The sequence below is a fragment of the Camelus dromedarius genome, chromosome 12 (assembly GCF_036321535.1).
Source record: "Camelus dromedarius isolate mCamDro1 chromosome 12, mCamDro1.pat, whole genome shotgun sequence".
Classification (NCBI taxonomy): Eukaryota; Metazoa; Chordata; class Mammalia; order Artiodactyla; family Camelidae; genus Camelus; species Camelus dromedarius.
The window spans coordinates 25282470-25426648 of record NC_087447.1 but is presented as its reverse complement, the minus strand read 5'-3'; the positions used below and the strand labels follow the sequence as shown (position 1 = coordinate 25426648).

General features: G+C 44.6%; 1 protein-coding gene and 1 long non-coding RNA gene across 7 annotated transcripts; one reads left to right on the top strand and one right to left on the bottom strand.

The window, feature by feature from the left end:
- Nucleotides 1-47100: 47100 nt before the first annotated feature.
- Nucleotides 47101-93605, bottom strand: WT1 (WT1 transcription factor). Of its 4 annotated transcripts, none has more exons than XM_064492473.1 (10): nucleotides 92729-93605; nucleotides 86946-87068; nucleotides 86406-86508; nucleotides 76562-76639; nucleotides 75486-75536; nucleotides 57416-57512; nucleotides 54854-55004; nucleotides 51616-51705; nucleotides 50918-51001; nucleotides 47101-48469 (listed from the first exon to the last, which is right to left on the bottom strand). In XM_064492473.1, the coding sequence occupies exons 1-10, from the start codon at nucleotides 93171-93173 to the stop codon at nucleotides 48348-48350; spliced, it is 1344 nt and encodes a 447-aa protein (XP_064348543.1). In that variant the 5' UTR covers nucleotides 93174-93605; the 3' UTR covers nucleotides 47101-48347. The 4 variants fall into 4 exon arrangements, with proteins under 4 accessions (XP_064348543.1, XP_064348542.1, XP_031315702.1 ...); XM_064492472.1 differs by having other exon boundaries at nucleotides 50909-51001; nucleotides 92729-93426; XM_031459842.2 differs by lacking the exon at nucleotides 75486-75536 and having other exon boundaries at nucleotides 50909-51001; nucleotides 92729-93604.
- LOC105106675 (uncharacterized) lies at nucleotides 93461-143976 on the top strand. 3 transcript variants are annotated; one of them, XR_010383370.1, is made up of 5 exons: nucleotides 93461-93870; nucleotides 97555-97757; nucleotides 131228-131491; nucleotides 136072-136120; nucleotides 143191-143976. It is a non-coding gene; the product is annotated as an uncharacterized LOC105106675 (long non-coding RNA). The 3 variants fall into 3 exon arrangements; XR_010383371.1 differs by lacking the exon at nucleotides 97555-97757; XR_010383372.1 differs by lacking the exons at nucleotides 97555-97757; nucleotides 131228-131491.
- The last annotated feature ends 203 nt before the right edge of the window (nucleotides 143977-144179 follow it).

Genomic DNA, 144179 nt, shown 5'->3' with positions numbered 1-144179 from the left:
TCAAACTGGATAATGCACTTTCCCTTTGCTATAAATCCTAGGCATGATGAAACAGGACCTAGACTAGCAGCTTGAAGAGATGGGCAAATGCAGACTGACCTAGGTTCCAGAACCCAGTGTCCTGGCCACGAGGTTCCTGTGAGAGCTGCTGGCTGCAGTGTAGGACTGACGTTGTTGAAGATCCGAAGCCCTCGGCTTGCTCCTTACTTGCAGGCCTAGTCTGTTGATACATTTCCAAACTATATTCTAAAAATGTTTGGGGAGGAGGATATGATACATTCTCTCTAAAGGCTCAGAGAAGTCCTGCAGTATAGAATTTTCGATTTCAGCTTTCTCAAATCCTCGTGCACTGATCATTTTCAAAATATCCCTGGCTTCTCCCCTTCTTGACACCTCTATTTTCAGTGGCACCCAATCTCAAATCTTCAGTCTTTTTTTTTAAATTTCTCCTTTTGTCAACACATTCCATCAGCCATCACACTATAAATTTGGCTCCAGCCTCTTTCATCAACTTCTTTTTTCCTATGTCCCCAGCCGTCATGCTAGTTTAAGTCCTTGTGAGTGTTCCCCTTGGCTGTCCCCAAAGCCTCTACATTGGTCTCCACATGTTTGATTTCTTCCCTCATAACAATCACCAGCAGAAGAATACTTCGAGATCAAAGTGCTGAGCATGTGACAACTATGCTTAGGAAACTTCAGTGACTCCCCATTTCTGACTGAATAAGGAAGGCCAGATCCCTCAGCCTGGCAAGTGAGATTCTTCATAGTTCTCACTCCAACCTGCCCTCCTAGCCTCATCTCAGGGAGCCTCATGTTATTTAAAGGACCCAAGATTTCCGACCACCACCACCTCCCGTTTGCTCTCCTTAATCAGGTTTGAGCCTCCTCATTTTCCCCTTGTCTTTATTCAATGTTGAAGTCCAGCACAAATGCTGGAATCGCTGTGAAATCATTGATCATTTTTTGGCCCTCTCCCAAACAATTGTTTGAATCTCGTAATTCATAATACAGCTCTGATTAGTGCCACAAGTTTCAAAACAATCAGTAGTACATTAGCCCGTGACATACTGAAGGACTGCAAACTATCAAACTGTCCTGTTCATCTCTGTATTTTCCCTAAGTGCCTAACACAATACTTCACACACAAAAACATTTAATAAATGTCTGTTGAATGACATTTAGCCCTGTTTCAAACTATCAGTGTGAAACACTAACCTCAGTTGTATTCTTAAGCCAGCAATAGTCAATTTTCTTTTTCTTGCATCCTGGATCTTTTTTTCTATTAAAATCTTAGGTAGAATCCCAATATATCTTTTGTAGAGAGATTTTATGTCTTATATACTGAGTAACTAAAACACATGTAAGTGGCATCTCATTTTACACGCATTTATTTTAAATTAAAGTGTCTAGCATTTCTTACTATAAAGTGAACTACTGAGAACAGTAGGCAATTTTTATGAATATAAAACTTGAAGTAGACGGTTAGAAGTGGCAATTTGCAGTCAGCCATTTCTGGATCCAGGTTATTTCTATATTTTTGACTTGGCTTCACACTATCAGGAGAATATCCTGATTCACACAGATAAGTCACAGCGCGCAACTTTACGTCAGTGGGCCACTGGGAGGGTAAAAAATTTCATTATTTTTAAAGCTCAGATACAACCTGCTATCTCAGCAAAACATAAGAAAGCCACACACAGCAGTTAAGAACACAGACTCTGATTTAAATTCGGGATCTCCTATTTAACTGTGCAGACTTCACACAAGTTATTCAGCCTCAGTTTGCACATCTGCAAACTGGAAATAATTCTTCTCCCATAAGGCTGTGCAAGAAGACAAGGCACACAAATTAATGCCCCCATGGTCTTCAGTGTGTTAAATGCAGTATAGGAGACATCAGTGTGCACAGTCTTACTGTTTTATCATATATCAAGCAGTTACTAAAACATTTATAAGATATGTGTAAAGTATAAAGAATAGCATCACAAAACCCACACACCTACCCAGTTTAAGAAAGAGAAAGGGACAATTACTTTTGAAATCCCCGATGTGTCGCTCCTTGATCCTATTCCCTTTTCTCCCCCATGAGGTAACTGCTACCTTTTCCATATTGTATTTTTCATTGTTTTTAAGCACTTACCCTGTTAGTATGTGCCAGGCTCTAAATGCTTTCCAAAATTTATTCCATCTAACCCTCATAGGCACCCCATGAAGTGGATAACATTATCTGCATCTTACAGATTAGTGTGGGCCACGGGGAGGCGTAGGAACACGCTCAGGGTGAGCGCACCGTTTGCAAGTGGAGCCACCAGGATTTGAACCCAGGCAGTGGCTTCCACAGTCCCTGTCCACGACACAGCCAGGCTTGAAACACAGCTCGAAGCACACTCTCACGCTTCATACGTGAATGAACACTTATTAAACACAGCATGGGCCGAACACCATGCTGGGCACCGCAGAACTTAACTTCTTCCTTGCTGGCAACCGGCAGCTCCCAGAACCTCACGGGGCTCGCACTGCTGTGGTCTCTGGCCCCGCCCACCTGACCTCCAGGGCAGCCGGAAGACCTTGGGAGGACAGTGTGGCCTTGAGTTAAGGCAAACAGACCCAGACACCCCACCTGGGTGTTGCCCAGGATGGTTCTCAACAACAATCAATCCCCAAAGAATCACGGGAAATCCCAAACCTTTCTGCCCCAACTCCCGGCCTCTTCCTCATTAAGGCTTCCTCCGAGAAGTGAACCACGTAGCAATCCACTGGAATCCACGGCCTCTGCCAGCAAGAGGCCAGTCACAGCCTCGTGAGTGACCCAGCCCACAAGGAAAGACCTCGACTTGAGCGCATGTCACTCCCCTAATTATTCCCTGTGCCTGGAGTCCAAGAATAACAGCGCAACTTTCACAAGCAGCTCCCACCACGAACCTTGGAACCTCATGCACGCAGCCAAGCACTAGGACGTGCTAAAGGGTCAGGGAGTTTGTGCGGCTAGCAGTCCCAGGCCTCTGGGGGAGAATCCCACTCGCTCTCTAGTCCAAGAACTGGACCCAAAGAAAAAAAAAATACTGCCGGAGGCCCCAGCTGCCTCCAGGGCCTACTTCCTAGGGCTGGTGGGTCACTGTGGGTGGGGCCTTAGAAGGGCCAGCAGGTCACACAGCAGCTGCACCCAAGTTAGCCAGGGGGAAAGACAAGGGGTGGGGGACAGGAGACATTTCATTGGGGGTCACATTCACTTAGTAAATGCTCCCAAGGCTACTTTCTATACTGCACACTTTTCTTTTCTTTTCTTTTCTTTTCTTTTCTTTTCTTTTCTTTTCTTTTCTTTTCTTTTCTTAGTATTTACTAAATAGGAGTCCTGGTAGAGCCTGGGAGTGGGCCAGTATGGTTCTAGGCTGTAACAGGAAGTAAAACAACAAGGTCCCTTATATTACTGAGGTGGGGGCAGGCAATAATCACATTAATAATTTCAGATCATGGTAAGTGCTTTGAAGAAAATAAAATATCTGTTGCATGGGGGTGGGTAGGGAAATGGATATTGGAGCAGAGATCTGAGTAGGGAAAAGCTAGCACAGCAAAAGCAAGAGAAAATCATTCCAAGGAGAGGAAACATCAGTACAACCCTGAGGTCTCTGATTTAATGCTGATTAGGGGTTTAAGAAATGTTTGATGAAAAAATTAATGTTCTCAAAATTCTAGTACAAGGTACAGTTGAGTTCTTAAGAGTGCAAAGATCAAAGTGCTGTATTGGAAAATTCGTTCTTGGCTTTAACCGAAGATGCAAAAAGAATGTTGTGTGAATATATATTTATATGCCTCACAAGGGTCTTTTTAAAAAGCCTTTCATGTCCTTTATTCTTTAAACTTTTATAACATACGTTGAAGCATGATACAATCTTTAACTTCCAGCTCATGTATTGGGAGATCTTTTTCTCAGAACTAATGAAGACTTCCGTTCTGCTGGGGTGTAATTCACCTCCCTTGCTCCAGAATTTGAAATGAGCATGCCGTGTACCTCTAAATGCAACTATGTAAAAAATACGGGTGTATGTGGACTAGGCCGTGGGGAGCAGGACAGGGGCGCGGTTGTTTTCAATATTCTTTTTTGTTGTTGTTATTAAAACTGGGAAGAAAAGAATACATTGTGCACAGCTATGCAATATCCCTGTCCTCGGTGTTAACAGATGTGTTTTTAACGGCTGTTTATATTCCATTTCTAACATCACTACCACCTACATCCTCTCCAAGCCACAGTTAAAGTTGAAAAGTGCAACAGGTCTTTGCAAACCCTTTTAGAGTGAGTGCGTCTGCTCACGTACAATCCATGTGCCCCCTTCTTTCTCTCTCTGGACAGAATTTCTTGGGGATCCTTCAGGCCCCCGGCCGTATTTCTCCCTAGGCTCTTATTAAAACCAGGTGCGCGGGAGGCGGGCCTTTTTGGACAGAAAAGCCTTCTCTTGGCCCAAAGCTCCCCCTTCCGGTGTGTTTTCTAGAGGGGATTCGTGAGCCGAGCGAAGAGAAGGCAGGCGGCAGGTCCTTGCCGGGCTAGTGAGGGTGGACAAGTCCAGACGGGCACGCGGCCTGGCTGGGCCGGGACAGGTGAACAAGGGCGGGAAGCGAGACTAGGGGGGTAAGCAGCTGGTGACCGGGGACATTCCCGCCCCGTGCCACGCAGGAGCGTCTTTCGCGTGCACTGAAAGGCCCCCCGCCCCTCCGCGCTCCGCGGGGCTGAAAGGAAGCCGCACGGCCGGCGCGCGTATCTGAACCTGCAACCCTGGCGGGCGGCGGACTCCGGCCAGACGGCGGGCTCCGGCCAGACGGCGGCCTGCGCCCCGGGCGCGCGGAGGAGCCGCCGGCGACCCCGACTTCCTCCCTGGGCTCGCCCGCGGGTCACGCAGCGCTTACCCTCGGCGGCCGGTGTCGCTCGCGTCTCTGGGGACCCGGGAAGTCCGGCAGGGGGCAGGTCCGGTGGTCCGGGCCTCGGAGCGCTCGGCGCGCCCTCCAAGAACCCAGAGCCGGAGAGCCTGAGCTTCCGGGGACGCGGGGGTCCCCGTGGGCTTTTCTGCCCGCGACCTTTGACCCGAGAGACTAGGCGCCAGGCAAGGCTGCAGCCCGTGGCCGGGAGGGGCAGCAGTGGCCAGGAGGGGTAGCAGTGGCCGGGAGGGGTGGGGGCAGTTGGGCCTCGATGCCGCGAGGGCGGCGCCCCTTCGAGTGCGCAATAAAATTCCTGCGAGGGCTATGACAGCCTCACCACGAAGCCTGCACCGCGACTCCGGCCCAGCTTCTGTGAGGGCGCTGGCTACTTGTATGGGTCAAAGATTGGAGTATTGGCGGTTTGATTAAAGGCTGAAGTATTCAAAGTAGGAGACAGGCCTCAGAAGAAAGAGTTGCATTAGCTCACAAAAAGTTAAGGTGCAGAGGAAAAGAGACCACAAAAAGTGCTTCCAAATTTTGAGTGGCCATTTCTTTTTCCTTGGACCAAATAACAAGCTGTCCTTTCTCTTTCTTTTTTTTTCCCCCCTCTAATTGCTGTTTTTTTAAGCCCGTTACCAGGGTCTGTACAGCCATACAGCCTGACAGCCTTGCTTTCTGAAGGGGTTGCATGAATTTTAAGTGAGCCCGGGAAATAACAAGACAAGGTTAGAAGGCCCTGCCATCCCAAACGTTTGCCCTAACACACCAGGCTCCATAAAAACCTCTCCAAAGTGGGTCACCCCAGCACATTTTCTGGGCTTGGTGCCCTATTTGATGGGAAAAAGTTTTCTCAGTCTCAACCCTAAGATCCTGTGACAAGTAACAAAGAAACTCCAGAGAAGTTTACAGATTCAAGCAACCCTAGTAATTTCTGGCAAAATACTGTCTAAGCCAGTTTCTCAAATTTTGGTCCACAGACCACCTACATCAGATTCCCAGGGCATCCTTGTTACAGATTCAGGATTTAGGGCCTGCACTGTAGCTGATGAGTTAGATTAAGAGTGATGAGGCCCAGAATCTGTATTTTTAACAGGCTTGCCTTGTGAAACGTCAGCTCACTATAATTTGAGAATTACTTCATTTGGCATTGCTGAAATGGTGCTTGTTTTTCCATCTGGAGCCCTCTTGCTCAAAACTGTCAACAGTCCTAAACATTCGTTTCTTTTTTTTTTTTTTTTTTTTTTTAACTATAGCCTATGAAGTTTGGCTTCCAAACAAACTGTGCCTTATTTCATGAATTTTTTAAAATGAAATTATGTTGAAAGCATTATTTCCCACTCTGTAGAGCTCTAGCACATCCTGATGGTAGGTAAGTGGGTTATGCTGTGTGCCTTGTACTAGTGCTGGGCTTTTTCTCATTCTGAGCCACACACAATCCCATCCTTCTTCTGGACACTAAATGTTTTGTGTCCCCCAGAATTCGTTTGTTGAGACCTTATCCCCAGTACGGTGGCATCTAGAGGGTGGAGCCTTTAGAACATGATTAGTCATGAAAGCACAGCCTAGTGGGATTGCTGCCTTTGTGAAAGTGGCCCCCAAGAGCTTCTTCACCCATCACCCTGCATGAGGACACAGCCAGCAGATGGCTGGCTGTGAACCAGAAAGTGGTTCTCACCAGATACCGAGTCTGCCTGTGCCTTGGTCTTGGACTTCCAGCCTCCAGAACTGTGACAAAATAAGTTTCTGTTGTTTGCAAGCCACTCAGTTTCTGGTATTCTGTGACAGCAGCCCAAAGGGACTAAGACACCTGCCAATTTTTCTTCTACTGCTTCATTCAGGCCCCCACAGCACAGCTTTTCTTGGATAAAATGGAAGCAGAGTCTGTGATTAAGATGATTTACAAACTGAACTGCGCAACCAAAGCATCTTTGGACCTTTTTAAACTACTGACCCACACAGAATCTCAGCAGTCCCAAGCATACTTGTTTGCAGAACCTATTTCACAAAGCGTCTTAAGGATTAATAAGCTATCAAAAGCAGTACTGTCAGAAGTAGCTCTGAATTGAATTTGAGGAAATAATTAAGGGTATAAACAGCATTTACAACAAAAATGTTCGACACAGTTGCTTATAATACAAAGAATTTGGAAATAATCCAAATTTATCAGGCAGTAGAAAGTTGGTTAAGTAAATTATGGTACATTTTTATGAAGGAATACAAGACAACTGTTAACATAGTTCAGAGAATATTTATTGACGTGGAGAGATGTTCTTGATCAATAAAGAGTGCAACATTAACAACTGCTCCCTTCTTGTTTAAAAAAAAAAAAAAAGTCTAGTGGTAACTGACAGAAGACCCAAGAAACAGACTCCTAAACTGATGATGGTGAACACAGAAAAGAATCCTAATTTGCACTGCAGAACTGGGAAACAGCAAAACACAGAGCTGGAGCTGGAAGTCTATTGAAGAAGCAATTCAAGATCCTCTCCAAGTCATTACAGCTGGGTGACTGTGCCCCACCCCAGCAAAGCACTGAAAGTTTATTCCCCGAAGAAGCTAAGTGCATTAAAAACAGGAGGATTAAATGAAAATGTAAATACTGCCCAAGCCCTCTTCTCCAGCGGGCTGGAAGCCTGACATACATCCTCCAGAGAGGAGGTTGCAAGATTCTTCTCTGCTAAATCTGGCCAGCCAAAGAGAAAACATAAAGCACAATGACATGTTCCTGATCAGATCCAGTAAGATCACCCTGTGGTGAAGCCCATAGTCAACAAACCCCATCCACACACACAGAGCTTCCAGTTAGCTTTTTTTCCCCTCCACTTGGCAGATACCAAGAGTCACCAGCTGCTAGAAGAAATATTCTAATGTCAAAGAGATGGTAAGAGCAAATAGAAAAAAGAAACCAAGGTTATCAAGCAAGAAGAAAAACAGGGTTTTTTTTTTTAATTAAAATTCTCAGAGAGAGGAAAGAATATATGCATCTAAGAAACAAGAACAAGCTGTTTAAAAAAAAAGGAAATGGGAACAAGGCAGAGCTCTTGGACATTTAACTATATGAAAAAAATGACTAAGGGATAAAAGATACAGATGAGGTATGTGAAAATAAAGTACAGACTAGATCAGCTAAATGGATGGAGTTCAAAAAAGAGAGAAAGAGAAGACAGGAAAAAACAGAGGGGAGGCTATCATTAAATAAATAAGTTGGGGGGAGGGTATAGCTCAGTGGTAGTGTGTGTGCTTAACATGCACAAGGTCCTGGGTTTAATCCCCAGTACCTCTATTAAAATGAATAAGTAAATAAATAAACCTGATTAACCTCCCCCCAAACAAAAACAAACAATAAATTAATAAATAAAATGTTTTTTAAAATAATTAATTGATTAAATCAACCAGCTTTTCTCAAATTGAAGGACATCAGTTTCTTGATTGAAGGGACTCTTGAGTGTCCAGAATGGGTGAAAATAAACCTCCATGACGGAACATCATTATACAATTTCAGAATATTGGTACAAATAGATTTTTAGCCACTTCTAAAGAAAAAGAAATGAGTGACCTAGAAAACATCAAGAATCAAAACAGCTTCAGATTTTTTGACCCAGCACAAAAGTTGCAAGGCAATAGTAGCTAATAGTTAGGGTAGATTTTAACTATATTGTGCTAGATTAAGTGCTTTACAGTTCATCCTGACAACAATCCTGTGAAATAGGTACTACTATTATCTCTGTTTTACAGGTGAGAAATCTGACGTACAAAGCAACGAAGTCACTTACCCAGATGACTCAGGTAATAAATGGTGGAGCTGGGATTTGAACCAGGCAGTCTGGCTGCAGAGTCCATGGTCCTAACTGCTCTATCATACTGAAGCAGTGCCTTCAAAATTAGAAGGGAAAAGCACATCCAGCCCAGAACTATGTATCTGGCCAAATTATCAATACATGAAAAAGTAAATAATTTTTTAGATATGCGTGTTCTCAAAAAAAATACATCTAATACACCCTTTCTTAAGGACTAATATTGTATGATTCCACTTCTATGAGGTGCATAAAACAGTATGTGTAGAAACAGAAAGTAGAACAGTGGTTCCCAGGGACTGTGGGGAGGTGAAAGGAGTTGTTTTGAATGGGCGCAGAGTTTCAGTTTGGGATGATGAAGTGGAGATGGATGGTGGTGATGGTTGCACAATAATGTGAATGTACCTAATGCCACTGGACTGTACACTTAAAATGGTTAAAATGATACATTTTATGTTTAACAAAGGGGGGAAAAGCTACTAGAGTAAAAGGTATGCCACCCAAATGAAGGATTGAAGCCAGAAAGAAGAAAGTTGGTATTCAGGAAGCAAGAAATCTGACTCAAGAGCAAGGAAAAAGGAAGCCCCAGGAAAATGAAGAAGGGCGATCCCAGGATAGCGTCTGTGCGTTAGGCTCAGAATACAACCACTTCAGACTGGAGCAGGTCAGGTTTGGGGAGTGATGTCTCCAAAAGGAGGAAAAAAATATTTCCTGAACTTATTGAGAAGATATGCAGCCAACTGGGGGTAAAATTGAGGATAAATTAATAATTACATAAGAACCTAAGCAAACAAACGAAAAGTAAGTGATGATTATTCCTGGGAAAACACAAGAGTTGTGATAAAAAAAGAAAAGTAATCTTTATACTTTTTTCTACTACATGGCTCAGCAGTAAATTGTATATATCTAGTCATAGTAACGTGAACACTAAATATTGATCTAACCAAAGTTATGATAGAACTACATCAAGAAGATGGGGGGAGGTGAGCAGTATGTACCTGGGTGGCCAGGTGAGGATGGAAGCTACATTCTTACATACCTTCATAAAAATCAACAGGCAATGCCTAAAAGAGTAAACTCAAGAAGTGGCTCAGACATATGTATTAAATACCAAAATAAACAATGACAAGATTTAAAAGCAGTTGTCTCTGAAAAAGCAGAAAATTGAGGAGATGGAGTGGTTTGGAAACTGCTATTTTTTGTAATAAATCTTGGAGAACTATTTGACTCTTTAAACCATGGATATATAAGTTTGGTAAAAGTCAAAACTAATTGTTAATAAAGAGGACTAACACAACTCTAAATCTTCTCCAGGTAGTCCAGAAAAGTCTGTTTTTACCTCCTTGTTTTCTCAGATCAAACTTGCTTTTTTCCAAGCAGTAGTTTTCTGCACAACTCCTGTGTGATTCTCTGCTATTTGTATACACATTTTCATGAAATAGGCTTTTATGAGCTAGCCTGAGAACTTGACCATGGCTCATATTACTTCTCTGGAGACGTGTATTTCAAATTCTAACCAAAAAACTTCCAAAAATCCTTTGAAAACTTCTCCTGTTTATTAACTGGGGACTGCATGATCCATTCCCATTAGACTTTACATACAAAACAGCTGAAAAGACATTTGAAAAATTATAGAATATTGCAATTGCATTCAACACTGTGCCAACTGATACAGTCAATGAGTGATGTGGCTACTGGAAAGAAGAGTCAGGGGAGGGTCATCAGGGAAGACTTTGTCAAAGAGGCCCAATTCAAGCTGAACATTCAAAGATGGATTGTAGCTTGTATAAATGGTGGTATCCATCAGGACTTTCCATGCAAGTGACAGATACTCAACCCAAACTAGCTAAGCCAAAAATGGAATTCTTTGGCTCACTTAAGTAGGACATCCCAAGGGGTCTAGCTTCAGGCAAAGATTGATCCTGGGTCCAAAAGTGTTGCTAAACTTTCTCTATCTCCATTGTTCTCTACAGTTCCCGTCTTACCTTGCAGCTTTGCAGCATGGGGTGCTGATGAGGTGGGTGGCTAAGTTGATTGGCTGTACGTCAGAATCCCAGGGGAAGACCCTGATTGGTCCTCCATGGGTTCAGGTGAATGGGTACTATGATTGGCCAGGCCTGAGTCAGCTGCCCAAAAAGGGGAGATGGGAAATAAATCCTGGGCTGCCCCAAATAATACCTATTACATCCAGTGTAATTGTACATAACAAATATGCTCTAGTGGAGATTTATTAGAGCCTGGGCCAATTGGCAGTGTAAGTAAAAATGCCTCATAAATGCTAAAGCACCATGAAATGTTGGTTGTGAGTCAGTACTAAATGTAAGTCTACATTGGCCCTGCCCCACCAAACTGCAATTACTCCTGGATCCTTAGCTCTCTGAATGTTTTAAGTTTTTCTTTCCTCCTAGCAGATTCATTTGTCACAGTTTCCCCGGGTATTGGCCTCTTTCTTCTAACAGAGTCTGCTTCCAACTGCACTGAAAAATTTGCTCATGTCATTTTTCAAAGAAAGTCAAGAGGAAAAAAAAGAGTCCAAAGTTGGAATAGTTCGAAACTGAAAACATAATGGATGTATGTGCGTGTAATCAGATTGTTCTCAGCATCTTTCACTCTACCGTTTCTCTAATCTATTGAGTCATTTTCTTGGCCTCGCTGAGCTAGTCCTCAAACAAGCCAAAAATATTTTGCTGATACTAGCTGCAATTTATTGAGTGATGGGATATTTGTTAAGTACTTTGAGACCAAGCTTATAGCCCTGAAGATTAGGCAATTAATTAGTCGAGAAATATTTTTGCCATCTAGAAAAAACAAACTTCAGATTAATTAACTGTCTATATTGGGATTTCCAATTTTTATAAGCCTACTTTAGACATTTGATTTTTAATTAGGTGTGAGGTGTTCACATTGACAATGTGAAGTAGGCTGATGCCTGCATGTGCTTCTGATAAACCTCTAGTTGCTGTCATCACAAGTACCTAATGCGACATTGAACTTTGTACTCGAAGACAGGGTGGATGAACTACCTGTGAGTCTGAGTTTTGCTAAGAAGACCTTAAGCCACATCTTCATAATACTCTTCTGTAATGGATTAGTAAAAATTTAAGACACAGCCTTCACTTCATTAGCACAAAATTACCAAAACAAGGCATTCCTAGATATTTACCCAAGGCCATTCTCAGTCCACTTTTTCCTTGCCAGCTTCCCACGACAGAGGCTGAAAATTGCAGGTGTTCACTTTCCCAGCCTCCTCTGCAGCGAGGGATGGCCATATGATCCAGGTCAGGCCAGTTGGATGGAAGAGAGAGATGACTGGGGAATTCGGGGGAAGGTTTTTTTTTTCACCTCCGTAAAAGACAAGATGCATTGGAAGGGAGCCTTTTTGTTTCCATCCTTCCTGCTTCCCTCCTGTTTGGTTCACATTTGAGAAGGTGATGCCGGGAGCTCTAGCTGCCACTTGCAACCACTGCTGAGACACTGAGTGTGACAAAAAAAAAAAAAAAGCCCAGGTCACTGGGAATGTCCTGCCTCCACATTTCATGTAAAATAACATTAATCATCTCCTACTTTTCAGCCTTTGGGCATTCTCTCACTTTCAACCAAGACACACTTTAGCTTTAAATAATTCAAAGATATGAACTATTTATCCGGTAACTGTTCTATGTTCTCCCCTTCCTGACTGTACCTGGGTTTACTTGTGTATCTAGTCTCCCTAAGTATCCCACGTGGCCAGTGGAAGCAGATTCTGCTCCTATTTCCAAGGGTGATCGTTGGTTGGTTGACTTGGGTCAGTCAATAAATTCCACTCCCCAGGCCTTAAATGGGGATTGCGTCAAGGGTTAGCTGCCACTTAAGCTGTCCATCCAGGGTGAATCTTTGGATTCTTGCTTGGAATGCTGGAAAAGAAGTGTTCTCTCACCTTCTCAACTACTCACATATGAATTCTAGGACGCTATAACCATTTGCCACTGTGAAGTAAGTCAGCCTTTGGAAGAAGTTGATGCCTCAGAAGGCAGAACAGAAAGAAACTAAGTCCATGATAAAGTCACTGAGGATCACCCTAGTTTTGGACTTGCTATTACATGAGCTCATAAATCTCTTTTATTAAAGTCAGTGTGAGTTGGAGTCTCTGTTCTTTGCAACTTCAGAATGCCTTCTGATTTGATATACTTCCCATTTGGACAGTTAGGCAACAGGCAGAGAGGAAAACCAAATGGAAATCATTTAAGAGGCAAAAGCAAAAACACCTCTCTGTAAGTGAACCCTATTAGGTAGGTGTGTGGTCATCCATCCTTTCTTCCCTCATCAAAGATGGAGGGAAAAGTGATATATTGAACTGCCCCATGTAATGTGCCCTGCCACTTGCTCTGCTGGGCTTGGGCAAGTTACTTAACCTGTCTGTGCCTTGGTCTCTGTATATGTAAAGTGGAGACCATAATAGCACCTGTCTTTTAGGGAGTCTCTGAGATTAAATGAGATAATACATATAAAGTGCCTCTAACGGGGCCTGTTTATAGTAAACACTCAGTAGATGCTAATTATTGTGATTATCAGGAATCCTCAGTCAACTAGGGATCATGTGAGAGAGGACAGACGTCTCCTGCCAAATCTTCCAAATGATCTCTGTACAAGACACCGTCTTGCGGCTGAAGAGCTCACGCCTCTTCTTTTGGTCAAAGAGAGCAAAATAAGATTCTTCTTGCAGATTACCAAGATGGCCCATCTCCTGAGCTCAAACACAGACCTCTTACTCAAACCTCACCCCTGCCTTCCAGAAGGACCTGGAGCACTGGCCCTCACCATCTGTGAAAGAAGATGAAAAACACCCCCCATCCCCTTACCCCAGGAGTCCAGAGCTAGCCCTGTTCCCAGCAGCACACCAGCAGCACAGCCCAGCATGAGGAGAGAGCCCACCCTGGGTGGGTGTTTGTACTTGGCAGTTGCCCACCCCACCCCGTAATCCCTGAGGACGGACCAGGATGGACTAGTAAACCCGGAGGGAAAGGGAGAAACCCAGAGACTGAGATGCAGCCTCTATAAACAGGGTTCATGGAACGGCTGCAACGGTGATTTCATCCCTGGCCAAGGGTGCCATAAAAAAGAGAAATATTCAGTGATCGCCATTGCACGTCACTGTAAAAGACTTAGAATCGGGGCCCAGAAAGCTCGGCTTCCAGCAACATTCTGCTTTGACAGGACTTTAAAATGCCTTCTGGAGTCAAGTCAGGGAGACAAAATTCTTAAGGTAACTGAGTGCAGCAAATAACTAAGTATGAAGAATTCACTCTAATTGCCAAAAAGGAATATGGCCAAGGCTTCTAAGGAAAGGGGGGGGTAAAGTGAAAAAAGAAGGCAGAAACATTATGATAAGAAGAGAAGGGATGTTCATTTTCAAGCAGGAGATAAGATATGGATTAAAGTTCATCCTCAGAATAATGTAGCAAGAAACTTTATAGCCAAGCTGACTCCAACCGGAAAGGTCCCTGTTTCTCGGATCTCTTTGAATTATAGGGAAAACTAATTGGATCTTCATGTTTACTATGGAGGAAACCAAGTGTTACTCGGGATGTAAATCCTGGAGGTACTTAAAAAAAAAACAACATTGACCTTTACAAGCCTCTAAACTTACAGATCTGTAAGGAGAAAAAAAATTGATTTCCTGACCTTTAACTGGTTCCTTGTCATTTTTTTTTTTTTTCTCTCCACACAGGGGCCTCCAATCCCCTCACTCTCCCCGTCGTGTTAATTTTCGGACTGTGCCCTCTGTCCTAGGTCAGACCCAGGGGAAAGGAACGGGCCCATTCTCCAGTCCAGCCGGGGAGAGGCAGGTCCGGGCTGCGAGGTGACTCCTCCCTGCAAAGACCCTGCAAGAAGCCTGTCCCCTCTCAGCATCCTCCACTGTCTCTAGAAGCTGGCTCACCTCTTCGCCAGTCCCACGACGAAGAGATGACTACCAGGTTTGAGAACCTACTGTGTGCTGGGTGTTGTGGTGTGACATTTTCAGACATTCATTCAGATATTAATTCATTAATTAATTAATTTCAGACATTAATTCATTAATCCTCACATCAGCCCTATGAGTTTGGGCCTCTACTTGGCTACACATCTCTCTCTCATTTCCCATCTCAGGAGCCCCTGTTCCCCTACCCGTTTCCTCTCTCCTCCTTCTCCCTGTCTTCAGCCCCCCTGGCCTGCGAGCAGAGGTGAGGTGAATGGAGGACAGCACCCTTTGCACTCTGAGTCCTCGGGGCTGGTGGGGCAGTTTTGGAGAGATGAGGAAGCTGAGGCCTAGAGACGGAGAGTGACTTGCCGCCAGAGGCCACCAGCTCCTGAGAGGCAGGGCCGGGAGCTCCCCCGACCAGCCTCGTTCCACCGCCGCACACAGCACTTTTTCATTCACTGAAGCCTGGTCGAGAAGGCCACAGTGACTCACCATTCTTCGACGTGAAGTAATTCCCTGTGAGGCATCTGGCATCTTTAGTGTCAGCGTCTATGGGCGAGGGGAACTTGGAGGTCACTGCAGGACTGGAGGCAAAAGTGGGGAGTGAGGGGGCAGAGGAACAAATGGACACAACCAGGGAGAAGCCAGATCGTAGGAATGTTAGACTCATGAGGCAGGGGGTGGACGACACTAAGGGATTTGTCATCGTGAATTTATCCCTAATCCTAATGCAAACATGACCCTTCTCAAAGTAGGCAAGGAGCTAGGCAGTGTGATCTGACCTACGTCGGCTTGGGGGGCCTGTATGGGACCACAGGTCATTACTCTTTGCCACCTAAAGGGTTTACAGCAACAGCTCCTGCTTTTAAGTCATTTACTTACCATTATGAAGATTTTTGTCGTATTTCTGAACTATCTGCAATATTATTTGCTTAAGAGTTTAGATCAATTTTTAAAAACAGAAATAGAATTTTAGGGGAATTTTGTCTCAGTACTGTAAACAGAAAGTCAGTATCATTTGCCATAAATAGTGGCATAATAATAAATACAATGAAAACAAAACAAGGTTATTAGATTCTTGTTGGCTACTTGCCTATCAGAGGCTCTGAGCCTGAGCTTTTTTCTCTATTTGTTAAAAAAGATTACCAAGTGTTAGGTGTTAAACACAGGGCCAAATGGAAATTATCTCCTTGCCCTGAGTGAGAAAGATTGACAGAGAAGTTAAATGCTGTTGAACACCTAAATCTTCTTGAGAACTGCCGTGGTCTTCACACCAGACATTTGGGAATTCTGTGGGCCTCTTTCATGTTTCTCCAAAAAGCAACACCGGTTATACAAAAGAAGGAACAATTCATCAAAGACCTGTTATCCAGCCCTGTGAATTGGGGTAATTCACTTCTCTGGGCCTCAGTTTTCCTCATCTGAGAAATGGGAGAGTTAGACCAGCTCATGTCTTTTAGTCTTTACCAGCTCTAGATCTTACTTCGTCTATAACCTCAGAAAACAAATATCAGATCTGGGACATAGGACAGCTTGGATGTAATGCACAGCCAAATGGGCATTTGAAAAGTGGTGGAGAGTGTGCTAGCAGCCCTGAACACTGGAGAAGGAAAGTATCACAGACAAAAGTCCCCTTCTTCTCAGCCTCACCTGGGGCCACCCAAGAATGCTCAGACAGTGAAAGTGTAAAACTCCAGTCTTTTCATATTCAACACTCAGATTTCACAGCTAAATTGTCTAATTTGTAGTGAGAAAATTAGACTTCATTTAAAAAATAATATTTACTTTCTTACATGGAGCATCCTGAGTAGGCTGGTTTCTGTTTGATTAGGGGGTGGTTTAGAGCAGTGTTTAGGAACTTGGCCTGAATTCCATCACTTATGAAGGGTATGACTTGGGCAAGTAAGTCCCCATCTTAAAAAGGGGGGTTAATAATGATACCTGCTTGTGGTGGGTACCATTATTAAATTAAATTGTGGTGGCTGGATGAGAAAATACGTGTACAGTGTTTGGCATAGTATCAAGCAAACAGTAAATGAATAAACAAAAATATTAGCTGTTAGTATTTCCTGCACATCTTGTTGGCCTTTCTACTTGTTGTCCCAATACGGTCTCTCTCTCTCTCTCTCTCTCTCTCTCCTGCCCCCCCCCCCATTCTAGTGCTTTCTTCCTGTCTTGATGATCACCTTTCTCATGCTCCGGATGGCACCTCTCCTATTGCTGTCTCCGTGTCCTTCACCAGACACAGTCAGCACTCAATAAATCTGTTGAATTGTGTAGAGGCCCCTTTGAAAATAGTGGAAGCAGCCTTTAGCTGAAAACAGGAAAGATTTTACAGGCACGTTTTTACACTGCCTTCAGACTGGCTGCCGAAAAACATAAGCCAAAAGAAAGTATGCTATATACCGGGAATATTTGTGCAGCATATTCAATCTTTATAGGATTTAGGCGAAACAATTCCTACTTTGCTAGATTAAGGTGGGGAAAAGAACATAATCTCCCACTTCTGTTTCATTTCACCCCAGGATAAGGAAGAAAAGAGGATGCAAGTTTCCTTAACTGCCCTGGTTTTCTTCTTGGATTCATCTAAGTGTGTTTACAAAATATACACAGTGGATTCCTTAGTAACACACACATGATTAGCCCCTTCAGATATCTGAAAGATATATGAATTGCTGAACTGCTGATGAGAAAGATCCACAAATAGTTTTTTTTTTAATTGGTTTAGTAAAAGATTATTTCCAGTCAACAATTCCCTAGTTTAGTGGCAGAAGATAGATCTGTTTTCCATAAAAGTTAGATGCCAGACTTTTGAATCACTCCAAACAAAAACCATTCCCTTAAAGAGCCACTTGCTATCGCTTGTTTTATAGCAAAAAATAAAAGTCAAGATAGAAACTATTATCGGGGAATGGCATGCTGAAGAGGCACCAGAAGTGATAAGAACACAAACAGTTCTTAGTCCTTTCTTAAATTTCCAACTACTGCTGCAGGATAACACTGTGCTTCGTTGGAAACAAATAAACAACATAAGCCAACTTGCCCTCATTTGTTTCCGTCAGCCCTACAGAGCTGCTGCCTCCTACATACACAGCTCTTTAGAACAGAAGATGCTTTCTTGCCTAACTTTTACTTGGTCTTCAGAACGTCCCTGGGAGGCAAATAGGCTGGGTGAGAGAGGTAACATCAGAAACAACCCAGATGTCCACCAGTTGTTGAATGGATGCATAAAATGTGGTATCTCCATGACATGGAATATTATTGGAGCATAAAAAGGAATGACATATTGATATGTGTTCCACCCCAGGCGAACCTTAACAACATTAGGCTGACAGAAAGAAGCCAGTCACACAGGACCTTACATGTGATTCCATTTATATGAAGTATCCAGAATAGGCAAATCTACAGACAGGAAGTAGGCTCATGATTGTCTAAGGCTGAGTGAGAGAGCATGATGGGGTTGGCGTAGGAGGTAGCCAAAGGGTCAGGGATTTCTTTTGGGCAGTTGTGAAAACGTTCTAAAATTGATTGTGATGACCACTGCACAACTCTGTGTACTAAAAGCCAGTGAATTTTAAACATAAAATTGTGTGATTTCTTGTATCTCAATAAAGCTGTTTTTAAAAAGAGAGGTGACATTGTGGAGTCTGCTTTTGGTATTAATGTGGGTTCACTTACTTACTGTGTGAGCTTAGCCACATTATTTCAACTTTCTGAGTCGCAGCCTTGCTTGCAAGGTGGTGTAGCGGGACGCTCAGGGCCCGCAGAGGGCCTGGAACAGCGCCGCGTGTGTAGTCAGCACTCGAAAACCTGCTGCTCTGACTGTGACCATCCTGACGGTGCGCTCACTGAGGCTCGGCAGGTAAAGAGCCTCGATGATGGATGGGAAATGGGCCCAACTGGCCTCCTGCCAACGTGGCACAGACCTGCCTTCTTCATGGCTGAGGCACAACAGAAAATCAGAAGGAATGTCAGATTCAGAAGCAGAAGAACTAGGCACTGACTCCTTGCCATCAGCTGGCCCTGTGCGGGCCGTGGGGCACGGTACAGGGCTGGGTAGATGCTGTCCCCGCCCTAACGGAGGTTACAGAGGAGCACCTGGGAGAACCGGACATGCTTCACGATCCTGCTCAAGTTACTTAACTCTTCTGAGGTTCAATACCTGCAAGTGTCAGATGAGAATAACAGTTATGCAGAACCTGTAAGACTGGTGTGGCAACTTAATCAGATTATCTAAAAAGTAAAGTATAAACTACAGTGCCTGACACGATAAACACTAACAGCTGATATTACTGTCTTATTTATTACTATCATGTGCAGTAGTATTGTGTCCATGGCCAGAGAACAATCTATTCAACCTCCATTAGCTTATTTCCTTATTTGTGAGCTGGAGACATTAATGGTTATCTCTAGCTGTTTATGCAAGCCTGATAAGACAATTTGTGTAAAAAGCAGTTTTGATACGGGATTATTATTTTCATTCCATGAAAGCAGCACCACTCTGAACCTTGAGGGGACCAAAGTATTGCTTTGTTTTGCCTCAAACAGCAAGCCCTTCTAAATTACAACCCTGGGAAATCAAGATGATAGTAAATTATTCGGGCCATCCCCTGGCCTGGGGGACTTAGGGTTAGGGTTCAGGTAGTAAGTCCTAGAGTAAGTGGACGGGCAGCCGGGCTGCAGATTGATGAGCGCTGAGAGGAGCCGGTTATTTGATCCCCAGGAAATGTTTCTGTGCTGGGGTCACTGTTGCCAGCTTTTGAATCAAGAAGGCAGCACCTTTCAGACCAGAGAGTTCAGTTCTATTTATCAAGTCAGGAGACGTGAGAGGAGCGACAAGCATGATGAAAGCAGGGCACTAGCCCGGCCTCCAGCCGGCCCCAGTGTAAGAGGGAGGGACCCAGGCAGAGCGCCTCCTGCTTCCTGGGGGCTTCCAAGGATTTCGGGGGGGTCTTCCTCAAGAGTGCCTTCCTCACCTCTCCAGACACCATCAGCAGACACCAGTTCATTCCATAAACATTTATGGAACACAGACCAGGGGCCCAACCACTGTTCTGGGCACAGGAAATCTTCATTTATGAATTGATTCAAAAAAATAAACATTGAGCACTTACTCTTTGCCAGACACTTGGATAACTGGAACAATGACTGAGACACAGCCCCTCATGTAGTTGCCAGTCTAGGAGGGAAGAGACGCAAATCAGCAACTACAGAGGATAAACAGTGACAGGGAGGACGGCACAGGGTGCTATCAACCCAACCCGGTGTAAGGGAATCTAGGGTGGCTTCCCGGAGGAGGTGATAGAGCCAGGAAATGAAGGATGAGTAGAAGTTAGCCACATAAAAAGCAAGAGGAGACAGCAAGCAGAGAGAGTAGTGGCTTCAAAGGGCTAGGTGTGAAACCCACAGTGTTTTTGCAGAAGGGGAAATAGTTCCATTTGGGTGTAGTTCAAAAAAAAAAAGTGCATGATGGAAACTGGCCGGAAATACAGCTAAAAAGGTTGGCTGCAGACACATATCACCCACCTGCTCAAACGACTTTGTGGTCTTCCTGAACTGGCCGAAACACTCCAAGAATACTGGTGTGCGGCTCAAGAGAAAAGGCAAAGAAACAATTGTTTGAAACAGAGTACCTTGTTGTGTGTGCCACCTTCTGTGGGCTGAGGAACAGCAGGGGTTCCTTCCTCAATGTTCACTGCCTGTGAGGCTGCCTCCCCAGGCTGAAGTCCTGACTTAGCCAGTTTCAGTCCTCCAGGAAGGATCTGTGCCCCCAAACCTAGAGCAGGCACACACTGTAAACAATAACCCCAAAATATGGGTTCTCTCAGTGACCCCAAGTTCATAACTTGAAATCAAAACACCTCATTGCACCCTCTTCCTCCTCTCCGTCCAATATGTTGACTTGGCCTTTGAAGTCACTAAAAACTCCCCAAAGAGAGGAGACCCCTAGAGGCGAGCTGGCCCCATGTCAAGGAAATGAATCAAACTCGCGCTTTTATGTTACAGCTTCACATCCCTCGGGTGTTTTCCAGATTTGTGTGTTATCTGGCCTCCGTGATTCTCCCAGGGTTCCCATCTAAGGCACTCCCTTGAGTTGTTTCCTGTAAACTGTTACTGAGAATTTCGTGCAAGAGGCATCTGCCACATGCTGGGTGTGGGGCAGAGGGGAAGGATGTCCAGCAGCCCGAGCGACACGGCAGGGAGCCCGGGCGGGGCAATGGGCAGAGGCTGCTGGCTTTCCCCACTGGAGTGAGAGACACAGGGCAAAAGAGGGACGACACACCAGGAGCCAGCTTAAAAGGCTTTCCTTGGGAGACAGATGCGTATTTTTTTCTCTACGCTTGACTGAGGATGGCAGGGCTTAGAACTGTGCTTCTCAGATGCGATGGGCATGGGAACTACCTGGGGGCTTGCTAAACTGCAGCTTCTGATGCAGCACGTTGGAGGCGAGGCTTGAGGTCCAAGTTTCTAAAAGACCACACTGTGTTAGTTCTCTATCGCTGCCTAACACATTACCCGAAACTTAGCAGTATGAAACGACAAATACTTCTCATGCACACAGTTTCTGAGGGTCAGGAAGTTGGAAGCAGCTTAGGTGGATGACTGTGGCTTGGGCTTTGGGGTGAAGTGACAAGCCAGCTGATGAAGTGACAGCAGGCTGCAGACTCCAAAGGGACCATGCAGACCCTTCCAGGCTCAGGAACATCAGTCCCTGCTGGCAGGAGGCTTCAGTCCCTCACCACATGGCTTCTCCACAGGGCAGTTCAGGGTATGTCTTCCCCGAAGATGGAAGCCACAGTCTCATTACACACAATCCCAAAAGTGACTTTTTACTATCACTCTCGCCATATTCCATTTGTCGGAAGTGAGTCGTTAACTCCAGCCCTTACTGAAGGTAAGAGGAATTAAGCACCACCCTTTGATAGGAGGAGAATCAACACTCTGTTGACATATTTTAAAAACCATCACACATGCCACTGCTGCTGGTCCTTGGTCAGTACCTGGAGAGACTAGGGCTTAGAACAGTCCCCATGGTCATAGTACTGAGGTTGGAAAGTCACTTAAGTGACTCATCAGTACCTCATCTGAGAAACTGGCACAATGGAACCTGTCATGAAGGGTTGTTGCCTTATGAGATGAGGCACAGAAACTGCTCAGCACAGCCCTGATGTGTAGAAGTGCTCATTTAATGGTAACCAACGTTACCATTATCCATGATGTCATCATTCGAGAAGCTGACCTGCTCCTCAGTGTCAGGTGCAGGCGGCTCTGGGCTTGGCCCTCCTTGCTCCTTGATCCCAGACTTGGCTCAGCGCAGGCAGCCTTCTGTCCAGTAAAGCAGGAAGGTGTGGACCGCACTGTGCCAGGGTTATCGAGAGCCCTCCCTTCTTCCTGTTCTCCAGCTTCCCACACAGGGGTTGGGCGGGTGGGTGAGTGGCTGGAAGGGACAGAAGCGAATGCCTAGACAGCATGAAACCAATGTTCGGGCCGCGGCACAGACAGCCTTAAGGTAGTGATGGCAGGTTTTAAGAGTCATCTTAGAACAAGATCTGCTGAATCAGAATCTCTGGAGACGGAGTCTGCTAATCCGCATTTATAACACACTCTCTAGGATAATTCCTGTGCACACTAGCCTTTGAGAAGCACTGCAGACAGATCCGAGAGATTTATTTGCTCACCTACCTCCCCCCTCACCTCCCAAAGAACGGGAAGGCTTGACTTTGAGTTCCTGAGAACAATAATGAGCTGTCCTCCTGGGGCCCCATCTGAGACCAGAGCTGGACTGGCCTCAGGGTTGACCCGGTGCAGAACTTCTGTCCTGGTGACTAATGATGCAGCGTGGCCCAGCCTGGCTGCGGTTTGTCTGCAGGCCCCGTGACAGGCCCATCCACCCAGATAACCGCAATCTTGTTTTGTGGGATCAAATACTGGCTCAGGATTTATGAGTCCAAGGAACGACATGACTGTGCTAGCAAGGGGGCAGTGGAGGGCGGGGGGCAGCCTCTTCTCCCCTGGAGCCTTGGCTGCCTTACCTAGCTTCGGGCCGCCGGGCAGGCCCCAAAGACAGGCTGCTGTTTTGGGTTGGGAAAGGGTCAAGGTGCCAGCAAAGAGCAAAGCCACTGCTCTGTGTCTCCACCCACCCCTTCCACTCGTGCCAGAGGGAAGACTCATCGCTTGGTACACCCTAGTGCATTTTGTCAGTCCAAAACGAAGACTGGGTTAAAAATAAAAAAGCATCATTCTCCCCTTCTGTAGCCAGAGAACGGAAAAAACGTTTGTCCCTCTATCCCCCCACAGCTGGCGCTGATGGCTCACCGAGGCTGCAGAGCTGCTGCAGGCCTGGGTCGTGACTTGCAGATGGGCATCTTTCTCTTTGTTCTTCTTTTGGGAACTTGAGAGTCTGTGTCTCATCCAGCTCTCGACAATGAGAAAGTTCCGGCAAAGGCCAACCTGACTGTCCAGGCGTTCCGCTTTCTCCGATGGTAGCAGGGCAGCGTTCATTCACTGATTTATTCATGTAGCTGACTTTGATGACATGCTGTTTGCCGGACACTTTCCTAGGCAACTGGGTAAACAGCAACTACCAAGACCAATGACGGAGCGTACGTTCTGGGGGGATGCTGGTGGAGACAAATAATACACAAGGAAACGTGTAAATTAATGAGACAACTTCCAGTGGTGAGGAAGCAGGCTTGGGAAGTGGCTAGGAGAATTTTTAACAGGCATCAATCAACCTGTGCTGTGGTTGGAGAAAGCGAAAAATTAGAAACTGATCTGCAACCTAGACTTTCAGTTCTTTTTCTTATTTCTCTTCTGAAATGGTTCCCTGGCTTAAGGACTATCCTTCACTCACTTTTCACTTCCCATTTTGTTCGGATGGAACATCAAGCAGCCTCACAGCCCAGAGACCCCATTAATGGCATGGTTGTTACTACACAGATTTGTCCAGGTCAGGTTTTATTGCTTTTGGCCCAAGGCTGCTGAAAAATTTACAGGGCAGAGAGAGGTACAGTGTGGTCTACTGAGCAAGTTGCTGAGTTAGAGTGAGTTTCTGTGCTTGAAGATACTTAGCATTTAAAAGCAATTTCATAAAAGTCATCATTAGACTAATATATCACAATGGCAATTCAACAATGATGTCTAAAAGTTGTTAACTGTGATTTTAGAGCAGCCAGTACAAAAAAAAACCTTGAATATGGGGTTGGGTGTATTTTGTTTATACGTTATGGGGGTGATTGAACCCCCTGAGACCTGTGAGACACCGTGAACCCTGGAAAATTGCACGTGCACTCACATAAAATTTCAGGGTCCATGAACTCCCGAAGTCCATCCACGGATTCCCCGTGGGGATCCAAGGACCTCAGTTTCCTGCTCTAAAATTTATACTCATGGAAAGAAATCCAAGATATTTTTAAATAAAAAAAAATAAATTGCATACCGTATATTCAGCATGATTTCATTTTTCTCTTAAATGCTATATTTACCTGAGGGGAGTGAGGTCAAGGGAAAGGATGATTTTTACCTTTTATTTTATATACTTCATTTTGAATTATTTCATACAGCAAACACGTTACTTTTGTAATAGTAATTTCTTGGGAACATTTAGCCTTCAAAAATAGGAATCATGCCCATGACTGAGTCAGACAATGTACTTAACCATTTCTGGGCAACTGGTCTTGAGTGAGAACCAGTGCTTCCAGGAGGCTGTGGCGTGGACAGAATAGACAGGGCCAGATGTGAGGTCACGTGGAAGGTCTGTCTCAGGCTGCTTTAGAGGTAGGGTGGCTGCATTTAGGAGTTCAGTTGGGAAGCCATAGAATAACTGGGAAATACATCTCTGAATGCACTTGTCTTAAGTGAGGAAAGAGGAAATTGAGCATGTGGAATGGGCTCCTCAGAGCATTTTAGGTTCCGCTGGAGAGGTCTGCAACATGCAGAGTTTTGATCAAAGATCTCTGTCCTGGGAGGCTGATGCCAGTAAGAGCCCATGGTGAGTCCTCATCAGAAAGAAGCAGGGCTGACCCAGGAAATGGGAGTAATGAACCTAGTTTCCCCAGTTCCAAACCTGGGCACAGTTCACAGGGAAGGCTGACATGTTGGAGAGTATTTGCTCACACACACGTGGATGTAGAGAAGTTGGGTATCTCATGTTTTAAATCATGACCCACCCCCGACCTCCGCCATCACGTCTGACCCAGAGCTGCTTCCTGCTAGGGTGGTGAGTAGAACAGACAAAGGTACGAAGAAAGACACTTTCCATCCAGGAATCATTGACTGCTCTGAGGATGGGTTTATATTCACACAGTGCATAAAAGGGAGCTCAGAAATGCAAGGAAGAAAGAGACTGCACCCTCCTCTGAGTTACGTCCTGGCCCGTTTTTGCTGTTTTCCTCCCACCGTGAAACCATGAGCTGTTGAGAGCAGGCCTGTGTCAGCGTCTGCTCTGTTTTCACTGGCCTTGGGGACTGGAGGCCAGTTACATTTACTGGAGCCACGCCATCTGCTGTGCACTTGGCCAGGCCTCCTTAGCTTAAGCTGCACAGAGTTAATCATCACACTTCACAACGGCTCTTCCAGGGGAGGCAGGAGAGTCAGATGATTAAGTTAGCTATTATTAACCTGATTTAGCAGTACGGGCAGAGCTCCTGCAAGACGGGGCCTAGCCCTGCAAAGATCTACCTGGCATCTCAGGCGAGGTGACACTTCTGTCCCACCTCCAGGGAGTAAGAGCATTTATGGGGTTGGGATCATTCTGGCCCCTCTTACCTTCCATTCCCAGTCCCTCCTTGAGGCCAAGACCATCTTGGGTATGAGGATGGCCCATGGCATCAATAGCCCATCATCCAGTCGCTCACTCAATATTAGCAGCTGTAAGTGTCACCATCCTCCATTCGTAGGGTGCTTTCCAGCCTACGCAGCACAGACACGTGGAGCAGTTCTCTAATCTGACCCTTACAATACATCGGTGAGCCCTAGTTGAGTGTCCTCACGTTACAAATTAGGAAACTGAGGCTTGAAGAGGATAAGGAGTTTTTCCCAAGTCTGTTCATCTCATTAGTGGAAGAGAAGACACTTGACCCCAAGTCCAATGTTCTTTCCCCTCCACCAGGTGAGATTAGGCAAGGGACCTCAAGCAAAGCACAGTCCAGCACTGAATCCGAAAGTGTCCCTGGGCGTGATCTGGGTTTGCTCTGGACATAGCAAAGGAAGCAATCCTTTACCCGCCAAACAAAGATAATAATAGCTAGGTACATAGCTCTTACTTTGTTCAGACACACCATGAACAGTCTTTCTCCTGGTCCTCAAACTACCCGAAACAGAAGTTATCAAGATTCATTTCATTAATGAAGAAACCGAGGCTCAGAGACATCAGATGACTTGTCCACAGTCACAGATAAAAAGTTGGGTGCCAGGATTTCATCCAGGCAGTGGACCTGCTAAGGTCCCAACTCTTAACCGCTACGCTTGTCTCCCTGTCCCAGGGGGCTTGTTCCTCAGTCCATTTATCAGGCCACCCACCCCCAACCCGACGCCCTAAGGACCTTCACTTGGTAGCAGGTTAGTTGATTGAATCGAGCTGAATGCTTCCTCCCCATCTGTTAACACCCTTCAGCAATGGCGCGTTCGGGCCCTAAGAGCCCTTAAACCAGCAACACAAAATCCCTTCTTTCTGCAAAATTGATCTTTCAGATGTCGGTCAAAGTCCACGAGGACACAGAGACAGATTCCTCAAACAGGGTCTCACTCGGCAGCATAATTAATAAACGTCCTGAAGAGGGTCAGGGGAAAGATTTGCTGCCGTTTTGCTGGGCATCTGGGGAGTGAAACACAAGCAATTCAAATACATTTTTTATTTCCACTTATTGCCTTTGTCAAGAATCTCCATATTCCCTGCACCAGATGAATTTTTTTTTAATGGTTCCTTGTTTAAGTGAACGATAACTCCCCCTTCCAACCTCTGCCTGATAAAAAGAAAAACCACATACGAAGAAAAAGGGAAAGGCAAAAACCTAAGCCCCTGTTGTTGACAAGTTCCACGGATGAAAAGTTTTCTTTTTATCCAATATGCTTGTCCTCGTGTTTCAGCCGAAAAAAAAAAATTTTTTTCTAAAGGCACTAAATGCTAAGTTGATACAATTTTGGTGGAAAGAAGTAAACTTGTAATGGATTGCCCCCCCACCACCAAATGTGCTGATAATGAAGGCAGGATTTAAGATTTTGGAGAAGGTTTTTGCCAAAAAGCGAAAGAAATCCCCGGTGCCCGTGACCTGGAAGTCTCAGCCCTTCAAGTCCCGGAGTTCAGCCTCGGGTTCTGCTGTCCCCGCTGGAGACTCCGAATGATAGCTGCTGTCTCTTTGGATACAACTTGAATGAATTCCCAGGATAATGACCCGGCCTCCCATGATTTACTAACCTCACCTCTGTGCAGCCGCCCCATCAGGGCCGGTTAATCCTTTAATGGTCCCTGCAGTGTGTCCGGGGCTGCTCCGAAAATTCCACAGCCCTCCCTGGAACACCGAGGGGCATTGAATGCCCGGCTCCCCTCCCCTCCGCAGCCCCCCTCCCCCACCCCTTATCTTATCAGGTAGCTAATTCCCACAAATTATTGTGTGATTCCGGCAGAAGAATGAAACTGCTCTCAAATCATAAATTTGTCACTTTCTGGACAGCTGCTAAGTCAAGAAAATCTTGACCAAGTGGGGCTTAGTCACCGTTCTGAACAATTAAGATCCGTCAGTGCATGGTGGTACTCTCTCTCTTAAAGCAATGTTTATTGATGGGACGGAAGAAAACAGTTTATACAGAGATTAAACAGGGTATCCAGTCTTAAGTGGAGTGTAATCCTTCATCGGGGTTAACGTGACTCCCAACATACTGTCGCAGGCAGAAAGTCTCTGTGGTCCACAGCACCATGTCACTGCAGCCAGCCTTCGGCTCCATATTTGCCTTAAGATGACAAACACCCAGGCTTCCTAAGTCTAGTCCTGCTCGGTGCTGAGAGTAACTTCCAGGGCTCTCAGAGAGAGCTGAGCCTCAGCAAGGACACTAAGGAATTTTTTTATAGATTATATATCCAAGCGTGCCCACTTCTCACTGCCTCCACCACTCCCAGCCTGTCCAAGCCACCTCTTAGATCATTGCAGGAGCCTCCTCATTTCTCTTCGTCCTTATCCCCTTCAGTTTATTCCACACACAGAAACCTGAGGGATCTTTTAATTTTTTTTCTTCAGTTAAAATTCACATATGATAAAATTAAACTTTTAAAGTACACAGTTCAGTGGTTTTTAGTGCGTTCACCATGTTGTGCAACCATCGCCTCTGTCTTGTTCTAAAGCATTTCATCATCCCCAAAGGAAATTCGCACGCATTAAGCAGTCACGGCCCACTCTCCCCTTCCCCCAGACCTGGCAGTCGCTAATCTGCTTTCTTTCTCTATGGATTTGCTCACACTGGACATTTCATTTAAATGGAATCATACGATATGTGACCTTTTTTGGCCTGGCTTCTTTCACTTAGCATGTTTTCATGTCTCATCTATGTTACAGCAAGTATCAGCACTTCATCCTTTTTTTATAACTGAATAATATTCCAGTGTGTGGATAGACTGCATTTTGTTTATCCGTTCATCAGTTAACAGACGTTTGGTTGTTTCCACATTTTGACCACTGGGAGCAGTTTTGCTGTGAGCGTTCTCATACAAGCTTTTGTTTGAATATCTGTTCTCAATATTTTTGGTATATACCTAGAAATGGAATTCCTGGGTCATGATTCTTTTAATTCTTGAGTAAGTTCATGTTACTCTTCTGCTCAAAACTCTCCAATGGCTTCCCACCTAGAATGAAAACAAAAATCCTTTCAGCTCTCTACAAGGTCCCTCTGTGTTCTGGCTCTTGCAACCTCTCTGAACTCATCTATTACTGACTCACTTGGCCCCAAAAAACTGGCCTCTTTACTAGCCCTCAAGTCACCACGAGGCCCCCTCCCAGGCCCCCGACACTTGACTGTTCTGCCTGGAATGCTCACTCCTCCCTCACTTCCCTCAGGTCTCTTTCCAAAAAAACGACCCTATTTAAAATGGGACACTGGACACCTAGCCCCTTTGCCCTGCTTTGTTATTCTTCACCTGACCTAGAAAATATTTATTTGGTTTAGTTGTTACTGGTTTTTCTAATTCCTCCAATAGAATGTAAGCTCCATGAATGTTTGTTTTGTTCATTGGCATTCCCACCATCTAGAACAGAGCCTGCAAGGCTAATAGCAACTGGCCTGACCCACCAGAGGGTGGTTCTCATCTCAAGCTGTCATCTCTCTTATCTCCAATTACAGTTCGGGACATTAGTTCAGTCTCTATGCATGTATCAGATTTTTTTTAAAAGGTCCAACACAAAGGACATTAGGCAGCTTACCCAAACAGAAGTATTCTCCATATCTTAAATAATCTTGATAAGAAGTCTATGCATTACCCTAACTCATAGGCTTCTTGTAAAGAGGTTAAGTGACTTGCTCAGGATTACACAGCTAGCAAGAGACAGAGCAAGGATTTAGATGGGGTTTAAATATCCTTAAGCATTATGCTATATAACCTTACTATCTGAGTGCATTGAGCAAATGAATGAGCACACAAAAATATTAGGCTTGGAGATCCAAGTTTTCATTTCAAAAATCAAGAAAATAGGCTTAAAACACTTGCCGCAGTTTGGGGTATTAAACTGTATATTTTTTGACAGTTCAGAAAGCTTTGCACTGTGGCAGGGTAGTTACTAAAGTCATAACATGGGTGGCTTTTGCAGGTATGTGAAGGCAGTAAGCAGAAACAGCAAACCGTGGGGCGGTTCTTTCATTTGATGGGTGCATGTGGTGGGTTTGGATTTCAGCCCACACATTCAAGAGCACAAGAAACAAAACTTTATTTTCCTAGAATGGAACTTAATTCCTATATCAAACTCCTATGTCTCTGAGGTCTAATCGTGGTCGATGTTAAAGGTTCTAGTCTACGCTTCAGGGGATTCACCGCCAAAGCCTGGAAAGTGGTCCTTCCACTCTTCCAGGAATGTGTGCCTGTAGGTGTCCCTGGTCTGCCGGCCCCCTTCAGGCTGAGAGGGGGCTCGACATTCACCGGGCCGCCAAGGGCACTTCACCACCCAGTCTACCTAAGTCCCGTCTCTCAGCCATCCCCTCCCAGGGTCTTCCCTTCGCCCTTCTCAAGCCCCATTTTCTTTTCCCATCTCCTCCTGCCTGAGGGAATGTTTTTCTGGTCTTCAGAAGAAATCCTTCTTTCCTTTAAGTCTTGGTAATTTCTTCCTAAAGTCATTCCCTTTATGATTTTTTGGCAAATACAGATATTAATATAAAAGTTCAAAAGAGGGACCAGCTGGTCATTTCTTCTTGTCATACCTGTTTCTGGAGGAAAGGAGCCCAGGGACTGACTGCTGGAGCAGGGAGAGGGAGAACAGAATGCTGGGGGAAAAATAAAAGAGTATTTCAGTATTTCTGAAAAAGCATCCCACCATGGATCTCTGAGCACATCCGTGGGCGGCGCACTGTTCTGGGTGCCAGCGATACAGAAAGGGACAAAATCTACACAGAGGATGTCTTTGTTTTCTACTGCTGCTCTAGCAAAGAAACTACAAACTACCACAAACTGAGTGGCTTAAAACAATAAAATATTTTTGCATAACACTTGGGAAGATCAGCTGTCCAAAGTGATTCTCCCTAGGCTAAAGTCAAGGTATCATCAGGGCTGCATTCCTTCTGGAAGCTCTGGGAGGAAATCTGTTCCCATGCCTCTCAGGGCTTCTAGAGGCTGCCCACATCCCTGTGTTCATGTCCCAATACCACTCTGAGCTCTGCTTCCTTTATCATGTCTCCTTCTCTGATTCAGACTCTCCCATCTCTCTCTTTTTCTATTTATATGTAGGGTCCACCTCAAGAATCCAAGATAATCTCCCCATTTGAGAATCCTTAACTTAATCACATTAGCAAAGTCCTTTTTGCCTTGAAAGGTAACATGCTCACAGGTTCTAGGGATGGGACGTCACTGGGGAGCCATTATGCCGCCCGCTATAGGGGGCTAACGTCTAGAGCAGTGTGGTAAGTACAATAATAGGAGAGATGTGGGATTGTGTGAGGGGTCACAGGGAGAGCCGGTCTGGGGATCAGAAAATGCTTCTCTGTTTAGGCTGAAACCTGGAGGGTGAATAAGAACCAGAGATTTGGGAGAAATGGGAAGAGGAGATATTCAAAGTTTAGGAGAAAAGCTTAAAGAGGATAGAGAATAAAGTAGGTCTTTGAAGTGATGAGTTTTTGGACAAGGTAAGGGTCAGGTGTTCAAAGGCCGGGTAAACCCCAGGGAAGTTTTGGCTTTATCCTAAGGGAAACGGGTGATGAGGCGAAAGGGCTTGCATCTTACACAAGTCCCTTGTGGTGGCTGGGCCAGTATAGATTGCAGGGGGGCAAGCCTGGTGATAGAGAGAGCAGTTATGGGAACAGTAATCCAGAGACAGATGGTGGCGGTGTGGGGCTGGAGACACGTGGAGGCAGTGGATAGGTTTAGGTTTAGATTTAGGGCTCCGTGACTGATTGGACACCAGGTCGGGGCATGTGGGCGGAGTCGCCCAGGATGGCTCCCAGGTTTCTGGCTGGGGCCACTGGTGAGAAGGAGGAGGCGTGGGGAAGAAGATGATGGATCCCACAGTGGACATGTTGATTTGCTGATCCGTGTGGGACATCCAGGTGGAGATGCCTAGGAAGCAGCTATGTCATTGGGTTCTTGTAAGGATCAAACAAAATGGACCATGGAAAGCACTTAGCCCAGTGGCTGGCGCATAGTAAGTGCTTAATAAATATGAGGTGTTATTACTACTTTTTAGTTTTATATTCAGGTCTGGACTGTGCTTCAATAAACCATGCTCTGAGAGCCATTTTTTGGGGGAGGAGTAGAAGTGGGATTAAAAAAGGCAAATAAATGAGAGGAGAGCAATGAAGAGGGTGATTCTGTGGCTACACCCATTCCATGCCCCAATTCTGGGTCCCTTGGATTAACGGAGAACGAGGCAGTTTGCTTGGTGAAGCAGGGGCATCAATCAGCATTAACCCAAAACAGAGAAACCCAGATACCCTGAGTGCACTTTTAGGAGTTTTTTAGTATCCCCTGGAGGAGCCAGGAGGGAATGCAGATCGACTGCTAGGATTAACTCCAGGCTGCTTTGTTTTTAATGAGAAGCTGGGTGGGCGTCAGGAGTGGGAGCAGTCCTTTCTCGGCAATATCAACAGCAGTGACGTCAGCAAAGAGTTGATTCTTCCCTTCGCTCTGATTTCAATCTTGTGTTTTCATCAAAGAGAGTTCTCGTCTACACATCTGGGCACACAGGCACTTGTAAGAAGACTGGGGCAATCAATTTCTCTGAGGGTTTTAATATTAATACCTGCCTCTCAGAGAGAGGAATTAATTAGTACCTGCCCCTCAGAGAGAGGAATTAATTTCCCTGGGCAAAAGTACCATTTGGTACAAGGGAAACTTCTGATTTATGAGGCACCAGAGGCAATTTATTTCCTTTAAATATTATCATTATGAACATAGCAACTTCATAAGAGAAAAATGGAATTCAAGGAACATTAACCTCTAAACAGTTACAGCATTTCAAATTCCTGTGCTGTCTTCATTGTCAATAGGATAACTTTGGAAGTTGTGACCACAAGGTCAGACAATGCAATGAGAAATATCCAGAATCCAGTTGGGTGTTGTTTTAATATCTTTCATGTGCTGTTGGACTCCAACTCTGGAAAAATATTAAAAGAATGCAACATTCGACTAAGTTTCGAGGTCTTTAAAACTAGACCAGAGACATTTAAGTATCTTAAGAATCAAAGAAATACAAAATCCAGTCAAGTGAAGTAGCAGATCGGGAGGTATACAGACTTCTGTGAATAGACACAAGGGTTAGGAATTAATTGTGTTACTTGTATCCAGGGGAGACTCAGATACAGGACCGTATATAAATCCCATGGGTCCTATCACTCATGGCAAGTTTTAGTCAGCATCCAGACTCAACCATACATACCAAAGGGAACCCCAAAAGTTTCCTTGGAGGGTAAACACTTCCTTAATTCTAAAACTGGGGAGTTTTTTTATACTTAAGTATAAAAATGGCAAGCACATCAAACAAAGATACCAATATTTCTGTATTAAGACATCTGTACATATTTGGTATTTAAAGTGTAATGTTTTAAGAGAATTTGTTCTGTTAGAATTGTATTTCAGATACAATGCACAAATAAAATCCATTCTAATGAATTTTCTTATATTTTCTGCTCCTAGAGTCATTTTCTCTCACTAGTCAGTCTTGGGTGCTTTCCTGAGATCAACTGGAGATAGAATTATGTAATCTACAAAACAGTGATACTTTGGTTATATTTTCCTATAAATCTTAAATGTCTGTTCAAAACATTCCTGTAGAATAGATAAACAAGATTATACTGTATAGCACAGGGAAATATATACAAGATCTTGTGGTAGCTTACAGCAAAAAAAAAAAAAAAAAAGAATGTGACAATGAATATGTATGTTCATGTGTAACTGAAAAATTGTGCTCTACACTGGAATTTGACACAGCATTGTAAAATGACTATAATTCAATAAAAAAGTGTAAAAACAAAGTGTTTTGTATTATGCCATTATCTCTTGTCTCCACTTCTCCTTGAATAGTTTTGCCGGTGTTGCTAATCCATGTTAAATAGCAGTGATGACAAGAGACATCTTCATCTGCTTCCATTATGAAGGGGAATTTCATAGTTTCTACACTGAGGATGCTTTGGCTTTTGCATTTAATTTAAAACTCTTTTTTGTTATGGAAGTTTAATGTTTTGGAATTTTTGGAATTTGGAATTTTTGTTATGGAAATGTTATGTACACTAAGCCAGCCAACACCCAGCTGCAACAATTTATAACACGTCTATGATCTTGTTTTACCTGCTGACCCTACTCCAAATGTTCTTTTCTCTTCCTCTTCCTCAAAAATGATGAGGCAGACTGGAGTATTTTTTTAACTGAGGTAAAAATCAATGAAATGTACTAATTTTAAGTGTACAATTTGGTGAGTTTTGATAAATGTATACACCCAAGTGATCAAAACCCCAATAAAGGTAAAGAACATTGCTATCATCCTAGAAGCTCCTCTAGCCCCTGTTCCAGTCAATCTCCATGCTTCACGGGTGACCACTGTTCTGGTTTCTATCACCGTAGAGCTGCTTCGCCTTTCCTTAAACTTCAGCATCCCCCACAGCACAGAGTGAATGGACGGACAGATGACAGACACCTGCTGAATCCTGATGGCAGATCGAGGATATGAGATAAAGATTTCTGTGAAATTTGTTTTTAAAGCCTGCTTTAATTTTTGTGCTTTCTAAGAAACTAAATGTTTTAATGTTATTGTGGAAGGGACTACTTTGGTAAAATTAACTTCATTTTAAACAATTATAATTCACTTTTATGTCATTGCACAAAAACAAGTCAGTGGAATATCTGAAATGTATCACTGAAAAAAAAAAACAACAAAGCAGCTGTGGGCACACGTCTGGCACAGTACCTCCTGGCACACAGACCCGCTGGGCACTCATCTCACTCGCTGCGTTAAGTCTCCCACAACTGGGGTGGCTTAAAACCACCGTTGCCTGTCCTCTCACGGTTCTGGAGGCCTGAAATACAGAAGTCTGAAATACAGGTGTCAGCAGGACTGGGTCTTCCTTAAGGGCCCAGAGGGAAACTCTGTCCATCCCTCTCCTGGCTTTAGGAGGTTGCCAGCCATCCTTGATATCCCTTGGCTTGTGACCGTTCCTGTCTCTGCCTCTGTCTTCATCCGGCGATCTCCCCTGCGTCTCTATCTCTGTCTCTCTTCTTATGAGGACCCAGCCTACTCCAGTATGACTTCGTCTTAACTAATGGCATCTGCAGTGACCCTCTTCCCAAATAAAGTCATATTCTGAGGTTCTGGAGAGGACATGCATTTTGGGTCAAACCAACACACGCACCTATCCACTCATCTTGGGAAACTCAATTTCTGATTTTTCTTTTTAACATTTTTTATTGATTTATAATCATTTTACAATGTTGTGTCAAATTCCAGTGTTCAGCACAATTTTTCAGTCATTCATGGACATATACACACTCATTGTCACATTTTTTTCTCTGTGAGTTATCATAACGTATTTCCCTGTGCTATACAGTGTAGTCTATTCTACAATTTTGAAATCCCAGTCTATCCCTTCCCACCCTCCACCCCCCTGGTAACCACAAGTCTGTCTTCTCTGTCTGTGAGTCTATTTCTGTCCTTTATTTACGCTTTGTTTTTGTTTGTTTGTTTGTTTTTGTTTTTGTTTTTTAGATTCCACATATGAGCGATCTCATATGGTATTTTTCTTTCTCTTTCTGGCTTACTTCACTTAGAATGACATTCTCCAGGAGCATCCATGTTGCTGCAAATGGCATTATGTTGTCGGTCTGATTATAAAACACATGCTTCATTTCTTGCACGCCCCTTGCAGACACTGATGCACTCAGAACACCTGGATTCCAGTTGCTGGCCTGCCTCGAGCTGGAGGGCCTTGGGAAATTTACTTCAGCTTTCTAGGCCTCATCCAAAAAGTGAAGTCAGGATAAGTGTCCTCTAGGGTTCTCTTCAATTTCACTATTCACAAGATTTGGGGAACCAATGAAGCTTCTTTCACGCAGGGAAATAAGGGAATGAATCATCAGGAAACCATGGCAGAGGCCGGGAGAGGGTATAGATGGACACAAACCGGTGTCCCTGCTGGGGAGCATCTTGGCATCACTGAAGCTCATGGTGGGCGGGGGCAGGTCATCGCAATCCTACTCCAGATCAGCCCGGTCTGCAGCTGCACAGAAGGCATCTCTCAAGGTGTTACTTGCTAATTTTCACCATACAAAGCCTCTGGCCTGTGAGACTACTTTCCTCTGGGGCTTTTACAGGATTTTAGGCTGTTCTTCTGAGCCAGTTTCTCATTAAACAATGGAATTTATTACTACATAAATTAAAGACCTTGGTACATATTTTTTAAAATGTGGATTGATACCCCCAGCAGGAATCAAGAGAGCAGACTCCATTTACTGAAAGTTACCAGGCATTGTGATAAGGGCCCCTATGATGTCTTTCATTTAATCTCTCAACTCTTCGAAGTCTTGTTTCAGTTAGTCAGTTTATTGCCTCTCAGCTCCAAATTCACCCTTCAGTACCTGCTTTGCAATGCTAGACTGGACTCTTCAAGCATTTCTTCTTCACACTGAGCACGATGTTCAGCTTTGTCAGTAGAGGGCAATGGAGAGACATTGCAGGAGAAAGAAGTTTCTCTTCCTGGCTTTGGTGTGCTTTTTTGCTTTTGCTTGCTCCTGGGGCTCCATGCATCTGCTTGGGCACGTGTGGGGACATCTCATGGGGCTCTATCCTACCCCGGGTGTCCGGTCCCTCAGCAACCTCACAGCCCTGGCTGGAGCCCAGTGACCACCTCACTCTGGCCTTCCTGATGCAAATGCTGTAGGCCCTCCCCACCCACCTCAGGCTTCCTAATCTGTCCTATGACTGCCCGCCAGCCTCAGCTTGCCTGCACCCTGGACGATTGTTTCCCATGGCCTCCCAGCATCAACACCATGAATTCCAGGCCAAGTGTCACCTGCCAGGGAAGTGGACTCCCAACACCCCACTTCCCTTTGCCCTCCCCCCCCCCCGCCCCCACCCTTGCTCACCTGTACCTGGGCTATTTCCTACTGCCTGGACACTGTGGACCAGCTCTGGGCCAAACAACCCAGCAAACCTGTCTCCCATCTGGTGGGCGCCACCCACACCTTCTCCAACCAAGTTGGAACCTCAGCCTCGGGAAGGACTCCCATCCCATATTTGTCCTTCCTTGCGTAGTTTCCCTCAGCCTTTAGGGTTCTCTTCACATCTTTGTAGTTATTCACCTAAGCAAGTTGAATACTTCTTTAGATTACACCACCCCTGTTCAAGTCACTGCATGGTTTCTGCTTCCGATTGGACCTGGAATGATACAAGCAAGCACTATTATTATTTCCTTCTGAGGGATAAGAGGAGGAGACTGAGAGAGGTGACATGACTCGCTCAGGGTCGCATGAGGAGAATGGCAGAGCTGGACACAAACCCATGACCCTGAAGCCTTTGATCTCACCACTCTGCCACACTAAGAGTCAGTGCAGAGACACCACATGAGACAGAGTGATGGGTGGGCCACCTCCACTCCCCAACTCCTCTCCCATGCTTATATGTCCTGGGTGTTTCAGATTAAAACAAGAGCAAAAAAAATGCAAAAATGAGGCCAGCTCCTAGAGGAAGATTTTCAATACTCAAGAATGTCAATAGTCATCTCGAGCTAGTGGCCAAAATAAACACACAAAAAAAGAAAAAGGAAAAAAAATCTACTTAAACATCACTTTTACACAACTTTACATATGGTCAATATTGTGCTCCAAATACATTTGTTTTGAGGCTAAAATTTGATTTTTGCCAATTTCCCCAGCTTTGTCTTATCTTCGAAAATGCCTCATTTTGCTAAAGAGAAAGATGAAATCCCAGTTTGGGGTCTCGCCTTATTTGTATTAGGCTCAAAGCAGCCAGATTTCTGGATGATGTATGTCCCTTCAGCTCTCAGGGACTGTGGTCCCCACTGGGGCCGTGCTCAGAGACAACATGTAACAGCTTCCATATTCCTGGAAATGAAGCCCCAGCCTCCTCTTACAGGCTCTCCCTTGGGGAACAAAGCAATGTGAGTCCTAATTAGCCTCAAAATAACAAACCCCAATATTAATGATCTTCCTTGAAGGTTGTTCCTGTCTGCCAGCTTTGGTAGGAAAAAAAAAAAAAAATCCGGTGTGAGGATTAACCATTTCCTGCTGATTAGATGCAGTGAACTCTGGGCTAGGATACCCGGATTTGAGTCCTGGTCTTGCCAGTCACTGTGTGGCCCTTTGTCTCTCTGTCAACAAGAAGGGTGGACTCTAAGCTCCCTCCCAGTTCTGTGGCCCTTGGACTCAGACTCCTTTCAACTCCATTTTATCACAGCGAGTTAAGCCACAGTCACTTGCACTGTCAAGGTCTCTCGATGCGCCAGGCAAATCGCTAAGCACCTTAAATGCATGATCTTACATGATTCTCACAGAAAACCCATTACTGCCCACATTTTACAGATTCAGAGAGATTAGCGCATGATGATGAGCCACAGCTGGGGGTCTTCTCCCCGGGGGGGGTCACTGGTTGTCCCCTAACCCAATGACTATGCTCCAAATGGGGTCCAGGAGAAGACATGTGGGTAGATCCGTTACTCTTTTTTTTTTTTTTTTTTAAGAAAGGCAGCATCAGCCTCTACTCACCAAATGAGGGTAAGGCAGCGGGTGGGAGTAGTCAGGGCAATACGGGAGGGAAAAGACACTCACTGGCGAAGCCAGGCACTTTGCACACACAGTCTAGTTTAATCCTTACACAGCCCTGTGAAGTGAGCTTGTTATTCCCATCACACAGACGAAGAAAATGAGGTTCAGAGAAGTTCAGTAACTTGTACATACTCGCCACCACTGGTCAGCAGCAAGGCCACGAACTGAACGCGTTTTGTTTAACTCCTTTGATCTCACTGCACTGGGACGGCTCTTTGTGGACAGAGGTTTCAGGGCCTGAGCAACTACCCACAGAGTTATCAAGGCCAAGACTATGTGAACTGACGGTGAAATAACTGGTCCATTATTCAGCGAAAAGGAGAATAAAATTTTTCTTTACAAAGTCAGTTTTCTTGACATTGGCTGAGCTGGGGTCTTCAGGGTGTGAGGCCCAGCCCCTGTCCTGCAAGGATCCCCTCCTGGACACGTGCTGTCCCACCCACAGGAAAGGAAATGAAGGGCATGGTCCTGGTCGCACTGGGGACTGACTTAAGAAGCCAAAGAAACACAAGAATACGGGCAGGGACACAGTCCTCACAAACCAAACCATCTTCAAATCAGAAAGCCTCGGATTGTTGTTGTCTTTCTCTTTGGCCTCATCTTTAAGGAGCAGCTGTTTAAGAGGAACCGCACAGCAGGGACTCCCTGACTTCCTGGGAGAAGGGACGAACTGACTCTGAGTACAAAGAGATGTGTTGCCCAGACGCTCTTGGGCCGTAGCTCTGCATCCACCGTCCAGAGTGGCCTGCAGTGGTGTGTGTGGACTGGCTCTCTGAAAAACAGACTAACAAGAGCAGCCCTGCTTTGTAGTGCTTGCCAATTTCCACAGTAAAAAACAGTCCCAAGTCAAGCTACTAATGCTTTGACAACTGGCTTGCAAAAGTCCTACCTATTTAACAACTGGCTCTCCCAAGCCAGTGGAAGCCAGCTCTGCACAGTGCTGGGTAGCCAGCCCTGAGGGTACACCACTCTGAGAAAGCGAGAGTCTTTTAGGACATGGCCCAGCACCCTCCTTCCCCACTATGGCTCCAGGTGTACCAAGATATTCCTGGTCCTTTTAATTCTTGCAGTTCTTTCTGCCTAGAGTGTCCTTCCCCTTCTTTTCCTTCTGAGAAACTCTTATGCGTCCTTCAAGTTCAGGCTGAAAATTACTCTGACTGCTAACCCTTCCCTAGCTTCTTTAGGCAAAGCTCATTCTTGATCCTTTGCCCAGGCCTGTATTATCTGCTGAAGTTTCTGCTTCTCCTACTAGACTGTGAGGCCCTGGGGGAGAGGACCATGCTTGCTTCCTCTCTGAACTAGGGGCCAGACACATAGGAGGTTCACGATATATGACTGTTAAATGAATGAAGTTATAAACTCTTCAAGTCTCTGATTTGAAGTTAGGCAGTGAATGACATCACTCCTTAACCTAGTTTAAAGGTCCAGGTCTCTCCAGATAAAGGCAGTTCTAATCGGAGTCATTGGGCAACTGTGGCTGGTAGGGTATGTCTTTTCTGCAGCTGTGGGCAGGAACTGACCACTGCAAAGGACAGAGCTCTATCTGGCCAACCTCAGCTCTGAAGAGATGTTCTGGAAAGGCCCAAACCACTTCACTTCAGCTGAGCTGGAACTTTCTGGCAATCACAAAAAGGTTGGGGATGGGGTAGATTTCAAGGCCAGAACTTGAGCCTTCTCTTAAGCTCCACCCCAAACCTATAAGCGTTCCACCAGGATGGACTGCGTCCTCCAGGATGTGCCCCCAGGACTGCCATGAGAACCTCAGCATCAGAGGCAAGGACCAGACCAACTCTCTCAAACTGAGAATTTCCAATCTGCAAGAGAAACGTGGAAGGAGGGACTGGGAAGGGGGAGAGTAAGAGGGAAAGTTTAAAGAATAAGAATGACTGGAGAGAGTAGTAACGTTCTCTACATAAACAGGTGATAAAAGCTGATAACAGCAATGACAAAATTAAGAAAATAAAAACACTGCTCTGAAGATTTATAGACCAGCTAACACAGAGCTAAATTGGCAATAACTTGAGCTGATAAAAAGCAACAGGGCATCAACCACATAAACACCCGGCCACTTCAATGCTTCCGTGTATATTATGATGACACTGGTTTGTTGACACCACACTGTCCCCGTGACCCCGGGCACCAGGAATGGTGCCTGACTCACGGTGGGGGGAGGTGGTGCAGGGTTGATGCTGATGAGGAGCTTTTTCGGAAAGACAAGTTATCCTTGACTGGATGCAGATGGCCCAGTGAAAAATGAAATCTGCCAGCGGAGGCTGCCTTTATCAGCTGTGGAAGTTCAGCAGGGACAAGACTTCCCATCCCTGGCTCGTCTGAACGAGCCTCCGGTTTCAGCACCATATCACAGACTGTCCTAATGAATTCTTCTGACGGCTGGAGCATGCACATATCTGCTTCCAGGAGTGCACCCTGGCAGGCTGGGGCATGGTACCGAACTCGCCTGGTGTTTGCATTCCGCCTTGGAGTCGGAGTGGGCAAGGAATTCTTGCAGCAGGAAAAGGGCTGTCAGACTCACCAGGACTGAATGCCCTGTCTAAACCGGGCCATCCTGCCATTATCCCGAGCCCCTCATTGACTCATTGACTCGTGGGCGTGGAGTGGGGGTCGTGCCCAGGAAAGGCCAAGAGGTGCCCCAGGGCATGCTAAGCCACACACCCAGTGGGTGTCCACAGTGTCAGAGACAAAATGACAAGAATAAGTTGCTATTTATTAACTAACTTCCTATTACATGCAAGCCCCACACCAGGCACTTGGCCTCATTTATCCCATACAACTGTCCCATGAGGTCCATGTTCCATTCACACCTCACAACCTCAGCAAATGGAGGGTTCAGTCCAGCTGTCCACAGTCATGGGGCTGGTAAGTGGCAGATCTGGGAAATGAAGCTCAGTTTCATCTACTGACAGACAGCCTGTGATCCTAAAAGGGCTAGTATAGAGGTAAACAGGCAAAAAGAAAGAAATTCCTGGAGATTCTGCAGTAGATAATCAGATAAACTTTTCAGTTTCCTCCAGGTTTAGTAGCACCCTGGAGATGATCACAGTAAAACATTGGTAAACTATGAGCTGATCATTGTGGTTAAAAAAAAAAAAAAAACCCACCTACTATAATTTCTGGGTCTCAGGACCCAGGACCAGGAGTTTTTAACCGCCTCTGCCTTTGTGTAAACTGTTGTTCTTCCTGTCTGGTACACCAACCAAGGAATGCAGCCAACTGCTTAGGAAGCAAAGTGTTTCCAAGGACGTGTTCTGTCCCCAAAACTGAGACCCACAGATCTCTCGATTCCTTGATACTGTCCCTCTTGCTGACACACTCCAAGTTTTGCCTCTGACTACTTTCTTCCTCTCTTATTTGGGAAGTTGAACCCAGCAGGTGGCATTTCGATGGGTTCAGAGAGGATCTTTACATGAAAGATGCCTCAGGACACCTGGGCCACAGCCATGATATCTGACGAGAGTGGGTCCCGGCCAGTCCCACCTGCCAGCCGCCTCCTCACCAAGGTGACTGACAGGTGGAGAGGTGATGCTGTGTCCCAGTCCCTTCAGTCTCCTGGCTTGGGGACTTCAAACGAGGATCACAGGGACAAATGTGGGTCAACTGGAGTCTGGCAGGGACCAACTGCCTGCTCCTTGTAGCTTTGCCCAGTGTGGCCCACCTCTCATCTCTGCAGTGAGGTGAGCCACAGCTTGCTCGTGGGGACGGCCCAGGGCCAGTGCAGGCTGGGACCTGGGGGCAAGCTCTGCCTCAGCCCTTCTTGAATGGCTTTGCCCTGCTCGACACACAGCTGGAGACCTGGCTGCCCTGATGGGCACGGGGGCTCAGGCCCTGCAGCATCCCCTTTCGTCTTCAGGACAACCCTGGAGGTGAACAGTGTTGTTATCTGAGCAGAAGCTGAGGCTCAGAAGGTGCTTCACGTCTCATAGCGTGAGTGGCAGAGCCTGCATCCCAGCGCTGGGGTGCTCCTGCCTCCTGGAGGACATGCCCACCCCGCGGCCTCTTTCAGCAATCCTCATCCTTTGCTCTGAGCACGTCTGGGCCGCTCCTGTCAGAGGTGAATGGAGGGACTGGCCAGGGGCTGGATCAGCAAATATAACCACTGCATCTTGTGGCTGGCAGTTGGAATTTACCAGACACTTAGAGGAGGGGCAGGGTCTGACAAGATTCACGTCTCCCCAGCTGCTTCTCCCAGGGCCTAGAAGTCCCGGCCTAAAAACAGTGGCAGCTAGTCTCTGCGTGACAGCCTCAGGAGTCTTCCTCAGAACACGCTTTAACTCAGAGGCGTCATCAGGAGGAGTCTACGAGAAAGGGTAAACTCTGCCTCAGTCCACCTGCTGCTGGGATGAAGGCAGATGCAGCCCCTCTGACTTCTCCCCCCATGAGCTCTCCATCCTCCCTTACCGAGGTCGCTGCGCCTCGCCTCCGCTCCTAGGGGGAGGTTTCCTGTAGTGGGGGCCAGAAACAAGGCTGTGCCCACTTCGAGTGATAGAGGCCACTGACATGGCTCATTATATTTTTAGACCTCAGAAAAATTGGGAGAAGAGACATCTTGTGACAGGCTCCCTGGCCTTCTTCCTTTGGATGGTAAGGGCCTAGAGACATCTTAGAAAAATGGAGGCTGCCTGCTGGGACCAAGGGGCAATCCTATCCAGGGGCCCCATCACGAGATTCCCCCCTCCCCCACTGTCCCCAGACACTGACAGCTTCCTCCTCCGCCTGCCCCCTCTGACGCAGAGCTCCTTGGGAAAGCAGGATGCTGCTTTTAAAAAGTACTCATTGACCTTGAACTTTTAAATGTGTTTCTCAATTTTCCCCTTTTATCACTGTCCGGCTAACATTATGCTATGTCATTTAAGTTCCGGTATTTAATATAAAATATTGAATGAAAACATACTTTATAAACAGGCTCTACAACTGGCTATGGGTGGAGGGAACATTTTGCCAATCCTGTCTGTCCTTCCTCTGGGTACTTGGCAACCATTCCGAGTATCCCAACAAGCTGGTGGGCAAGAGAGCATCACTGTCGCATTTTCTTGGCATTTCTGGTCCTCTGGCTGGTGGGGCCAACATGCCCTGGGACGAGCGGGATAAATACTGTAGAATGAAGCAGTTAAGAGTGGGGGCTTTGAGTCAGAGCTGAGTTAGAGTCTCAACTCGGCCATGCACAAGCTGTGTGACCCTGCGTGAGGTATTTCTTAGAGCCTCAGTTTCTTCATCTGTAGGCTGGGAACGTTCTCAATAAGAGAATGCACAGAAAATGGCATGAGTCTGCACATCAAGGTCCAGCAAATGGCACCCATTACTATTATTTGCATGTTAGCTCTTGAGCATCTCCCATCAGAGAAGACTTGGTGTGTGTTAACAGAGCTGGTGCAGGTTCCTGCGGGGGGCAGGCCCCATCAGACAGAAGCCCCCTCTTCCTGTCACACCTCCCTGACATCCACACTCCATCCCTCATCTGTCTCGTCTTTCTTCCCAGTTTTCCCCCTCTTTCGCCCCTCCTGCCTCTTTCTCCTGGAGTCCAACTGCCGCCTCAGTGGCTCTGAGAATCCCTGCTGTGTCAGGCAATCCTTCTCGCCCAGTGTCAACATCACCAGTGCTCCCAGGATGTTGTGAAGGGGAGAAGCCCCTTGTTTCTACCAACCCATCCTCTACGTTGATCTCAGCCCCATCCCCTTGGATCACTTTTCAATCCTCTCTCGTGCCATAAAAATATCTCTTTATCTCTTAAACTCACATTTGCTAATTGGGTCTGCCTTAACTGCCTACATCTGAGATCTGCCTGTGTGAGGCTTCCACTCATAGCTGGCTGATTTTCAGTCTGTGCTTAAAAGCACTGACTTTCCAGAGTCTCGGTCCTCAGTGAGGAGTTCATCCTCGTCCCCTCGCCAGTTCCTGAAACCCGACCTTATTCAGGAGGTTGTGCCTGCGTATGGCTGTCTGCTGGCTGGCCTGGTGGGATTCCAGCCCTCTGAGAGATGACCCTTCCTGTGCTGCCTGGCTCTCTCCTTCCCTCTCAAGGTGAGTCTGAGAACACACAGAATCCGGATTTTGCTTGAAAAATGGAGAAAAGCCCAGAGTCCTCCACTGAAGCAGCTACTTTCTCAGTGCAAAAACCAAACCAGGTATGGTCATCATCATCATGATCGTTTAAATTTATTTGAGTTTTGCACAGATTTCAATCACTTGATAAATAAAATGGTCACTAGAAGGAAAGACCTAAGAAAAAGGGGCCAAGACCCGCCTATCTTCTTGGGGATTTGTTTTCCTTACTGTGGTTCTCACACATTTACTGTGAGAAATTCCTGTGAGCTACTCTGCCTGCCACAAGGCTTTGAAGAAAAATGCCCCCAGTTGAGAACCACTGTTCTACACACACACACACACACACCCGTCCCTGACATACCCATCAGTCCAGAATCAGGAGTGCAAACACCCTCAGGGAGGACAGGGCTCTGGAAGACACTGCCTTTTCCCTTTGGTACCCACAGAAAGAGCTCAGCAAGTGGCTCCTGGTAGAAGCAAGTCATGGGGAATTCCTGCCTGGCTCTCAGGGAACCCAGCTGCTCCACAGCTGTAGGACTTCCGTTTGTGGGTGCTGGCCAGCAGGGCGGCAGGGAGGTGCAGGCCTGCAGCAGAGATGCGGACTGGGTGAGGGCAAGGACTGGATGTGCAGGTGGGGCCTCGCACCACCCTTCTCCTTACCTGGACAGGTCTCCACGCTGTGTAAAGTCACTGACAGAGGACACAGTCACCGTGTCTGACAACAGATCTCCGCAAGGCGGCTTTCCTGACCACCTTCAGCACGCATGTCCTGCCCCACGGCCCCAGGGACCGTCGCAGCAGAGCCCCACACCATTCTTCACGGCCACTCTCTATGGGCTAACAAAGATTCAGGGCGGTCCCAGGATTGTCAAGTGCACAACTCATCAGTCGCCTCTTAGCAAGTATTTATTGAGACCAGCCTTTCGGTCTTTACTTTGGGAAGTGTGGCCCACAGGCCAGCAGGGTGGGCATCAGCCGGGCGCTTGTTAAGAATGCAGTCTCAGGCCCTGCCCCGGAACTTCCGGAGGGGATGTCCTCGTGGAAATAACATGGGACAGGGAGACGGTCTGCTCCTTCCCTCTGGGAGCTCGCACATGGTTAGGAAGATGATATGTAGGTATAAAACTATGGAGCAGGGTGCACGTCTACAACATCAAGCTCGCTTTGGAAGGAAACTTGGATGCAGAACACCACAACCAAGTCCTGCCTCAGCCACTACTGTCGCTGAGCCTCAGCTTTCTCATCTGTAAAGTGGGAACAATACCTGTCCTGTCTACATTACAGATGGTCCTCGATGGGAAAGCACTACAGCCATATAAGATACTGTTGAATGTTACATACTCGAAGTGCTACAGAGGTTCTGGGCTGAGAGAGTCTGGGATGGTCCAGCACAGGCTGGGTGGCCTTTTAAAGATATTGAACCACACACAATAGTAAAGCGAGGTGTAAAAGTGTACGTTTTGACATTTGCAACTAACAGAGCATCCAGCCCCGGCTACAGAGCTCCCTCTGGCCAGTTTTCACTCTGACAATCTGCTCATGGTCCACACCGTGGGGCTAGGAACACACACTCAGTGCCAATGGGTGCTTTACAAAAGACACAAAGCAAACAGACGTGTCTACATGAACCCTGTTGCTGCAAACTTAGCTCTTGTTTGCAGTGTATGGAAATGGACTTGTCATTTTGCAGATCTGACCCGTGAAGATGTCTGAGCACTGCAAGAGGATGCCCGGGAAGGGGTGGGAAGTAAAGGAAATCAACAGGTGAGTTCTCAAGGGCATCATTTTCCCAGATGGTGATCAGATCTTTGTTATGTGCTAGATGTTTTCATGCTTTTTTATTCATTTAATCCTCACTCCAACTCTATCAGGCAGATAGGGACAAAAAAGTCCCCATTTCACTGATGAGGAAACTGGGGACTTAGCTTCTGAACCCAGGTTGGTCTGCTTTCCAAAGGCCATGACCTTAACTGCAAGCTAACCTGCCCAAGCAGTGTGAGAATCTCTGCTCTTCCTCCTGCTGTTGAAACAATGTGACTGCTTTTGTTGAGAAACCTGGCGCGCTCTGACTCCCTGATGTTTGCCATGCTTGTCCTGAGCTTCTCCAGAGAAATGCTGTCTTCTGGCAGGAAAAGATAAAAACTGCTGATACAAATGAGTCACCACACTCGCTATAATTAACAGCGATGCAAGAGCCAGATGCAAACTAAGAGGGGCCCTCAGGACCTGACTTTTAGGCAGCCCAAACTGAGCTACACTTCAACGCAGAGAAGGCTCTGTGCTGGGGTGCTGTCTGCTCGAGACACATTTTAAACGAACAAATGAAGCCTGGAACGCACGGGAGCTCCCAGATAATGGAGCCCAAAGGGGCGGCACCAAATTAATCTCCTTATTTACAACTGAAAAACCTTCCACTGGGACCAGAAAGAGAGTTTATAGTTTAGATATTTGCTTTCACACTCGGCTGCCCTGGAAGTCTGAGCAGTTTGCAACCTGCTGAGCTGATTTATAGCAACTACGGTTTTAAATTCGGTTGTACTAGGTGTTCAGTTGACACCCTCCAGATTGCAGTGTGTGCCTGTGAACTTTTCAGCGAAGACCAGTTATCACCTGCATCTCTCTATTCTCTTTTGCTGACCTGGAGTAAGAAGTGATGTAATGATAGCCCGATTAAAATGAACCTGAGAACACAATTCCCCCTGTGCCGTCCACAAGCCTATCCGACCGTAGCACAATGTCACTTCATGATGAGCGGTGAAGGCGGTGCTCTCTGGCTGCATCTAAGACCAGTAATTGCCTCCTGAGGTTCAACAGAGCCTCAAATAGTGGTCAGGACCTAGACACACCTAATTAGTGGTCACTGATGTCAGTGGCAACTTCTCTGCTTAAAAAAGACGCAACTGTCCTCAAACTGAAACACAATACAGCTGATAGAATCTTACTACTTTCCTTTTGAACAGACTTTAATTGAGAGCGAAGTGAAAAATGCAGGTTACATTTTTAGTGTTCTCATCAATATGTTGGAAGATCAACACCAGTGACACATCTAACATTTATACATTTCCTAACTTTAGTTGTCAAAGAGCAAATCATTATCAGATACATATATTTACACAATAATTTCAAGCAACAGTACATAATAAACTTCCCCCCCTTAAAAAAACAAAAACAAAACACACACACACACCCAACCACCTTTAAACAATGGATTTCCTCACACTAGTAAGCCTCATTTTTTTTTTCACATAAACTTGTAGACCCAAAGTTACTTAAGTTACTCAAGAACAGTCTTATCAGTGGAGATACTGGACCAGCCCTTATTTTCTTTTGAGTCACTTTAATTTATACAACTTGAAGCCACATAACCAGCGTGGTCTGTACACTATGGAGGACACCCCAAATGAGAAAAATGAACTCCACTTCCTTTGTGTGAGGAGATTTGTACATCTCTGAAGATGTGCATGATTACAACTCAGAAAGAAACAAAAACAGAATCTCAGATCTTCAAGCACGGTTTCATAAGAGCACTGTTCTAGTGTTAACATCGAACTGACAACAGTAAGATTCTTTTAGGTAACTGCAGAGGTACTGGTTAGTTCTGATTCTTTTTTCAGCTGCTTGAAACACTTGAGTTTTAAAAGCTGCCTGGTAGCACTACATCCTGCCTTCCAGGGCAGCAGCCTGCCTAACCTCCGGAATGTCGGCTGGGACTCACCCCCAGTGCCTTGCTCTCTGATTTATTTCTTGCTGTTGCTGTTAGTAAATGGAAACCATGACAAAGTTTACATTAGCAGACACATCCAAATGCCCTGGCCTATAAATATTCTATGATGGAAAATGGTACAACGACTCTATTCCTCGTGAAAATGAGCGTAAATGGAGAAGGGGAGGGCGGGGGGACACCTTCAACAATGGCTCTTCTTACACTGGAAAATCCAGACCAAATGGTGATGGGCTTTGAACTGACCGGACACTGTGAGCCACTTCTCCAGGGCCTTCTGAGTCAACGAAGAGTTGGCCAAGCAGAGACCAACTCCCTCCGGGCAAACCTGGTAGGATCCAGTAGCACAGACATCTTGTCTTGGAAGCTGGATGAAGAAGGTCAACCGCCAATTCCTTCTGAGAGAGGAATTTTAAAGTCAGCTCTGAGTCCTGCCTGGGACACAGAGCGGCGCCCTGGGACGGGGGTGCCTCAGAGTGCCAGCTGGAGTTTGCTCATGTTTCTCTGGTGCATGTTGTGATGACGGACTAATTCGTCTGACCGGGCAAACTTTTTCTGACAACTGGGCCACCGACAGCTGAAGGGCTTTTCACCTGTTGACACAACGGCCAGTCAGAGACACGTGTGGCGGAGAGACTAGGAGCAAGTTCAACTATCAAAGTCCCGCATTAAACCATCACAAGGCACCCACTCCAGGTTCCCTCCAGCTCGTCCCCTCACCTACCACCCCGGGCTCATCTCACAGGCAGTCTGGAAATGGCAGCACCTCTGGGGCCTTAAGGGTTAAAATATTGTGAAAATTATAAACTATGAGTAAGTCAGAAGACTTGGAAAATAGGAGAAAAGTGATGAATCGAGTTAACGGAAATGTCTGGGCAATTCGTATTTAAATAAGGGGGGAAAACGTTTGGCTCCACCTCTTCTGTTAGGCTGTTCCGTGAGCTGTGCGTGTGAGGAGGGAACCGAGCTCCACTGGGAGGCGAGGGCTTCAGGATCATTGCCCTGGAGATTGTCCGCTGACTGCTACCCAGGAGCGGAGCTGGGGCACTGGCTTTAACATCTCTGTTTCTGTAGATATTCCAGCTGGGGTGGGGGGAGCTGGGTATTTTTAAATAAATTTTTGACTTTTACCCTAAAATGTTACTCAGAGCATAACACCTATTATACAGAAGGCTCTAGCTGAGGCGCAGTTTTGAGTTTTTTAAACAAGCTTGCCCCAAAATTGAGGCTTCTCCACCTAGGACTCAGAGGTTCCTTCCAAGCCTCATTCTGGGTAGGGAAGATAATGAGCATTTACTAAGAGCCTAACAGACCCCAAGCCTTGTGCTGGGTATTTTATATATATATATATAAATACATATTTTTTCATGTACTCCTTATAACCACCTGTAAGGGAAGCATTATTATCCCCACTCTACAGATGAGGCTGGACCTCTGGTGAGGGCAGACCCACGCAGGACTTAAATCCAAAGCCCACACACTTTGCTGCGTCACATCCCTCGGGCCTCAGCATAATGAAAATAGAGCCGCCGTGGCTTTGTCTTAAGTGAAAATGCCACAGGAGCCAACCCCTGTACCACCCGGGGATCTTCCCAGGATATGGCTAGTCCCACTTGGCTTTCTCTGAGAACGACCAGTCAGGAGAAGCCCTAAGAAATGTCCCAGGGGGGTGCTGTCCCAGGGTCAGAACTGGGGGCCGATCAAATACAATGTGAAACAGTCTGCTGGTGACATAGGTCACTATACAAATGCAGATGTACACAGGGTTGGGGGCGATATACCAAGAATGGTAACTCCTTTCCACCGAATTATGAGCTCAAGACTAAGGCAAAGGAGTGACACCAAAAGCACCCGAGTAGGGGAACGAGGTGCCCATCCCGCCAACTCTGGGGCACAGGTGCTTGGATTCCATGTGGAAGTGCAGCCTGTGGGAGCTGAGAATCCAGGACTGCATGGGGCTCCTGACAGGATTCCCCTCACCTCCGACTCCCCGTTCCTCTGCTCTGCCTGATCTGGCTCCCTCTCTCCATCAGCCACACCATGCTGTCAAAGGTACCTCCTTATGGACAAATCCCAACCCTTCCTCCTGTCGTCATCACCCTCCCCAGCCTCTCAACGGAATTCAACTTTGCTGATGTTGGCTCTCTTCTTGATTCTCTATCCTCCCTGGGCTGTAAGGTGGACCCAAGCTCTTTCTCCAACAAAGAAGGCAGCGGGTAGGTGGGCTGGGAGCTGACAGAACCGGGTTTGCCACTTACTGGGTTTGGGACTTTATTAGACAAAATAATTTCGTCACTGTGTGTCTCAGTCTCCTGATCTGTAAAATGGGGATAAAACATACCTACCCTACTCTTCTTCCAAGGATGTTGTGAAGATAAAATGAGGTAACCTAAGCATTGGCCCTCTTTCCAAAGCTAGAGAATACATGACAAAGATGGTGGTATTTTCATTACAAATCACACCAGCCTTGTGAGAAGCAAAAACTTTCAGCAGCCAGTGAATAAATGTCCTAGTCCCCTCTCTATACTAGTACAAAGGAAATAATACCTACGCTTTGAGAGGAGTCTGGCAGAAACCATGACTGCTCGTGGGGCATTAACTTTTAACAGAGCAAGGGTCTGGGTCTCTGAAAATAGTGTCACGAAACGTGAGCTTCAGGAGAATAAATGTTTGGCTTGCTAGAATTTCTGCTACTTTTCTGTAATGTTGATTATTGTATCAAACTGAGTGATAAAAAGATGATGCCACAAATTGGGAACAACAGGGACCTAGCTTATCTCTTCATTTCACTCTGGACATTCACGAAAGGAGTTCTTTTCACATCTCTTCTGTTCTGTACCCTCCACCCCCATCCCTTCTTAAACAGTGTTATTATTTAAAGGTAGCCATATACTGTTCTTTTTCTCCTCTGAGTCTAAACCTGCTTAGAACCTTCACACTCATCTCTTCCAATCTCGCTCATCACAAGCAACTCCATTCAACAGTAGTTTAAAAAAATAATGAAAAATAAATGTGAAGAAAAGTTTACGCACTTGTTTTACCTGTATGAGTCCTGGTGTGGGTCTTCAGGTGGTCGGACCGGGAGAACTTTCGCTGACAAGTTTTACACTGGAATGGTTTCACACCTAAATGGACAGAGAAGGTCTAGCCACGGCCCTAACCGAGTGGGGGCAGAGCAAGGCCCACAAGGCCTGCTTCCCGGTGGCCCGAGGAGCCGGCATTTCCAGCCACACCTGCAATGTCTGCCTTGCCCTCAGATTTCCCCAATACCCCAGGCCCAGAAGGAAATCACCTGATTCTGTACAGTAATCCTTGAAGACCTGTTGCTTTGGGAACAACTATTGCTTAACCACAAATGTCCAGCCTCTCACCAAGGCCTCAGCTGTGTCTGAGACTGAAAAAGTGAATCACACACTACAAAGGGGATTCTGCTCTCCACCACCCACCCGTGTTCTTTACTGACACTCAGTGTGTCATCAGCAAACTGCCAGTGGGAATATCATGGTTCTGTGGTTTGCAGGGGAAATGTGGGATGTTGCCTTTTCTTTCCTTTCTTCTTCTTCTTTTTTTTTTTTCCTTAAGAGAAAGTAAATCCCCAGAAGATTAGGGGGCAAAAAACTATTGGAGATACGAAACAAATGGCTGACCCTCTCCATCCTTCGGAACAACAAAGAGCATCACAAAATCAACCATGACCCAAGGGAACACACTGCCAGCAGCGAGAAGCGAGCCTACAAACCTGTGTGTCTCCTTTGGTGTCTTTTGAGCTGGTCTGAACGAGAAAACCTTCGTTCACAGTCCTTGAAGTCACACTGGTATGGTTTCTCACCTTGGGGAAGACACATATTCCGTTGGAAAATGATACTGGAAGTGGGGATCTCATTAGAGGCAACTTCTTTTACTGGGACTGAAGGGATCCCAAAATGCCAAAGGCACTCGCGTGGAGGTTTTTAGGGATGTGCTGCAGCTTGAGGTTAAAGGCTCATCGCTACATATGCTCGTGGACTGGAGGCGCAGAACAGGGGCTAAGTGAATAAAAATGGTCCCTCACCCCCGAGGTAGAAGTGAACGGGAACTCAGGTTTCGAGTCTGACACTGGGGTCACATCCAGCTCTCCACTCACAGCACTGGGTGAGGTACTATTTCCTCACTGTCAAACGGGGCCAGTAATCCGACAACTTCTATGGATTTATCAACAGATTACAACAAACCACCCACATAAAGGGCTTAGCCCAGTGCCTAGCACAGAGGCAGTGCTCAAAAATTACTGGCAGAGAATATTTAAACAAATAATAAACCAAAGCAGTTTTAACTCCTGGACTGAGCCTGAGGCCGAACTCTGAGATGGACGTGCCTTGGAGCCAGCCCTGTGAAGTAAGTGCTTTATGTCTTATGGCCTGAAGATCTGGCGTTGGCTGCCACGGACTTCTCAGGCCCAAGTCAAGCATAAACAGCTCCGTGGCTGTGAGATGCTCAAGTCAAACCAGGATCCAGAGGCTTCAGAGTTTTGGGTATCCCTTTATCTGAGCGAAGTCAGGAGTGGGATTACACAACCTCCTGTCTCAGGACAGAGAAGCCCCACCCCTGCCCTCGCTAGAGAAAGTTCAGCCAACTCCTGGGAACTGAGCCCCATGAGTGCACTGAGCAACCTTGGGTCTTCCCACCTTCTTATGAGAACTCTGAGTCATCAGCGTCCTGGAATGGAGAGCAAGCCATCCCAGGATCAGCCGGCTTAACCTCCTCCGTCTCCCTGATGAATCTGTATTCCTGCTGCACAGAGCTCTCACCATTCCTGAAATCTGCCTTGTACTTTGCTCACACTTCGTCTCTCTCTCCGAACTCCTACCCGTCACAGAGTCTACTGTACGTCCCTCACGAATGCCGCTTCCTCTGCAATGCCTTCTTGGAAACTTTATGTTCAGATTGAAAGCCCTCCCCCCCCCATTACAGAATTTATTACAGAACATCTAACATGATGAGCCATGTCCAGACCTACCTTCTGCTGTGGCTGGAAAATCCTCAGGGTAGGAGCCTTTCCTTAACCTTCTGCTGATACCCAGCCCAGTGCCTTATGCTGCCCCTCTGCCACCTGCAGAAAGCAGCGCCCCCTTTCATTCTCCTTTCTCTTCCCCACCTTTATGCTCCTGCTCATCCTTTACTTCCTTTGCCCAACCTTGCCAACCTTTCGATGGTTAACCCAAGCCCTTCCTTCTCCAAGTAACCTCCCGAGATGACTCCACTCAAATCTATGGCCTCTGAACAGCTCTTCTCGCGCCTCTAGAGTCAGTCTATCATCACACACGGTCTCAGTCCCTTTTCCTCTGTGTGTGTCCTGGCTCCAAAACAGACCATGAAGGGGGCTTGTGACTTAAGAGTTAAAAGGCATGAGTTTGAGTCCTGCTTCCCCTATATCCTGACCACCTGAGAACCATTTTATGTGTGAGGATTAAAGGGAATAATGCATGTAGAGAGTCTGGCACATAAAAAGTATTTAATATAAAAGTACTTAATATAACAGTCTGTACTATTATTATAAATAAACACAAAATGATTGCACTCTTTCAAGATGGGGGCCACAGTGTTGCTAAATGCCAACCTCCCCTCCTCATTTTCTGCAAGGAGGAGTTTCTTGAAGGCTCCAGAAGACCTGGAAGTCATGCATCTTGTCCACTGCCTTCCCTTCAAACAGACAGGCATCTACACTCACTGTTTTCTAAGTCCCTCCTTCCTAGTAAAATTTCTACCATCACACTGCCTTCAGTGTATTCTCTTGCATTTTTCCAGGCAGACTTTTACTTGATCATTTTCCTCATAATCTTAACAGATGCTTTTTAAATGATCCCACTTGGGGAAATATATAAAAATATAACATGCCACTGGTTCTCTCATCTTCAGCCTCCACTGTGTGCAAACTCAGGTCTGTGCCAGAATTGCATTCTCCGGACGCAGTGGCTTAGCAAAGACCAATGGTCTAAACAGCTGAATGCAGCTCACTTTCTCCTCTAGATTCCCCAAAGTCAAGTCCGCAGTAACAATAGAATAATAATGCTAAACACTGCAATGAAGCTACCCTTCACAGTCGTGGAAAGAACTGTACCAGCTCCCCAGTAGGAAAGCCTGAGCTTCGCCCTACTTCCCTGTAGGGGACACCCATCTCCTGCCCACAAGGCCACGAGCAGACATTTGTGAAATGACTGTGCACATTCAAGGTGGCCACAGCCAGACGCGGCCAATCCTCTCCTTCCCAGAGGCAGACCCCTTGACCTGTGGGAAAATCCAGTTTTAACACATCATCAAAAATCATTCTCTTTTTTTTAAGATTGAAAACAAAGATTAAACCTATAATCCATTTTCCCATTCCTGCCTGGGAATTGGGCAACTCGAGTAGTTAAGCTTTTCTTTGAATCATCTCTTCCTAGCTCTTAGGACGACCCTGCGCATCAGTCTCTCAGAATATCTGCTTACCAAACTCCCAGGCTAGCTCCTCTTTATTAAGAGATGCTAACAGTATTATAACAGCAACTATCATTTATTTAAACCTGGTGATATAGAATACTGTACTAAATGCTTCATATCTGAGTCTTTTAATTCAATTTGATTTAAAAAGTTAAGCTAGTCTCAACAATTGTATAAGGTAGGTTATCATCTCCATTTTCTATGTGAGGCAAATAAAGTTCAAAGAGAGGTTAGGTCACTTGCTCTTGAAGCCAGAATTCAAACACAGATCCCTTTAAGTCTGTGAAATTCTCTTAGCACCTACTCTGCTCTGCCCTTCTTTAATAAAGGATGGACAATCAGGATACAAAATGGCCTGGCAGCCTTTTTACACCACCTGGGCCAGACCTTTGAAAGCAGTGCCACTCTCCATCCTAGAAGTCACCTGTGTCCTCACAGTGCAATCTGTGGGGAGCAGGAGATCCTGAGTCACTCCTGCCCAAAGGCCACCGGAACCAAGGCTGGATGGTGGACACACTTACCAGTGTGCTTCCGGCTGTGCATCTGTAAGTGGGACAGCTTAAAATATCTCTTATTGCAGCCTGGGTAAGCACACATGAAGGGGCGTTTCTCACTGGTCTCAGACGCCGACCGGACAAGAGTCGGGGCTACTCCAGGCACACGCCGCACGTCCTACAAGCAGAGCATTAAGAGAAATGGAGGCTTTAAGCCACATGTGAACATTCATGCTGGTCTCAAGGAAAGTGAGCACTGAAGTATATCCAAAGAAGAGATGGTGGCTAGGAGACCTAAAACCACTCCTTTCCACACCCCAGGTGCCCACAGCAGACATCACTAATGGATGACAGATCAGGACATTCTACAATGCAAGCTCAAACATCCTCACTGCTGATCAACCAGAACTGGGACTTGAAGTCTGTCTGGGGCTGCTGACCCAGAGCATCTGCAAAAGAAATGCTGGTGACTGGAAGTGCTCCCGGTCCATCCTGTCTCTCAGCTTCTCCACTTGAGGCAGTGAGGTCTAGAAGTCCAAAGTCGCAGATTCTATTCCATTCCCTCCCACTGGGATAGACAGCCACATGACCTTGGGCTCAACCTGCAGTGGGTGGGCAAGTCCTTATTAGAGAAAAACGTGGGATACTAAGTGAGCCCCCAACTGAGCAGACCTTCCTTGTGTGAGTAAATGACGAGGAAGAAGTTGCCCCTGGGACTTGGGGTTCTGTCTGTGAAGGGAGCTGAACCCACAGAAGGCCCATGGTGTGGCCAGTGCAATCCTTTCACAGAGACACAAGGAAACGCTGTGTCTGCCTTCTGTGCACTGTACATCCATCACAGGGCATCCTGCTAACCCCTTTATCTTGTGGGAGCAAGTGTGGGTAAGGCTGGTCTTCCAGGAGGAGCAGAGAACAGTGAGGCCAACCCCTCATCCCGCTCTCGGAATCGATCAGTCATAGACACGAGCAGTGGCAGTGCCTGAGGGACCACTGAATCCCCCTCGTCCTCTTACAGGTGTGCAAGTCAAGGCCAAAGAGCACAGCCATGTTTTGGGTTAAAACCTGGAACCACTCCTGAGCTCAACCCACGCCTGCCTTGAGCATTCTCCACACCCCCTCAAGCTTACGTTCTAGTTCCTACTTCGCACTGCCTTGCACTGTGAGACCTTTTCTGAAGAAAAGGTACTGTAGTGACATACAAAGCTGTATCCTACTGATAGGCCCCAGTGTCTCAAGGCAAAAGGTGGCATAAATTTAAACGGTCAGCCAGCTGGGTCCCATCGGCGTGCACTAGGCGAAAATGAACACTTGTCTGATCTGGAGTCTGTCAGAGGCCATGACAGTGAGTCTGACAACTGGGCCTGGTGGAAAGGAAGGCAAAAGGAGCTTTGCTCATTTCCTTTAATTCACCCCAGAGGCGGCGCACAGGGCAGTAAGACATAAAACCGAGCTATCAGTGTCAGCTGGGGTCCTGGGGAAGGATTCTTCCGGCACTTGTCGGAGGAGAGACTGGATGACTCTGTAGCTCCAGCAGGTGTCTGTGTTTCTGTAACCCTGCCCTTATTCTCGCCACTGGGAAGCCTGGGATGAGGGAGCACGCTGTTCTATCCCCACACTCTGGAAACATTCGTTGGAACATCTCAGAGCTGCCTGGCTCGCACACACCTTATTGCCAGGGTACCGACTAGCCTGGTGAGGGCAGCACAGCCTTATTACTCAGGTTGCAGCCACTGAGTCACACACCAAAGTCACAAACGCAAACCCTTGGGAATGGAACATGGTTCCCAGTACCCAAGAGAGACTCCACAGAGGTGGCCTTCCATTTTCTGAATTCTCTGAAATGGTAACCTTTTTACTTTACCTCTTCACTCTCCCACAGAAATGCACAACACAGGAAGTGAACCCTAATGTAAGCCTCAGACTTCGGTTAATAATGTATCCACATTAGCTCATCATTGTAGCAATACCAGTGCAAGACGTTAACAACAGGGGAGACTGTGTGGGGTAGGGAGGGGGCCAGGGGGCGGATATGGGAATTCTCTGTACTTTCTGGACAGCTTTTCCTTAAACCTAAAACTGCTCAGAAAACATTAATTCTATTTTTAAAAAGTCCACAAATAAAACTTAGCACCACGCCTGGCCCATAGAGAGTGTCCAGCCATACGTGGTACTGATGTTATTGTTATTGTCATTATTAGCAACAGTAGAGTCTATCTTTGGGCACTTTACCACGCAGACCAAGTCTTCTTAGAAGTCTCTTCTTAGAAGGTCCAGGTCATTAATTCAAGTCCATTTAGCCCCAGAACAAGAGGTGTGCAGCCCAGCCTGGAGAAGGTGAATTAAGCAGTAAAGGAGGAAAGGAGAGGGGGATTCTGCGAGAAGCATCCTGGTCTGAGTCAGGGAGGCAGCCACATCCACACTGGCCTCTGGAGTAGAGGCCCCCTGACCTGGCCCAGTGGAAGAGGAGGGGGTCCCTGCTGTCACAGAAGCCTATAATTAGGAACAGACTTGCCAGAGCCAAATGACCATCAGCAAGGAAGTGAAAGGGTGTTGAGAAGGAAAGAGGCAGCCGGGCCCCAGCGCACTCACCTGAATGCCCCTGAAGACGCCGTGGGTGTGTATCCTGTACTGGGCGCCACAGAGGATGGGCGTGGTGTGGTTATCACTCTCGTACCCGGTGCCGTGGCTGCAAACACAAAGAAAGGAGAACAAGCCTCAGGTTGGATCACAGGCACCCTTTGGAAACGCACATCTGCAGCAGGAGTGTTCTTTAAAGGATCAGGGGATTACACAGTTGGTTTCTGCCTCCCTCCATTGGGGCTACTTGGGAAGCTGGAGTTTGTGAAAGGCGGGGCTGCCCAATCCTGGCGTCTCCACCATGCAGCCCCTCACGCTCTGATTCTGGCAGGTGCACCATCTGGGTCTATGCCTCTCAGACAAGCCGGGGAAAGTCTCAGTGGCAGGATTTCATCCCCAGCAAGTTGTTTACCATCAAGCACACAGCAGGGCTGACAGCTGTGAATACCTTAGGAATGAGCAGTTGCCTCAAGTTTCACACTGAGTGCAAGGAATTTTTGTCAGCACCTCATGACTCAGTTTTTACCAAATAGCACCAAGAAAGTGATGACACTTACAAGAATAGATCTCATCCTCCGAAGAGGGGATTACACACCTGTGGCCCTGCTCCACTTAACCCATAGATCTGTTTTCCAGATCAACTTAACTCTTCACAGCCAGCCCGTACCATAGGTGGACACTGAGTAGATAATCTTTCTCCAGCATTAGACTCACTGGTCAGAACTCAGGTTAACTTTGGACTACTAGGGAAAGCTGATGGATGTAGAAAATTGAGAAGAGCATCTTGGAAGGGGTGGATGTTCTGCTCTAAAGTATCCTCCCCTTCAGGTAAAAGCTGGTATCTGTTCTGCTGTTACTTCCAAACAAGGCAGAGTGAGGATTCTAATCCACATGCACAGCACATTATAATCACATCTAGAATCACCATGGGGACTTTTGATGAAATGTCTGTACAATGATGCAGCTGCTTCGGACAATGGCTGGCAGTTCCTCAAAAGTTTAGACAAAGTTACCAAGGACCCAAAATTCCACTTCAAGGTGTACAAACTTCAGAGAAATGAAAACACCCGTCTGCATAAAAACTTGCACACATCATTTATTAGCAGCATTACTCATAATAACCATAAAGTGGAATCAACCCAAATGTTCATCAGCTGATGGTGGATAAAAGATACAGTATATTCCCAAAATGAAATATTATTTGGCCATAAGAAGGAATGGAGTACATGATAAAGTGGACAAATCTTGAAAACATTATGCTAAGGGTAATAAGTCAATCACACGTGACTGCCTACTGTGTGATTCTCTTTATAAGAAACGTCCAGAAGAGGTAAAATTACAGAGACAGTAAGTAAATAGGTGGTTGGTTGCTGAGGACTGGGGAAGGTGAGGGGAAATGGAGAGCGACTGGTGAAAATGTCCTCAAATTGTGGTAACGGTCATACAACTCTGTATGACATACTAAAACCATTGATTTGTATGCTGCAAATGGGTGAAAGCTACAGTATGTGAAATATATAAAGCTGCTTGAAAAATTATCTTTGGGGATTGGGGTCAATGCATTTTTTAAGCCTCTGGGTGCAATTAACTGGCTGTCAGGGCTGAGAACTTCCACCCCTGCCCCCATTACTCTAGAGGTTCCCAGGGTCTGGGTGAGGGAGGCAGGTGGCCCACTCTGTCTGAGGCTGGCTCAACTCTCACTCACCCAGGGGAGAGAATTCCTGAAGGGAAGAGTGTCTGCCAGGACGCCGGACATGTCCACACATCCTGCGGCCACAGCAGCTGTGGCGTTTCACATTTGGTTCTGGCTCCCAGCTTTTTAGAAAGAATTGCCTGTCTCCTCTGCAGAGCAATGAGAGCAGCTGGGGGAGGTGGGTGGCAGCTCTGCTCTCTCTTACGTCCTACACCTTGTCTCCACGTCCTTCAGGTGACATCTCCGGGGGAAAATGTCCCAAAGAGCTAACCCAGGGTCAGACACAAGAAAACTGGGAAGAAATGCCAAACCCAGATAGCGTCTGCCTTTCAGAACCTTAGCATGTGCTTGCCGAGAGAAAGAGGCCCCGCCTGCCCTCCTTACAGTGGTATCATATAGACGGTGGGGAAGGCAGAGCTGATGAGAGTGGCAATGTGGTGGCAGAAAGAGGACAGACAGGACAAGAAGGGTGCTGCCAGGACATTTTGCCTCAAAGGCTGTGAAGAGATGCTGACTTTGCTTGGTTTAACCTTCTTCATGGAGCTAAAATGTGATTTACACATTTTCTAGGGCTTAGGGATTTTTTAGGGACCCAACAATAGAAATCTGAATTATTTTAAAGTTCTGCCATCAGAGGGGATGAGTTTGGAATCTCCTGTCTTGGCAGCTAATCTAGGGGTGTTATATGGATTCCTGGAGGTGGGAGACATGGGAAATAGACTTTTCTCAGGATACTTGTCCCAGGAAATGAAGTGTTGCAGCACTCAAAGGGAATGTCATGACCCTCCAGCCAGATGCAACCAACAAACAAAAGAAGCAACAAGATTGCACCTGCCAAATACTAGATTCTTCTACCAGGTCCATGAACAAGACAAACAGCGGGACCCTGCCTATTGGCTCTTATAAGACAAACACACCAATGCAATTCCACACGGTGGAAACCCTGCACCCCCACGCACTTCCCAGCGTGCTCTGCCCAGAACACTGAGTCCAACTGAGCCATTTAGTACGGTAATAACTCCCTCTAGATAAGAAAAGGAAAGCAAGTCGAGGGGCTTGGAACCACAGGTTCACAGAAGCAGAAGAGTCATCTACCCTGACCTCCACAAGAAGCTCCTCCAGCTTAGCCTCATTAGCTGGAGGACATGACTGGTGACCAGCTCTCAAGGCGGCTCATCCCATCTGGGAAGAACTTTAATTGTTAGGAAAGCTAACCTGAGCAGAAATCTGCCTCCTCACGTCTGTCTTCTGGAGAACCAGAGAATATTACTATTCAACAGCCATTTTTGAGTATCTCCTCCACTGTGTGGCAAACTTGGCCTTGAGGACAAAGAGTGACCCGCTCCGTTCTGTACTCTTGCCACTCTGACTGGAGTAAGGCGCACAGTCCAGAAGGATCCCGCCAGACGGGCTGAATCTTAAACGCCTCTTCCACGTGACAGTCTTTCAGGCGTCTGAGGACAGCTCTCCAGGCTACAGAGCTGGGGCTCTCTCAGCTCTGACAATGTGAACTGGTGTCCACAGTTTATTTGCTATCAGAATCATCATCTTCTTGAGCCCCTTTATTTTGTTAAATTCCTCTCCCAAGTGTGTGCTTAGCACGAAACCCAGTACCTGAGAACAGTATTTACATAAGGGACTGAAAAAGGAGGGTCATCCACAAACACCGAAGCCAGTGGAACCAGGGAAGTAACAACTAGCTAAGACCTCACCCAAAGAGATTCCATTCCAAATGTTTCAAAATCAGAGTGTTAGTCAACACAGTGCATTATGCCCACAAGCTGCCGGGGCTCAGCTCCCAGTCGGGGTGTCTGGGGCTTCCCCTCTCAATCTGGGCAGAGTACTGCCATTAACACACCTAAGAGCCCCTCCCTGCTTAGCACTCAGGTCACAGTGAGCCTTCCTCAGTCAGATAAAATCTCCACCTCCCATCCCAGCATGAACTGTAGGTAAGGCAGGTATCTCCAACTTTTAAGCTTGAAGGCATTTTTTTTTTTTTTCACTGCAATGTACTACACATTTCTCCTTCAGATTTCATTCTATTTCTTTTAGGGAGCCATCCCCTACTGTTGAAAACTGTTCAACTCTTGATTTGGCTTCCAAAACATTTGCTTTCCATCCCATTTCATGTTATCTCCGTATTTGAAAGTTACCTGTTCTGTGTTTTCATAAGAGGGAAGGATCTTCCTTGCTGTTGTTGGGAACTATTACGTTTACAATATGTGTAACTGTTCGCTGGTGTTCCGGCAGTGATAAGATTCTAGAAGGTCTCTCCATGGGACAACATGAGGGAAGCCATCATAAAGAATCTAGTCATTTGGATGGGGTCCAGTGCAACAGAGCATACATTAAGTCTTCAGCAAACCTTAATCTAGGACAGAAAGGTTCAGGAATACAGTGGCTGCCATTGGGCCAATAGCTATTGTTAAGACCCAGCTGCCCGCTTAGATGGTCAAGTGAAACCAAGTTTTACCCCAAGAACCATCAGCCTTTAAAAGTTCCACGCTGTGGATGAATCAAATAGGAGTGAGGGTAGGGTTCTAGACATCTGAAACCACTAAGCCTTCCAAGAAGGGCAAGGAGCTACCAGCCTAGAGAAGAGATTTCTGGGGCCAAAGAAGCACCTTCCAAATAAAGGAATCACAAAGCCCTCGAAAGCAGGTTCTAGAGCAGAACATGAATCCCACCAGACCAAGCAATTGAGAGACCCACGTTTCCCTTAGGGTAGGAATGCATGCAGTGACTAAGCTTCCTTCCAACCCAGATAATGAGAGGAGAGTAAAGGAACCGTGGCACAATACACAGCAAGGCACGTGCCCCAAGCCTGGGCAAGGCTGGACTTTCTTAGGACAAAGACTGGTGCTTTATAAAATGTTTTCACATTTTTTCTGTTTTCTTGCCTCATAAACTTCTCTTTGACAGTAAGATATTGGATTCGGCTAAATGACAGGGAAAAAGGATTTGATGACTCCTTGGCCAAGATAATCAGAGAGAATACAGGGATGTACAGTGAGGTGTAATGAGGGAAGCTGTGGGTCCAGCAGGTGGGGAGGAGAGCTGGCGGGTCAGGTGCAGGCAGGCAAAAATTTGGGAGGCAGGGCTCAGAGTAATGTGACTGCTTCTTCCTTCCTGCCCCAGAGCACAGAGTGAGCAACCACTTGCCAACCTGATGAAGATATTTAAGACAGCTCCTTTGGTTTTATTTTTCTACCAGGCACAAATCATTCATTTAAGCACTTAGCCTTTAATTCTTTATCTTGTTCAAAGGACATCACAAATAACTACCAGATGCATTTTGGCAATAAAGATCCACTACATTAGTGCCCTTGCACTGAGACTAGTGATTCCACCACAAAGAGAAACAGACTTGAGCATTGCCTTATATATGATTAACACATCTTAGTTCCTAATGCTGTTTTCTTCCCTCTGTGCTCCCCAAAAGACAGCTTAACAGCTTTACCAAGAACTCATGCTAATCTCACTGCTCTGTGGTTTCCAGAATCTATTGGGGTTTTTTTTTCCCCCTACTTAAACACTAACATCTTTACCTCATTTAAGACTAAAACTAAGACAAATGTCTCAACTCCTCTGTCCACTCTCTTATTCTCCATGAATTTCTAGACTATTGGCCGAGGGTCAACAATTTTGCTAAACTGGTGAGAATATAGATTTGGTATTTTTTTCTTTAAAGCAGAGCCACAAATTCAGGTACCTACAGGGGCCAAGTAAGTGAGAAAAATAAATGAAGGCCTTGGAGAGAAAGATGGCACTGAACTGGCAGAGACAGCCACCCTGGCCACCTTACCCTCTGCCCAAAGACTAGGACTCTGCTCTACCCGCAAAGTATTGTCAATAATATTACCTCCTCCAGAAAAGCTGGAAATCAGGATTTTGATGTACAATCAGTTAAGGATTTAAAGAAAAAATGGGGGGGGGCTGCTTTTTTGGAGGACGTAATTAGGTTTATTTATTTATTTATTTATTTATTTATTTATTATTTATTTTTATTATTATTATTTTTTTAATGGAATTACTGGGGACTAAACCCAGGACCTAGTGCATGCTAAGCATGCACTCTACCACTGAAGTCGCCTGAATTTTAAATTCTGGCAAATAATTACAATTTTATAGAATCACCATCAGGTCAAACGAAACATACCTCTGGGCTAAGGGTCACCAATTTGCAACCTCTGCTTTAAAAGCTGAGCACTGAAGTTTAAGCTGCAAACTGGAAAGCTCCATCTGAGTTCTGATTTCTCCTCCCACATGGCAACAAAGTTTGGGAACTGAGTATCAGAATCTCCCAGACCTTGAAAGCTTGAAAGCAGGAATGGCCAGTGCTGCTGGAGCAAAACCCAGAAGTTACATCTGCAGGGGTCTGGGGTTCACCTCTCAGTGTCACTGGCCCACTTGAAAGTAGGTTTAACATTGAAATTACAGATAGAAAACTGCAGTTGCTGAGCAGTAAGTTTGAGTGTATCTGTTTTCTACATTCGCTGTAACAAATAACCACAAATTTTGTGGCTTAAAATGACACAAATTTACACTCTTACAGTTCCTGGAGAGCCTCACTGCACTAGCATCCAGGTGTTGGTGGGGCTACTTTCTTCTGAAGGCTGTGGGGAGAATCTCTTTCCTTGCCGTTTTCGGTTTCCAGAACTCATCTGCAGTCCTTGGCCCCTTCTTCACCCATCTCTGACCTCGTTTCCTTTGTTGCATCTCCTACTACCCTTCTGCAGTCAAATCTGCCTCTGCCTTCCTCTTGCGAGGACAGTTATTTTATTTAGGGCCCACCCAGATATTCAGGATGATCTCTTCATCTCAAGATCCTTAACTTAATCACGCCTGCAAAGTCCCTTCTGCCACATAAGGCAACCTTCACATATTCCAAGGATTAGGACTTGGACATTTCTCGAGCTAATTATCCAGCCTACCATCCCAGATTTACTGGGTTTCCTACAGATACATTTGAAAGAGCTGAATTACCCTGGATCCTTTATCTCCAAGTTAATCTGAAGCACTAGTCTGCAAGAACATGGGTTCTGCATCTGAAGCCTGTGTCCCAGGCCCACTTTTAGCATGTATTGGCTCTGTGATCATGGGTGAGTCATCTAAACCTCTCTGTGACTGAGATTCATCCTCTGTAAAATGAAACCTATTTTATACATTGTTTGAAACTCAAAGAGCTTAGCTACCTGGGGAGTAAAAGTTATATATCCCTTAGTAACCTTATCCTAACAAAATGTTCAGGTCTATGGTTATATGCATCAGGTGACCAACAACCACAGAAATTAAGTCCCATATGCTTCTTTTAGCCGGGTGATCGAGATCTATAGGATGTACATTTTTAATCCTTAGCACAGTCCTAGGAGTCATCAAGGGATATCACCTGAGGCAAATGACTTCGCCTCCCTGGCCTAAGCTTCTGGTAAAATGAGAAAAACAGCACCTCTCCATCAGACTGTTAACAAGTTCAAATGAGATTTGGCAAGTAAAGCACAGTGTTTTTGCATATGGTTATGCCCTCCATAAATGTTACCTAATGGTATTCTACCCATTTTACAGCAAAGAATACTGAAGTCTAAGGGGAGGTTGGGTTATTTGCCTAAAGTCAGGCAGACGGCAAGTGGCAGAAATGGGGTTTGCCTCCAGGTCGGGGGCAGCTCTTCTTCCTTCAAAACCAGCTAGACTGTTCCGGTGGGGCAAGCCCATCCTGGGCTCGCTTCTATCATCACGACACTTGAATAACTCCCAGCTCTTTTCTCCAGGGGTATGAATGAAATTAGGCATGCAGAAGGTTTGAAAAATGCAGCGGGAGTGGGGAGGGTAAGAGGATGGGGGCTGCCAGGAGGAGCAAATTCAAAATATGCACTCTTAGCACCCTTTGGCTTCTGCTCTGAGGCACAGTATTTATTTTGGTATAAGAGTGAGGAACGCTGCAGGAAATGGCCTGCTTATATGTGATAGAGCAGTCGAAACCAAGCACAATTTTTACAAGAAAATTTCTTTCTACCTAACTGGGAAAATAAACTAAGCAGAAGCTGTTATCAGCAGAGCATACATCTCACGACTTCATTTCTGGCGGTGGTGTGGACTGTACATTTTCCTAAACAGCTTTAAAATGCATTAAAATGTATCCTGAGAAAGTTTGCTTTTCCTAGACAGCTTTAAAATACATAAACATGTGTCCCTAGAAAGTTCGCAAAAAGAGAAAAATGTCCCTCATATAACACAAATTATGAGCCCTCTTCATGCTAAAAACTTGTACATTGAGGTTCATCCCAGAAAAAAACTTAATGTTTAAAGGTAGCTTCTTTAGAAATGATTAATTTTGATATTCTGCAGGCACAAGAAGATTAATAAAAAGGAATTGAGCTTTTACAGTTGAGGAAAACCAGAGCTGCCCTGAAATCCCTTATCAACAGAAGAGGTAAAAAAAAAATTTTTTTTCTTTAAAAAGCACCTTTGGAGGGCAATTAGCATTTGATATGGATATTCAAAAGGGGGAAACCTCCACCTGTGATTTCTCTCCCACCTCTAATCCTTGGCCAGGTAGGCATCCCTCCATCTTCACCTCTGTCTTCTCACATCTGCAGAGTTAAGTCAGATGAAAGGGAAGCACCCAGGAAAACCTCACACTCTTGTGCATCCAGAAAATGGAATTTGCCCATCCATTCTTCTTCTCTCTCCATCCTTGACACTTATGGCTATATGTGAGATGCTTAGGTGCCTGATTACTTTTGGGGTTGAAAATATACTTTGCTGCTGGCCTTGAGAACCATCCCCCCAGCTAGTGTGCCACTTCTGTGGAAAAGAGCAATGGAACCATGTTAAGAAAGTGTGTGCTTTCTGAAAGTTTAAACACAAGAGATGAGACTGAACATACCACTGCTCCTCAATTATTCTTGCCCCCCTAAAAAAAACCCAAATCTAATCAAGTCTATTTATATAGAACATACAGGCGATCGACGGCTGAATTTAAGACTGTAATAGGAAGCAATCTGCCAAATCCTGATTGTGAGATATTCCACTGACCAATTGACCTGCTATCTCCAACAAGTCAGAACATGAGCAACAGAGGGTGTGGGGTGGGGAGGACAGTTACATGAGAAAACAGAGGGAGTGGGGCAGGGAGGACAGTTACAGTATAAAAGAGACTTACGGGAGGACAACCAACAGAATAAAACAAAAACCAACAAAACAATAAGTCTCACGCAAATGCTCACCATGCACAATGATGAGCCAGAGAGAGCTGGACCTGAAGGAATCAGTCCTCAAAGCCTTGGGGCCAAAAGAACCAGGAACTTCCTCTAAGAAGCCTTAGTGATCACGCCAGAATGCTTAGGTTTAAAGCTTCACTGAATGAAAATCAAATTTCCCTGTAGCCAGAGTAATTTGAAAACCCATTTCATATCCCCTTATAAGATCTGACTTGGGCTTAAAAAAAATTTGACTTGGGAAAAAAATAGATATTAAAATCTTTTTGCACATATTCAGAGCTGATGGCAACCTAGCACAGCTACCTTTAGTTCAAAATGAATGCTCTTTTATTCTTTGCTTGAGGGTGATGAGCTAAGGGTAATATGTAAATAAAATTCTGCACAAATACCATTAGCAATGCCATCTAGCCATCCTCTTTTCTTCGTGTGATTTAATCTTTTATAGTGGAACTATAACAAATCAGTGTATATAAATATATAAAATATTATGTATAAGTGTATAATGTACGTTTTGTATAGATACATATTTACTCTGCTCCAGAGAATGTAAACATCAAAAGATGCAGTTTTTTTTTTAACTAATCCAGCACAGAAAGCAGAACGTAAAAATAAAGTAATTAAGTTAAATTTGATGAGTTTAAAAAAAAAACCCACAATGTCTGTAATCTGATAATTCGTGGGTATAAAATTTTCTTAGAAGTACAGTCTACAGAAAACAATTAGCCATATTTTTACTTCAAAAATTTACTTTCCTCCTGCCTCAGGTGTTTCATTTCAGTTCAGACCTCAAGAAAAAGATAACATTTTTTTACTTCTAATTAAAATATAATATACTTTTATGTCACTTTTAATTAAAAATCATACTATGGTAATAATTCTAACTATTGAACTTTTTAATGAACATTAGAAAGAAGGCTTCCCCCCACTCCATCCTTCATTTATTTTCTATCCAGGCATTGTACATCTCTGCAGCATCCAGCTCCACATCATTTCTGGAGGGGAAAAGGACTCACTCCACTTTCACTAACTCTTGACTTTTTAAATTCTCTATTGAGTATATTCCCCCCAACCCCAACCTTCCTCTGGTAATGCAGTCTTCTTTCCCTTTCAGGGAACCAATCCTTTTTAATCCCACCCTCAGGCTCCAGGGGTAAGTACATGCCTAGCCAATCAGATCACTGCATTCTCTAGCCACACAACCCAATCCAGGCCAATCAGAGCCCTCCTTGGGTCTTTTAATGGAGAAGAACCAACAGGGAGGCAGTCTTCTTGTAAAGCTGTAAGTGCCAAAAAAACAGAGCTCTTTTTGCCACAGTGGAGAGAGCCTGTCTGAGAAGGCAGCCAACACAGAGGAGAGCAGAGACAAGAGACAATGAAACAGTGTTCTAATGACACTGTCTCAGCCAGACAAGGGGTTTTAAAATACATACAATAAGCTGCTAAATTTAAATTCTCCTTTTGATCTATGCCAGTTATAACTGGGGTTCTGTTACTTGCTACAGAAAGAATCCTGATTAATACATAACAGTTATCTAAAGGTAATTAGATTTCTTTTTCAGCAAATACATCAAAACATGATAGTTATAAATAAGCACTGTGAAAGATCCCTTTTGGAAGATTCCCACTTGTTCCAACCATGCTAACCATTATTACTAAAACTTGTTTGTATTCCTCGTTTGAAAGTTTTTTATAGTCACAGCTCATATGTCTTCACTTCCAAGCATCCTAGCCGTTGGCCACTATTTAATCGGGAATACAGGCTGAGTGGTTAATAGCCTGATAACGACGCTTGTATAAATCAGCCATTAGGAACCATCAGGCTTTCCTCAGCATTCGAAATGGTACACAAACCTCCTCCAACTGACTTTTTTTTCTTTTATTTTACACTCAGAACAGAATTAAAAGAAGTTTTAAATCTACTTTCCCAAGACAGTTTGGGGAGAATACAGCACTCCCCCCCACCCCAAAAAAAACCCCACAATGCTTACTGGCCCCTACTGCTAGGAACAATATTTTAAGGCATGACTTTCCTTCCTACTTCAACACATACAAACAGGAACATTCTCAAAGACCACCTCATCAGACCATGCAAGAATATCTGGAGCTCCCCTTACATGTGTCTGGTGTTGAGATAGGTGCTAGTTCATCAGAATCTCAATTTCATCTAACTCACTGGGTTCTGCAGTTCTGTATTCTCCATGCCGTAGCTCTATGGCAAGAGACTGTTGTGAGTCTCACCCCAAGACAAATCCACATAGACAAAAAACCCTACACAGGAAAAATGAGCAGGAGCTTTTCAGCCTGAGTTCTCAAAGGCTCCCACCCAGCTTGCTCACACACTCTTGAAATTGAAAAGGTTTACTCAACCATGCTGAATGACATAAAAAAGCCCTCCCTGAAACCCTGGCATCCTGCATAGGGCTCTTAAGACTAAGCCCTTTCCTGCTCCTCCAGTTGAAGTGGAGGTCTGCAAGTGTGATGGCCACATGCACAATCACCTCTTCCACAGGGACCACCTTCCAAGCTGACACTACAAAGTATTTCAAGGTGAAGAAAAGGAAAAATTGTGTAATATATTCAAAGGAATTACACTCATTCTCAAAGAGACTTTGAAGCCAGAGGCATTAGTGTTAAAAATCCTGAAAGGAAGGAAATTCAAAATAGGGACATCTGACATAAAACACAAGACTTGGAAAAAAGTTGAGAAATACCATCCATGTTCTTAAAGAAAGAATTAACAAATTTTCAAAAGTCAGTCTTCTCCAAAATTAATTTTTAAACCTGATGCAATTCATTAAAAATTCCAATTAAGCATTTTTTAAAATAAACTTATTATTTTAGAAAGGTTCTAGATCTGCAGAAAACTTTCTAAAGACAGTAAGACAGTTGCCACATACTCTGTACCATTTCCTCTATTAACATCTCACATTAACACAGTGTATTTGTCACAGTTAATGAGCCCATATTGATAAAAACTTTCTTTGAAATTCACAAAATGAATCTAAAGTTCATCTTGAAGAATAAATAAGAGACAATAGCCAGAAATAGTTTGAAAAAAGAAGTACAATGTTAGGGAACATTCCTATCAGATATTTAAACAGACTATAAAGTTACAGCAAAGAAGATAGTCTGATACTTGGCAAAGAGTCAGACCCATCAAAAGAAAAGAATAAAGAGTCTAGAAATGAATCCAAGGAATTTGATAGGGTCCAAGGATTGATAAAGGTAATGTGTGAAGTCAATGAGGAAAGGATGGATTGTTCAAAATAGCTTGGGGATACTAGCTAGACATCTAGAAGCAAATCAAGGTGGAATCCAATTGCCAAAAAAAATTCAGAATGAATTCAATGTTTAAATGTAAGAAGTCAATCAAAAATATACCAAAATACACCAATAAGTGAATTAAAAAAAATCTTGAGATAGGAAAAATCTTTCTAGGTATAATAGAAAAGCCAAAAACTTTAAACTATGAAACATAAACTGATAATTCTTACTACAAAAATAAAAATTTCTGGCAGAAAAAAAATCAGTAAGATTAAAACACAAACCAGAGAATACATCTGCAGTACATATGGCAAGCAAAAGGTTAATATCCTTAGAAACAACCCTTGTACATCAATATTCTTACTGGGCGAACTATCCCAGTTCCTAGCTAACCAGTCTCCAGTTGCCCATGGAGTCCTTTGTCTCTCAAGGTCCTTGTTTCAGCAATTCTATCCCCTCTCATCATTAATTTTTTTCCTCTCTTCTTGATCATTCTCATCAGCAAACAAACATGCAGGTACTTCTACCTAAATATTAATTAAGTACATCAAAACAATAAAACCCACCTTCTCCTGACCCTTTCTCCCCACTGAACTAGAACCTCATTTCTTTGTTCCCTTTTGTGGCAAAACTCCATGAAAGTGTGTTGTCTCAACACAATGCTTCCAGTTTATCTCCTCCTATGATCTCTTAAACCCATCTCTATTAAGCTTTTGTCCTTTCCTTCTAGTCTTTCCATAGGCAACTATAGTTAATAGTTCAGTAAATGTTTCTAGAACTTCTTCTCTACAGATACAAATATACCCCAATATGTTTAAAAACTAGTTATCTCTGTGTGGTGAGATAACTGATCGCTTTTCTTTTTTCCTTTATAGTGTTTTGGTACTGTCTGAATTTTTTCAATATATAATAAGCCTGTGTTACTTTTATAATCAAAGGGAAAAAAGCTGTTTTCATTTTGATAAAGTCACTATCTAAGCCCTAAGAACACTACATCTGTGGCTTTACTTTGAAAATGAAGAGTTAGAAATAAAACTAAAATAAAAGAACTTGTTAGCTTTTAATAGGAAAAAAAAAAACCTACTAAAACAGGCAGTAGCCCCTCATTTGAGAGAAGTATTATTTGGATGACTTGTGAGGAGCGCAGCTTCTATATCAATGTTTTCCTAGCTCAAGGTTATGAATTTTCCTTGGGTAGATGACAGGGAGAAGGATAAACAGTCAGTAGAGGGTCTCAGAAGGGCCCAAGATGGGATCATAGACGGGACAGGTCCAAAAGACTCCGTGAAGTCATGAAAGATATCCCCCACTCATCTGTTATACCTTCTTGCCCTACACACACACACACACACACACACACACACACACTTTTATTAACAGATTGGAGCCCTCATTAACCCCACTTCACCTCCCTGCACTGACTCCACCATGCTCATTTCCAGCATGGCTCCTTCATCACCACCTTCCCTTTCTATCTTTTCTGCTTAGCTTCTTTCCTCTGATCTGAAGCAACCTGTCATTTTTCCTCCCCTTTATGAGGTAAACTAATTCCTTGTTTTAAAACAGAATAATGAGAAACAGAGTGTGGAGATGATAAGTCTTTGTAGACTTTTTAAGTGAAATATTTTTTTTAAATTTTTTAAAGCTTTTGGTGGGAGGAATTAGGTTTGTTTATTTACTTTCACTGGAGGTACTGGGGATTGAACCTAGGATCTCATGCATGCTAAGCATGCGCTCTACCACTGAGCTGTATACCCTTCCTCCGTTATGTATTTTTCTGAGTTTGAGAATATTTTCAAAAATGCTCTCCTGAGAGTCAAAACACAGAACTCCACAAAGGCCTACGAATAGACATTTGCTGAAACAGATCTAAGCAGAAGCCAATCATTTGGTATAAGAAAGAAAAGGACACAAATGTATATGTATGCATGGAAAAAGGTCTGCAAGTGTATGCAACATAGTATTAATAGTCGTGTCCTCTGGGCTACTGGGGGGAGTGTTAATTTCCTCCTATAAAGTTGTATTTTCCAACTGTTCTATAATTTACACATATTAATCACATAACGAAGAAATTAAGTAAGTTAATTGAATATATGCCCAAAGAGATAAAGAGGGAAGGACTAACAACAGGGAGGGGAAAGTAGCTGCAGGGACGTGAGAATCGAAAGCAAGGAAGCCGTTGAATTTGTTCACATTGAGAGGAACGGTGCACAGTTCTAAATCAGAGTGCCCATCTCTGTCCTGCAGATCCAGGAGAGCCCCATGCTTTCTTCTGGTTAAGTATGGCCAACAGAGCCTAGCCAAGTCCCAAGCAGTTACAACACATAATTGTAACCATATAAAAGGAGAAATTAACAGCTTTATCCTGGGATTGAGGTGGAGGAGTACCCTCGGGAATGCTGATATTCCCAGAGCTGCTTCTCTCCACCTTTGTGTTTGCATCACAAGCTCCAAGAGCCACTTAAAAGCAGGCTGTCCATTTTCAAGAAGTAAATCTCTCGGATGAATACCTTCTGTTCACGAGCTGGAGAGGGAAGGTGCCGGGCTGCGTGCTGGAACTCCCAGCCAGTGAAGACAGCTATCTCTTCTGGCACAGGTTCTCAGGGATGAGACCATGTCTAGTGGGGATTTTCTCCAGATTCGACAGCCTTGGCCCTACCAAAACACGCAGCTTTGTTTTCACCGTACATCACTCATCCTGAGCCTTTCGCTTTTTTCCTTTCAAGCATCCTCAGGTCAAATACTATGTGTTCCCAACATTCTGAGTTTCTTGGACCAGCAAAGGGACATTCATTTTGCTCAGCACTCCTTTCACATTTCTATTGTGTTCTATTTCCCACTCCCCCTACCCAAGTCCCCAGAGAATAACTTCTTCCTTGTTTTAGTAACTTGGACCACAGTCAAGGTTGATGTGTTTCTCCATTTTGCAGGATATTTTCTTCAGAAGAGACAAAACAGAGGCTGACAGGGTTGCCGGGCTTGGGAGCAGCGTTAGGAAATCAGCAGGCATTAGAAACACACAGAAAATGTTTCTAAAGAAATAGAAAGCAGACAACGTGGGGCACCATACACAGAATTATTCCTAAAGGTGGACCAGTGCTTAGAAAGAGTCCCTGGCAATTTTTTCTCCCAGTGACCCACTTAGAAAATTTAATTTCATTTGTTGGTGGGTGAGGAAAAGGGTCAGAGTTAAGAAAGTGGTTTCATAAAGAACCTTCTCTTTGACTTAAAGTGAAATGCAATGTTCTTCCATTCAAGGTCATAAAAGTAGCTCTGATCCTCGGGGGCACGCAGAGATGAGAAAATGAGTAAAGGGAGAAGGAGGAGGGAGGAGCAGATCAGTGGCAAGACTCCTTCCTCCCCACCGTATCATGTTTTCTTGCCCAAGCTCTCCCTAACATCCTCCCCCCTCCCAGAATAACCACACTGCTCCCCAACGTCTAAGGAAAGATGTGTCTGTGGACACGCTTAGGACACAAGGAAACAAACTTACCCTTTTTTAAAAAAAATAAAATTTCCCAGGAAAGAAGACAAGAACAAGTATTTTGTGGCTGTTAGTCTGAGGTACATGATCTTTTAATAAAAACATGATAATGCCTCTCTTTGATGAGCAATTTAGAAGTTATATTATTTTTCTCCAAAACATGACTCAAACCTCCAGTTTTACTGTTACAGATCTACCTTGTCACCATGATTTTTCTTTCCATTCATTTCAAATAGTGCCAAGATACTAGCTATAGGTTAGTGCAAAAATAGTTATTTCTCTATGTCTTCACGAAATCTTTCCTCCAATGTATTTTCCATGTTAACAGTGTTTTCATACCATGGCAAAGGAAAGTAAATTTGGTATCACAGAGAGGAAAGAGAACTACCCAGATTATATCCTCCCTGGGGAAAAAATCACTTTCTACTGGGATAACAGGTTCAACTGAATCCAGTTTTCAGCTATTTGTGGGCTTGGAGGAAAGAGCTAAGGAGATGCTTACTTTTAATGGCTAAAAGAGAGGCAAACTGTGGCTGATGATACATTAGTGAGTTGTAAAATCAATCCACACATTACAATCAGGATTTTTTTAATCGAATAAAGTAGAAAACATCAGTATGCACAGCATGTAGTAAGGGTAAGTATTGTTTTGTGGAAACTGTGTATGCATGTGTGTATATTGGATCTCAGTGTAAAAGATACTTAAAGTTTAAGAAACTCTAAATCTAGGGCCCAGATCCTGGACTCAGATAGAAGTGGGCTCCAACGTGGCTCTGCCACTTACTCACTAACTGAACTTGGTTAGGTGGGTTGATCTCTCAAGCCTCCTCATCTGAAAGATGGATGTGACCATACTATCCTAGGATTGTCCAGAGATCAAAGAGGAAACACATACAAAGCCCTTCACACAGAGCCCAATAATGTTAGCATCCAGCTTTAGATAAATGCTCAGTTCACAAATGGAAGCAAACGTTATTTGATTTGCAGTATGTGCTAAAAGGATAAAAATCCAGTGTGAGACAAAATGTTAGTAAATCAGACAAGTGTTGTTTTCGTCCTCCTAAGAGTTACTCTTCTGCAAGACTAACTATTGGAGTCATTTGATGCTTTTTATACAGCTCTCTGAATAACGTATTCAAGAAATCCATTTTGACTTCAGAAACCCGTTTCTACAATGTAAGCACCAGACCAACAAGAGCTCTTCTAGGTGTTTTTTTTTTCTTATACAGGATTGAACAAAACAAATTATTCACACTTCGTGCTTCATCCTTAATAATACAGCTTCTGACCCCTTAGCAAGTGACTAATAGCATGTGTCTGAAGACCTTAAGAGATATCAAAATTATCTCACCTATGTAAAGACCTAGATTCAAATACATGCCAAGGTTCCTTATCTGAAATGTTTGAAAAAAGCAAATAAACCAACCCTGTACTCCAGCATGAAGAAATTTAAAAAATTAAAATGCACTGCTCACTTCACAATCATGTTCTATCTATTCTTGGCACATAGTTTGGGGAGAGTTCCTGAATTCCGAGTAGAGAAGAGAGAATAAAATTGATGGGGCCCAGAAAGAAAGGGTGGGAAGCATGGAGAGTCAGTGGAAACACACAATGCTGAAACTGTCAGCAGCCCCTTGGATGGAAGTGGGGAGAGAAAAAATTCAAATCAACAGTAGGCTTTTTACTCTTGGGTCTAGAGAAAGAAAGGAAGTGGAGATTTGGTTAAAATAGCAGAAAAGTTAGAGGCTGTGGGTGGAGAGAAGGATCTAATAGTGAGTCTTAGTAGATGGAAAACAATTCTGCTGATCACTGAAGGATGATCCAAAAAACAGGACTGAGCCAACAACAACAAAAAAAGAAGGATGAGACGAAGGAGGCTGGTTCTGCTGTTGAAGCAGAGAAAATAAAATCAAAAGGAACAGTTAACAGAAACACCCCAGAGTAGATGCTATAAGGCTGGGGAAACAGATGTTTAGGAATGAAAACAAAAAGTCTTTGCAGAAAGTCTCACTTGGGGTAAAAATTAAGTTTTCCCTGAGAGATTTTAAGGTAAATAAAGAAAAATCTAGTATGATAAAGATTTGACTGATCTAACAGGAATATGTGTAATGCCACAAATTTAGTGTTTTTTGAAACATTTGCCAGGAAATGAGCACGGTTCCTACTGCATCATTTTTTAAATTGTTTTCCAGGAGCATGTTGATGAGAAATGTCACCACCTCCATTTTTACCCATGGTTTGTCTACAATAAACAAGAAGAGGCGGAGAGAGACAGAGAAAGAAATGGATAGATTCTTCCCATCCCTGTGCACCAACAGCTACCCTGATTACCCACTGTCAGTCCTAACTCCTGCATCACCCCAGATACCAGTCAACAACGCCTACGTCATTTGCTCTGCCATCATCGCATTGTCCACTCACTTGCTCTGCCCTTCTGTCCATTTCACTGAGCTGGAGCTCCCAGCAGCAACTCTAGAAGAGAAGAAGAGGTGGGCAGTGGGGACTGGAGCATGCATGGCTCTAGCAAGCCCCCCAGATCCCAGAATCCAATGAGAAGCCACCAAATACACAGAGACATGAAGCCAGCTGTCTAGGCAAGAGCACTAAACTGAGGCCTCGAAGCCCCCAGGGCTGATGGTGGGGTGGAAGGCAATATGGGGGACTGGAATCAGATCAGGTCTTAGAATCTCGGCTCTATAACGTAGTATGGTGTGAACCTGGGAAGATACTTAATTCTCTGAGCTTGACTTACTTATTTGGAAAACAGAATAACAGTTCCTAGGCATCATAATGCTGTCAGGAAGATTAGATGTGGTGATCTAGAAGAGCACCAGGTACACAACAGGTGCTTCGTGAGCACCACAGTCAACTGCTCATCACCTCAGATTTGAAACTAGAAGTGAGTTCTTTTACTGTCTAAAGCAAGTTCTACCTGCATTCTCTTCTCATTTCTAGGTGCGGAGAACTGCCCCTACCTATGTTTGATTGCTGTGTTCTCCCTATTCTGGTCGAGTATCAAATGTAATAAAAGTCTGTTGGTGCAACCAGGAATGAGCACATCTGACTTTGGATAGTCCAACTCATCTTCTCTCAAATAGGAGTTTGGATCCTGGACTTTGTAAACTCAAATTATTTCGTGATAAGATAAAATAATGGTTAACAACTGTCATATCACTAGCGAAAAATAAACATTAAGTACAGTTGAATGGACACAACTTTAGAAGAACTCTAAAACATTCAGTAAGGAAAGGCCAGATTACGTTTTCCCAATATTCTCAACTCCCTTGTTCCAGACAAAAGCATCCCCTATTTATATTCCTGAAAATGTAATATGAACACAACTGACCAACTAGGGGAGGGAGGAAAGCATCTTAATTCTATAGAAAGCCACACTTATGCTTCTAAAACTACTCGCTTCACACGTTATAAGGACATTTACAATGGTTCAAACAGGTGTAAGTTACCATTTAAGGGCAATGGAATAGAGAAGACCTTACCCCTTTAACGTGGCTCCTAAGTTCATCTGATTCCAGGTCATACATTCAAGCTGGGAGGTCATTTGGTATAAATTGTCGCTGTTAGAAAAACATCCAGAGTTAGAAATGCACAAGACAAAAAAAATATATGCAATTGTTTCTTCAAAGAGCAATGGACTTTTAACTTTTCTTTACAGTGAAAGCTTCCACATTCTCCAGGATGACAGAATACATGAGTCTGAAATGATTTTCATTTCATCTCACCAATCTCTGCACAGTTATTCACTTCACACACAGCAGAAAGGATGTGAGAGTAATTTGGAAGCCTTTTAAAAAAAAACCAAAAAAGTCTTAGTAGAGCAAACACTGAAGTTTCTAAAGAGGTATTAAACCTTTGAAGGGAAGAGGCTAAAGGGAGTGAAACTGAAAGGCAACACAGGCTGGATAGCTCAACATTAAAGTTAAAAGCCTGGAGCTGAAAGTAAAAAGACAGCAGATTAATTATTCGTGAAAAGGCCATTAAGTTGTTTTAATCAAAAGGATAAGTATCATGTGGATTATGAGGGCCTGAAAAGTCAAAGAGTGATGGGTGATGGATGGTCTAATATTCAAGGATGTGACAAGCAAAAAAAAGAGCATGATAAACTTTAGACACAACTGAAGGAATCATTCTCTGTAAATTTTATAATCCTGGTATAAGTCAAAGGGAGTTTTTTTTTAAAGCCCCAACCCAGTTCTATATTCTATGAGGGAAAACAATGGCTGATCATTTACATTAAGACCACAAAGGAGAAATATACTACCATATGAACCAACCAACTCTCCCTTGTTTTTCCTTTTCTTTGCACTTACAACTCTGATAAATATCTTTATTACATGTTTTAAAACACTTCTCTAAATGCATTATAGAAGAGCTATCATGTCTATTCTGTGAAACGACACTTCTCAAAGTTTTCTGCATGTACAAGTCATGAACATCTTTATTACATGTTTTTATTTTTATTAACCAACTTGTTTATTTATTTATTTATTTACTATTTATCTCCTTCCTAGAAAACTAGCACATAAGTCAATTATCAGATATCGTCTAAATAACCAAGCACCATTAGGAGTAAATTCAGTCCTGAACTGAAATGGTTAATTATGAAATTTGAGACGCAAGAGATTAATGGTTTTGTCTGGGAACCCTTGGTCTAAACACATTACAGAAGAACATTTTCCCTCCACCTTCATCGCAGAAGGGAAAGAAGGTAAGCAGCTTTCAATACCTAATATGCTATGCCAGATCGCCAATTCTGGACAGCCTCCGCCTTGTCACGACATTCCTTTGGGCTGTTTCATCCATCGGGCAGAGGCCAACACCGAAGTTTAATTAAGAGAAGGTTTTGTCAGGCTAACCAGACTGAGAACTTGTTGGGGGATGAGGGAAATTACAGCATTTACCCCTTGGAATAACTGAACACTGTGCTCTCTCTCAGCCTAGCTTGATAAATCATGGCGGAGTCCATCTGCCTCTCATATAATCACTCTGAAAATTATTTGGAACTCCTCAGTGGTGGGTACCTAGGATAAGGAGGAAATCAGATTCCAGGAGGGAATTTTACATATGAAATGTGAAGTGACTTCAAACTCAAAGTATGCGTAGTTTCATTAGTCAGTGCATATCTGGGCCCCATCATTCATCCCCGTGTCTGACTGGCTATTATGCTACCACAATATCCTACATATCAATGAAAAAAGCGTGATTAGTTTCTCCTGCAGCTTCCTTGTTCGCAGCAGCGGCCGGTGCTGGTCTGTGCCACTACGTTTCGCAATTCCACGAATTCTTGCTGTAAGGCCAGTGTAATTAATTCCTGAAGGACCCCAATTTTTATTAGAAGTGCCAGCCTGTTGCATTTAACACAGGAGAGTTTCTTGAACTTTCTCTAGGCTGACAGTTCATTAATAAGCGGCCTCCTCCACAATCTCTACTGGTTTTTGTTCTCCTGCGCCTTTTCATCAAGCAATCCATTTATTAATCTTGCCATTAATCTCAGCCAACAGGCATTGTATTCCCCAGGCAGGTCTCTATTTTTGTCACTGATTTTTAAAAAATTGTTCACCAACTAAAATCACTCAACCCCAGTTGACAATTTTCCGAGGTCCTATTGGGATGTGGGATCTTTCTGAAATTATTTCATCTTTGCATAAGACTAAGAGCATCATAATTTTCAAGAGGTCTGAGAAGCAAGATGAGTGACACAAGTTTACACACATGAGTCAATGAGTCCCAAATATCTAACTTTATGATTCAGGAATTTTCTCACAGACTTAAATAGTCCAGTGGATTCCTATGGGTCTCTATAAAGAAGTTCCCCAATGGGAAAATAATTTTAAGGACATTTTCTTGGCCCCCAGAAAGCAACCTCTCTCAAATACAGGGTCTGTGTCTTACACATGTGTCTTTCCAATGGGTGCCTGCTAAACATCTATACCGCACTGCCCAGTGTGGTAGCCACTAGTCAGACATGGCTACTGAGCACTTGAAATTATGGCAAGTGTCACATGCTGAAATAACATTTGGGCTTTTAGGTTAAATAGAATTTTAAAAAAATTAATTTCCTGTTTTTTATTTTTTTCTTTTAGTGTGGCTATCAGCAAATTACATAGATGATGTACATTATGTTTCTATTGGAGAGTGCTACTCTGTAAGTTTTAGAACCTTGAGCAAATCAGCTCAGCTCTCTGCACCTCAGTTTTTTCATCTGTTAAATGGGAATATGAGTTTCAATCAGTCTAACTTTATAGGGATGTTGTGAAGCTCTAATAATGGCTCTTTCAAGACTCTACAGACAATATATTTTAATTTTTTCTAATCTGTCACATTTTGCACAGTACATTCACACATCCCCAATACGCTTCACAATAACTTTGTGAGGCAGGGTTAATAATGATCCCCGTTTATCTGAGGAGGACTGGGGCTCAGAGAGGTGCCTAGTGCTGACTTGCCTGATGCCTCCACCTCCACCTTAACCTGCCCCCTTAAAGGCTTCCTGGCGTTATTTGGCCTCTGAGCCTTGTCGTCTCACTACCATTTAAATAATAGTAATAGTAACATCATCATCATCATCATCATCATCATCATCATCATCATCATCATCATACAGACAGGAGTCTGGAGATGAAAGAGAACATGCTCAAGGCAGCATCATGAATTATTCTGTCTCCAGAAATTTACAAGATGCCTAACAATGCCCCCTTCAGCTGATTAAGAATAATGGGCCGAGATCTTCTTGATTTTAGTGGTCCTGACAGCTCAGCTTGCAAAGCCTCAAAAGGAGAGAGAAGGAGGGATGGGCTGATGGGGAAAGACTTTCAGAAAATCCCCAAGCAAAAACAAACAGACAAAAAAAAACCCAAAAGACAAAAAAAAAAAAAACCCCACAAACAAACAGGTTTCCTGAGGCTGGCGATGGGATGGAAGCACAATTTTAACCATATCCTGCCTTCTGTTGGCTGGGGCTCCCTAGCCGCTCCGTCAGTCGGATTGGCTGGCACCATCCTTCAACTGGAAGTCAGTGACAGCAATGACAATAGCTACTGCCGGGAGGGGACAAAATGTGAACTCAAGCTAAAAATACTGGGCCCCAGCATGCTCAAGCTCTGATCTCTTTGGGCAGTCGGTCAACTCCCAGCTCTCATCATGAAAACCCACAGAAAGAGGCAGCACCAGTCAAGGAATATATGGCCCCTGGCAAATAAAGCATCTAATTACTAAATAACCCCTGTAGGTGTCAACCACTTCATTCCCAGAGGAGATCAGATAAGCAGGTGGTTTGGCTCACAGCAACCACAGTGGTCACGTAGGCATTTCAGCTCCCCGTCTAACTCTGTCTGTTCGGAAGTGAACTCTGAAATTGCCGGCTGCCAAAACGTATTCCAAAAGTCATGTGTCTTTTATATTTTTTTAAAGTAGATCTTTAAACAAAACAAAACAAAAAAAAGGCACTGGTTTCCTACGTAAGAAATGTTTGAAGTTGGAAGCAAGGGAGAGAGGAAAGAAACTTCTATAACTGGGATTAATGCAAGTTGGAGTAAAATAAAAGGAAGTCAGTCCTAGCAAAAAGGGGAACTTAAAAGGAAATCAGTAGTAGATCATATAGAGTTTGTTTTGGCCTGGACTGCAGTATTACGGAGTTCTCGACCTCTGCACAAAAAGAAAGGAAGAAAAAAGCTCTCAGCTATAATCTGGACCAGAACTCCCTCACTCTTCAAATGCATGTGTAACTCAAGTACATTCTCATCTTTAAGTATGTTTACTATGTTTAGCAGGACAAGGTAGAAAAGTTATTGTCACCACTGAAATAGAACTATTGAATCTGATTAAGATTGGAGTTACCCCTGCCAGATGGTTGCTGGCTGGCAAATAGCATGTTGGTGGAAGAAAAGTGTTTCCCCATGGGATGAAGAAAAAAAAATGCCAAATAAGAAAAAGGCAGATGTAACTGGCATCTGTGATCAGTTCAAGACATTTCCAGCATTTGCTGTAATAGCTCTGCCCTACACCAACAGAAAGGCCTCTGTGGGTTTACCTCTACCTGATAACCAAGGGTTGTGTGCAGAGGCTGCAGCCAAACTTCGCTGCCACCTTTTTCCTGCGTTCTTCCCTCCAAGGCGCCATGGAGGCTGCCTGTTCAGAAATTTCTGCCCAGCAGGCCATGGTGAATAATTATTTTACAGTCAATCTCTTGGTATTGTAATGTCTCTCAAGCTCACCAGTTAACCAAAGAAAAAACCCACTGGGGATTCAACTTCTATTAATAAACACTTGGTCAGCACAAAAGTTGCAGGAATATTTGAAACTAGATTTTTCCCCCTCCCTGGAGACAAGTCCAATTCAAGACTTTCTTTGGCTTTGGTAACACTGCCCACCACCTTGGAAACCATTTCAGACTTTATGCCTTCATCCTTACCTACATGGGAAGTATCAGTAGTGTCTTAAGTGAAACTTGTACACCATGTAAAGTGTACCTAAATGCACATGCAAGAAAAGGCATTATTAATCATGATTTTATGTGTCTGGGTGAGAGCAGTCCTCTGATTTGTCTACATTGAAAGCCAACCTAAATGGTAGACTCTGCACTTTTCACTGACCAGATTCCCCAGAAGCTTCATGGTTGCAGAGGAAATTTCTCTCACAAGAAAGACAATCTACTGGTAACAGGCTCCACGGTCAATGTCACCACTGGCAAATCATCAACATTTGATTAAAATACTCAAGTCAGAGTTACTGCTTCCCAACTGGAGTAGTTTGACCTGCTACAGTGAGAGGTGGGCCATATGTATTATCATTTAAATTGGTAGCACAGTTGCTAAAAATGGACATGCAAACCTAATAAAAGAGCAAAAAGAAAAGGAAACTAGAGCATCTAAAAAAAATAGTGCACATGGGAATATTTTTCAAACACGGTGCACAGAACTCCTTTTCAAAGTAGCTGTGAGAATTAACCCATGAAATGGGCACGGTCAGGGATTGGGGGCTCCAACGTCAGCAAGCAGTGTGGGGAGAGGAAACTTGTGGAAGAGGACTCAAGGGAAGTGAGCAGGGAAGGCTCAGCTAGCTGCCTGTTCTAGGTCAAAATCAAGGGAAAACTGTTTAGTGACAGTGGACTTCACTACTCTGTCCCCTTAGGGGAGCACGGGGTCCAACCCTTCCTGGGACCATCTCTGAGCACGCACCAACCAGGAAGCAGTTGCTTGCCTGGGTCTGGATGGATGGGGAGAAAGGTCTCTGCCCTCGTTTCTTCACCCAAGTAGTTCATGCCCACTGAGTGGTAAAGGCAAAGTTAGAGGAGTTTGGAGTTTGAAAGACAGCTGCTCTGTCAGTTAAGACCGGGAGAAAGCTTAAGTTGGCTCCTACAGTCCTCACTGGTGAAAATATTACGTCCAATCTACTGAGCGATTTCAATTGAAAATCATGGGTAAAACTATTGGATAATGGGGTTTCTTTCACACATGTGGGGGATAAAGACGTTCCTCTGGTAAGACCTAGGGCAGATGCTACCTTTGGAAAGAAAATGGCACTTAACCATCAGGAGAGGCAGCAGGGTGCAGAGGCACGGAGGATGGATTCTGGGGCCTCACTACCTGAATGTGAACACCCTCTCTGTCCCTGACTCTGTCACACTGGGCAAATTCACCTCCAAGGGCCTCAGTTTCCTCCTCCGTAAAATGGGGGTGATAGCCTGTTGCTTATCTTCAAGAGTTTCAGATTAAATGTACATTAAGTAAGTCAATACTTGTAAGGTGCTTAGAATGGTTTCTGGTGGTAGTAAGTTTAAATAAGCATTCACTCTTATTATTTATTAGCAAAAGCACTGGCACAGACTGTATAAGGGGAGTATCCCAGGTGGAGGACACTGAGTGGCCTGGAACTCCTCAGCCATTCAGAGCATATATGAGCTTTGACGGCAGAGAGAAGGAAAATCCAATCCTGGTTCTGATTCTCACTTGCTGTGTGACTTGAGCAAGTTACTTGGAGTCTCTTGAACCTATCTCCTCTTCAGGAGAGGGGCTTACCTCTTTGAGTACCTACCTCATAGGTAATTAGAAGAATGAAATGAGTGAACTGAGTGAAGCATGCAGCACATAGTCATATGCAATAAATCCTACTTACTACATAATAGGGGCCCATGCATTCACCCAACCATGATCACTGGGTTCTACAAAGGCCAAAATCTGGTTCCAGAATCCTTACTGGCCTTTAGACAAAACTCTACCCACATATAATATGCGGGAGGCAGAAAGGATGGAGAAAATCATCTCCTATCACTTTCCATGAGTTGATTGGGGGCATGTTCTATTTACTGCTCATCACATCTGTGTACAGCTGGAACTTTTCAGATCTGTTACCTGAGAGAGAGGAGAGAATCACTTTAAAGCTCTCTCCTAATGGGAAAGAGAATTTTGAGAATTTCCTCAAAGCAAATTCAAACTACACACTGCTTACTTAATGTCAGTTCATGTACCATTATCTTTATGTCCTTTATGTCATGTGGGAAGGGAGACTAAGTCCAAGATGGGGGTAAAAGAACCTTTGGGAGGGCAGGGGAAAGAAACTGGGCAGGCTGCCTTAGGGGGTTAAGTGCAACAAGGCAAACAAAATACAAGCAAGCTTTTCCCAGGAGGTCCCAATTTTAGAAAGAAAAAGTAATGGAGCCAGGGACCAGCAGAAGCACTGCTGAATATCTAAAATCCAAAAGTTTAGCCATTAAGTGATTAACGTTTAGTCTATTTCCCATGCTTTTTCAAACACACTGTTCACAAAAGCGTTTACATACCCTTTAAAACTTTTTTTAGAAGTAGGAAAGAAGGAAATGACATAACAGTAGTACCGTTGATGCATAAACCCAATTTTAAAACATCCCCACACTGCAAGTGAAGTACCTGATTTTTGGAAAGTGATTAGAAATATTGTGAATTTAGGGGGGATGGAGCTTCAAAGACTCAGTAGGTACAGACTTCAAGGGAGCAAACTGTTTCCTACAGGGGTCACAAATCCTTTTTTAGGAGATGTTATTGCTTGGAAATTTTTCTGCAACAAGGCAAAATGGTATTTTTATGACTTTCATATAAAAATGAACAAAAAAGCTCCAATTATGCAGAAAGAAGGGATAAGCAAATATTTCTGAAAGATGAACCTGACAAAACTGCTTTATACAGTGGCCAGTTAGAAGCTGAATTAGAAAAAATGTGAAATTTTAATGTATAAGCTGCAATCTAAGTGACTTTTCCTACTTCCATAGCAACCACAAATTCAGCTCTAAGTCAAAATCTACCACAGAGACTCGCTTTGGAGAACTGCTATTAAACCAGCAGTTGTGATCATTTTATCTCCAACTCCTTTTCCTTCTAGCTTGTTCAGTCCCTCTGATGGGCCCCTTCTTAGGGATCCACAGGGTGGATCTAGGCTTGGAAGAGGGGGGAGTAGGAAATGTGAGTAGCTATGTCAGGACTGAGCCAGACTCCAAAGCCTCCCAGACCTCAACCTCCAAGGAGGTATCCTAACCCATCTAAACAGTACCCACTCTGACGTCAAGGTCTTCCTCTCTGCTTGAGGGGAGGCATCGACCAAGAGCCAAGGAGGAAGGACTGGGCCAAGGTCATCCCACTGGGAACCATTCCAGCTGCACCCCCAATATCTACCAGAGTAAGAGAGATGCCACTCTGGTAACGAGCAGAAGCAGCTCTTCAAAAGGAGAGGCAATGATCCCGTCATGGCAGTTTTGCTTGGAGAGGGGGTTCACAACAGATATTTCGGATTCTACACCCATTCCAATGAGCTGACCCACCAAGGGGAGGTGCAGAGATGGTGGGCTTGGGACAGATTACAGGGCCTGTGGTGCCAAAGAACAGAACTGGGTTCTAGCTAGGAAGAGAGAAGAGGATCCGGGAGGGTTCTAGCTAGGAAGAGAGAAGAGGATCGGGGGGTATGCCCATTCTACCTCTATCTGGGCAAATTGCATGCATTTGTTTTTGGCTCCCTCCCTCTAAAATTTAAAAAATATCTGGGGGGAGGAAAATAAAGGTGATCTTGAATCCAAGATCAGACTAGATATGCCATATTTCCCGATCAAAAGAAAAAAGATTTCCAAAGTCTGTGTGCCACAGGCTACAGAAGTAGAAGGGCTGGACCCTGTCCTGCCCTGGGATAGGAGTATCAGACCAGTTCTAGGCTCAGTTTCACAAACACGCCAGGACAGTGGGATGAGCCTCTGAGGTCTGGGGAGCGAAGTCTCCTTCCCCTCCTCCACCTGTGGGACTGGATGTCCCCCAGGCGCGGCCATTCCTTCCACCCAATCTCCCAGGGCAGGCGCTTTTCCTTCCTTTATTACCTCACTACCTCCTTCCCTTGACGTCAGCCTCAGGACCTCGAACCGAGGGGAGGGAGGATGGAGATGAGTTTGGGGGCAGTCGGTATCAGGATCCCCCAGCACCGGGTGGGGTAGGGGTGGAATATGAGGTAATGCGCGCCCAATCCCGGGCCTCAAAGGCTGCGAACGGCCACTTCCCTCCCCCCGCCCCACCTTCCCGCCCGGCTCCGGCCGGTGTAGTTACTAGGCAACCCTATCGGCGACGCGGGATGCCGGCCAAGTTCACCCAAAGTTGAAGAATAAATTTGGGGGAGAGATGGTGGAGGGTGGAGCAAGAGCCGAGAGAAGGCACGAGCGACAGGAAAAGAGCTTGGGAGGAAAAAGAAGCTGATCTTCCGCCTCCCGGGAGAAGGAAGAAGGGCGGGTGCGGGCTGGAGCTGTATCCTCTCAGTACCGCTGCCACCGACTACAGTACCGCTCATAGTCCAGGGTAGCTGGGTGCTAGGAAAGATGTTCACAAAGCGCTGCCGCAGCCCAAGACTCTGGGGGACAGAGGTGTGGAGAAGGCGGTGGCCCGAGTGTACGCGCCTTCGACTTGGCTGGCGGGTGTGGCCAGTGCGCGACGAAGGATTTGAGGAGTGAGAAGAACCGAATGGGAGTAGACCCCGTGTTTAATCTTTGATCCCGAGGAAGCTAAAGTCCTCCCAGCACAGACCCCTCAAAAAAAAATTCCTTAAAGCGCCTCTCTTCTTCAGCTCCAAAAAGTAATCGCCTTAATTTATATTCAAAATAAAAACACCAAGAGGCAAGGAAACCTACTTCTTTTAAGTAGGAGCCAAGAGATCGGTTTTAATTTGCATTAAGGAGCCGACTGGGCTAAAGGCGTCTTTGCCTCAGAAACCCTGCACGTCCGCACTCGGGGCTGCCCCGCGTCGGACGTTCCCGCGCCCGCCGGCTCGAGCGCCCCCTCCCGGGTAGCGGGGACCCAGACGTGGCGCCAAGGGCCTTCCTACCTGCTGTACGGCGTCCTGAGCAGCAGGGCCTGGCTGCCGGTGCAGCTGTCGGTGGGGGTGTGGCAGCCGTAGACCGGGGGCGGCACAGAGTACTGCTGCTCACCTGCAGAGAGCCGAGGAGAGCGGAGTGAGCGCGCGCCAAGGGCTGAGGGCGCGAGGCCGTGGGTAGCGGCTTGGGGAAAGAGCATCCCGAGCCGGACTCCGAGGCTAAGGCTGAGGGCAATGGGCCTGGATGCGGGGGCCGTGCAGAGAGACTGCATCCGGATCGTACCGAGCCAAGCTGCTCACTTCACATTCTTAGTGTAGAACACTGAGAAGGCTCTCTGGACTTTTTATAGCCTCGGTTGAGTGAAGCTGTCTCTACCATGCTTGAGGTGAGGGGAAACTTTTCTTCTGAGTGAGATTTAGCTAATTATTTCTAAAATTCATTTAGAGGTACCCTTCTCCCTTCCACAGTTTGCCTTGAGTTGGAAATATCTCGGGAGGGTGGGGTAGCATGGAAGAGGGGAGAAGGACCCCACATCATTCCTGCCCGCTTACCCAGGGAGCCCTGCTGGCCCATGGGATCCTCGTGCTTGAAGGAATGGTTGGGGAACTGAGCCGCGTGGTGCGAAGGCGTGTGACCGTAGCTGGGAGTCCCATCGAAGGTGACAGTGCTGTATCCTGCGGGCGCGGACGAGAGAGAAACAAAATCAGCAGAGGGACGGGGACTGCGTGTCTGAACCAGAACCCGAACGAGGAGAGGCCAGCCCCGCATTCGGATCCCGCTCCACTAGCCTTCAAGGCTTTCGACGGTTTGCCGAGCCCAATGTGACCTCGGTACAGGCTCAGTAAAACCCAGATCTCCCGCCGTTTCCCAATTTATTTATGCCCTTGTCTTTCATGGTGTCTGCTGCTTCTACACCGAACCTCCCGCAAGTATGAAGACCGCCAAGCGCTCTGCGGAGAAAGTTGTCCTTCCCCCAAAACGAAACACCGCGCCTCTCGCGCAGGGGCAGCGCAAGCCACCGAAATGAATCTGCTTAGATGACCCGGCGCTGACTCGGAGCCGTAAATCAGAGAGGCCCGCGCACCAACTTTCATTAATTACTCAGAGCCAGTTTAACGGCGTGGGCTTTAAATGGGGAAAGTAATTATGGAGTAATGTTATCTGTCTGAGGCTGCGCGACCTGACACCACTGACACCCAAGGCTCTCGGGAAAGTTGGTGAAGGGAAAAAGAAAGGGCCTTTCCAGTTGGACCCGCGGGCCTTGACCCCCCTTGGACCCACCTCACGCCCAGCGGGTCCGACTCTGACCACTACTGCCGGGGTCGACTTCCTCAAAGCCCCAGTCAGGGAAGCCTGTTTGTTTCATTGAGCCTGAGACCGTACCTCCCTTCTCCTCCATCAGGTTTGCACGGGCCCCCTGCCTCAGTTTCCCTGGCGAGAAACCGATGGCCATGTGGCCCGTGTTCTTCCCCAGCTCTCCCAAAGTGAGAAAAAAATGTGGAGTCTCAGTTGAAAAATGTAGTTTCCTAAAATTATTGTCATTAATGCTTTAAACATTTACTCTACCAGCTCCTGGAAACTGTAGCTGCCTGGCAGGGTAGGGTAAGCATCCTCCAGCTAAGATAAAAATCAGTTCTGAGCCCTGAACCCAATGGTGGGGTCCCATCCTATGCGCAGGCTTGGTAGTCTCTGGCTCTAGCCTGAATGAGATTGGTCCAGATACTCATCCGCTGGCTGCAGGGCCGCTGGGCAGGACCCACTCCCTTCCTTGCCCCACCCCTGGTCACTGTGCTGAGTTTCCAAACCCCACTCAATTCTCCGGAGTGGAGTGAGTCAAACAGCACCCATTTCCCCACTCTTGCTTTAGGCAAAATCAAGGCTCTACAAGTGTCCCAAAGACAAGACTTCGACTGGACAGATAAAGGTGGCCATTACCCACATCTTCCAAACACCCACCCCCCAAAACAAAAACAAAACCAGGCTTCTACAGTCCACTCCAGGGATTGTGGTGTGTCAGAGGGGGAGGGAGGGTTGGAGCAGGTCTTAATAACCGGATAGTACAGGGCAGGCCAAGTATCACATACCAATTGGCGCCACAGGGTGACAACTGAAGAAGCCACCAGCTTTTATAATTTGCATGACCCCAGAGGCCTCCATTTCTCACCTGCTAAGTGGGCAAAGAGAACACCCCATCCCCAGCCAGTTAGCTGTCAGGAGTGGGTGAGCACGCTTGCCCTTCCAGGCACTTTCTTTTGGGAGCGGAGGCCAGGCTATGTTTGAGGCCTACCAATAGCTGACAAACGAAATTTGGCTCCGAGCACCAGGTTTGCAGAGGAAAGGCCGAATTTTGAAAGAACAGTTTTCAAAAAGGAGAAACAGAAGTGACAAAGAAGTTGTCTCTACACGAACCCTTCTCCATCCCTTTGAGCCTTTGAGAAGTTAGTGGCTCGGGCACCGTGCTGTCCTCGGAGGCGGGCTCCGCAAACGCCCGTGCGCGGCAAGGGCCACGGGTTGCGGGCTGCAGCTCCTGCGCAGGCGGCGTCGCCTCAGCGCCTGGCGAGGCTACCAAGGCCCCCTCCCAATATAGGACCTGCAGACCCCGATGGGCAGGGGCCAGCCTCCAACCCCCTCCCTCAGGTGCCCCGGGGCGGGGGTGCTGCGGTGCAAGCGCCCTCAGAGAAGGGAGGGCTCTTTAAAGTAGGAGCTTATGCGACATCGGACGCGGGACAGATTAGAGCGCGCTGTCCCGGAGCCTCGCGCTGGGCCAGGAGCAGAGAGCGCGGGGGCGGGGGCGGGACAGCTGCCTGAAGAAAGGGACTGCGCGTTCAAAGGCTCCTTGTACAGGCCTTAGAGGGAGAGGCTCTGAGCCGCCAAGGTAGAGCCTTTCCCACGGTTAGTCTCGACCCGGGAAGGGAGTGCAACCTTGACCGCGCAGAGAGAGGAGACATGCTCTGAGCCTCTCTCCCCCGCCTGCGGCAGCGGAGGACCCCGGGACCGCCCGGCCAGGCCAGGCCCTGCGGGAGCTGAAGGGCGGAGTAGATAGCCGGCTCAGTCAGGAAGGTGGTCGTAAGGCTTAAAATGATGACTCTGCAGCTGCGGCAGCAATCGGGGAAATCTGTCCCGCAACGAAATTCTCTCTCCAGTGCGAATTGAGGGAAGATCCCTTGGCCCTCCGGCTGAACTGGTGTCCCCATGTGACCCTAAGGTGGTCAGGTGATGCCAAGGCTTACACCGGTGCTTGGATTCTGTGCGCCTTTGGGGCTGGGGGAATGGCCCTGATTGTCAAGCAGTCCTTGTTTTGCCTTCTCAAACCCCGCGCTTAGTCTGGGACTACCCAAGTCCTCACCTGTCCTCAAGTCTTCTGCCCTGACAAACCCTCCAACCTGCACACACATACAGTGGGTACAGGGCCCATCCAGCGGGGAAGAAGAAATCATCTCAAGAGTGGAGCCAAAATCCCTGAAAAAGGAAGTAGAAATAGCCTAGAATGGTCTGGTTTGAGTCAAAGCTCTGCCACAGAGAGACCTCTTGCGCACTTTATTTCTCAGAGCCTAGATTTCCTCATCCAAAAATACGGGGCTCTTCTAGTGTCAGGCTGTGAGCTTCTTACAAAGGCTGAGGCACACTGTCTTAGCATCCAATCCCCAGTGCCTGACACAGAGTAGGTGCTCAATAAATGCTTGCTGAAGTAGTATTTACAAGATTAGGATACAAGCTATAATATTTAAGAAATTGTAAAAAATAAACAAGGTATGATGCTTTGGTGGGGTTGGGAGGTTCAAGGGTGCCAGCAATCGTCCTTGCCTGTGACCATGGCTAGGTTGCCCTGCTTGGGGACAGGGATCCAGAGTCTGGATTCTTCGCTGGGGTTTGGCCTCCAGCTGCTGAGAGCCATCCATTCCCACATTTTGGGGAAGGAACTGAGGCCCTTGCTTTCCCCAGCTCAAGCCTCCTATCAGGCCCTGCATTCCTGGGGCAGCTGCAGGAACCCCAGAAATCAAGAGAATAAATCCGAAATATCAGAGCCCACCCTGGCTGCCAACGCAAGGGCTGAGGTGGGTGCAGCTTCTCACAATCCATCCCAGCTCCCAGCTGCCAGGTGAGTCCCAAGGACTGGGCAAGCGTGACGCCTTTTATGTTTTCACTGCAAGAGAAAACCCAAGTCTACAGACAGGAACCAGCTTACTGGCTGCGGCCTGGCTGTGGGGTCACCTTTCTACTGGGTTAGTACCCAGAAAGGGGAGGGGAGACTCCTTTACCTGCTAGTCCTGGTCCCCAGTTCCCAAGCTCTTTTTCTTTTTGGCAACCCAGGCCTGTTAGAGAGGAATTCAAATTTTTCCCTTACGTGTAGTGCCCACTGTCTAGGAAGCCCACAGTCTTATCCCTGAGGCTCAGTTGATGGGATTCTGCACACCAGACTATAGAAGCTTGGACACAAGGGCCCAAGCAAAGCCACAGAGCCCAGGTTCCAAAAACCCCACAGAACCTAGATAGACTCAAATAAATGATAATGGTAGTATTCTGCACAGGGCAGGGGCTTAGATCAAATGGCTTCTCAGGTGTCTCAGAATAGCACACATCCACACAGAGACCCACATCACACACCGGCATGCCAGTCTTGCTGTTTCTGGTCCAGGCAAGTTTAGATGGGCTACTGCCTTCTGTATTTAGAACCCCAAGCAGGGAGAAAGTCAGATTTTTTGCTTCAGGCACAGAACTTCAGGCTGGACTCAAACATCAGGTTGCCCATCCCTGCTCTCCTCTTAAAGATAGGGAAATTGAGACCTGGAGATTTGCCAAAGGTATCACCAGCCTGCTAATTAGAGGTGGCATGATCACAAAATAAGAGCCTCTGCAATGGACATTGAGCTGTTCTAACACCCCTTGAGTCCGAAACACTAATTTCATCTGCTGAAGACCTATATTGAAGGGACCCCGTAGGTGGGCCTGACCTTCTTCCTTGGGACATGGATCCCAGATTCCTCCAACGAAGAGAGGAGGAGGGTTTCGGTTTGGTCAGGGCATCTCATGGGCCAGGTGTTCCAGGCTGGGCTAAAGTAGGAACAGCCTGGAGATAGGCGTTTAGAACATGCATGCTAAGGCGGGAAGAACAGAGCACTTTTCCACCTTGGGAGCCACGACACCTCTTGCAAACAGTACACACTCTGCTTCTCCCAGCCCACGCATTCCAGAAACATCCCAGTCCTTAGGCTCAAGCGAATTTTTCCTCTAGGAAAAGCATCCGCCACTGCGTTTGTAAAGCATTTCCTAAAATATCAAATAACCTGAATTGGTTTAGTTCTCAACAGTGTAAACGTCTAATTAGAATAAATTTAGAAATCAAAATACAGAGGTTCAAGACGGTTGGTTCCGCGCTGGTCCCTGAGAAAGAGAAGTGACCGGGCACCACCGCATTGAGGAAACTACCGGCTGTGTCCCTCGATGTACAGTGACTGAAAACGGAAAATAAATCTGTCCTTATTTTATTACCTCAAAGTCCTGCAAAAATCTTTCCCCAGCTAAGCCCCGCGTTCAACGACGAGGAGGCGCCTGAGGAGGGCTGAAAGGAAAGCCAACGCTCTGTCTCATTCCACTGCCTGTGGTAGGGCCGGGTGCTGTAGAGGTTGGAATCGGATAAACCGGGTTCTCTTCCAGCTCTGGAGCCCACGTGGCCGCCACCTAAGCTGGAACCCAGGAGAGATCCACTTCTACACTACCATACGCTGGAGCCATATGTGGACATGGACGTGGGTCCAGAAAAGCCACTACTTAGTCGCTAGCTCATTTGCTCATTCTAGTGCTCCCAGGTACTTACTGTACGTCTAATGTGTACCAACACCGTATTAAGAGCTAGTGCGGCTCGTCACATTTTGGCGCGGCGGAGGCGGCACAGGCTGCTCACGCTGCGCTGGTCTCACTCAGAATCCACAGTCTAAATGTCTAAAAAGTCCATTGCCTGGCGACAGTTTGGTGGTGCCTTCAGAGACAAAGCCTCTTCCCGAGGCAGAGCCAGACACTGCACCGGTTCCCGCTTCCCACTCCCACGGGGACTTGCAGACTTAGAATCTCCCGGTGTTAGAGGGGCCCCAGATGACCTCCCGGCTCAAGCGAACAGTCCGGTTCTGGCGCTGGAGGATGTCAGGGGCCCATGCCGAGGGCTCCCTTTTCCCGGCCTCCTCTCCCCCAGCTGCCACTTCCGCTACCTTCACAGCTCTGTGGGCGGCAGCCGGGTAAGAGCTGGGGTCAGGGAAAGGGTAGGACAGGGGAGCACGCGCACGGCCACAGCCCGGTCGCCACCGCCCCGCGTGTAGGGGGCGCTCCCCATCCTGCTTACCCTGGTTGCGAATAGCGGGCTGGCTCTCGAGGCAGCTGGGCAGGTAGGGTGCGTTGGGGAACATTCTGGCCTGGCCTGAGGACGCCTGGCTAGGCGGAGGAGGACCGAAGGGTCCGTAGCGACAAGCTCCAGCCGTGCCAGTGAACTGGCCTGAGAAGTGGACGGTGAAGGCGCTCAAGCACTGCTCCTCGTGAGGCTCCGCGCCTCCCCAACTCGGCTCTTGTTTGATGAAGGAGTGCGGCGGCGGCGGCGGTGGGGGTGGCGGCGGAGCCGGCGGCGGCGCAGGACCTCCCAAGGAACCGTAAGCTGAGGCGCCGGGGGGCGCAAAGTCCAGCACGGGCGCCCACTGTGCGGCGCCGCTCACCGGCAGGGCACAACCGCCGCCACCACCCAGCGAAGGTACCGCCGGCAGCAGCGCGTTCAGGTCCCGCACGTCGGAGCCCATTTGCTGTGGCTCAGACCCGGCTACCCCGCGACCCCTGCGGTTTTGCAGACTCTCGGCGCTCGACTCCGCCGCTCCTAACTTGGCCCAGATGCCTCCCGAGCCCCGGATCCCCGGCTGCTCCGGCTGCTGAAGGCACCCAGACCCGGAGCGGAGAGTGTGCGAAGAAGCCGGCTCCGGGGCACACGTGGAAGCCGGCTCTTGCGGCAGGAGGAAGTCCAGGATAGCGGCGAGGCGGCGGCGGGGCCCCGGCTCCTGGGCTGCCGTCCCGGCTCTGGGTGGGTGGGTGGGTGACTGAGTGGGAGGGAGAGCGGGAAGGGGGGAGCGGGTAGGCGGTCGGGTTGCGAGAGCCCCCGGGTGTGGGCGCTGCCCTGAACTCCTTACCCCAGCTGCCTGGCTGCCCCCAGCTTCCCAAAGCTCAAATAAGTGGGGACGGCGGCGGGGGAGGAGGAGGAGTCAGGAGTCTGGGCCGCTCCATTCACCTCGTAGCCCTAGCGGATTCCGGCAGCGCGCGCTGCTCCTTGGAGGCGTCCTCGCGGTGGGGGTGGGGGGCGGGCCCGAGGGAGCGTCCCTCTCAGACACTTTCCTCTCCTGCCCGCCATGCGCTCTCCGCTGGCCTGTGGGACACAGACCTACCCCCACCTCCCCATTTCGGCCTTCAGGAGTGTGGACGCCTCAGGGCACTAGCGAGACTCTCCAGGTAAGCAATGAATATCCCCTCCGTTTCCTCGTGTGGTGGGGGGAAGGGATGGGGTTGTTAATCGAGGAGGGCGGGTTGGAGGGAGGGACAGAGGACTCCACGAGGGCGGGAACTTCACGAAGGCGCAGAGAAGTTTCCCGGACTTAAAAGAGGCGGATTCCCTTTCTTTGCGCTTGCCAGTCTGGCTCTTGTTTTAAAGCCGTCGGGCTGGAATGGTGGCCATAATCTTGGGGTCACTGGGGAACGGGGTGTCTCCTTGTGGATTCCGGAGGCCAGACTCAAGGCGAACGTGGGAGACCTGGAGGGTGCATCAGTTGTGATAAACGGGGCGTATTTCCATCGTCTGGTAGTTGGTTACATGGTGAGGTCTGCGCCCAGAGAAGGGCGACTGTCGCCTCCTAAAATCGGTGTCAGGCGTACTTAATGTCATTTTCTGGTGAGAAGTATTCAGTTCTTCTACGGTGAAGCCGGGAAAACAGCGGCTAGTTTGGGAGGGAAGAAAACCTTCAGGGAAACGCCCAGATTCTGGTCGGAGAATTCTGGCGCCGAGTTTGAAGAGTAGGGGGTGGGGACGGTTTGGATACGAAGTTCGCGGGGCGAGTGTTGGCTCCTGGAGCCGCTTCCGCTTAGCTCTGCCTCCTCTCACTCCAGTCAGGAGTGTCATTCTGGATGCTCAGTGACTGATCGGGAGGCGCAATCCCGGTTAGACGGACCGAAAAGGAGAGCCTCCAGTGGCCCATGCAAGGCAGAGTTCGCACCGTTGGGAACTCCCAGAGTCTGACATCGCCAAATCAGATTCCTCCCTCCACCTTGTCATTATTTGGGAACCCCAAGCCCTAGAGCAGGTGTTTGAGGTTTTGTTTTCTATCGGTAACAGACCTTAGGCAAGGAGAAACACCAGGAACCTGGATTGGAGTGCGTTTCATGGGCGCGTGGAAACGCCCAGGAGACAGCGGCGACGGCGCAGACTGGGACCGCCAGGAGCGCGGGGTGGGAAGCGGCTGTTGGCTGCCAGGCCTCTTACTCGAGTCTGGCTGGGGATGGGCCCCAGAACTTTTCAGCGAAGCCCATGTGAAGCAACCATCAAGGTAGTGGCAGTTTTACAAAAATGCCGAGCGTTTTAAAAGCTTTGACTTACTCTCCATTTCTGACGCTTTGGTTTTAGTTAATTTGCAGTGAGTAAACGGTAGCCATGAGTTCTGGCTACGGACCCGAAGCATGTGCAGGCTCAGGACCTATACGCTATGTGCAGTTCCCTCCTCTTGGAGTCGCTCTTCCTGGAGTCACAGGAGATGATGAGGGCAAAGGTCGGGAACATGCGCTACTCGTTTGATCGTCGGACCTCTTTTCGCGGTGATGGGCACTACTTTGGTGCCTGACTTTGCTAAGTCTCCACTTAGACACTTTTTCTTTCGTTCATTCGTTCTTTCTTTCTTTCTTTTAAGAAATGAAAAGGATCTCGAGACCAGCTCCTTCTCCCTCTACACCCTCTGTGGGCCTCCCACTCCGCTCCCGCACGCTCCATCTCTAAACCTGCAGCGGGGCTACAGGGCTGGGCAGAGGGCATGCGCGTTGTGTCTTTTTGATGGAGAAAGGTCCTGCGAGATTTAACTTCTCAGGCCAAGTTGCCCCTAGAACGCCCTAGGCCCGTCTCACACCTTCCACTTCATTTCTTCTTCGAAGTCGTTTTTTTTCTTAAGTAGAACTCACTCAAGCGCTACGAGGAAAGGCGAGCACTTTATGAAAAGCCAGAAATTTCCATTTCTAAAAGAAAAAGGCCGAGGTTCCTTTTTTATCCTCCTTTGTAAATTTTTTGGGCGGTATTTGGAGAAAGGTGGCTTGATTGTGAGCTTTTGTGGTTTTGAATCCCAGATGGGGCAAGGGCGCTTAACCTTCTGCCTTAAAAAAAAAAAAAAAGTTTTTGTCTGGGGGCGGAGTGGGGTGAGGGGAAAGGAGAGCCGAGCAAATTAAGGACTTCTCTCTCGTCCGCCGTTCGTTGCCTGCGAATCCTTGATGGAGACAGAACAGTGGTGCGATCCCCATTTCAACCCTGGGTACCCCCTCGCCACGAACTTGTATTCGGAAGCGGTGGTAGGAGTTCCCTATGACCCACGGGGCCAAGAAATAAGTGCTGCGTGCCCGAAGCCGTGGCAGTTAGAGGGCCTCATCCCGAGAAGAGGTTCCTGAATGCCACCCACTGCCGCCCATCCCCATGCCCGGGAGCGCAGACGCCCCGGGGCCAACACTGGGGAACCCGCAAACTACTGCGCTAATTGGGGGCCCTAGGCTCCTCACTTCTTCCTCCCCGAGATAACGTTCACTGCGGGAGCTGCGCGGCTACCCCGGCAGACGCGCCCGCTATGCCGGCCTCGGCGCCCAGCGCTGGGCCAAGGGGCAGACAGTCGTGAAGAAGGTCCACCCTCCACCCGCCCCAGCAGGCAGGGCGCTCTGCTGCACCTCCTGCGGCTCGAAAACTGGTCCCCAGAAGCAGGACCGCGGAGACCTGGCCGCTCCCTTCTCTCATCCACCTTCCCACCCTCGGATAGTAATGAGACCTGTGGCAAAGGATGTGGTCTGAGTCACTGATTGGCAGAACTGGAAATTCAACTCCCCATTCTATAGAAAAGGAAACTGAGGCCCAGGCAGAGCGAGGAAGGGCAGCTGTAGAGTGCAATGGTTAAAAGCAACGGATTGGTGGCCAGAGAAAGAAATCTCAGCTCCACCAGGTAACCAGCGGCTGTGCAACCATAGACGAATTCCGTAGCCTCTCTGAGCCTGTTTCCTTATTGGTCACATGGAATAATGGGATACTAGTACCCACCTAAGGGGATCCTGAGGATTAGACAGAAGATAGTGTTGGCCTATGGCCTCAATAAACGTTACAAATTTTGTTACTATTATTGCTAAAGTACACAACAAATTAGAGGCAAAACCGAGCTGAAACCCACGTCTTTCTCTAGGTTTAAGTCGCCACCACCCCTCTGCCTCTTTAGAGCTAATGCAATGGGGAGTAAAGAAGAAGAGGGGGAGAGAGGCTCTGGAAACCCACATGGCTTTGTATCATTGGTAAAGCTCATCCTGGCCTGGAAGGGACTTAATTATTGAAAGATCAAAAAAATCGAGGCTGAGTGGGAGGAGGTCCTCTAAATGCCCCACTTTGACCCCGGTGCTGTCAATTGCATCTGACCAAGCGCCCACCCTGGCCCTGCAGCGCGGCCCCAGGGACCAGCGCGTATTCCCGAGCTGCGCTCTGGGCATCACCCCGCGGCCGCCGACAACTGAATAAACACACCGAAGCGCTGCGATCTGTCAAGGGCTGGGGCCGCCGGCGGGTGCCCGGGGCCGCAGACAACGAAAAGGAGTGGTGGGGCGCGTGCCTCAAGGGAGGAACCAGCGCTGGATTAGCGCAGGGGCCCGTGCCCGAGCTCCACGCGCTTGACCGCTATTCCTCCCCTCCCCGCGGACTCCAACTCTTAGCAATCTGCCTGTCCGGGGCCGCTTGTTTCCACCCCCTCACCCCGTGCAGACGGTAGAAATCCCAGCTTCATTATATTAAAAAAATTTTTTTTGAAAGTAAGATAAAGACTTTTGTTGTAGTCCACCCCCAGCTTCCTCTGTTCATTTGAAAATTAACTCGGTCTTTTTTTTTTTTTTTTTTTTTTTTGGCCAATTCCCCATCTACAGTTAAAACTCAGTTTCTTCACCGGGTTTGGGGGCCCAGGACCGGTGCACATTGCCAGGTGCGTGGAGCAGAATTACCCCTTTCCCCAGTTCTCAGTGCCTGGAGCCGTCAGGGTTACCCGTTTGTTTTGATGCCACCGCGAGATGGTCCCCGAGCTCCGAGAGAGTCCCCAATGAAAGGATTCCGCAGCGTTGCCTCTATTATGGTACCGTAAATCTTTTTAAATTCTGGAACTAATTATATAGAGGATATGTCTCAATTTGTTCTGCATTAATGCCACAGTGGGGATGGAGGCCGGGCCATGGCCAGAGCAGATACGCAGGCCCATGAAATTGATGAACTGAGAGTTGCTTCCAGTCCTGTGCGCACCATCTGGAATTCCAGTCTGAGGTTACAATTAGAACTCCTGACCCCAGATTCAACTTTGCAAACAACAGGAGAAAAAAATGGGAAAAAGAAAAAAATCAAGGGGAAAAAAAATACCCAACTTACTCTGCACCTGTGAAAAAAAAATCCCCACACAATCATAAAATCTTCCCACCTTAAAAGATCCTTTCCAAGTATTTCTTTTGTTTTTTAACCTATAAAAGATAATGGAATATATTTTATAGATTGGATTTTACCTTATCCCCTTTCCTTCTCCCAACTGCACTCAGCTTAATAGTTGTCAGTTTTTCCTCAGTGTTGAATTTAATTATATAGGACCAAAACATACCTCAGTAAATTAGCTTGCTAAATATTCTGTCACTTTGTGATTCTGCCTTTGAGAAACACCTTAATTACAGAAATCTATCTGAACCCAGGAACTTCTTTTTTTGACTGTTGCTACACCTAAACTGTATCAGAGATTTTGTGTTGTAATTTTATTTGTGTTCTAAATCGGTTGTGCCAATTTCTTCTTTCTTTAGTAACACGCTGCTTTATTTTCCTCTCACTTTGACCCCCTGAAGAAAATGAAGGACCAGGCAGTACTGGGGAATCTGTTAAATTTATTAGCATAAATGCTTAGACAAAACGAGATATAAATCATTCAGATGTATTAAGCCATAAAGTATATTCCAATGAAGTCAGTCCCTCGCCAGGGTCCTGGTGTGTAAATGTTCATATAAAACAAGGTATCAGTATTATCTTTCAAACTTAATATATATCGTAAAAATATCTAAATGTTGAGTAGGACTGGGGGCGATGGCAGGGCAGGAAAGGGATATTCTTTGGAGCAGCCTGTTAGCATTGTGGTGGCTCAAAAAGTGGGACAGAAAGGAAAAGTCTGAACAGTTTGCATTTAGACTATTTAGTAGACAGTTTTTTAAAGGATATATTTGATGGGAAGCACAGGAACAAGGAAAGAAGAGATAAAGAGCAAAAGGCATTACTTTCTATAGAATGCATTTTTCCCCCCAAAGGTCAATTTAAATTGAAAAAATATCTACTCAGAAAAGGCACTGGCTCTTCATACAGATAACGGATGAGCCATTAGTGGAGAGCCACCTGGGCCTTCGTCTGTGAACCCGGACTTGCAGCTGGTCTGCAGAAGGAGGCGTATTCACTAGAGGTGGACTGGGAGAAGAGGGGCAGGGGAGTGAGGAAGGGGAATTGCCAGAATTGCTAGCAGAGGTTTACCAAGACAAAAATCAGACAGAACGTTTAAGGAGCAATAGCTCGCAAAGCTCATAACCGCGGGCTCTCTGTAAATCTTGGCAAGGCAGGGTGGTGGAGTTTTTTGTTTTTTTTTTTTTACCATTTAAAAATGATTGCTCTGAAGTTTAAAAAAAAAGTCAAGGAATCTACCAGAGAAAGGGAATAGTCCCCTCTTTTTTCCAGCAGGGGCATCCTTACCCTTTCATTTCCACTCATTCACCACACAGCAACTATTCATTGGCACTGCCTTGTGCCAGGCATTGTGGCAGGGACCCGGAATACAGCAGTATGGGGACAGGCTTTGCCTTGCTCTTGTGAATCTTACCTGCCAGTAGGAATGACAGACAGATTGCAGCAAGTCAGATGCTTCCAGATCGTGGTAACTGCTCTAAAGGAACAAGGAGTCCTGCTAGACCAGAGAATGGCTTAAGGTGGAGTGGGGATGGGAGCAACATACCACCTTCCTTAATTCCGCCCTCTACCCACACTGCCGCTTTCCAGTGTGTTAAGTATCCCTCCCCACTGTCAAGATGCAGGAAAGGGTCGAAGGACTTGGAATGTTTGGTCTGGATAAACCTCTACCTACAAGGCAACTGGACTGTATGGAATTAGTCGGGCAGCTCTTTAGGTAGGGCTGGGTTTAAGTTGCCAGCACTGGCTGAGTGACTGAAAGTTACTTCCAGTGTGAAAAACTCGATTTTCTCCTCTTCAAGGTAAAAATAACAGCACCTATTCAAGTTGTGAGAATTCAGTGAGGTAAGGTATGTACATTTCTTAGCCCATTGGAAGCGCCCAATAAATGGTGGCTGTTACCTATATTAACATACATTCTGGGGTTGGGTGTTTTTGTTGTTTGCCTCTAATTAACTGATGACTTCTAGACTTGAGAGTTGTTACTGGTTCGAGTTAAGAAAAGACAGCAAACTGTTGGATCAGGGAGACGGGCAGGAAGGGAAGCCCCTTGCTAAAAAGTCTGACCTTAAGCAAGGATGTTGCCACCTTAAAGTAAATTGAAATAATTTTGTTCTACCCTGGAGCCCTGAAACAGGAAATATATGGCTCTTGCTTCAAAATCTACTTCTTTTCCTTCAGTACAGAAGTCTCTAGGCTCACATCAGCTGGAAAGTTTAGGATTGCCTTCTTCCTTATAGTCAGTCACGTTTCAGGTGTGCAGCCTGGTCCTGAATAAAGAATCCTGGGCCAGCTATAAAAACACCCAGGCTCAAATCCTGTCTCTGCCGATGACTATGGCCTTGGGGAAATCACTTAAGCTTCTGATTTTTCAGTACCCTTATCTGGAGAAGGAGGTTGATGATAACAATGAAATAAAGCATGCAGAGTGATCTGAAAACTGCAAAGTGGTAGGCAATTCACAGAACCATCAGGACCATCTGTAACATGGGAACTAACAATGGAAAGGAATACTCTTGGGAGCACTGGGGTCCATCCCTTGCTGTCCTATTTCTTTATTTGTAAAGTGGGCTTAGGCCCTTTCTCCTGGGCTTGTGAGAATTAAATGAGATAATATATTCTTTTGGAACAACACTTGGCAGAGTGTGTGCTGTTACTGTTACTATTACCCTTCTCTGGTCATTGTCCTGGGCCGAGAGGTGGGCCTTATGTTTTCACACTGATAGCTTCTTATTCTGGAAGTAGAGAATGTATGAAGAATTTGGCTTAGGAATCAGATGGCTGGGGTTTAAATCCTCCTCTGCTACTTACTTTCTGTATGACTTCGGGTGACTTCCTTTTTCTCGCTGAGCCTTAATTTTCATAACTGTAAGATGGGGCTCATAATACCTTCGCCTCACGGAGTTGTTTTGAGAACAAATACACCACGAAACATGTAAAATGCTTTCGTCTTCTTTTAAACTACTCTGTATCATGTTGAAATCTCGCTATTTTATATATGAAAGACTTCGCAATCAAGGCATTGGCAATGTTTCCTTTTTGACTATGAGCCTGTTAGGTTAAAAGTTAGAATCCTATTTATTTTCACCAAATTTCTTTGCAGAACATCTAGCATATATCAAGGATTTGGGTAATCTCATGCTTTTTCAAAATAAGCAGGAAACTGTTTTTAGCCAATGGAAAGAAAAAGCAGTTTGACTCTTCCTGGAGTTGCCACGTAACATTTATTAATAGCTCTGTAAACAGGCTTGAACACAGTATCAGCTGGCTGCTCAAGATATTGCAAAAGTTTATGAGAAGTTTCTTAGGAAAAACAAGATAGAGTCATTAGAAATCTGATACTGGTCAATAGTGCATTTATTCCAAGTCTCCATAAATCACAAACAAATGAAACTTCTATTGTGATCACTGTTCCAGATCTAAAGGATCCCCTTCACCCTTTTGGTAGAAATTAAGTACATTTAAGAATGCCTAAGTTTTTTTTTTCTCTACTGACATGGAAGCTAATCACAAAATTTCCCAAGAGATAATAAATATTAAACTCTAATCAACAGATTGACACATGATAAGTAAGAAGCACATAACTTTGATTCTCTATTTAGGGCATATGTTTATCTTTAATTATCCCCAACCTGGGAATGGACTAACTGCTGTTATCTGTTATATTTATTATCTATGTCTAGAGTGACACTACATTTTGATTTTGCCCAGGACAGTATCAGTTTAAGCTATTATCCGAGCTTAATTATTAATTGTTTTACTTTTACTCCCCAAAGCATCCTGGTTTTGGTGGTAAATGATAAGGACTCCACTTGCATAAAATTTTATTTTATAAAAAAGACAGATTTAAGAAAGCTGTTAAAACAAAAGTGAAAGATAAAGAGTTAAGTAGGGCTAGTGGGAAAGAAAGACTGGATTAATATTAGAAATGAAAGGATGAGGACAGCTAATATAATTGAGCATAAATCTTAGTTCTGAGCTTCCTGACAGCCAGGTCAAAAAGGGAAAATAAAACTAGTTATATATCTCTTATTAAGCAATAGAAGGAAGAAACCTATTTTTTCAGAAGAGACAAATGTTCTTAGCACTAAACTTTTAAGAGGAACTGAGCTCTCGCTTTTCTATAAGCATCATCAGCAATGGTTAGTAACTTCAATACTATTATTTCAAAAGCTGCTGAGACATTCTCTGCCTAGTGGTTTCTCATTTCAACGCAATGGCATAGTATTAAAATTGTAGTTCTATAAAGCTTTTTCTAAGAGGGAAGAGGCAATAACATTTTCCTTTTTTTACTGTTTTCTGAGGATCTAACCTGATTCAAATTAATCTAATGTGTTAATTTTAAGAAACTTCCAACTGATAATTTTTTAAAACATCTTTTATTCATTAATCATCAAATAACTTCGAACATGAATCAAAACCCTGCTAAGGACCTGACCCCCCCCCCCCCGAATCCATGATCTGATCTGGGGAGAGCTGTAGGGCAGTGGTTAACTGAAGTGATTTGCTCCCCACCCCGGCGAGGAGGGAACACTGGGCAGCATCTAGAGACATCTGTGATTGTCACAACTTGGTGGGAGGAGGAAGGTGGATGCTACTGGCGTCTAGTGGGTAGAGGCCAGGGGTGCTGCTGAACATTCTTAAATGCACAGGGCAGTCCCTCTATGAGAAAGAATTATCCAGCCTAGAATAGCAATAGTGCTGAAGTTGAGAAACCCTGCCCTAGGGTATCGTCAGCAGAGGAGCTCATCATTTCTAGCAGGGGTAAAAATGAAAAAGTTTCACGGAGGAGGGGCCCTTGAACCAGATTCCCCCACCCCAGCCTAGTGGAGCTGGAGGATGCCTCTCCCCAGGCTCAAGAAGTGGTGGGAACAGAAATAGGCAGGTGAGAAGGGGTAAGGCATGTTGCAGGGATGCCATCCACAAAGGGAACTGTGGGTAAACCAATTTAGCTGGAAAAGAGGGAGAATCCATGTAGAGCAAATAGGAGAGAAAACCAGAGAGTACAGGCAAATTTAGGGCAAAGAGTTTCTGTTCTGATGTTATGCACCAAGATCTCTAAATATTGCTAGTGTTTTTTAAAATCCACACAAATCAAAGGCAGCATAAACTTTTATGTTCACAGAGATCATTTCTTGAATACTGGCTTGGGGTGTATATATGGATAGGCACATATTTTGCTTCCTCTCCCCCACATCATTTTTCACCACTTACATATTAGAGATTCCTTGGAACTCAGTTTTATATCTCATTAAATTAAAAAAATGGGTGCCTGCTTAAAAAATACAGCCTATCAAGGCACAGAAAATTCTAAACCACTGCTGTAATTAATAGAACATTGTAGGAATTGCCATTAAGAAATATTATTCTGACCCAGTCTGCCGTGTCACGCTGCAGATTGTCCTTTTCTTGAATCATGGAACTCTTTGTGAGAAGAGACCACAAAGCTGGGTCCCTCGATATTAGCCATCTCAGCCCTCAAAGTTCAGCCAGGAGTGGGACAAAACCCTCCTCACCATGTTGACATGTTTATTTCTGGAGTAAGAAAATATTACTGTTGCCCAATTTGGTTTTCCAGCCCATTCACTTGCCTGGAGTCGTATATTTTATTCTTTCCTTTGATGATTTACAAATAAATTAGCACTATCCACTAAGGGCTGCCAACATATATGCGTTACTGGAGAACTCTTGAGATGTTGAAAAATGATTGCAATTTATTGTATCGCAATACTTTCTTCTTCAGGACCAAATAAATAGCACAAGCTAGTTTATATACCTGACATGTTTACTGCAGTATTCCCACTGAGCACTTCCCATTGTCATGTGTTCTCACACATTGTTTTCACAAATTGTGTTTTGAAAGAAGTCAAGGGAAATTCAGCCCAGAGAAACAAGATGTTATCTTTTGGAAAGGATGAGCCCACTCTAATGGAAGAAGATAATCCATTCAGAGGTTTGGAAAGCTAGTGTCCTCCAGTGGGTGTGATAAATCCACAGAATCTGAATCCAGAATTTTGCACTGGGACCTTAAAGTCAGCAGAAACAATGTAGTCGTGTTCCAAATAAACACAGTGTATCATTATTATTATTGGAGAGGCATGAACATCTGTTAGGTCAATTTAGCCCCATTTCCTTTAGGCAACTGGATTCCCTGAACACAGTTCTAATTATGTCTATCACAAATGGGTCTAAGATGGGTATATATAATGCCATAGCTGCTCCTTGATCATCTCTGTGTTTGAGATCAGGTTTAAAAAAGAAAAAAATCCACCTGCTCATCTCAGATGGGTCACTTGTGTGGAGAACCCTGTAGAGACTTCAGTTACCTTGTGAATTCCATCAATAGAACCATTTTCAAAAGATGAGACTATTTGAGACAGCTGGACTTCTTCATTTTTAAAGAAGCATTGCATGTGCTTTAAGTAATTAATTATCTGGAGCAAGAGGAATCTAACTATCACTTTCTACAGAGTTCTTCACCATGTCCTTTTCTTAACTAAATATGGTGACTTCCTGGGTACAACACATCTCACACAGGATATGTAAGATAAGGTATCTCTGGGGTGAAGCAGCAGTTTGCAGCAGGTTTCAGCTGCAAGGGACTTTGAAAAGCTTCTCCTACCCCTTGTTTCTCAGATAAGACATTACATGACTTACGAAAGACTGCAACTAGTTAGGGGCAGAGCTTTCCCTAAGACCAGGCTGGTTGGGAGGTGAGAACCACCTTTCTGTGGTAAGATTCACTCATATACTTTACTGAGTGCCCATTATAGGCCCAGCAACCAAACTGGAGGTACACGGTCCTTGCTCTCGACTTGCTCGCGGTCTAGCTGTGCTGTAGGACTTGGTCCCGATGGAGGCAGGGTGTGGAATCTGTACTATGAGAAGTTTCCTTTTACCAACGCTCACTTACACCAAGTGTAAGAATTCTCTTCAGCTCCTCCATATGGTGATCAGGGAGATGAAAGGCCACTTCAGTAGGTTTTAGAGAGGGGGCTTCTGGTGGGTCTGTAAAATAATTAGCTAATCACAATATTGTTAAAATTAGGAAAGCATCATTGTACTATGTGGAGGACTCAAAAGGTGCTTAACATGCTGACAGCATCTTTTTGTTTGAATTAGTCAGTGATGCCTCGTAGACGTTTAGCAACAAGGATACCCCAAGGGGGAGCTCTTCTGGTTTGGAACTGAATTGAAGCGTCCGACTGATCAAACCCAAAAGCACAACAAGCCTTTCAGAGCTGCATTTAGTAGCATAGTCAAAGGAAGATAACCAGAAAGCCACAAAGAAGCCATTACTTCTCTCCACTGTGTATTTTGGTTGTTGCTTATTCAAAGCTGATGAAATCCTGATATCATATGCGACCAGGGGGTGGGGATGGGAGGGTTGAGTGTTACACAATGTGCAAACATCACAGACATTTACCAAAGATCAAGTTCCAAGATGTAAAACAAAATAAAACAACAACAAAAAAAGATTTCTCCTAATTTGAATCCCAAAGGACCTGCAAAGCATTTCAAACGTGTCCAGTAAGGCATTAAAAATAATCATCTCAAGGAGTAAGCACTCCTTTGGTTGTTTTAATGTATTTTTGTCCACAAACAAGAGAAGTTTTCTAAACTGCTCCATTGGCTTACTTTGAAAGGTCTCTAGAACAAAAGTACTTTGGGTGACCCCAGGATACCTGGCAGCAGTAACTGAGGATGTGGATGAGGCTGAGAAAGATAAAAACAGATGATGCACTGTTTGATGTCAGACCTGAAATGTATCATTAAAACAGAATAAAATGCTGAAGTTTTGAAACAAAGAAATAATCCCATCAGGGAAATTAGCAAGCTTATTTAAGAGAATGTTGAATACGATTTCTTTAAAGGGTTATAAAATCACTCTTATGCTCCCCAGATGTCTGTGCGGGTGACTTCTTTATATAATTAGAATTAGCCTCCTTCCCTCCTTCTTCCCTCCTCCTCCTGCTCTTCTTTTCAGAGCACTTATTATCATCAGCCATCATTTATTAAGTGCCTAGGCTTCCTCATGCATTCTATCTACTTCTTATAACAACTGTTCTATTTAGCAGTTATCACCATGTCCAAGGTGAGGAAATAGATGCCAGGAGGTTTGGACTGTCCACTGTTGGCCACCTAGAAGGTCGTGCAGCCGGGGCCCCCGTTTAGTATGTGGTGTAGCAGCTGAATTCTGGAAGAACGTGAAGTGGTTAAACATTGGGGATCCACTTCGGCACCAGCCCTTGGCCTAGACAGAGCTTATCCTCAGAATCAGACTTATTATCCAGCCCAGTCATGACAAGATCCACGGGCCAAAGGAGAATTGAGTTGCTTTTGCCACAGAATCAGTTTCCCCCCACACAGTGTCAACCAAAGTCTGACCCACCCACTTCCTGTTTATATAAAATTCTGGCATACCCTACTTCACACAATGGCTGTGTCCCTGAAATTAATTTTTTTGTTGAATACGTGAATAACTGTGTCGGCACACTGTGGGGGGAGTTACAAAAAGAATGTGCTATTTCAAGGAATCCCAAGGTGATTTTTTTTCCCTCTCCTGAATTGTTCCTTTCTCCCTCCATCTCTCCAGACGTGAATTTTCATATGCCGGGATGGGGTCCAGAGCAGAGGAGGGATGTAGGCACCCACTAATCTTGTGTCTAAATAAAGCAAGAGGCAGCTCGACTGAAGCATCCACTCAGGTTTTTAACAAGGTGGCTCTCAAAAGATCTCAGAGCTAGGCCATTTCTGGTGGTCACAGGAAAAAGAAAATGCACCTTTATAAACTCAGAAACTCATATGTATGTATCAATGTTCACAGGAGCGTGTGTGTACATTTCTGACATTTGCAGAGCTGGGCTTTCTCATTTTTACCTCCCCTGAAAAAAGCAGCTTCTATTTATACCTCCTCTCCCATCCACACACCCCCGCCCCACACCCAAACAATCCTCAAGTTTTGAGCTAAAGGAATATCGCAAATTTAGAAAGGAAGATGGCTTAATACGCTAAAAGACAGAACTTCAACAAAGTTGACTTTCTGGAGTTTCTCATGCATTGGTTTGGAGAGGGGGTTAAATGTCCCAGGCTGGGAGTCAAGTCCTCCAAAGCTAAAACAGCTCAGCCTGGCTGAGTGCCTTCAGAAGAGAACCAAGGATTCTCCGCCAGGTATTTGGAATCGCAGCTCTTCTCAGAAATGCATTGTGGTTTCAGTTTCTTCTTTATCTCTGGCAAAGAACACTGTGATTGTGAACTAAGGACTGTGGGTGGAACTTGGCGCCAGCTGACAGTGGATGCTCCTCCCCGCCCATCATGGTCCAACCCCAAAAGCAAGAGCAGCCCTCTCAACCCAAACCAGCCTCAGGGCTGGGCTCGAGGTCTCACCACTTGGTTTATTTCCTTGTGCATCCCATCAGTATTCATAAGTGAGGGGTTGAGGCTTACGAGGATGGCATCCTTGCCATTTGGGTCATCTGGCCCCTTTGAAGTCTCGGCAGCTCTTGGCAGGCCAGGAATGGCACAAGGATAATAATAAATAATCATAACTACCTTTTGTTAAGCACCTGTTAAATGCTGGCACTGCAGGACATTTTTCCTGTATTAAATTCAATCCTCATAGAACCTCTGGGAGAAAAGTCACACAAACATCCCCATTTTGCCTACGAGGCACAGAGAACTTGTCATTTGTCCAGAGTCCCACAGGTAGAAGATGGCAGAGCTGGGTTACAAATCCAGGTCGACATGATCGTGAAGCCTTTCGTCATAATGGTGCTGCCTTCATTGAGTGAAACCATCTACTGGTCATCCAGGCATCTGCTTTGGTCAGCGTCCTGCAGGAAACAAGTGACATACTCAGATGGGGTAATGGAGGAACGTTTAATGAAGGGTCTATTTAAAAAGATATGGGCAGGGTTAAGGGAGACCAACAAGGGGTGGTGGAGCCCCCTGACCCTAGCCACTGCAGGGATCCTGTTACCGTCCCTGGGGCTGAGAGGGGGTAAGCAGAGGGAGCGGTTCCTAGAACCCAGACAGAGGAACCGAAGTTGTTGGAGAGAGTGGAGGGGACCTCCTTGCAGGAATGTTAACCTTCTGTAAGGAAGTCAACCTGAGCTGACTTGGCAGGGCAGGAGCCAGGGAACAAACAGCCTGACCTCATCTTCTTCCAAGCTCTGCCAGTATTTCCCACTGGCCAAATCCTACAGGAAGAGGAAGGCGAGAGAGCCCACTGATGCAGTCCATTCAGGCCAGTCTCCTGGGGCCCAGAGTGGGGTGAAGAAAGATAGAGATGGATTTGGAGGGGGCCTGTATTTCTGAAAATGACATTATTCTAGCCTTTTCTTGGCTGATGTTTGGCCAGTTATATAATGACAGATTGGAAATCATTTTCCCTTGAAATTTTGAAGACTTTGCTCTTTGCATTTTAGCTTCTAGCATTGCTTTTGAGAAATCCAAAGTCATCTGGTTCTTGAGCCCAGGTGTGAAATTAGCTTTTTCTCTCTGGAAATTGCTAGGATCTTCTCTTCAGGAATCCCCCAAACTGCCCAGTTCAATTCCCAATAATCTTTGTTAGAAAGAATCTATTAAATAAATTGCCCCAGCAACCATTTTAGAATGGTAATTTATAGAAACAGAAAAAGGAATTACCCATTTTTGGAGAAATCACTTTTCCCTTAAGTAGCATTTAAAACCCAATCTAACATAGGTGTTGAATTTTAAATTCGTTTTAAAATACACATTCTCTGGGTAAATAATGTTAAGCAATGAAGAGAAAAAAAATTCATGATAGCAGGACATCCAACATCACAGTATTTCTATTCAGCCTCTAGAAATGCCTGTTATTCTATCCTCACATGAAAATTATTCTTGAATAAGATAGGCCTAGGTTAGCACTAAACTATGTGTCTTTTCAATGACAACTTGGGGCCGCAGATTCTCCCAAATGCAGACTTACCAGACATTTCTTCTAGAAAAATGAAATGTTTTATTCTGAATGAGCTTATTATTTTATAGGAATATATTCTCGTTGGGAGAAGAGATTGCCCTGTTGTAGAAAACACTATCCAATAAATTGTGGCCCCAGCACAGAACAATTGGTGACAGACACTCTTTTGTGGCTTGTAGTTCCCTGATGGAGCCAGAGTTGGCTGGCGTGAGATGATCTCCACGGTCAGTTGAACACCAGAGATGAGGCTGGCTCTTGGCCACAAACCAGACTGCAGTCAGTAAGACCTGTGTCCATCAACCCAAGTATGCTCTGACTTCTGATTTTTTTTAACAATAGAAATGAAACTGCCCCAGGGAGGAGAGAGAACAATGGTGTTTTGACAAATGGAACAAAGATAGAGCTTGACTGACCATTCAAGTCAGAAAGAAAATGAAGGCACAGGAAGACTGATGTCGGTCAGCCTCCTTGCCAAGAAGCAAACACTCCGTGGGAGGTTTCCACCAACAGGAGGAACAGGCTCAACCATGGCCATTTGGATTCGGCAGTGTTGTTGGCTATTTTCTGGCAAAAGAGCACTTTTTCTAGGACTTCAAACAGAATGAGAGTTTTAAAAGGCACGATTAACACATATAGACGTAGTATCCTTGAGACCTAAGGAATGAAGGCCTGGTGAGAGCTTAGAATCACTGGGAAATGTGGTCCTGTTTCCCTGGAGATCTTCTAGAATGGTTCAGGTGGAAGGGGGTGAGACTAAGAAACCTCTGGGTGCCCTTGCTAGACTTGTAATCCTCTAAAAAAAGGGGGGTGGAATTAGGCAGCATTCATTCATGACCTTGAAAACATTGTTTATAAAAGCATATTATAATGTATCAGTAAAATGAGCTGGGAAGAGGGTTTATGTGAAAGTTCACGTGAGAAATGCAGCTATTAGCACTCATGCCATTCCCCACCTTGACCCCAGCAGGAATGTGTAAGTGGTGACATATGGAATGTAAGCATCTGTTGAGATGTTTCATAAATCTGCCTGGCAACGAGCATCACAAGGCTCTGGGTGAGAACAGGCCCCAGAAAGGGAGAGACGGTAAATGTCGCATCTAACTTTACGCTATGAATCAGCCCAGAGTCGGACAGTCAAAAACTTCCAGATAATGCTCTTTAATTATATTGATTTATTTTCTGACAAGGTGATACTTTTTCAAGGGACCCACCCCAGGAGTAGGTAATATGCTCATCCATCCACCCATCCATTTAAGAAATACTTGTTGAGGGCCTTTGGCACAGAAGGCAGTGTGCTAGGTACCACAGGTACGGCAGGGGACAAGAGAGACACTGCCTTGCCACTGTAGAACCTACTACATGTAGGAAAACAGATGCTAAACAAATAATAATTTAAAAAATTTTATAATTACAATTTGGATACCTGCTGTAGAGGAAAATAATAGCTTACACTAACATCACAGGCACTCTTCCAAACTTTCTACGTGGATTATGTCATTTTATACTCATAACAGCTCTGAGTCGTTAGCCTCACTTTAGAGATGAAGAAACAGAAGCTTGGAAGTCTGCATGTCTTGTCCAAGGTCACAAAGCTCATGAGTGGCGGGCCTAGGAATATGGGGTCAAGCGGTTGGGTCCAGGCCCAAAGTTCCTGACACTACGGCATTTTTTATGACCTTAGTGGGGAAGGGGCACTGACTTAGATTTTGGGGTTAAAGAAAATTTCTTTCAGGATATGATTGCAGGCCGAGCCCAAGTTAAGTGGGAATTAACTGGGCATAAGAAGGTAATGAGTATTCCAGAGTTGGAACGGCAGGTCAAAAGGCCCTGAGGCAGAAGGAGTTGACCTTGGAGACCCATGTGACTGGAGTGGGGGGGGAGGCATGAGAGGCAAGGCTGGAGAGGTGGGCAAGGCTCTCAGCAGGTGGGACCTTGTAAATCCTGCTGAGAATCTTGGACTATATCTTGGGAAGAGTGAGAGCTCCTGAAAGGTCTGAATTTATCTGGGACTAAGAGCTGAATGGCTCCAGGTCTAGCCGCTACAGCTGGGAGAGGAGAGGTGGTTTCGCCATGGAAACTGAGGCTGCTGCTGGGCCAGCAACTCACCCCTCCTTCTCACCATCTTCTGTGGGAGTAAATGGATGCCACACACTTCTGTTCTTGTCAGACCTCTGTCCTCTGGTGCAGTTAAAAGACAGTGATGTCAAGACAAGATTCAGGCTATGGATTTAATGTTTGTGTCCCCACAAAACAAAAAATTCCTATGTTGAAATCCTAATACCCAAGGTAATGGTATTAGGAGGTGGAGCCTTTGAAAAGTGATTAGGTCATGAGGGCAGAGCCCTCACAGATGTGATTAGTGCCCTTACAAGAAGAGGCCAGAGAGCTAGCTTGCTGTCTTTTCGCTATGTGAGGATACAATGATTAGAAGTCCCCGGTTTGTGTCCTGAAAGAGAGCTCTCACCAGAACCTGACCTCACTGATGTCCTGATCTCAGACTTCCAGCTTCCATACTGTGAGAAATAAATTTGTTTTCTATAAGCCAGGATCTATGGTAATTTGCTAGAGCCAGCCAAACTGATTGAGACAAACGGCAAATCCAAAAATTCATTCAGCACTGAGGTCTGCTTAATATTAACCTCAGTTTACCACCAGTAATTTTGGCATTGCCCAAACTGTAGGACCCCCGTTAAGATTTTTTTAAAAAGATTCCCTCCAAATTTCCATGATAAAAATAGCATTTCCTTATAGTCCTAAGAAAGATCTCTATTATTCTGTGTATTTGTAATCAGTTCTTTCAGTTATTCATTCATCAAAGATGTGCAGCCCTATTGTGTGACAGAAGTGAAAGATACAAGAGAGCACTCAGACCATGTGGTGCTGTCGCTCCTTGTGGCAGGCAGAATAATGGTATCCCAAAGAGGTCCACAGTCTAAACTCTGGCACCTGGGACTGTTACATTGCAAAAGAGGCTTCGTAGAGGTGATTGAAGATCTTGCTAGGAGATTATCCTGGATTATCCAGGTGGGCTCAGTGTAACCACAAGAGTCCTTTTAAAAGTGAAAAAAGGAGACAGAAGGGTCAGAGACAGAGAAAGAGATGTAAGGACAGAAGCAGAGTGAGAGTGGTGCAATTCCTGGATTGGGGCCACAAACCAGAAACTGTGGGCAGCCTCTGGAAGCTGGAAAAGTCAAGGAAGGGATTCTCCACTAGAAAGAACCTCCAGAAAGGAATGCAGCCAAGCCCCTACACCTTGAGTTTAGCCTAATGAGACCCATTTGGGATTTCTGCTCTCCATAACTGTAAAATAATAAATTTGTGTTGTTTTAAGCCACTAAATTTGTAGCAATTTGTTATACTAGGAAATAAGTACACTCCCCACTTCAGCCAGGACCTGGCCCAGGACAGACATCTCTAATCCCTCACAATTTCCCCTTGGGCCCGGATGCAGCCTCACGATCTTTCTCAACCCAGCAGTCCCGGCAGTCACTCCCAATAAATCAATGAGGTGCAACTCACCTGCTATCTCATGGGGTCTGTACAGCAACTTACACCAGATTGTGACCCTGCCACCATTGCCGCATATGTAAATATTAATTACTTGGGTATCTCTTGATAACTCCTTTTCAGATTTGGATTCCTAAACTTGTTCCATCACTTAATTACTATGTGTCAGTGGGCAAATAACATACATTTCTGTGCTTCAATTTTGTTCTCTCTCAAATGAGAGCAGTAATTTTTAACTCTAAGGTTATGAAGATTAAATGACTCAGATATTCAAACATTAAAAACAGTGCCTGGCATGTAAGAAGTGTTCAACAAAGTTTAACAATGATGGTGATGGTGGTTATTATTCCCCACAGGGCTTAACATGAGGCTTAAAAGTCCTTTTTGGTCATTCTGTCTACAGTGTGGGACATACACTGAACAGGAAAGAGTGGGTGCAATTTGATAGGAGCTAATTGGGATGGGATTGAACTCGGGTGAAGATGGTTGAAACGGAAAGAAGTGGGTGGACTTGAGAGATACTGCAGAAGTAAAATCAACAAGGCTTATTGATGAATTGCATTTATGTGCCAAGGATGACAAAGTCAGAAGCCTTATAATGCCATGTTAATACAGCATGGAATAAATCCTTATTTTGCTTTTTTGCTCCTCCCACCATCTTTTCCTACTTTGATACCTCTTTCCTTTCTTGTCATAATAAAGAGACATCAGAAAAATAAAAACCAGGCCCAAAAGACTCACCAGGTTTAGGAGAATGAACTATTTGGCCATATGTAGCAAAACCAAGAGACTTCTACCCAAATTTTGGCTTTTTGGTGCCTGTGTTTGAAGAAGGCATTATATTTGGGCAGGAAGATGGGGTGTATAACAGGAGATGAAGAAAAATTGAATTAAGATATCTGACTTGATTTTTAAATAAATGAGTTAGCATAATAAGCAAATGGGATTTTATGTTTACTGCCTGTCATGAAGTTGGGCTGGGGCTGTAGGCAGCAGGCGGGGAAGAGAGGCACCAGGCCCGCTGTGGCTGTGCTGGGTACGGGGTGGGGCTGGGGGCTGAGTGATGGGGAGGAGGAAAGCGTTCTGGAGATGGATTCAGCAGAGATGGTTTCTAACCCCTTGCCACCAATGCACACTTGAGCATGGAGTCTACCGTGCAAGGATTCTATGGAATAGCCCTTGCATTCATGAGCTCTGTAAAGTTGGAGGGAGCTGTAGGAAGGGGTACAGTCCTCGGGAGAAGTGCATCTTGCTGGCACGTGAGATGCCTCTAGCTTCGCACTGGCCCCACCAACTCGAGGGTGGCTAAAGGGAACCACCTTCCCCCGAAAAGACCTTCACGCCCTTCTGCCTTTGCCCTCCCAAAATGACTCCTATTAAAAATGGAATGTTTCTGAGCTGACCCGCCAGGAATTGCTGACTGGTGGAGTTTATTTCTGCATGAAACAAAACATGCACCCTCCCCCTACCCCACCCCCGCTTTTTTTACCCCCCTTATGCCTGGGTCTCTGACTTGGCTGTGCTCAGCAGAAGGGAGGCAGGAAAAGTACACTTGAAATTGTAGCGAATATTTGAGCAGACTGAATTCAATTTTGGATACAAATGTCAAGGAAAGGCTCCCTTGGCTCCTGCTCCCTGTTTATTGAGGCGCGATGCGATGCTCCATTGAAAGGCCTGCTGATCTTGCCAGCGCCGGGCTGATAATGATACAGTGCACGGAGCGAGGGGCAGCGGGCAGAGCAGGAAGAAGGATGACCTTCCCCAGGATGCCTGGAAAGGCGCTGCCGGGCTCCTCCGTGCTCACGGGGACAGGGGACAAGAACTGGGGAGCTTCTCAAGTCCCAGCCTAGCCACACATATGCTACGTGGCCTCTTCACACAGCTTTGTCTTGATCTCCCTGGTCCATAAAATAAAGGGACTGGAATAGATGATTCCTAAGATCTTTTCTTTCTGATGTTTTATGATTCTGGCATTTGGAGCATCTACAGATGCTGGCAAGGAATGCCAGCAAAGAGTGTAGGATATAATTTGACCCAACCATTTGGGAGGGTAATTTGGCATTAGCTTTCAAATATTTTAATGCATACTCCTTGACCCAGAAGAGTCAATTCTTGGGATGTATCCTATGGAAATACATACTTATGTATCATAAGTATGCAGACACAGATGTTTATAAGTGCAAAACATCAGAAACAAACTATGTGCCTATTAGTAAGGAAGTGAGTAAATAAACCTACTACACAACCATTATAAAAAAATGCAGATCCATATGTACTGAAAAGGAAAAATATCCAAAATATAGCTTTAAATGAAAAAAAATTACAGAGTAAAATATATAGGATGATTAAGAATTTTTTCTGAAATGAAATCCAGATAGGTGTAATATACATACAGCTGTTTATACACTTATATGTATATGCATAGAGAAAAGATCAAGAAGTTTCTATACCAAACTTAGAACAGCAGTTCCCTCTAGGGCTACGCGGTCCAATACGGTAGCCACAAGCCACATGTGGCTGCTGAGTACTTGAACTGTGACTGGTGCAACTGAGGAATCAGATTTTTAAAATTTATTTAATTTTAACTACTTCATGTTTAACTTAAAAACTGGCACTTCATTCAATTATTGGAAAACTTTTAAGTACATTTGCAACAACTTGGACATGTGAATCTACTTTCTCAACTGTATGTTTTAGGAAATCTCAATATAGATCAAGTTTTTTCAATGAAAATTTAGCATCCCAATTGAGAGGTGTTATGAATGTAAAACATACCAGGTTTACAAGACTTGGTACAGAAAATAGTGGACACTATCTCAATAATTTTATATCTCATGAATAATTTGCTAGTGTTAATTACCTGTTGAAAGAACAACATTTTGGATACATTGAAGTAAATATATAACTAAAATTAATTTCACTTGTTCCTTTTTACTTTTTTTAATGTGGCTATTAAAAAATTTTTAATTATGTATGTGGCGCACACATGTATTTCTGTTTGGACATTGCTGCTTTTGGGGAGTGGAATAGAGGAGAGGGCTAGATTTTAACTTTTTATTTGATATACTTTTGTATTGCTTGATTTTGTTACAGTAAACCTGGGTAACTTTCATAATTTACAAACAAAAATAGTTTTAAAATATGAAAATAAAAAGTTAATTTCTATGATATATTTTGATATATAAAGAAAATTATTGAGAAAATAATGCCTCTAGTTCATCTTTGCAGGGATGGTGTGTCAGGGGCTTAAATAAATATGTTGCCATCAGGTTATTAGGAAATGGAACTCTGACTGTGGTGTCTCTGTGATTTACCAGCATCTACTAATTGCCTGACTGTTTTTTGGATGACTGCTCTCCTCAGCAAGGATACCTCTGCCTGACAACCACCCCAGCTGTGTTGGAAAAGGATTGTTTCTCTGAGAGTAGGAGTTAAGCCCAGGAGGTTTAGAAAAAAAAGAAAATAACCCTTAAAGAAATCTCCCTTCTTCTCTCAAGCTCCTTCCTTCTCCAGTGTCAAGATTTCCCAAGGCTTTGGGGATGGAGAGTTCTAGGCTGAACTTCCTACCTCATTAAATGACAAGGCCAGGATGTTAATGTTCCCCACACAGACACATCTACATTATACATAAAGATGTCTGTGTTACACATAAACACGTTATGGCTGTAACAATATCACTTTCAAAGGAGCACTAATCCGCTGAAGTCATCGAATCAGAAAACATTTGCTTCTCCATGTCTTGTGTCTGAGCTGTGTGTGAGAGAGAAAGTAGGAAGGAGGGAGGGAGGAAAGGATGAAGGAAAGGAGAGAGAGAGAGAGAGAGAGACTGCACTTTATAAAACCCTACCTTGCAGAGATAATTTTTAAAACTATCCCTCTGGTTTCTTATTTATTGTGGTGTCACTCTTACACTATTTAGTCTCTGTTTAAAAAGATCACAATCTTTTCTATGCAAACTTACAGATCGACAGATAACCCCACTCAGCATTTTAGGTATGAAGTTGTTGGGCTTGAACGGATGTCACAGGGTGACTTGGGTGGAGAAAAAAATCAGCTGTAGTTCTCACAAAGCTCAAGATGTTACTCAGTTAGTGCTTCCCTAAAACCCTGTACCACCCATATCATAGCTCATGTCTCCCTAGGTCATAGTTGCCTATTTTTGTCTTTCCTGCAAGATACCTCCATCCCCAACAGCTAGCACAGGGTCTGGCAAGTAGTAGGCTCATTTTTTTGTTTGTTTAGTTTAGTTTTGTTTTTTAATGACATACAGTCAGTTACAATGTGTCAGCTTCTGGTATACAGCACAATGTCCCAGTCATGCATATACATACATATATTCGTTTTCATATTCTTCGTTTTCATATTCTAAATAGTAGAATCTTAATAAAGATTTGTTGATTGACTGAATGAAAGAATGAAGACATGAATGGATTTATCATTCAAAAGTGATCCATTACCTAAATCATTTATAAAATTAGAGTTTCAGCTCAAAAAATGGACTTGTAAAATTTTTCATCTTATTAGCACTACATTTATTAAATGCCTATCATGGGCTAAAGCTGGTTAAACATAGCCAGCTTATAAACACACACACACACACTCCCTGCTCTTGTGAAGTTTACAACCAGGAACACACACACACACAGTCCCTGCTCTTGTGAAGTTTACAACCAGGAGAGGGAAGGCAGGGATCGGGCATAAATACATAAAATAAAAAATTACAAATGGTAATAAGTGCCGCCAAGGACATGATCAGGGATGGTGATAGAGAATGAAGGAGAGGGCTTTATCAATTTAGCCAAGCCATTTGTCTCTTCTCTGAGGAAGTGACATTTAAGCTAAACCATGGGGGATGAGAAGGCATCAACTATTAAACTATTAAGCAAATTTGGGATCAGGGCCGGGGTGGGGAGGAGTACGGGAAAGAGTAAAAGCCTTTCACACACCCAGGAACAGGGCCTGCTGCTTCTGTGACTCACTGCTCAGTATGCTATGAGATTCAAACTTGATTCATTTGGGTTTTAGAGCCCATGCTAATTTGCATGCCTGGCTGGGTGTCAATATCTGTTGGAACTGATGAGTGTAAAGATGGAGATTTCCCTAATGTGAGGGGCAGTGTGATTATGAGGGAATGTTCTGAGAGTCGGCTAGAGGGTGGCTAGCAGCAGGCTGATAAATTCCTTTCACTTCTTTTTAGGGTGATCTTGTGCCCCTTCACCTTATCTTCTGTATTTCAGATCTGCTCTCTCTATTCCATTTCTGCTTTAAATACATATTTTTTGTTGAGAGTAGTTGTATGTGGAGAGGATTCTCAGGATTCACAAAGAAGATTCTTACTTTTAATCTTATACTACTCACCCTTTGGGATATCTTTTAACTATGAGCCTTAATAACTTACATTATAAAACTATAAATAAAATTATAAACTACATACGCGGTTCAGTTTGATATGTCACCTTATGACCACTGCTGGAATTTTTTTTTTCTGATTATTAATACAATACAAGCTCAATGCAACTAGATTTGGGGAACTCAGGAAAAAATAAAAAATAAAATACAATTTGTCATAACTGAATGACCCGGAGATTACCACTAATATTCTCTTGGTATACAGAAGTCCCCTATTATTTGAGGTTTCGCTTTCCATGTTTCAGTTACCCATGGTCAAATGCAGACCAAAAATATTAAATGGAAAATTCCAGAAAAGAACAATTCATAAGATTTAACTTCTGAGTAGTGTAATGAAATCTTGCGCAGATCTGCTCCATCCTGCCCTGGATGTCAATCATCTCTTTGTCCTTCGTATCCCACCCCTTAGTCGCTTAGTATCAGATCAGCTGTCAGGTGTGGCAGTGCGTGTGTTCCAATAACCCTATTTTACCTAATGATGGCCCCAAAGCTCATGAGTAGTGACGCTGGCAATTCAGATATGCCAGAGCGAAGAGGTAAAGTGCTTCCTTTAAGTGAAAAGATTCTCTACTTAGTGAAGGAAAAAAACAAAAAACAAACCATGTGCTGAGGTTGCTAAAATCTACAGTAAGAATGATTCTTCTATCCGTGAAACTGTAAAGAAGGAAAAAGAAACTTGTGCTAGTTTTTTTTTTTTAATTTCTGTTAGTTTTGCTGTTAACTCCTCAAACTGAAAAACTTACAGCCATAGTGAGTGGTAACTGAGTTAAGATAGAAAAAGCATTAAATGTGTACAATGAGATATTTTGAGAAAGAGAGAGACCACATTACGTAACTTTTACTGTTATATTATTATAATTATTCTATTTTATTCTTAGCTATTATTAATCCCTTACTGTGCGTAATTTATAAATTAAACTTTACCACAGGTATGTACATACAGGAAAAACATGTTATAAACAGAATCCGGTACTATCCATGGTTTCAGGCATCCAATTTGGAGTCTTGGAGCATATCCCCCGTGGATGAGAGGGGACTACTGTATTTCTTTCCCAATGCGTTTTAAAAATAGGATCAAATTCTACTTGTTAATTTATAACAAGCTTTTAAAACTCAATATAGGTTAGGCACCTTTCCATGGCAATAAATGTTGAGCTTTTGAGTGGATGCATCATAATTTAACCAATTATGGGCATTTAAGTTGCAATTTTCAGCACATAATTAATTTTTAATCTAAGTTTTTATGTCTGTCATCATCCAAGAGTTTTACCTGATTCCTCAAAATCCAACAAACAACAGTGATACTTACTTGGTAATCAAGAAATAAGATTTTCTTTGCAGGTACATAGTCAAGTACTTCACGCAATGTTCCACTGGGTGCAAACTTGATACATGAAAATCTGGACTAACTGAATCAAATTCAGGATTGTTTCTTTAAACTTAAATAGTAAGTTTCACCTCTTTTACTCCCAAGTGCGCTTTCAAAAAGTATCAGCGCTTTCAAAAAGTATCAGCTTTTCAGAAGGTTGGGAGTGAAGGGTAGGAAAGGATGCCTCTGAAATGTCTAATGCTTTATTATAAGACTGGCTCATGTCTTTTGTGTAGAGGTGGGGCGGTGGCGGGGGGCAGGGGAGTACTAATGGAAACCACCGCTCTGATCACAGCTGTTACCAACTGACCAGCAATCAGGCAGGTGAGGGGGTTGGGACAAGAGGCAGAGCTCCAGGTGCCCAGGAATCAGAAGTGGGTAGGCTGGAAGGATTCTAGCCGTTGAAGCCCCCACATGCCAGAACTTGAAAAAGGGAACCTCAACTGATTACTCTCCAACAAAACAGAACAGCAGCCAGGGCTGCTTCATGCCAGATCAGCCTGTCTGTCTCCAAGCCAGCAAATACACAAAGATCCATTCCACCCTCAAATCTGACATTCCGCTTGGTTACAATCCAGCGATTTCCAAAAAGATTATTGTCTGTTTCTTTTCAGCTTAGCAACCTGCTCTCTTAAATAGCTTCTTTATCTGGTGGGGCAATTACAATCTGTGACTAACAGCTGCGGTTCATAAACATGAGTTTCACTGTTTGGGTCAGTAGTTTTTAGTCTTTTCTGAATGGCAACTCCCCCAGCTGATCTTGGCATTGAGAGAGGAACCTTCCTTCAGCACTCTGGTTGGTCAGTTTACTGATGGAGGGTTCTATTCTCCCATTACAAAAGAGGTGACATTTTTATTTAAGTTGCAAGTCCTCGCATCTAATACCAAACGTATTTCTGGGTGTCAGTTTTACTACTGATTTTAACTTTCCCCATTGAGTTTTTCTTTGTATTCCAAATGGTCTTCAATAGGCTTTCTTTCATATTTAGGAAAAAATGTGTTTTCAAAAAAGTAATTCATAGCTATAAAAATTTTAGGAGAAAATCTGCAGGATCTAGGGCTTGATGAAGAGTTCTTAGACCAAAAGCACAATCCATAAAAGAAAAAAAATCTATAAATTAGACTTAATCAAAATTAAAAGCTTTTTGTCTGTGAAAGATGTTAAGAGGATGAAAAGACACGCTGTAAACTATAAGAAAATATTATTTGCAGTGACTGCACATCTATGTCTCAGGATAGGAAGCCCATTTATTGAGCCCTTATGATGTGCCAGGCCCTAGACTAAACCTTTACATTTATCATCCCACTTCAGTCTCACAGCATTTCTATCAGGCAGGGGCTGTTATTATTTCCACGTTAAAATTCAGAGGCAGAGGCACAAAGAGTTTTAGGGTCCAGTCCAAGATCATATCACCACTGACGGGGCAGGGCCAGGATTCAGCACAGACCTGTTCATCCAAGTGAACTAAGAGCATGGACTCTGGAGCCAAATTCCTGGATTCAAATCCTGGCTCCCTCCTTGTTAGCTATTTGATTTTGCCTCTATTTCCCCATCTGCAAAATGGGGTTAATAATAAAACCTGCCTCATAAGGTTGTTGTAAAAATTAAATACGTGAATCTGTGCACGGCCCAAGAGGCATGTGCCTGTCACATAGCAAGGGTCATGTGGCTGATCACTAATGTTATGGTGGTGTTATTATTCTACCCTTAAAAATAGGATGGTGAAGCAGGAAAAAAGCAAATGACCCAAAGAGCCACCACTTCATGTTGCCTCAAGAGAGTTCTCCTGGCCATGCTGCCTCCAGGTGGATGCTCCCAGCCCCAGGGCTTTCAGCGAAGTGAAACCAGCCATTTCCAAAGCCAAACTCTTCAGGTGTATGTAATATCAGGAAAGGGGTGGGGGTGGGAGAGGATAATTCTTTCCTATAAAAGCTAGCAATGGATTTCCTTTGAAGAGCCTTGCCTTTTATGAGTATTTGCTTAGGAGTATCCAGTGTATTTGTGTGTCTCTGTTGCCACAACACAACATGGACTGTCAGCATCCTCTTTACGACAGGAAATATGGTCATGAATGTCTTTAACTCTAATCAGATCAGAGAACCAATTCAGAAAATTCATCTTTAAGATTCTCTCCTTCTAGAACCACTCTAGATACCTAACATTACCAAAAGATAACATGAGGCGTTACCTGCCTAACAGTGACTGGTTACAAAAGTGAACAGTCCTGGAGTTGAGCCTTTCTTAACTCCTCCACAGTGGTCATGATTATCACACAAGTGATGGCTTCAGTAAGGGCCAGAGAATTTCATTTTCAACCCTGATCAACAGCCCAATGAAAGACTTCTTTTTGAGAGGCCCTGAGGTTGCCTTTTGAGATGGGAGCTGAGGGATGATGGACCAGGCTTAGTGCCCTGGGTGGGCCTCACAGAGATCAGGGGGCTACAAATAGAGAACTTTCCGGGCACAGGAGTAAGAACGCTAGCATAGGACCCTGTGCCAGGTTTATAGCTTGGAGTTCCTGATGCAAACTTTAGGTTATCATGGCCTTCAGCAAGGACAGGGTTTACAGCTGATCTAGTTTAAAAGGAAAGAGACCTTTTACTAGAATCCCTGAGTACAAAGAACACCTGATTTGGGGGGAAAAAAAAAACCACCCCAGGACTGGCGTCCAAGAAGAATCCCCTTAGAGTCCCCAGGATTTTGTTTTCATCTCCATAAAGAATCATAAGTCTTCAGGATTATGGAAACTTATCTTAATACGATTTTATCAGCATCCTTTATCCTGCATGCTGGTGGAAGGCACTATCGTCCACGCCACAGTCACCTCATTGAACTCTTCACTTTATGATGAAGAAACTGAAGCCGAGAGTCACACAGCAAGATAATAATAAAGGCCTGGAACCCAAGACTGCTGTCCAGTTCTCTGCCCTCTGAGCCACCGTGCCAAAACAACAATTTAAAAGATGATTTCCTAAACAGATCACTCCTTCTCTCTTTTACAAGGCCACTGGGTTACTTCCCTGCAGATAATTCCACCTGTAAGCCAATTCAGAGCCCTCTGAAGCATGGCTCATCATGGACTAGAGCTTCTGCTGGGATGGGAAGAGAGGATTCAGCATTTTTTGGGGGGTGGAGGGTACTGAACTCACTGAAAGATTTAGCAGAGCAATCCTGCTGATTCAGAATGGCTAGAGAACAGTCTTTCTGATTATCTAGTGGTTTTTCTTTATTTGTTGAATGACTGAATATAGGGAGCACTGAAATACAATACCAGCAATTCTACTGAATTTAATTCAGTCTTTCTCCCCATAGTATGTCAAGGCTATCATCATGAATATGGATTACCACTTTGGAGAATTCAGCTAATGGAGAACAGAGGTTGGCCATCTTTCCTTTGGTGTATTTTTGGTAATTTGCTGCCCTTGCTGTAGGAGGTGAGGGTGACCAAGCTGGCTCTTCTCTCTCTCTCCTTTAAAAGTAAATCCCTCTTATCAGTTTGCTTATCTTTCACTTATCCCTTTCTTACAAAAATATCTTGACATATCCATACACATACCCAAGTCTAGTTTTCTGATCTCTGGTTGACTGGAACATAGTTACCCAATCAGTAGGACCCATCACACAAAGGATTAGGTCTTAAACTTTTCCCTTGAATTCTCGTTTAACATGACTGAAGACATGGGTCACTGAATCTTTTTGCTTCATTTAGGAACATGAATGCTGAAGCCAAGAGGCAGAAGCCAGCCAACTGACACAGCTGGCAACTAGACACAGAACAACTTAGTGGCACGTTCAAGAAAAATGAGGTCAATTTAAAAAAAAAATTTAATTCAATGTCCAATACATTTTTTTGAGCAGGCAACGCATTAAAATGCAAAGAACAGTAAGCGGAGAAACATGTCAGGTAAATTACATAGCAGAGGCTATTAGTGAAATCATTTTTTGACTTACTGCTTTTCAGCTCAAGCTGAATATTTTTAAATTTTTAAGTTATTTTTAAAGTCATAAATCAAGATTTATCTACATTCAGGTAGGTTCTGCCGGCTTATGTCCAAAAGGCTTGGTCCTCTGGGAAAAAAAGTATTCCTTGCTCTTTCTTCAAGTACTTGTCAACACCTTTTAGTTGTCAGGAATTATTCTAGGTGTTGAGGCTATGAAAGACTAAGACACAGCTCCTCTCCTGTGGGGTCTGACATGGAGACTAAAAAATGCTCAAACATTTTCTCACCCTCACCATCATTTTCCTTCTTACAGTGCCACCAATCGGAGCTTTATAGATAATCGTATGGTTTCTGTCTAGGGTTTTTGCACACTTGATAGTGATCCTTAATTCAATTCACCTGACCTCTCAAAAATCCTCTGTGCTTTCTTTGTTCCTTTCTTTAAGTTGTTTTTTCCCTGGGTTCTTTCTTTGGTGCTAGCTGTCGCTCTGACACAATGAGGAGCTAAACCAACAAGGATCTGCTCACCCCAGATTCCCTACATAGGGCTGACTGGTAAGGGTTTTATTATGTACTGTCTTTCCCAAATTTGCTCTAGCCCATTTATCCCTAGACTGTTTTCTTTAACATTAATAAACCATCATTATTATTTGCTGATGCATTACTGGTCATAGTTAAGGAAAAAACCACAGCAGTTACCTGTATCACCATCTATAGAAATATGGTTAAATAAACTATGGTATATCCATACAATGGAACCCTCTCCATGGTTTAAAAAGGGTGAGAGGTCTCTAAAAAACTTGAACTCATAAAAGCAGAGATTACAATGGTGGTTGCCAGAGGAAATGGAAAGATATTCATCAAAGGGTACAAAGGTTCAGTTATACAGGATAAATAAGTTCTAGAGAGCTAATGTACAGTATAGTGACTATAGCTAATAATACTATATTGTATTCTTGGAATTTGCTAAGAGAGAGCTTTTCACCACATACAGAAATATGGTAACTATATGTAAGGTAACAGATATGTTAACTAGCTTGATTATGGTAATCAATTCACAGTGTATATATCTACATGTATATACACACCAAATTATTACGAGAGCACCTCAAATATACACAGTTCTTTTTTGTCAAGTATATCACAGTAAAGCTGGGGAAGGGAATGAGAGATTTGTACGAGCAAGTATCAATGATACATTGTAAAGTCAAAAAAAAAAGACAAGTTACAAAACAATACGTTGTGAGACCCCACTTAAAAATACATACGTGAATCTGTGTAACATGCATCTGAATACACACACACATAGTACTTAATGGAAAAAGTTTTAGGAGACACACAAGAGTATGCGCCTGGGAGCTAGAGAGTCTAGTGAGTGCGTTACGGAAGGAGCTGTAACGGACAAAGACGGACTGTCGCTTTCTAATTCTACATCTCTATTGATTATTTTGACAATGAATAGATGGACTTTTGTATTAACAATAAATAAATAGAAAGGAGAAACGTATTATTTTCCTAGATATTTTCAAACTATACATTCTTCTAGAATTGTATAGCTGTTGAGTTTTCATCCCCTTTGACGATACATTTATCTCCTTTTTTATAGCATCAGGGAATAAAGGCCCCAGACTGACAAGTGTGTGCCCTTGCTTCCCTATCTGCCACTTCTGCAGGTTCCCCAGCCCCTAGGATCATGAGCTCTTCACAATTACTTGCAGCTCCCAAGTGCCACCTGCCAGCTCTGTAACCATTCTGCACTTGTCTTTTGCAAGCAATGTCATTTCATAGCTTCAGTGTGCATCTCCTGCAGCTCTGGAGCATTCCTAGGGTAGATAGGGTTTTGCAGTATTTCATTGGGCTCAGAGGAGTGAACAGTCCACCCTCTCTATCTGTGGGTGTGAAACCTCTGGATACCTCGGGCCCACTGTGTTTGTTGTCCTACACCATTTTATACAAGGGAGTTAAGCATCCACAGATTTTGGTATCTGCAGGGGCTCCTGGAACCAATTCCCTGCTGATAACAGAGGGAGGACTGTATTTCATTCAGGCTTATCATGTTCCTGGAAATCTTGGTCACATCATAGACTTGGCCTTGCAAAATCTACCCACCAGTCCCTGAAAGCAAGCCAAAGAGGTATTACTCTCATCTCACAAGCCAGGAAACTGAGGCATCAAATATTGACTAGGGCTGCCTAGGCACATGACAGGTTAAAGGTGATGGGGTGTTGTGGGAAAAGTATTGGGATTAAAACCTGGAATCTGATTCAAGTTCTTGCCATATTATATTTTCTTTAAGCAAAATTTGAGCTCCCTGAGCCCCGGTTTCCTTGTCAGTAAAATAAGAATTATAATACCTGGCTCCCAGAGTAGTGCTGTTACCTGAGAGTATATACAGTATTTTGCATTTTGCGTATATATATGGTAGGAGGGCCAACAACCAGGAAATTAGATCTGAATAGTCATACCTTCGTGGCTGCATATCCAACTAGATTTTTGTTTAACTTTTTTTTGTCCAAAATTAAAATTTTAAAATTTCTTCAAAGCATCTTAGAAGCCAGTAGTCTTGTTTTTCAAATTCAAGTTTTTTTTTTCCTGTACCCTAAATATTTCTCCAAATGGGTTTTAAAAGGGCCCAAAGTATCAGTTCCAGGAAGAAGGCAACAACAGGCTACCAGAATGCCATGCCAAATTGCATAGCACTCTGAAAGCAGATTAAAGTTGTTTCAAATGCATCAAAGAGAAGGAAAAATCTAATCCCCCAAGGCTTCCTTTAAATCCATATTCCTTAATTTCAGAAAATTTCCCAAGTCTTTTAAAAAGGCCCAAATATCATTTTACAGTTTGGAAGTAGTAATGTAGAAAATTTTCCAATTTTTTTAGAATGATTTTTTCCCCCTAAAAAGGGCTCAGTAAAACTGGGTCTCCCTCATCAAGGAGCTGGCCCGCATGGAAGACAACCTGCCTGTCTTAGGCGGAGTGGGCGCAGCCACTCCAGGGCCCTGACTGGAGTGTATGGCTAATGACTACCTGGAGAATTCCTTAAAGAAGCAGAGTCAGGCGTTTTCCCTGTTATTTCTGGGCGAGATTCGCTTGTCTGTCAGTCTGTGGAAGAACGCCCAGTCCCTTCACTCTGTAACATTGAAGGAAAGAAAGTTTCCAAATGAGAAGAAAAACAAGAGCAGTTACAGTGGAGGCAAGTGGGACCATTTTCATTGCTTCAGGAAAACTGCTCTTCTGAAGCTGTCTTCACCTGCCCAGAGAGCCAAACTGTTTTCCTGAAACACTTTCCCTAATGCTTCCTTGCTGACCTATGAAAAGTCGTAAGAGCCCCAGCTGCAACAATGAATATTTGTTGAGATTAACCACATACCAAGCACTGTGCCAAAGGCCCCTACTGCTGTATTTCATTAAATCTGCTCAGTAGCCTTGAAGCAGACACTATTATTAGCCCCATTACACAGATGAGAAAGTTGAGGTCTAAAGCGCTAATTAAGCCATCAAATGATTTTGCAGCTACTTAAGTGGTTGATCAGGGACACAAACCCAGATCTTTCTGACTCCAAAGTCCAGCTTTAACTGGAATAACATGCTGCCTAAATACAGTCCCATGGCAGTTCAGGGAAGGGCTCTTGCTGAACACGCCTGTTCTACCTACACTCTGGAATTTTATTTTAATTAGCAGTAGCTGCCTGGGTCCCAGCTAAGTGTGCTAAGTGGTTTACATGCCCGCTCTCAATGCTTCCCAGCAGATTTCAGTGGTCTAAACTACCCTGGAAATGATTTCTGCCACTTCTATCAGACTCTTTTCTTTTCTCCTTTCTTTCTCCCTCTCTCTCCAGCTTAGAGACGTTGAGTGCTTTTGATTGCATTTTTAACTTGCCCTCACCCTGGCTTAAAATGCAGACTGTGTGCTGAAGAGATAGGTGCATCTTTCCTGGTGTCTCCGCTTTAGTTTGAGGGCATTTGGTTACAAGTGCCATCTCTGCTCTCCGACTTCGGGACACCTCCCCATGGATAGGGCCAGAACAATGACCTCAGACCACAGCTCGGATGCTGATTACAAGTAATCCAGCTCCAGGGGTGATAGAGTGACCTTTCTTTAAAAAGGAGATAAAAATAGCTAAGAAACAACACTTTCCTTAGTTCTCTGAAAGGTTGGCATCCTTCCAGGATAGACTTATGTACTTTTTGTACTTGGAGGAAAAAAAGAGATGGGATTTGATCCAAGAATGGTCCTACAAACGAGAGAAATATGGAGCAAGCAGCTGGAGCAGAGCGGCCAAGTGGTACCACCAGCTGCAGGCCCATTAATTAACATCCCTGGTATGTAGCAGCTCCAGTGACCTTGATTCTTGTTGAATTCACAGAGATAATTTTTACAGAGTCTCTACTTTTCTCACCACGGTATATTTATCCAAGGAGTACCTTGCATATTTCCCCCCATCTCTCCGAGCAGTAAATTCATTCTAATTGCAAAGAGATATAGTAAAAAGCCTGATTGAATGCTTGGCAGTTTATAGAGATTTATTTCTGGAGCTTAAGGGGGGTTTTTAGAGTGTGTGACTTGAGGGGAACTGCGGAAAGGAGCCCAAGAGAAATTGTAGATTTAATGGATCTATAAAATGACCCTGCACTAGATAAATGCTTGTTCCAAAGAAGCTTAAACAGCCTGACCCAAACCAGGGTCTGTGACAGCCAGTCCGACACGAGGTGTCTGAAGCATTGCATATTTCTCTATGGGTTTTCATTTCCATATGAAATTTGTTATTCCCCAGACAAAGGTGAGAGAGAGGGGAAATCTGTTTTCCAGAGGGAAGAAGGCATATTTAACTACAAATTTCTAAGCACTAAAGGCTATGAAAAGAGGAAAAGTCAACCTCTAGCATCTGCCTTTAAAATCACTTTGCCTTTCCTCTAACTCTCTTGAAGCTGAATTCTGAATTTTAAGCCTAGGATCCTGGAAGGCAGATCAGGAGAGCCAGCCCTTTGTACCAGGATTTCTGCATAAGAACCAGCAGCCTTCCCAAGCCCGGTTATCCCAGGCGCTTCCAGCTCGTAAGGAGACAGAGGGGCACTATCGTCCAGCAGAGCCTTCTGCTTAGAATAGGCTTTGCATGCACACACTGCTGAACTTTTCCACGAAATCCTTCTAGGCTTTTGATCCCATGAGTGGCATTCATCTTTTTTGCAGCTGTTTTGCAAGTTTTGCTGGGGATGAATTTTAGGGCTTTCAACTGTTAAATCTGTTATATTGTAAATCTAATCACTACTAAAATGGAGATGTTTGTTCTGGGGGAAGAAGCAAAACACAGAAAAGAGTCCAAAGTAGACACTAGTGGGGAAGTAGGCTGGAGAGTGAATGTACTGGCTTCTTTGGCCAGAGGCTGAATGGCGATTGGGACAGCGTGTCTGGGGGTCCCCTGTGTCAGCTCTAATAATACAACAGCGCCAGTGATCTCACCAGCAAAAGTGAGTTTATTTGGTAACGGCCAGAGGAATTGCAATTCAGGATACCGAATTATGGCGGACCATAGGCAAATCCAAGGAACAAAGGAGGGAAACTAGCTCTTACAGGGAAAAGGAGAGTTGGGTGGGGCTATAATAACCAAGGAACCATTGGAGGAAGCTGGGAGTCCAAAGTAGGGAGGCTTCTCATTGGTTGAGCTGCTGGAGTCTCCAACTGGCCAGCTGTCCTTCAGGGAGCGAAGTTACCTTCCTCCTGCTGGATAGTGAAGTAGGCAGCACCTTGTGGGAGAGATGTAGCTGTAGTCTCTTCCTGTTTGGAGTAATTGAGGATGCATGGTGGGCATCAGAGCTCCTCCTGCAGGCCTGAACTGACTCTGACTTTAGCTGAGTTTTCTTTAATCCACATGGGTGTGTTTGCTTTTTTCAGGAATTGACATAAGGAGACCTTAGGGGAAAAAAATTAAGCCTTTTAATTGTGACGTTTAACACGCATATAGAAAAAGGCAGTTTAACGTGTTGTTTTAAAGTTAGTACCCAAGTCAAGAAGTATAATATTGCAAATTCTGCCCCCCAGCATCTCCTGAGCTCCTAGAGATAACCACTATTGGAGCTTCTATGGGAATCACTTCTACACTTTTTAAAATAAATATTTAGCAACTAAATGTGCATCTATATAGAATATAGTCTAATTTTATGTGTTTGAGCTTCATACATGGAATTAATGCCTGGTTCTTTTGTGTCTGGCTTCTTTTGCTCAATCTCATGTTTGTTAAGAGTCATCTAGGCTTTATGCAGTTGTGGTTCATACTTATTACAGCACATTTTTATCTACCCATGTACTGTTGATGAACATTCCAGCTATTTCTAGCTTGGGGATGTCGATAATGAAGCTGCTGGGGGAGCATTCTTGTGCATACACATAGGGAGCGTGTGAATTTGCTCAGCCTGCCTGGTTGATGTTGAACAACTTAATTTGAACACATCTTGAATCAAGTCCTAGGTTTAATTGCAAAATGAGCAAGCTTTGTCACTTGTTCCTTCAGTAAACACAAACCAAACTTCTATGGTGGTAATAGAAAATATGTGACACAGGCTGCCTCTCCTCCCTCCTGTGCTCAGGGAAGACATTACTAGTTCATAAGGGTATCCTTTCCTGTTAAGTCTGGGTGTGGCTTCAAACTGTTTGCAACACGGTCCTCAAGGCAGCCACTGCTAAGGATCAGAGATGGTGGGGGCATGATGGTTAATTTTCTGTGTCAGCTTGGTTAGGCCACAGTACCAGATATTTGGTCAAACATATTCAAGACGTTTCTCTGAAGGCATTATTTTATTTGAGATTAACAGTTAAATCAGTAGACTTTAGTAAAGTGAATAACCTTTCATAATGTGGATGGGTGTCCACTAATGAGTCGAAGACCTTAATAGAAAAAAGACTGAAAAGGAAGAGGGAATTCTGCCACCAGACTGCCTTTGAACTCAAACTGCACATCTTCCCTGGGTCTCCAGCCTATGACCTACTCCCCCTGCAGATTTTGGAATTGCCAGACTCCACAATCCTGTGAGCCAATTCCTTACCATCTCTATGTATAGACACACATCTTTTGGGCTCTCTCTGGATAACACTTGACTAATAACAGGTGGCATATTATTTGCATAGGACTGTCTGGCGACGCAAGAACAGAGAGCCTCTTAAGCTAATTTAAGGAAAGGAGATTTTCTGTTGATAGAGTGGAACCTCTTAGAATCAAATACCAGAAAATACTTTTAATATTCAGTACTATCTTCCTCAATACCAATCCATTATAATGCTTTTATAGCTGAGATATTTTCCAAAATAAAACTGCGGTGGGTGTGCATACAGTTTCTCCCCAGTTTCTGAGGGTCATCAGTTGCTGTCAGCCGATGAGATCCAGAGCAAAGAAGCTACTCTGTTCTTAACACACAGTACTGGGCTGCTTCCAGCCAGTGAGCTGAGTTGAGTGTGTTTTGCCGTGTATGTTGTTTATTCTGCTCTGGTTCCCTTTCTGCCATTGCTTTTGTGTCCTGGCAGTCAGTATGGCCCAGCCTGACTGACCAAAGGAGCATAGGTGATAATACTGGACCGACTGTAAATCAAAGGCAGAGTATCGTGCTGGATGTTAGAATATGGGTTTTCCAGAGGCTCTCGATCCTCCAAGGCTTTGGCTCTAGCAGAGGGTCTAGCTCAGCGGGCCAGCGGGGATCGATGGGAGTCTCTGATGTTGTGTAGGGCCTCATACAGGCCAGTGCAGCTCAGAAGGATTGACCAACAGGAGCCGGAAGAAATTATGGTGGGAGAATGGATTGCCAGTGTGCAAACCTGGGTCACATCTCTATGAGGACTGTGCCAGTGCAGGCTCCTACAGGCTGCTACTGAAGAGAGCGGGTGTGATGGCCAGGCCTCTGCTCCGTGTCTGTGTCTGTGACTGTGCTCTGCTTCTGCTCCTCTGCCACATGCTCCCCGCTGCAGGTCAGCCCCTCTGCCAGGCGCATGCTCCCTGCAGCCCCGTCACTCAGGCTCGGTTTGGCTTTGGGTGACCGTAGGAGGTGGTGTGGATGTCCTGCCCAGATTCCCGGGCCCACCTTGGAGTTCACATGCGATGGTGGAAGACGGCCTCCCAGAGACTGGTGACTCCCCACCTCAAGCATCCACATCTCTGCACTTCTCCAAGAGCTTCCTCCTGCACCAGTGGGCTTGCCAGGCAGCAGGCACGTGCAGTCCCACCCAGTGGAGGTGAGGAATCACTAAATTCCCAGCTTCGGGTCTTCCAGTGGACCAATTCCGAGGCACGTCTCACTGGTTTCTCAGAGGGTTCCAAAGAGGGAGTAAGCCACAGTTTCCCAAGGCGGTCACCTGCTCGTGAATGTACATTTCATTGGCTTTTCTTCTTTCTGTCTCCCTTTCCCCACCCGAACTTGCGCTGCCTGGAACAACCTCCCAAATAAACTTCCTGCACCCAAGTTTTTGTCACAAGGTCAGATTTTTGGAGGTCAGTTCTATATGATCTTCCAGCGGCCACACTTTCTGATTCCTAGTTTTTATGATTCTAAGTACAAAATTCTGTGAGGAAATCTGGCTTGTCCAGATCAAGGGTCTCATGTTCATCCCTGGTTCACTTAGTTATGCTGCTGGTGGGGAGGTGGACCTTAGTGTTATTTGGGACACAATTGACATTTTAGCACACCTGGCTTCTCTATGCCAGGTGTTGTGCTGAGTAATGAAGCACAGAGAGAACAAGACTCAGTTCCTGCCTTTAAGAAGTTCTAGTTGGGAGGAAAACATAAATAATACTTACATTACAAAATGCTAAGTTCTGTAACAGCGGATGTACAAGTGTTAGGGGAGGAAAGTAGCCATAGGTGGGGCATTGAAGGGTGGGTAGAAGCCCACCAGAAGAAAGGGTGCAGAGAGGACTTTCCAGGCAGAGGAATAACGTTGGCAAAGGTACTGCGAAATGAGAGAACACAAACCACTCCTTGGCTGCCTGGCTTTGTCAGCGCCTTCTCTTTGTCTTTTGTTTTCTCCCAAGAAGCAACAGTGAGGCACTGTGAAAGAATCTTAGATACTCTGGGCTCAAGCCTCCCATTATTTTCCACATCTATGGGGAAGGTGTCCGCATGTTCTGAAGTCAGAGAAAATATTACTTTACAGTAAGTGGAGAAAAGGTTTAGAGGAGGTTAGAAAATGGAAAATTGGAGCACAAGTCAGTGATAAGTCGGTTCATATGGCATGTAGCAATTGCTTCTGGAGTCAGCAGGAGTAATGCTTATAATCAGGATAAGCTAATGCTTTGGATGATTTCCTGTGATTCTTTTGTTTCTGGGAAGCCAGATTACCTCTGTCTTCTGCAGACCTGCAAGAGACTTGTCCTCACGTGGAAGAGACCTGAGAGTTGGGATGACATTCAAATTATGTAACCAGTGGATAGTAGCTACCTGACCAACTGGTGGCTACTGGGATGGCCGGACCCAGTGTATATATAGGCTGAACTTCAGCCCTGTCTTAGGGACTAGTACACCCAGCGTTTGTTTTACAGAGAAGGTTGAAGGGCTTACCTGAGACCATGCGGTGGCAGGGCAAGGAGTGGAACCCAAGTCTGCTGTGTTCACCCTCTAAACCTCTCCCCTGCAGCCCATGGCCTCAAAGCCCTGGTAAGGCAAGCGGGGCACCCTGTTGGTTTCCCATAGACTCAACTCACACCCAAGGCTGCCCATGGGGAGGATGTCTGAAGCTTTTGTACCTTCACTTTGAGAATTACAGCTCTTACCCTGTTCATGAGTAACATGCTGAAAATTTTTTATCCACTAGTTATATTAGCAGGTGTAACTTATTTGCAAATAAAATGTATTAATAATATATTATAAAGGATGCAGGAAAATAGTTTTAAAAAGTTATCTGTCAAGTGTACAAGATGTCACTATGATTTTCCTTAAATCAACCTGATTCTGACTCCAAGTCCCCATATCCTGGCAGGCTTGGGTGGAAGGTAACCACCCCCCTCTCTCCAATCCACAGACTGGTGCAGAAGTCTAGAGGTTTATGCAACATCAGGCCCTGCCTTAGCATCAACATTCACTTACTTAACAAATATTTCCTGGACACCTACTACATGCCACGGCCTGCTGTGGGAGCTGATAAGTAGTGATGTACAGAAGATGTCGAATCACTGCCCTCGGTTCCAGGCTGAACAGGCACTTCTGTACCTCACCCAGGGCCCAGGAGGGACTCTGGCGAGGCTGGGATCAGGACTCCCTGAGAGCCAGTGCAGCCCCTCCCCACAAGATGCTGCCCACCCGGGCTTCGCCAGGAGGCAGGGGGCACATCCCCTCTAGACAATTCTGCACTCTTTCCTGCCAAGAAATCTCCTCTTCCAGACTCATCACTTTCTCAGAGGCCCCACCCTCTGTCCTCCCTCTCTAGAACACCCTTCACAGTGCCTGAAAGTGTAAAACTCTTGTTTAAGAAAATAAATGTTATGTTTATTTCTTGTTATAGCATAAATATACCAGAATCCTTAGAAGAAAGTGACTTGTATTTAATCCAATCAAGTTTTTTTAGAATTGTGGTAAAAATTACATAACATAAAATGCACCATCTTAACCATTTTTTATTTGAAGTATAGCTGATGTACAATATTATATAAGTTATGGGTGTACAATATAGTGATTCAGAATTTTTAAAGATTATACTCCATTTATAGTCATGATAAAATACTGGCTCTACTCCCTGTATTGTACAATATATCCTTTAGCTGTAACCATTTTCACACATTCAGTGGCAGTGAGTAGCAAGGTGCAAACTTTGACCAGGAGAGGCTGCATCCAATTTTTTGCCTGGCCCAAATTTTCCAGACAAAGCATTACAAGTTTGCATGTCTGTTTGAAAGGAAGCAATTTAATATTTTAGTCAACCATCCTGCCACACAAACATCATAATGATCACACCAAGTAACTTGTCTACGTTGAACTTTTGATATCAAATTCCCAGTGTACACACTTGGTAAACACGAGTGTGTGTGGGTGGGTGAGTGGGTGGGTGGTTGTGCATGTGCGTGTCCCATGGCTGGGCCCTAGGAGACACTTGACAACCTCAGAGGTTCTTTCTGGTACCAGATCCCTGTCCATTCAGAGTCCTGCCCCTTTTCCCTGATCTCCTGAGTAGCCCTCGACCCCCACACCACCCCAACCTGATGCCAACCCTGGGTTCCACCTCTGTCAGCTAGCCTAGAAGGCCCCTGGTAAACCCACGCCAGGTAAGGTACTGTCTGATCAAGGCCTAAGGAGTATTTGGGGGCATCCATATTGTAACTGGAGACACTGGAAACTAAAAAGCTTCTAAGACACAAAGGAATGGATCTGTAAGGATGGAATTTCATTCATTGTGACAGGACAAGACTTTTGGATGGAGAAGTAGTTTTGTGCTTCACTTTCTTACAAGGATGAATCATATGATTTTCACATGTTCATCAGGCAACTTTTAAAAAAGATTTTGCAGCATTCTCTTACCTAGCAATCTTATCTCTGCAAATGGTATAAACTATTGCTGTTGTGCCAAGGACTCAGATTTCTGAGTCTCTCCTACCCCCTAACCCCTGTCATACCCTGAGTTCTGTATATCCAACTTCTTGCTGGATAATTCCACCAGGATATACTCATGGAATCTCAAATTCAATGTGTATACAACCAAAGTTATCATTTCCCCCTTAAACCGAGCCCTTTTCCTGGTGTTTCTATTTCTATTAATGGTATTATTTTCCCTGTCCTCGGTGTTTACAATCTTCAAATGATCTCTAGGTTTTTTCCTTTTCCTTTGCTCCCTACATCTGGATAATTAGGACATTCTACACACTCGATCTCTTTAAGATCTCTCAAACCACTTTTTCCTTTTCATCCCTGCTGCTAGTCCTCTGGATCTGGTGCTCCTGAATTCTTGCTTGGACTATTGCAGTAGCCTCTAAGTTTCCTTCACAATGGTGTCTGGCCCGCCTATGATGATCTAGATCAATCTTCTTGGGTAAATTTTCCATCATGTTACTAGATAATGAGGTCTGTGTTTTATTCATTTTTATGTCTCAGAGTCTATTACATTACTTGCTACAGTACCTGCTACATAGTAGATACTCAATAAACATTGGGTTAAGTTTATGTTACTTTTCTACTTAAAAATTTTCAGTGGCTTTCCATTCCCTACTGAATGAAGTTCTAGCCTGGCATTCAGAGCCCTCTGTGATAAGGTTACCATTTAACTGAACTACATGCTTTCTGCAAATCCTCTTTACATCTCCTGCTTCACTATCTCTGCTGGTATTTTCTCTTCCATTTGGAATGCACACCTATTAAAACTCTAGTCATTCCTCTTTATTTTTTTCTATATTTAGAAGTTTTAAATGATTTTTATGACTAAAAAGGTCTCAACATTTTAAGTGTACTAAGTTTGAAGTATCTCATGATAAAACTTGAATTCTCCCCTTCTGAACTGTTATGTAGATGTTTAAATTTATAGTTATGGGCATTTATTATATTATCATACTGTTCTTTTTACATTTTTATGTTTGAGATTGTCATAATAACATTTAAAAAATTAGTTACCACGTCTATATAAGAACATAAAAATGTTTATAATGTTAGGTGAAAAAAGCATGGAGTAATTGTTACTAATTGTTAGTGGGGTTCCTGAGCATTTCCTTGGAGTTAGGTGACCCTCAGACTTGCCTTGGTCAATTGAAAGTGAATGAAAATGATGTGTGTCACTTCCAGATGGAAGCCTTTAACAGCCAGAGTAAGATTCAGCACATTTTCTCTCTCCTGCTACAGGACTGGTGATCTTCCTGACGGTCAAAGCTCCATCAGCCTGAACCTCTGAGTAAGTATCATATGGAGCAGAGGCCCTGCTGACCTGGGAGGGATATGTAGCGTAAAAGAGAAACAAACCTTTGGTTTGCAAAGCCACTTGAGGTTGTTTGTTGCTGCAGGACAAGGTAACCCATTCTGACTGATAAAAAGCAGGAGGTAACTTCCAGCAGTGTAGATAACTAGACACTCTGAAGGCCTTCCAACTACAAAAGAACTGGATAACTTTTTAAATGAATTATTGGGCTTGTAAGTAGTTAAGGAATTGTCTAGGGACAGCTCTTATCCTCAAATATGAGCTGAAACCAGAACTGGGATCCAAGTGTGCTAAGAAAATAAGAAACTTGGGTTGTCTTAAGGGCCAGTGCCATTAGTAGCACTGAAAGAACTCTAAAGCATCAGAAGGTGGGGAAGCCATGAGTCTGAAACCCCTGCTTTAGGCCAGGACACTCCAAAAGGGGCGAAGTGTCTCAAACTGGTGTTTTCCTTCTGCCTCCTAAACAAAGCAAATACAAATCCTCACAGTAGGAAAGCCATTAAAAGCCACCAAATGTGAGTTTAAATCCAAGGTCACCAGGCACTCCAGAAGGAGGGAGTAAGTCAGGGGGGAAAAAAAAATCCAGCTCAGACTCCAAGAACTTTGGATATATATGTTTTCATTTACAAAAGTGTATAGAACAGTTATTAACTGCTAGGAATATTGTAAAGATTTTTTTTCAAGTTTTAACTTAGTTCTCAAAATGACTGTATGAAACAGGTACCATTGCTATTCTCATTTTATAAATTAAAAAGCTAAGACGCCGAGAGATTAAGTAATTTGTTCCAGGTCAACATTTCTTAAGTGACAGAGCTACAGTTTGGATTCAGGCAGTTGATTCTAGAGTCTTCACCACTACATTTTGTTAACTTTCTAACATAGAATGTCTGCATATGACACATTTAAAGACATAAGGAGTGAAATACCAAAGATAAGCAAGCAACAAGAGATCATCATGGATGACCAGGTCGATTTGAAAAAGAATAAAAAAGAAACAAAAACAAAATGGTTGAAAGTACACATTTCATAAACATGTTAAATATCTGAAGAAATAATTAGTGAATTGAAGAAGTAGCTGAAGAAAAGGTCCAGAATGTAGCACAGGGAAAAAAAAGGAAATGGAAAATACATAAGAGAACTCTAAAGAGATGGAAGATAGAATGAGAAGTTCCAACATAAATTGAATTGGAGATTTGGAAGTAGAGGACGGAGAGAATGGAAGATACATGATATCTGAAGCAACAGTAGCTGGGAAATTCTCAGAACTGAAATACAGCATATCCCTAGCAGGATAAATTAAAAGGAAGTTTATGCTTCAGACATGCTGTAGGGAAACTGCAGAATGCCAAAGACACTGAGAAAATCTTTAAAGCAGCCTGAGAGAAAAGAAAGATCACTTGCAAGTGACTAATGATTAGACTGTCAGGCTTATCAAGAGTAAGAGTGGCCTCAAGGAGACGGTGGAATAACTAACTATTCAAAGTGTTGAAGGGAAATAACTGTCCATTGCGTATCCAGAAAAGCTACGCTTCATGAATGAGAGCACAACAAAGTCATTTTCAGACAAAAAAAATTCTAAAGGAACTCACATCCATCTTTCAGGATTCATCTCAAATGCTATTTCTTCCATGGAATGCTGACCTTTGGATCCTGGTAGCATTTTATTTGAGCCTTTCTCATGACACTTACGAAACGCAGACATAGACTGAAGTTATATGTGCTTTTTTGTAACACCCTCTAGCCTCTGCCACTGCTCTTATCCTCTCTTATTAAATGCCCCAGGAATCCTTTGGTGTCTAACTCACCTTAATTTTTTGTATAGTTCCTATCATGATACTTGCATGCAGTAGGTGCGCGGTAAGTATCTGTTCAAGTCTATTGGTCAGTCCTCTCCTGTGTGTTTCATAGACCATCAATTCCAAAAGATGCTCCCTTCCAAAGGGGTTTTATGACCAAACCCTTATCAGGCATGCTGAGATCCACAGTTTAATTGGTTTAAGTCCACATTTCCTCAACTTATTTGTCCACAGAATAACTCCTTCCACTCTTTATGAATAAATATCCCAAGAGACTGGTGTTTCCAAGGACATATTATGGAAAAATATTACTGAAGACACTGATTTATTTAAGTGTCCAAGGCCTATAGTCAACATCTTGGATCCAGGTTCTAGTCAAGGCTAACCACATAATTAGGTCTAAGTCATTTATCCTCAGGTTCCTTATTTGTGACATCATTAGCACCTGACCCCCCTTTTAACTGTAAAATTCTATGAATTAAAGGGCATTGCCTCTTATAGTCAATCAGTCGTTCTGTATGTCTTCAGTTCCTTCCAGATGGCAGTGTGTAAAATGCTGGGCATATACTGGTGAACAAGACTGGCACAGTCACCACTTTCATGGAGCTACCAGCTGAGCATGATTTTCCAGTGCTCACTGTTAGGACATGGCTCTTTGATTTCCAGAATCAAATTTCTTCTAGTTAAAAATTGGGAATTTACTGTTTCATTATTATGTATATCAGGTTGTGGAATAAATCTTTAGAATCTAAACATATAGTCTAACTAGGCTGATGATTGTTACCCCTAAGAGCTCCATTGTAAGAATTGAAAATTGAACATGATCTCTTAGGTGTATCTAGTTTAAAAATTTTCATCTTTAAATTTCCTTGTAAAGTCTCAGTCCTCTGTAATTTAAAAAGCAATTTCTAATAATATGGCATCAACTGAGCACTGTTGTGTGTAGACACTGTTCTAAGCACTTTACAGTCCTTACAACAACCACAAGAGCCAAGTACTAACACTATTCCCATTTGATAAGAGATTAAATAACTTGCACAAAGTCATACAGCTGGTGACGCTAGGCTTTGACCGCCAAGTAGTATGGATTTTCAGTCTGTGCTCTGAACCTCAATTCTAAATTGCCACTGTTCTTACAGTCAAATACTGTTCAGTAGGTGTTTCTGCTGCAAATTTAAGGGTTAACATTTCTGAAGAGCTGAACAATCACATGGGATTTTTAAATGTCTAACTCTAGCCAGGTAGTATACTGTGGAGGTAATGAAAAATTAAAACTTTTTTTTGTTTTGTTTTGCTGAGCACTAGTCTTCATGGTTACTGATGTGCCAGAGAATATTGCGATAATAAGTTAACATGAAATTGGTGGTATAGTCTTAAACCTGACAGCTCCATGTGTCTGATACGTTTTCTGAAAGTAATTTTAAGATAAGACTCTGCTCTCAAGTCTAAAATACGTTATTCAAAGATTGCCAACACCATTATGTATTTATGTAATTGTATCAATTATATGGAGAAAAAAATGTGCTAGGAGTAGAGGAGTGTTTTAATCTTAAAATATTAAAATAACAAAAATTTAATCAACAAAATGCAACCCGTACAATGTCAGTGAGAATTCTTGGCATTTAGTTTTAGAAGTCATTTTGCATGGAAATGAATAAAATATAAACACAGTACTTTATCTAGGATATGACAAGAAACTTCAAGATTGTAGTGTGCATTAAGATAACATTCCAAACCTATCCTTTCAAGTTTTCAGCCAAGAATTTGTTTTTATAATTTCTTTGCAGTTGGCAAACACTAGACTCTACTTGAGAATATCAATTTTCATGCTTATGGTCCCAATCCCATTGTGTGCAACTGTTAACTCGCTGTGTGACCTTGACTGAATTACTCCCCCAACCCAACCCAAAAGAAGGAGCGGAATCTCTCAGGCCCCTTCCGGTTTTAAAATTCTGTGGTTCTAGCCTATAGATCATGACATAAACACCATAAAAAATGCTTGTTAGAAGATAAGATTTTTAAAATTGGGTCTATTTAAACACTTTTAAAAATTGGGACTATTTAACCATTTTTAAGTGATCAGTCTTACAGTCAGCTGTACAGAGAATAAAAACCATGGCAGCAGGACCTATGGGTGATTTACTTGGTTTTGATGCTGGTTAGCAGCAGCTGTGCTGTTTCAAGTCACCAAGCACCTTCTGCAGTTCATGGAAACAGTCCATCCACGTGCTTCCTGGACTCCCCGACACGAATGGGGTCTGAGAGATTCTGGGCAGAAGAAGCAGTGATCCCAACCGCCATGGTCCATGAGATGGCCCTGAACACCCTCCGAGCCACAGGAGGTGTGGACCCCGTGATCCACGGCTCAGATTCCCTCCTGGATACTGCAGCGCTTGTGCCCCCAGCTGCAGGGAGTGTTGGCTCCTGCTGGTTCTTCAGCTGAGACCCTCTCTGGAGATAGCCTTTGGCTGGATAGAGCTGCTTTGCTCAAAGCCACACCCATTTCCGGGGCAGCCTACATCCAGGGACTGCAGATTCTGTGAAGGGGCAGGTTAAACGGCTGTCCTCTTGGCCCAATGAGGTCCAACTCTTACGGGCCACGCCAGTGCCAGAGCTCCTGCCTGTAGGGTGGCCTTTGCTGTGGCCGTTCACATCGCATCACAGTGCAGTTCCTCCCTCGGCCCACAGATGTCCCCCCCCCCCCAAGCACTCTCCACCAAAATCTGTCTCCGAGTTGGCTGCCAGGAATCTGAATCTGCCAGAGACATACCGACCTGAGTTCGAATTGGATCTGCTTAACTCCGGATCCAGGAGTAAATGTCCTCTTCAGTAAAACGGTGGAATAACTACCTCACTGAATTGTTTATTATACGGACACTAGGAAGTGAATCCAAAGCACATAGTAAACTATTATTTGCAATAATTAGACACTTACATTTATTTCCTGTATGTCAGGTACTGGTTTACATACTTTACCACATAAGAACCCTATTAGGAAGATAATATACCTGTTTTACAAATGAGAAAACTGAAGCCCAGAGAAGTTAAATAATTTATCCAATGGCCCACAGCTAATAAAAGTCAAGAATTCAAACCCAGACTACTGGTCTGCAGAAAAAGCTTTCTTGGCTAAAAACTCTGCCGCTGAGAAAGGGAAATCGTTTAAATATTTGGATGATGATAAATAAAGCCCAGTAATGTCACCTGATTCCAGAAGTACCTTTAAAACAAATCAGTTATAAAAGGCTTTACAAAGTACTTATGCACTTGATTGTTTATATTTTTGTGTTGCTATAGATTATGTTTATTTTTGCTTCAAATCAACCCTTTTTCATCAAGAAAATGGATGAGACAGTTGGACAGTAGGGGACCTAATCTGATGTGACAGTGGTTGCTCCACAAGATAATGTATTTTTGCCATTTGTTTCTCTTTTAATGAAACATGTACTGAGTTTCTATTTTAATGAAATGTGCTAAGTACAAGGTCAAAGAATAAATAGAACAATGACATGTTTCACTATTAGGTAGTAATTTTGTGTACTAATAGAGTTTAGGTTATATCATATTTCCTACCATTTAAAATATCTCCCTCCCCTGGATCATTATAATGGTAGTTCATTGTGACGGAAGAGAGGGACACTGTCACAAGGATCCCTGCTATGCCCCTCCTGACCCCTCATTGATAGTTTATACTTGTGTTCACTTCAGACTAGTTGTCTGTTCACATCCAATGGAAGACATTTGTTTCACATTTCACTTCTAATCCGAAGGAATTTATACCATAATTTTTATCTTCGGGAATAATGTGTTAACAATGCTTGTCTGGATCCCTGTTTTACTTTTAAGGTCAGTGAAGTCTCTTTTTCTCTTTAAGGCACAAGTCTGTTAAAGTTTTTATGATTTGCAAACAAAGTGGTTTTTCATCTTCTGCTATTAGATAACTAAGGTATAAGAGAGTTCCTTCTACACCAAATAAATTAAACATCTAAATAATTTATAGCTACAGGTACGTTGGCCAGACTAGCATAACTGAATAAAGTCAACAGATTAAATGTTCCCTTGGCAATCTGCAAGGGTATGAGATACAGCACCTGGGCTGCCCTGCTGCGTCTCATTATTAAATCACAGGCAAGAGCTCAGAATCCCAGGGTCCCAAGGGACAGGTAGGAGCAGACTTTGGAGGACAGAGCTTTTGCTTCCCCCAGGTATCATAGCAGCCATTATTCCTGATCTTAGGAAGTGGAAAACTCACAGTACAATGGAGAGAGAGAGAAGGGCAGAGGGAGGGAGGAAGCGAGAGAGACAGAGAGGGGTGAGGGGGAGAGACTGCATGTTTCAACGAAGAAAGCCTCTAGTTACTTTTATGGCACTAAACTGGGAATTCGTAAACATAACAGTGTATATTTGCAGAATCTCAGAGCAAAAATTAAAAAGAGTTAGGGAATATTTGTATATGGGACCACTATTTATCACTGTCAAGGGTCAGAACAAGAACTAGCTTCAAAAATAGACAGTATTTCCCTCTTTCTACTTCCCCGGTTTTGACCAGCACCTGCTTTTGCCTGGAGAAGGAAGCTGATGGCAACAACAGAGAAACATCAGAGCTCAGAATTTAGGGAGTTATGTGTAATATCCAGTCCACTTCTTGCGAGGATTTGAAGTGCCAGAAACCAGTCATCTCATCCTTAACAAAGGGAATTTATTAGTCAAAATATGGTTTTAAATTTGCACATTTAATGATGGGAGGGTTCAGATGATCAGTGAAAAGCTGAGGTGGGAGGCAGCAAATATATATTTAGTCAGTGGAAATCCTACTTTTAGATCCTATTCATTGCACCCAGTAGACAAACAGGGTCCTGTTTAAGAAAAATAAGTACCTCTCTCTCTTCTCAAAAGGTCTCAGGAAAATCTAAGTGCTACAAGGAAAATATGGAAGGTAGAGCTATGCTTGTACTTCTAACTGTTGTTGGTGCAGCTTGTCTGGAGATGAATGGGATAGAGAAAAAGATTTTTAAAAAACCATCCCAGGTGTATTGTATACTGACACCTCTAGTGATTACCAGACTTCTGTGATAGTCCTGTGATGGTCGCTTTGGGGAGGGGTGAGAAATGGAGGGAGAGAGGGTGAGAGTGGTGGGGTGATGGTTTCGAGTGCCTAACCTCCAAAGTATCTGAACTTTAGGTAAAACCATGGCATCGGGTTCACTGCTGAATTTCACAGGATGCGCTAACCTTTTCATTTTCCTTTAGGAGGAAAGGGTGGAAGAGAAGCTTCTCTTGCCTGGTTTCTGAATGTGGCCTTGAAAACGTCCACAGAACTATTGTTGTCTTGTTGAGTCTGCAGCCAGGAAGGCAGAAATCACTGCGGCAGAGCAGGTGTGAACATCCCCCTACTTCAGAGACAGCTCTCTTTGAAGCTGGAAAATCAAGGACGCTGGTACCTTCAAGGAAACAAGGATATAATTATCGCAACACCCAATTGGCCAGTGACCTTCCATTCCTCAGGCCGGCCCTACTCCCTTCGCTGGCACCAGCCCAGGTCCTCACAGACTGAGCTCAGACGGAGGAGCGACCCGCTCCCGTGCCCTTTGAAAGCGTTCTTAATCTCTTTCCACTGCGCGGGTCTTGCTGACATAAATCCGCCAGCCCAGGGGGCCTCTGAGCCCCCCACCGAGGGAGGGCCTTCAGGCCAAGTGGAGTCTGGGCAGCTAAGGCGCAGAATTTATGCTTCCTCTCACCTGCGCCATCTGTCTGTGGCCTCTACCCCAGTCTGTTTGTGAAGGTTTGAACATGACCTCCCAGCTCCCCGCCAAATCAGCCGGCATCATCACCTCGGCCACAGAGGCCGACTTCTCAAGGCCACTGGAAGCTAATAACAGGGACTCTCAACTTCGTTATTGTATTTGAAATGTTGAAAGCAGAAGCCTAATAAAATTAGTTCAGAAAAACAGAAAGAGCTATAAATTGTCATTTGAAAGGAGTAGCTAAAGACCTCAAAATACCAAGGGGCTATTTCTCAATTACAGCAATAATCCAGTATTTGGTTTCCTTCCCTTCACTGTGCAGAAGCCTTGGCTGTGTTCTCTTAGCACAGATGCTCGTCTGCTTCTATGATCAAGTGTCTAGAATCAAGAGTTACACAACAAACACTCCCTAGCCAAGTCCTTCACACACACACACACACACACACACACACACACGCTTCCCACCCAGCCTTGGTCCTAAAGGGTCCACTGAAC

Bases quoted from the DNA above. Each gene is read 5' to 3' on its own strand.
- WT1 (XM_064492472.1), bottom strand. From the start codon at position 93,173: ATGGGCTCCGACGTGCGGGACCTGAACGCGCTGCTGCCGGCGGTACCT. The intron at 87,069-92,728 runs GTAAGCAGGATG...CCGCGCCCGCAG, and splicing joins GCCCGCTATTCGCAACCAGG to GATACAGCACTGTCACCTTC. The intron at 86,509-86,945 runs GTAAGCGGGCAG...GGCTCTCTGCAG, and splicing joins GGGCCAGCAGGGCTCCCTGG to GTGAGCAGCAGTACTCTGTG.